A 142458-nucleotide genomic window follows, 5' to 3' on the forward strand; every position below is an offset into this window, starting at 1 on the left:
ATAAAGTCTGTGTGTGTGTGTGTGTGTGTGTGTGTGTGTGTGTGTGTGTGTGTGTGTGTGTGTGTGTGTGTGTGTGTGTGTGTGTTTAAAACTCATGCAACCGTCAGGCTTTATATCAGCAGCTTGGTCAGTCAATTTGAAAAGTACAAAAAAGCCTTTTGTCTGATGAATCAAAACATGAATACACAAATAGTGTTGGTAATGAGTTCAGTGAGAGTGCAGCCCACTGTCGAGCTGCAGTAGACCTTTAATTTATTGTTTGGCACAATCTGAGCAAATTATATTTACCAAGTTTATCGAACCAGTATTGAGACTGATAAATCATTGTAGAAAATGTTTTTTTGGGTCCCCCTCCCTTTTTTTTCTCCCCAGTTGTGTCCGGCCAATTACCCCACTCTTTCGAGCCGTCCCGGTCGCTGCTCCACCCCCTCTGCCAATCCGGGGAGGGCTGCAGACTACCACACGCCTCCCCCGATACATGTGGAGTCACCAGCCGCTTCTTTTCACCTGACAGTGAGGAGTTTCGCCAGGGGGACATAGCGCGTAGAAGGATCACGTTCTTCCCCCCTGTTCCCCCTCCCCCCTGAACAGGTGCCCCAACCGACCAGAGGAGGCGCTAGTGCAGCAACCAGGACACGTGCCCACATCCGTTTTCCCACCCGCAGACACTGCCAATTGTGTCTGTGGGGACGCCCAACCAAGCCGGAGGTAACACGGGAATTCAAACCAGCGATCCCCGTGTTGGTAGGCAACGGAATAGACCGCTACACTAACCAGACGCCCTGAGTGAATCCATTCATCAGGACGCACTGTGTTAATTGTGACGTACGTCAAAGTTTAGTTGGATGTGAAGGTCATATGACTCGATGCATGCTCAATAATCCAGGTGTAGAAATCCCAGGAAAGTTGAGCCAGTTCATTTGGTCACCAAGTTTAGCGGGAAAAAGTTTCACCACCCATCTAAGGAGAATTAAGCTCATTCTCACAGCGAGCAGACAAAGGTGCATAGCTCTCGCAGACAGGGAGAGAGGGTGACCAGTGAGGATGATGTGCAGCCAGGGCTGTCGCAAAGAGTGAAGGAGCAGTCACGAACTGGAGACAAAACAAAAAGCAGACAATGCACTTCAGAGAGGCCAGGGCCCGGGTCAATGAGAACAGAAGATGAAAAGCAGAGTCTGGGCCCCATCCCCCCTTAAACACACCACTGGATAAAGATACGCGAGTCCTTGAATTTTACATAACCTGCTTCTATGAATGTTCTTTAAACAAGATGTTCATGGCCAGCAGCTGATTTAATATTTTTTAGAGGGGGGCAATGGACATATGCTAACATAACCCTGAGTTTTGTACTTTGCCTATGATTAAGAGGCATACAAAAGCTGCCAAAAATCCTCCTCCTCATCATCATCATCATCATCATCTCTTATCTGAATAATTCTAAACAGTATAAGCTATTTAATGATCTTACCCAATCTATCCATCTATGCCGTACACTTGGTTCCCTATTTTGACCAGAATTTCTGCACAATGACACCCATTTTCCTCACTGTAGCACAGGATACAGTCCATTTACCATCTACGCTGATGAGCCAAAACATTATGATCGCCTATCTGTTATTGGTCCTCCATATGCCGCCCCAACAGTGCCAACCCACTGATGCATGGACTCTACAAGACCCCTGAAGGTGTCCTGTGGTATCTAGCACCAAAACATTAGCAGAAGATCCTTCAAGTCCTGTAAGTTGCAAGGTGGAACCGCCGTGCATCGGACTTGTCAATCCAGCACATCCCACAGATGTTCAATCGGATTGAGATCTGGAGAATTTGGAGCCCAGGGCAACACCTTGAACACGTACTTCATCATGTTCCTCAAACCATTCCTGAACAATGTGTGCACTGTGGCAGGGCACATTATCCTGCTGAAAGAGGCCACTGCCATCAGGGAATACCATTGCTATGGAGGGAAATGCAACGATGTTAAGGTAGGTGTCATGTGTCAACATGAATGGCAGGACCCACGGTTTCCCAGCAGAACATTGCCACAGCATCACTCCCTCCACCAGCTTGTCTTCCCGGAGTGCATCCTGGTGCCATCACTTCCCAATGTAAATGGTGCACACATACATAGCCATTTACATAATCTAAAAGAAAACAGACTCATCAGTCCAGGTGACCTTCTTCTACTGCTCCAAGATCCAGTTCCGATGCTCGTGTGCCCATTGTAGGCGCTTTCAACAGTGGACAGGGGTCATCATGGGCACTCAAGACTATTCTGCAGCTATGCAGCCCCATATGCAGCCGGGTGCGATGCACTGTGCGTTGTGACACATTCCTCCCATAACCATCATTAAAATTTTCTGTGACTTGTGCCACAGCAGATTTGTAGGTTTGGACCAGATGGGATAAACTTTGTTGCCCTCGCGCATCAATGACCCTTGGGAGCCCAACACTCTGTCGCCTGTTTGTAGTTTGTCCCTCCTTTGACCACTGTTGGTAGGTACTCCCCACTGCTGCCCAGGAGCACCCCACAAGCCTTGCCATTTCAGAGATGCTCTGACCCAGTCGTCTGGCCATAAGAATTTGGCCCTTGTCAAAGTAACTCAGGTCTTTACTCCTGCCCATTTCTTCTGCATCCAACATGTTGACTACAAGAACTGATTGTTTGCTTACCATCTAATCAACCCAGCTACCCATGTTTGGAGATGGTCAACGTTATTCAGTTCACCTGTGAGTGGTCATATGTTTTGGCTCAGTGTATGTCCACATGCAATACACTGCCTCTTGATGCAGAGAACATGATGATGCACAGCACCTGTTTCGCACACCATTTCAGAAATTGTGAGGTCAAGAATCAGTCAAATGCCACTCTATATCCATCTGAGAAGACACTCCTGTCCTCTGTAAACATCTTCTCCCTTTGATCTGAAGTGCCCTTGAGCACTGGCATGTCTTAAAGTAACTTTAAAATGTAACTTGTTATGTAATCTGCAGAAGGAAAGAATGTGACAAGATAACGAGTTGAGTTGTCAGCAGGCAGCCTTTTTGCAGACCGCTGTTGACGCCATTCTAGGGGCTCGCCACACAGAATGGCAAAGACAGAGAGAGAAGTTAAGCTTAAATTAACCATTGTCCTCATCAAACTGTAACCTCCTCACAGACCATGCAGTTTTAAAACTTTACCACGCCTCTTTATGCTGCTACGATGACTTTTGGATCTTTGGTGACTTTGCACAACCCTGTCGACAAAAGCAGCAGTGTTTCATCGAAGAACGACTTTTTTGTCACAAAGAACGTTCACCCTCTCTGGTATCTCATGCATTTGTTTTGGCGAGAAGAGTAAGAGATGTAGTGGTGTTTTGGAAAAAAGCCATTTGTAAGCTATATAGCGACGAGGTACTGGATCTCTAATTGTGGCCATGTATCCCATCTATGTGTCGTAATTCCTTTTGTTTGCTTTTCATTATATTGCAATATCTAATCCTCTCACTGATGGTCTCATCTGCTTATGTCAGTCATACACTGGGATCAAAATTAAACAGCAACAGATAAATAATCAGTGACAAACTCCTTGTAGCAACTTTAAACTGATCCATTTTAAAGGAATTACCAAAGAAATTCCATCCATTTAATTTTTCTCTACCCACCCGCGTACTCCTTTTCAGGGTTACAGGGAGCAGAAACCCTTCCCTGCACGCTGTGGGTTAAAAGCAGGGGGACACGCTCGTTAGAGTGACTGGCCAAGTGAGGGGAGATAGCTCCCCTCACTTACTTTGCCATTCATGCCGTTGTGCAATGGACTAGCCTTCCATTCACCTGACATGCATGCCTTTGGGCTGTCAGAGGAAATCTGGACACCTGGAGGACAGTCAAGAAGGATGGAGAACATGTAAAATCTGCCCAGAAGCTCGGGGGTTGGGGTTGTCTTGCTGTGAGGCACTAGACTAGTGCTGCACGATTTGGTGAAAATGTCATATTGCGATTATTGTGGACAATATTGCGATTGCGACAACAAACAAGTTTATACATCATCTCATCTAATCTCATCATTAGCCGCTTCTCCAGGGTCACGTTGCAGTGGCAGCAAGCTGAGTAGGGCACTCTAGCCGTCCCTCTCCCCAGCAGCGCCCTCCAGCTCCTCCTGGGGGGATCTCGTGTTGAAAGGAGCCAGTTGAGATGGTTCGGGCATCTGATTAGGATGCCTCCTGGGCGCCTTCCTTTGGAGGTTTTCCAGGCACGTCCAACTGGGAGGAGAAGACCCCGGGGTAAACCCAGAACTCGCTGGAGGGACTGCATGTCCAATCTGGCCTGGGAACGCCTTGGGATCCCCCAGGAGGAGCAAATTTATACAAATAATACAAATTTGTCGTGTTGCCGCGACATGTAGAGACTTTCATTTTGCATGTTTTACACAGTACCTCTTTCTGCTCAGTGTCGCTGAGCTTGAATCCAAAACATCGCCTTAAAGCAGAGGTCGCGTTTTTTGTTTTTTTGCCACCAGTTCATCAGCGTTCACCTGCTCGTTGTCATCGGTATCCATTTTATCCTTCTTTCCGGTCCGCACACGTACGGCACACCGGGTAGTCATGTGACCGTAGACTGCACACGCTTCACTGCCTAAACAGAGACTGATTGGTCATCTCTTAATTACGGGCGTAGATATGCAGACTGCGCACAAACAGACGCACATTTTATTATTCAATTAAATCGCAGCCTTTTGCGGTTATGTAATTGCACAGGCTGACGTCGCAATTGTGATTAGGTTAATTGTGCAGCACCTGTGCTAACCACAAAGCCAGTGTCCCACCCATTTCATCAGTTGTCGGGAGGAAATTTGCACAGCTTCTTCACTGAATACAATTTAGGTAATATTTAGATAATATAGTTAGATAATATGTTGGGCAGTCTCAACACAAGTACAAAAGCACAAGAGAAGATCCATGAAATGAATAACCAGCAGCATTACAGTATACCTGGCTACGGTTAATCCCCCCCCCCCTCCATGAGACCCTCAAGTAATCTATTATTATGTGAGGTGGACGCATGCTGTTCCCCGCTCGTATCCGGCCAGGCTCCTCCTCGTGCGTGGGCTGTGGAGAGACAGGGACGCCGGAGGTCAAAACCGAGCGACTTGAGTAACTCTGCCACCCGCAGCATGGGACCTGCAACCTCCAGCTGGTGCAGCAGGATGTGTCACTGCATTTGTCACTCTTACAGCCTTTTATGAAACGTCACGCTGACAACAACACTGCAGCTGCTAATCAAGGTACACAATGGGAAATTATAGCGGTGCAGTCTGCCATGAGCCTAAGTGACTGTGATTGTCTTACCATGTCACTGTGATTTAGTTGTACTGTCAAGCAAAGGCTTATTGTTTTACAGCATGGTACTGTATGCCTTTGTCCTTTGGCCGGAAGGACAATTGTCTTCATAGTTGAAAACCTACATCTGTATGTAGCAAATATCACAAATTGTGTCATCATCTTATAACGCAAACTAATTGATCGATTTTATCCCATATTACAACTTCAATTACCATTTAATTATTTCCAGTCCGAGTGCAGAACTGATGGAGAGAAAAAAGAAACAATCAAGAATGGACGGTACATAATAAGATCTAATTGATGTGGAGCGCACAAGGCTGTCAGGAGGGGTCGTTAGTCCACTGCTGTCATTTATCTCTGCTGTGTGTGTGTGTGTGTGTGTGTGTGTGTGTGTGTGTGTGTGTGTGTGTGTGTGTGTGTGTGTACACACTTGTAATTCTATCATAGTGAGGACCAATTTGAGTTTTTAACCATAAGAGTGAGGACATTTTTGGCTGATACTCATTTCTTCTAAGGGTCTATTGTAGGGTTAGGGTTTAGGGTTAGGGTTAGAATTAGGATTAGATTAAGGTTAGGGCAAGGGTTAAGGTTAGGTATATGTATTTCTGATGGTTAAGGTTAGGGCTAAGGGGCTTTCTTCTCCTGGATCACCACCTTGCTGTGGTGGAGAAGCTTGCGTGTACCAATGATCCCAAGCGCTATGCCGTCTGGAGCTCGGCTCCTGGTAGGGTCACCCAAGGCGGATAGGTCAAGGGGGAGGTTTCAGACGAAGCGCGATCCAACAAAGACCTCAACGGCAGAACTGGCGAAAGGTATCTCCAGGTCACAACGGCAGTGAAGGCGGACGAAGGCTGCAACAGAGGGTGGTTCCCAATCGTCTCGATTCTCCGTGCCATTGGACTCTGGCCACCCCCTGCCAAGGACCATGTGGTGGTTGCAGGCGCATCAGCCTCTCCATGTAAAAAGCTGTCATGTGCAGGCGTCCTCCCATTATGCGGCTCCAGGAGTGGCCTCTACGCCCACCTGAGGACCCAGTGGGAGGATGGTCATACTCAACCCTGAGTGACCGCCGATGATGATGAAGGAGCTAGGGAACGAATGTGGTCAGTGAGAGGTCCTCACATAGACAGAAGTACAAGAATGTGTGCGTATGCTTGCGTGTGCATACATGCGTATGTGTATTGGTGTGTGTGCGTGCATGTGTGTCCTTGTGTGCATTTATTTGTGGGGTGTGTGTGTGTGTGCGCCAAGTACTCCATGCAAATGCAATATTCACTGGATCCTCTCTTCACACACTGCAGTGCTGGCATCTACTTCTTTAACAGATGTGTCCCTCCCTGAAGCACACTCTACATCAGTAAAGTTGGTAACTGATTGCACACACAGTGTGTGTGTGTGTGTGTGTGTGTGTGTGTGTGTGTGTGTGTGTGTGTACACATGTGTGTGCACACTTGTGTGTGTTTGGGAGAAAGAGTGAGAGAGAGAGAGAGAGAGAGAGAGAGAGAGAGAGAGAGAGAGAGAGAGAGAGAGAGAGAGACAGAGAGAGAGAGAGAGAGAGAGAGACAGAGAGAGAGAGAGAGAGAGATGGCAGAATCCAGAAGGAGAGTAGCAGGCAGGTGCCAGAGACTGCAGATCCAAGGATTAGTCTCTTTTTAAGTCTGTATTTTCCTGCCTCTGTTCTCATCCCCTCTGACTCCAAACTATGTGTGATTCACATGGTCAGTGAATTCTCAGACCTGATTGAACTGGATTGCAGCCTCACAGAAGCTTCGATCCCGGCATCGCCCAGGAAATTGGAGTAATTATGTAAGATGTTGGTAAGATTGGGGAAAATGCTCATATCCGCTGGGGTCAGTGACCCCCCCCCCCCCCCAGAGGCTTGGGCCCAGTTCCCACTACAGTATATTGGCTCCATATTTCTTTCCATAGCCCCAGTGAGTGATACATTATAGTAAAGTATCTGCATTATAATATGGTACCTGCATAATTTCAAGTTTAGTGAGATCCAGGGCTGGTAACCTCCAAGGAATTCAATTAGAAAATCTCTCTAGACGCTGTAAACAAAGCTACAGTAGGTCAACCCGCCGCTGTTGTCTTTCAAGGTCATCTACTCACTATTCTGAACAGGCATCAGACTGCAGAGAACACTAGTTTCTCTCGCCGTAATCCACGAGACCCACCTTCTTTGAGTTGAATTCAAAAAGAAGTCCCAAAATAACAGAGATGTTAACAAATAAAAGAGTTCTCATCCCATTAAATGTAAACAAGGATTAGCAAAAAAAGTGCAGTGTGGGTATATAGAAAAGGCTCGACTTGACTGACAAACTGAAAAATGCATGTGTAGGTGCCAATTTCTGAAAATTAATGTGGATGCCTGGAGTTTGCATGTTCTCCCCGTGTGTAGTTTGCAAGTTCTCTCCGTGTGGAGTTTGCATATTCCCCCCATGTGGAGTTTGCATGTTCTCTCCGTGTGGCGGTTGCATATTCCCCCCATGTGGAGTTTGCATGTTCCCCCATGTGGAGTTTGCATGTTCTCCCCATGTGGAGTTTGCATGTTCTCCCCATGTGGAGTTTGCATTTTCTCTCCATGTGTAGTTTCCATGTTATTTCCATGTGGAGTTTGCATGTTCCCCCCATGTGGAGTTTGCATGTTCTCCCCATGTCTGCGTTGGGTCTCCACTGGGAGCTCCAGTTTCCTCCCACAGTCCAAAGTCATATACGTCAGGTGGATCAGAGATAATAAATTACCCCTAGGTGTGAATGTGAGTGTGAATGTGTCTGTCTGTGTGTCTGGCGACCTGTCCAGGGTGTTTCCCCGCCTTCCGCCTAGCGAGCACTGGGAAAGGCTCCAGCACCTCGCCACCCTGATTAGGATAAGCGGCTTGGAAAAGGAATTTGTGGATGCTCATCTAAAAAGACAGATATTAAAGCACACACAGGTTGTATTTTTCCCATATCCCCCCCCCCCAAAAAAACATTTATCATGAAAATAAAATGGAGATTATTTTTCTATATAAATGAACCTCTTGCTGACCAAAACTGTAGAACACCTTATCTGATGGTTTTTTTTTTATTATACTGTCCTATAAAAAAACATAACGTAGTTTTGAACGTTATTGATATTCAGCACACACAAGTTGCACTTAATAGACTTAACAGTTCGGCAATGTCAAATTGATTTAAACATTTATTTTTTATTTTCATTTTATTTTCTATCTTGTATTTTTAACTTTTTTTTTTGGAGGTGGGAATGGGTGCAAAAGTATTGGGGGTGCTCAAGTTCCTCAGCACCCACAGAGTTGGTGCCTGTGTAGCCTATTACATGCCCCCTAAAACACTGATGGCTAAAATGAGTCTTTCACCTTTCACACGGTGCTGTTTTGGAAGAGACATCTACAGGATAACCCGCTGTGCCAGCACATGAAGACTCAGCTGAAAAGCCTCTCCGGGCTCACGGGCACTCCTGTCCTTGGGCTTGTCCAGTGAACTGGATCATAGGTTCCTGTCCGGAGGATTTGTTACATGTCTGAGGTCGGGCTGTGGCTGCAGGGTAACAGGATGCTGCGGGGCCAGCAGTACAGGCAGACAGAGGTGTTGCTGAGGCGAGGTGAGCCGTGCTGAGCTGGACTGAACTGAGCTGAGCAGGCCACTCCATACTCCAGGGGTGTTCGATTACGCTGATAGGGCAAGGGGTCGAGTCAAGTACAATTACAGCTCTGACACTGAGCCAAACACACAACGCATGTGTGGAAACAAAAAGAGAGAGGGGGGGATGTTGTTTATGCGCCTATGTCAACCTTATGTACATGTCTGCGCCCTGTGCTTATGGATGCCACATTGGCTTATTGGTTAGAGAGACCCTCGTTCGACTGAGACCTCATATTTTTATGCCGTTGTCCTGCACGTCGCTGCTGCCTACAATTTTGAGCCTGATCTGTTTGGAGCTGGATTTTCAGATTTGCTCACTCCTCGGACGAGGCACGCTTCCTCGGTCTGGGAAGTGTCAGTGTTTCTCAAGCAGAGGCATCAGGGACAGCATGGCTCAGGGGGTAGAGCTGGTCATCTAGTTATCAGATGGTCACTGGTTCGACTCCTCCACAGATGGTGTTGAAGTGTCCTTGAGCAAGACACTGAACCAGAGGTGTGGACTCGAGTCACATGACTTGGACTCGAGTCAGACTCGAGTCATGAATTTGATGACTTTAGACTCGACTTGACAAAATGTAAAGAGACTTGCAACTCGACTTGGACTTTAACATCAGTAACTCGTGACTTCACTTGGACTTGACCCTTTTGACTTGAAAAGACTTGCTACTTTCCCCAAACCCAAAGATTAAAAAGTATGTTGACATGGACCGCTCTATCTCTCTTTGTACATACACGTGTGCATCTGTGTGTGTGTGTGTGTGTGAGAGAGAGAGAGATGGCGCGCTGTCGGCACGACATCCAATCAAATTAGATCCACGTTGTTTTGATCCGACAGCATCCAACCAATCAAATTACAGGACAACCAATGAAGAATAACAGATAACAACGCGCCAGTTGGCAAAATGATACCAAAGATAGTTTCGTTTGGGTATAAAAATTACGAGGTGGTCAACAAAAAACGAATTGCAGTATGTAAAACATGCGGGTCGAAGATTACGGACGGAGACGCAACAACTTCGCACTTCGTTCGACATTTGAAGTTGCACAAAGAACGGTAAGTTTTGAATGAAAGCTAACACTAGCTTATCGGCTAAGTAACGTAATTGCTAGCTGCATAGTTAAATCAATGAGAGTGTAAACTCACCGTTAACGTAACCTTGCAAACACGGTAATCTGCATCCACTGCGGGTTCATTCCCTTACTCCTACTTATATTGTAAAAGGACAGTTTGGGATGTTTGAAGCGGGATTGTATAAGGTGCTTAGTCAGTGTATCACACACAGTAGACTGCTGTCAGCAGTAAAACATAAGCAAACCTAATCAAGTCAAGGTCAGTTTAAATGTACTCTATATTGAGAATATGTGTACGTTACCATTTTAGCTTGCCGCCAGACGAGTTTTTCCGACATGAGAGCGAAGTATATCTTACTCTCTCCAGCACACCAGATTCCATTAACAAAAATAGCAATTTTACTTTGCAGCACACGGGAGTTGCTTGTTTACTGCTGCCTCATTAAGGTGTGATGCCAGGTAAAATTGCTGTTTTTGTCAATGGAATCTGGTGTGCTGGAGAGAGTGAATTAACAAGCATGTAACTTCAGTTTCCTGATGGAAAGGGCTGTTTGATGGCAAGGTAAAGCAGTGAAAATATTATGAATATAGCGTACAATGACAATGAAATTGATTTTATTAATGTGATGTTACAACACACACACTAATACAGTATACAATTAATATTAACACAAAATCAATATTAACACAATGTTACGATTGATATATGAGTAAAGAGTAGTTTCAAATACAATTCATGTGTGGCTATAAGGGATTTTCTAACATCTGTTTCATATGCTTACCTGTTACAGATTTGAAGAATACCAGATGAACAAAAGCATCATAAATGAACCACAACAGCCTTCAATCTCACAATTCCTGGACAGTCGTGTAGGGCATTACAGCATGAGTCATCCACAGCATAAAGTTATCACCAATGCAATACTGTCCGACTTGATTATTGATTGCAACTTTCCCCTGTCTATTGTGGAAAACAAGAGTTTTCGGCACTTTCTGACGGTACTTGACAGTAAGTACAGCCCAGTGTGTCACAGAACGTTGACATCAAAAACAGAGAGCCTCGCTGAGGAGAGACGTTCAAAATTAAAAACTCAATTGAGCAACGCTGACCATGTTTCGGTCACTGTGGACATTTGGTCTGACCGAAAGATGAGGGGATTCCTTGGTGTCACTGTCCACTGGATAGAGAAAGAGGCAGAGAGGATACAGCTAAAGACTAATCTCTTGGCCTGCAACCGCTTCAAAGGCTCACACACAGCTGAACGAATCTGTGACCAATTTGAGTCAATATGTGATGAATACAACTTCAAAGATAAATTGGACTACATTATTAGTGACAATGCTGCTAACATGCGAAAGGCATTCACTGTGTGCTTCCCCAGTGAACAAGAGGATGATGATGACGGAGACCATCTTGATGACCCTGAACTCTGGTGTGACTTAACCCTGGAAGATCAGCAAACGGTAGATGCTGCTATGGCAAAGAAACAGTGCCTGCAGTGTTTTGCGCACACTCTTCAGCTGGTGGTGGGAGACGGTTTGAAAGAAACAAAAGTGGTATGTCCTTCTCTTTCGAAGTTATCTAAACTTAGCTCACTGCTGCACACAAGCACAACATTCAGAGATGTGTTTGATAGTGAATTTGGGGAACAGAAAGGCATCCCTGCTGCAGTCAACACAAGATGGAACTCAACACTGAGGCAAGTGAAGGCAGTTCTCCAGTGTGATCATCTAAAGCTCTGTGCTGTTCTAGAAAAGGCTGGGCATAAGGAGTTGTCATTCACACCACAAGAGTGGAATCTGTTGAAGGAGTTGGTGGACATCTTGAAGCCGTTTGGAGAAGCAACTGATTTGACACAGGGGGAGAAGGTCGTCACAATCGGTGCAGTTGTTCCATCCATCTTGTCCCTCAATCACCACCTTGAGAAGCTGAAGTCTCAAGTTCGTTTCCTGAGTGGCCTGGTCAGAAGTCTCCTGGTATCCCTGAAAAAAAGATTTATTGGGATCTTCATTAACGTGAAAATGGCCAGGACTCAAGATGGGATCACTGCCCCCTTTTCAGACCCAGTCTACCTCAAAGCAGCCGCCTTGGATCCAGCCTTTTCTCTGCTGTGGGTAGAGCCCCATGTGCTGGTCAATCGTGACATCAAGGCAGAGGTGGCACAACAAGTTAAAGGTAAATATTATTGACTTTAATGCAAATTTTTTCCTCATAATCTGATCTAATTGACTGCAACAATAATTACATTTTTCAGTCTAACACTATCACCAACATCAGTGGTAATAAGGGCTCTTTTGTTTCTGCTGTTGCTGTTACATGTTTTGCCAGAATTGATCCTGCAAGATGCTGCAGAGACTGAGCAACCTGTGCCTCTGGTTGATGAAGAAGAGCAAGAGGATCTTGGAGAAGGAAAAGGGCTGTTTGCTGCATACCATAAGAGGCAGAAGAAGGATGTTGGGACCACTCCAGCACTACAGCTAAGTCACTACCTTGACGTAGCCGAAGGACAGGCTGCCCTTTTGTTCTGGGCACTGAACATGAAGACTCTTCCTTCACTCTTCCGAGTGGCCATCAGAGTCTTGGCGGTGCCTGCCTCTAGCGCTCCAGTGGAGTGAGTTTTCAGCCATGGTGGCATCATACTACGTCCCCATCGTGCACAAATGACTGACAGACTTTTGGCCAATTTGATCTTTTGCAAATGCAATGCAGCATAGGGCCCTGACATAGAAAAGCACAACCCTGCCCATTGTTATGTTCATGTATTTGCCCTCCCGCCCCCCTCTTCCAATCTCTCTCTCTCTCTCTCTCTCTCGTTCTCTCTCTCACACACACTCACACTCACCAGTCTCAGTCTCTCTATGGATGCATACCAATTATTTTAGCGGTTTAGCCTCCATGTGTGTGTGTATATGTATATTTATATATAAAAATATTTTTATCAAGAGAGCAACAGGAACTGATAGAGGCGTGAATATATTACATGTAGATTTATATTTGTGCGTGTTTCTATATCTGTGAGGACCGTAACGGAGGATGTGAACACGCTGGAGTGGAAAGAGAGTTTTTGGAAAGTGTGGATATGTTGAAGATGTGAAGACATTTTTAGAGAAAATGTTTGAAAACTAAAAATATTAGGACTGTTTTGCAAAACTGAGGATATTTTGTGATGAAGACGAACACTTTTGAAGAGTCAGGAAACTTTAATAGAATGCAGATCATTTTTTGGGAGTGAGGATATCTTTTAAAGTGGTGACATGTTTGAAAAGGTTACGGTTACACTTAGGTTTTGAAAGGAGTTAAAAACACTGAAAAATATTTTTTAGAAAGTGGTGACACATTTGGAAAAGTAACATTTTTTGGAGGACGGTTTTTGTGATCCTCACTTCATCCAAATACCTGTTTGAGGGTGAAGACATGGTTTTTAGTTTATGGCTAGATTTAAGTTTTAAGGTGAAGACTGTTTTACAAAAATGAGGATATTTTGAGACAGAAACAAACACTTTTGGAAAGTCAGGACACTTGAATCTTAAGGAAATTTTTCAAAAGTGAAAACACTTCCAGGAAGTCGGTGCAGTTTTTCAGAAGTGATAATTCAGATAATTTTTTGGGAGTGAGGATTTTTTTTTTTTTTTTAAGTGTTGACATGTTTGGAAAAGGTTAAGGCTAGATTTAAGTTTTGAAAGGAGACAAAAGGACCTGTCTAGTTGAAGGTGAAAACGGTTTTGCAATATGATATGAGATCAATACAATACAGGACAGAAACTGCTGTGCAACTAGTTATAGTGCAATATGCTATGGAAATACAATGTCAGCACTTTTTGTGCAAATTACATTTGCATTTGTGTCTTTCAAATGTGTTTGAACAATGTTCTTACAAAAAAAGGTTTGATAAATAAATACAGATCTTAAAAGCATACATGATCTGTGTAAATATTATTTCTCTGTTGTTAAAAGGACTCGAAAGGACTCGAAACTCAAACGGTAGGACTTTGGACTTGACTTGAGACTTGTCGGTCTTGACTCGGGTCTTGCCTGTCTTGACTCGGGACTTGACTCAGGACTTGAGGGCAAAGACCTGAGACTTACTTGTGACTTGCAAAACAATGACTTGGTCCCACCTCGGCACTGAACCCCCAACTGCTCCTGATGAGCAGGTTGGCACCTTGCATGGCAGCCTCCACCATCAGTGTATGAGTGTGTGTGTGAACGGGTGAATGTGAGGCGTACACTGCTAAGTGCTCTGAGTGGTCGGCAGACTAGAAAAACGCTATATAAATGCAGTCCATGTATCATTTAGAGGTAGGTGGAGAGGACAGGTTGATTGACACTACAGAAACTTTACTGCAGCTTTACTGCAAATAAATACACACACGTACACTACACCAACAACACAAACACATCCCGCAACTTTTTCCAGGCCAAAGGATGTGATATCCAGGTGATACCCAATAGGTGGCTTTGGGTGCCTACTAAGATGAAATGAAGCACCAGGAGGTGTGTGTGTGTGGGGGATGGGGAGGGTGAGGGGGTGTGAGAGAGGGTAGTTGTCATTAAGAGAGAATGCGAGCGTTAGAAAGAACAAGAAGCAATGGCTGAGGTGAGAGCAGAATGTGTACATGAGACAGTTGTAGAAATATGCATGGAGGATCGACACCATCATTAACATCAATCTCCTCTCATATCGATTTTTCACTTGTAAAGCAAAGCCGAGGCCGATATGAAGTAGTCCCATCTACCATGAGAAGGTAATTTCTTCTCTGCATGGATTGGATATGATAAAAATCAAACAGTGGGCAGAGTGGCCCAGGGGTTAGCGCTATCGCCTCACAGCAAGAAGGTCCTGGGGTCGAACCCCGGGGTTGTCCAACCTTGAGGGTCATCCCAGGTCGTCCTTTGTGTGGAGTTTGCATGTTCTCCCTGTGTCTGCGGTGGGTTTTCTCCGGGTGCTCCGGTCCCCCCCCCCCCCACCATCAAAAAGACACGCATGCTAGGGTTAATACTCCTGTTTGTGCCCCTGAGCAAGGCAATGGAAAGAAGAACTGGAGTTGGACCCCGGGTGCTGCACGGCGGCTGCCCACTGCTCCTAGCTACATGGCTAGGATGGGTGAAATGCAGAGAGGAAGTTCCCCACGGGAGTCAATGTAGTAAAAAAAAAAAAATTCTAAACTTCAGATACAGCTACTATAGTATAACCATGTGGCCACAGAAGACTCGGTCGACGATGATCATCCTCTATATGGCATAGAAGTGAGAACAATACCAAATGACTTTAACCAACACAATATTTGGAGAGGCCATAAGAAACAAGCACAAACATAATTTGACAATTAGGTCTAATAACCATTTAAAATGTTGCAAGCGGAGTATAATTCACCAAAGCAGGAGACAACCTCCTTACGTGTACATGGAGCCCGTCATGGTACAGTCACACCATGCAATTCATAACGGCACTGACAACGTGTAGTCATAGAATTTGCATTCGCTCTCGAGATGAGCAGATAGATGTTTATTCACGTAACTAAATCTGGACAGTCTCCTACAAGCCTGCGTCAAAGGAGGATATGCACGGGGCTGACACTGAAGCAGATCGATGTGAGTCAAAGAAAGACAACTGGGTAAAATCTCTCGAGTGCTTTTCAAGAGCAGCTCTAAGAGCGAGTCCTCCTCCATTCTTCTCTGCAGGTTTGGATTTCCTCTTCATGGCCCATTTACTCTCCTCCTTGGACCCTCCCCAGCATCGGCTTGTGTCATCTTGAGGAATGGGAGCGCCGTGTATTGAACGGTGGGGGGGTGAGGGGTGAGGTGGTGGTGGTGGTGGGGGGGGGGGCTGTGGGTCCAATCGGACCATTCTGCCATATGGGATTTACACCGCAGGGGATAAAAGCATCTGCTTCTCAGACCATATGTTCTTACAATGGCAACAGAGGTCAAGCAGAGGGACATTCTGGTTGCATTGTGGAGTCAGTGTTGGAATGACACACACACACACACCGGCATCCAGTTTCACCCACGTCGCATCAACAAAAGCGCAGCGACGACCCCCGGGGGCATTTGAGCACTTTACCAATGAATACATCTAATTGCATCTTAATGAATTGCCTTTCACTTTTCAGCCCGAGTGCAAAATAAATACTCGAGGTTCTTGCGAGTTCAGATGTGGAGGTGAAAAGGTGTGCGTGTGGAAAAGGAGATGGGGCTTTTCCGCCACCGGGGGACGTGTGACGGAGGAACGGCTGTGAAGAGCTGCATCCGGCGATCCACCTGGGCAGGGGTTTGCTGCACCACACGGCACGAGGCCGCCAGGTCTCTAGATGACCCGGTGGTTGACAGAGAGGCTATTGACTACATAATTGTTGCTTAAGACGTCCCTGAGGAAGAAGAAAGCTGAAAATTCAATTTTATCCTGTGTGTGTGTCTGTGTGTGTCTGTGTTGAGAGGCACTTCAGCATGAGCTTATAAATGAAATGTACTGTTGTTTCCTGCCGTTCCCTGTTGGGTTTTTTGGCCTAGTGCTCGGTGCATTGTGTTTTGCCTCACACAAAGCCAGGTTATTATGCGCATAAACATCTTGCAGGCACCTGTCTGCACAAGCCAAAGCCAAAGGTGCTTTAATAAGTACTTTGAATCTTGAATGTTCTGAGTGTTTCTGCATCACCCTGAGACAAATTAAACCAATTATTTACAGAGGCATCTGGGTATCATAGCGGTCTATTCTGTTGCCTACCAACACGGGGATCAAACCGCCGATCCCCCTGTTACTTCCAGCTTGGCCGGGCATCCCTATAGACACAATTGGCCGTGTCTGCAGGTGGGAAGCCGGATGTGGGTATGTGTCCTGGTTGCTGCACTAGCACCTCCTCTGATTGGTCAGGGCACCTGTTCGGGAGAGAAGGGGGGCAGAGGGGAATAGCATGATCCTCCCACGCACTACGTCGCCCTGGCTAACTCCTCACTGTCAGGTGAAAAGAAGTGGCTGGCGACTCCACATGTATCAGAGGAAGCATGTGGTCGTCTGCAGCTCTCCCCGGATCGGTAGAGGAGGTGAAGCAGAGATCGAGGCAGCTTGGAAGAGTGGGGTAATTGGCCGGATACAATTGAGGAGAAAAGGGGGGGGGGGTTAATAAATTACTGATTTTAGAGTCCATACAGTGCTGTAGCCAGTGTACACCCCTCCCTCCTCTGAACTCCTCTATTCCAGTACGTTTCGTAACAGATGAAACAGGCAACTTTGAGATCCGAATAAAATTGCAAGCGCGAGGCTGCAATCAGCTTTAGAGAGGCAGCTTGCGGTGCCCACTCCGTCCTCACGGTATTGATTTTGATGGACGACATGCTGTGATGTGGCATGTCCGTGTGTATAATCACCGCTATTCTGGGTCTGGCTGTGTCCTCTGATTTCGTCCTCCACCTCTCCTCTACCGGGTCACGAGGGGTGACAGCGAGACAAGGCCGGCCATCAGTGCGTCTGTTCCTTTAATCCATAGTGGGTTTGGATACCGAGAGGAGAGAAGGGAACAGCGGTTCACCAGCAGGCCATTTTTCTCTGCTCCATCCCTGAGGTGAGGCGACCCATTTCTGACTCGTGAAAATCGGAGGTGTCGGCACAAAAGGGTTTCTAATGTACCACAGTGTGTTGGTTTGTTGTGTCTGTGCACCAACCACATGAGGAGTTCCAGGACAATAAAGCCAGCCCATAAAAACATATCTTGGTGCACACCCCATCAGATGCACCACCTATGTAATCTATCCAAAATGACTACTTTGTTTTTTTTTTCTCCCCAGTTGTACCTGGCCAATTACCCCACTCTTTGAGCCATCTCAGGTGCTGCTCCTCCCCCTCTGCCAATCCAGGGAGGGCTGCAGACTACCACATGCCTTCTCCGATACATGTGGCGTCACCAGCCGCTTCTTTTCACCTTTTCACCTTCTTTTCACCAAGAGGAGTTTTGCCAGGGGGACGCAGCATGTGGGAGGATCACACTATCCCCCCCAAACAGGCGCCCCAACCATCCAGAGGAGGCGCTAGTGCAGCGACCAGGACACGTACCCACATCCGGCTTCCCACCCACAGACACGGCCAATTGTGTCTGTAGGGACGCCCGACCAAGCCGGAGGTAACACGGGGATTTGAACCGTCGATCCCCGTGTTTAGTAGGCAACAGAATAGACCGCTATGCTACCCAGATGCCCGACTACTTTGGTTTTTATTCGCTGGTGAAGTGGTGAAGTTTCCGAGGCCCCCTTCGATGTCCCTCACCACGAATCCTGAATTCAGGATGAGTTCTGTGGTAGCAGCCTGTGAACAGCGGGCTGGCTCTGTGCAACCTCAGCCAATTAGTGCACACTACCCCAGGAAAGTGATTCTCATTAATAAATCATAGCAAATTATTTAGGATGGTAATTAAAGATTAATGCTCAAGACTCCTAGAAAAATAAGGATAGCACTTCGAACCACCAAAACGCATTGGTTCATCTTCCAGGAATACCACCAAACTTTTGAAGGGATGTCAGTTTCAATATTTACTAGACACGCCAGCTGTATGAGGCCTTACTTCTGACAGCCAGTGCATCAGGAGTTTCCAGCAGCCAGAGAAGCCATCTGTGTTTACTTTTCATTAATGCTGCATCTCTCTCTCTCTCTCTCTCTCTCTCTCTCTCTCTCTCTCTCTCTCTCTCTCTCTCTCTCTCTCTCTCTCTCTCTCTCTCTCTCTCTCTCTCTCTCTCTCTCTCTCTCTCTCTCTCTCTCTCTCTCTCTCTCTCAGAAATACTGTATATTCTGTTTCAGATCATAATCTAGTCAGAGTTTATAGATAGCTTGTTCTCAAAGCAGCCAGCCATCCAAACACCTCAGCTGTGCATGACGAGGCCTCCAAAGCAGCAATCGAAACAATATTCAGAGCCTATGACTCACACATGTTCAAACCATTTCTTCGCCTACACATTAGTGAAACCCAAGCAAAATGGCATGTCGGGTCTTTAAGCAAAACACAGCAGGGTTTTGCACAAATGGGGGGCAGAAGGGGCTCTTGTGAATAGATGCTGAATTACTGTGATAGGCTGTGATGCTAGTGGAAGGTAATTTTCCTGGTGGAGAGTTAGGTTGGCACAACACATACGAGAGACGACGTGATGGGTGGTACTTGCAAGCCCAAAAATAAGCACCCTATGAGAGAGTTGGGGTGATGCTGGATAAATAGCCCATAGGCATCAACCCACTGAGGACTCCTGACAGACATCTCATCCAATTAACATCCAGCAGCTTGCTTGCTGCTATGAGCAACCAACACTATTCTAATCTAGTACACTTAACATCAAGACCATTAGGAGTGACTATTGCTTGTGCCAACAATGAAGTGAAGTTAGGCATGTCCAGTCCTACCCCCCCCCCCCAAACACACACTCCCATGATGGTATGGAGATGTTTTAGTTAGCACACCTTGGCTATCTAACACTAGATTTTGCACTTCTGCCAGCAGCCATACAAACATGTATTCTGGCTGTGCCAAATGATGGAAGCGAAGCAGGTATGGGCTTGGCTAGTACTTGGATGGGAGACCTCCCGGGAAAAAACTGAGTTGCTACTGGAAATGGCGTTGGTGAGCCAGTAGGGAGCAGTCTTCCCTCTGGTCCTAATAAAAACAACAAAACATCAAATCTCAATGCCCCAGTGCAGTGACGGGGACACTGCTGTAGGACATGCCGTCTTTCAGATGAGACGTTAAACCGAGGTCCTGACTGAAAGATCCCATGGCACTTATCGCAAAGAGTAGAGGGGTGCCACGGTGTCCTGGCAAAATTCCCAACCTGGTTCTCTCCATTTGGCCACCTAATCACCCCCCATGTAGCTGGCTCAATGATTCCTCGAAGGTAAAATCAGAACAATGTTTAATATAATATTTAAAAGAAGTTTGGTGTTGACCCCATTGCTGATGACAATTTATAGGGTATAAGACCCTACTGATTAATTTGGACTCAGACATTTTCCCCCGGGAGCCATGGATGGGGCCTCTACTCTGGCGGCAGCGAGGGTGGTGGATGGGCAAGCAGCATAGACTGTACTGACAGCTAAGTGTTGAGTCAGTTGAGATATTCAAATACAATTAGCAAGCTGTCCATTGGCTGAACAGAGAACCCTGCGCACCTACTTGAAATGATTGCTGGATAATAATAGAGAGACGGAGAGCAGGTGAGTCAGAATAATTAGAACGAACATGTCTTCCTGCTTGAAGTTGTGATTACAACTCTGGAGGACACTGAAGCAAGACGACATAGTCAAGAATTTGTTACCGTTGACAGTAACTTGCCTTGTTCAGATTGGATGATGGAACTGAAAATTTAAAGGCATGACGTTATCTATTTATTTATTTATTTTTGGAATTCCCCCCCCCCCCAATTGTATCCGGCCAATTACCCCACTCTTCTGAGCAGTCCCTGTCGCTGCTCCACCCCCTCTCCTGATCCGGGGAGGGCTGCAGACTACCACATGCCTCCTCTGATACATGTGGCGTCACAAGCTGCTTCTTTTCAACTGACAGTGAGGAGTTTTGCCAGGGGGACGTAGCGCGTGGGAGGATCACGCTATTCCCCCCCAGTTCCCCCTCCCCCCTGAACAGGCGCCCTTACCAACCAGAGGCGGCGCTAGTGCAGTGACCAGGACACATATATCCGGCTTCCCACCTGCAGACACAGCCAGTTGTGCCTGTAGGGACGCCTGACCAAGTCGGAGGTAACACGGGGATTCAAACCGGCAATCCCCATGTTGGTAGGCAAAAGAATAGACCGCTACGCTACCCAGACACCCCGGTGTGAGGTAATTTATGACACTTCAAAAGGTGTTTTAAAAATTGTGGCAAGAGCATGTCAGTGCATTGGAGGGGGGGTGGGTCATACTGAGGGCCCCAATATCAAGATGATGTCCTTTGTCGCCGTTTTAATGGAATCGGACCTTCGGCGTCCTCTGCGACACTGCCAAGGACAGGTCTCACTAGGCATGCCTGGCACCAGTCCCTCTCACAGCTTCTCGTCCTATAATAACTGTGAAAAGATGCTCCCGTCACTCTCCCAAGTTGCACCGCTCGCCGAACGTCACCAGGATTAGTTTATCTCACTCACGCAGCGAAGAGAAGGGGCCCAAACCACTGGTAACACGTAAGGTCTGCATTTGCATGAACACCCATATGTGCTCAGTTTTTTTGCATTCAGCAGTTTTTCTCATCGTAGAAATGTTAAATTACATTTCACCGAGGAGAGGCGGTGAGGTAGTGGCAATGCTGAGGGGCACATAACAATTAAACAACAACACGGAGAGTTAATTTGGTTGGCAGGTTTCAACAGAAAGATGAGAAGACACCATTGGCCGCCTGACAGATAATGTGACGGGGAAGAGTAATTGCATCATGGAGAAAAGGTGATCGCTTGTGAAAGAGGAGAAAGGCAAGCGAGTAAAGGTCCTCCTGATCGGAATTGCACAGCAGGAGCTTAATTTATTAGCTTTTTTTGACCATTTATAGCACAATGGAGTCAATTTTCCAGGTTGAAGATGTTATCTAGTTCACTCTCATAACAAACAAGCTTACACATGATCTCATTTGCTGAAAATGCACCCACTTCAATTTCATGGCTGGCCTTTAAGAAACGTCATCGTCACAGATAAAGGAGCTCGGAAACCACAAACCTGTCATGATTTGGCCCTCACAAAAGGATTTACACATTGTTTTTGGTCAGATATCCATAACAACTGTGCAACCATTTAATTTGTAAATGTTTTCACTGTTATCTCACCAATGATCAAAAACGAGGGAGGGGAACTTGTAATTGCGTGAACACGGAAAGAGAGAGAGATATGATCGGGGGCAGGTATTAAACTGTCCTCCATACTGTGGATTAACGTTGGTCCTCCACTTTGACGCCAAGCCCTGATCTCTTCATTCACGCAAGCCTTCTTCTCTCCCCTCTTTTCTCTCTCCATAGACCATCCTTTTCCTCCTTATCCATTCTCATCCACCCATCTTTTGTTCTTTGCCAGTGAGAACGACAGAGAACAAAAGGTTGTCTGAGTTGGGGATGGAAGAACGACAGGAGAAAGAGAAGCAGCAGACAGAGTTTGTTTTGGTTTGGAAAAAAAAAAGTTTTTCACTCAGTTCATTCTCGGTGAAAGGGATCATCGGGAAATTAATTAAGGTGTCTCAGTGGTCGCCTTTTACATATTTACATATATATATTGTTCACTCAGAAAAGAAACCCTTCAGTCAGATAATGAAATACCTTTCATCTGAATTTATAAGGCTAATCACATATTTTGCTGATGATATTTCCAGCCATGCTATCCTGTTCTTTTTTGCAACCCTTCTCAGGTCAAACTGAAATATGGCGTTGGCATGCCTTTCCACTTTACTACACCTGTAAATTAGTGCCAAACAAATTGAGGCAAGCCACAACAGATGCTGCTCTGCAGGTATGGACCACCACCTTTGGTCTCCAAGTTACTGAATATTTACACCCAATCAATAAGAGCATCCCATATTCATGTCTCACGTTCCAAACTTTCGCTCCAATGGGAACAACAAAAGCATTGCCTGTTAGGCTAACTGAGGCCAGACGCTGGATACTTCCAATTCGGTATTTACAATTCTGAGGCCCCCTGGGTGCCATTAGGGAGGGCGACTACACTGGCCTCCAGTCCCAGTGAGGGGTTAAGCTGCTGTAATTTGTGGCTTCAGAGCAGTGAGGAGAAGCGGTCCCGCCATGTGGCCTTGTCAGGTCTTTCCAGAGCGCCGATAATGAGTCAGGTTGGCTCATTAAAAGCTATGAGGCTTTGCACACAAAAGAACCTGACATCAAAAGCCTCCATGGTGCTGTAGTGTGGCTCCGCACACATCCCTTAGACAGCAGTACTGCTGGCACAATACCAAAGCCATGCAAAAGACCTATGTAATGCCACAGCCATCTTCTCCAGCTGTTGTCCAGCATCAAAAGAAAACACAGCCATGTTTTCGCCTCTGGAAGTCACTAATCGTTGGATAAAAAAAGAGGAGCTGGACCCAGCTGTCTTCAGACACACTTACATTTCCTCTCCAGCCATGTTTTAAAGTTTAAAAATACTCAGATGATTAATATATTGTTTAATATGGTTTCCCACATAAAAAGTTAAAAAACTGAAAAGGGGCTGGGAGCACATTTACTCTCTTCTCCCTCATGAGAAATTCAGGATCTATGAATAAGCAAATATCACAGGCCTCGTGCCCCTTCCACCACTGGTGAAAGTGGTGCGCATCAAGATGGCTAGTGTTAAAGCAAACATGGGAGACATTCAGCCATACATGTTTGAGCCTCAGTTAGACCCAGACTCAGACTCTGTTGTGCCCCAAAACCGGCGACTAGCAGACATACCAGAATGGTAAGTGTGGTTAGCATCTTTTACTTGTTTATGTTGTTTGTTAGCTTGTAACAGGCAGTTTTTGTGAAACATACATTAATATCCGTTATAATGTTACAGTGTTCACATTGTCACATTGTTGTTACGTAATTCTATACCAGAGGTCTAATAAAAGTTTGCAGAAAGATATATTCCATCTGGCTGAGATTTTTCCATTGCGTGTGTGAATGTAAAAATATCTGTTTATCTTGACAGCCAACCAAGTTAGCCTGGGAACTGGCTCATTGGCAGTAGTTTACAGTAAACATTATCAAACGTCCCCCATCAACAATTGCAATTTCACAGTCATTTTTCACGTCCTCCCTGGTGAACTTGATGTGGTTGTCCATCCATCCATTATACAAACCACTTATCCTAATTACAGTCACAAGATGCTGGAGCCTATCCCAGCAGTCACTGGGCAGCAGGCGGGGAAACACCCTGGACAGGCCGCCAGTCCATCACAGGGCAATGATGTGGTTGTCCACAGAGTTAATGGGTCGGTGAAATGTGGTATGTCTGAGATTTAATTTTAACCCAGGTGTCGTCCACAAATCTGAACCAATGGCTAGGTGGTGTCCTTGGATAGGGCATCAGAGCCCTCTTTTCCACTCCCTCCATATACAAGTTGGCAACTATAGGTGAGACTGGGGAACCCGTAGTGCACCCATATTTCTGCCTATATGCCTGTGGTTAGCACTGTTGCCTCACAGCAAGATGGTCCCGGGTTCGAACCTCTGGGTTGTCCAACCTTGGGGGTCATCCCAGGTCGTCCTCTGTGTGGAGTTTGCATGTTCCCCCCGTGTCTGCGGTGGGTTTTCTCCGGGTGCTCCGGTTTCCCCCATCATCAAAAGAAACATGCATGTTAGGGTTTATACTCCTGTCTGTGTCGCTGACCAAGGCAATGGGATAAGAACTGGAGTTGGTCCCTGGGCACTGCATGAAGGCGGCAGCCCACTGCTCCTAGCTACACAAATCACAGCTAGGATGGGTTAATTTGCAGCAACTGAATTTCCCCAAGGGCATTAATAAAGCAAACTTCATTTTTAATAGTACTTCCCCTGTATGTGAAGTACATGGACTGAAGCAGACACACTTTGTCAGCGTTAAGGGTGGTCCTATTGCTAAGGGTGGGACACGTATTTTCTAAACACCACATCTAAGTTCCTTTCAAACCCCAAAATAAGCTGTGCCAGAAATTGGTCCACCGCAAGAATTGGGTCCCCTGGTTCAAACAGAGCAATATTGTGTATGCTGTTAAGGTTGGCTGTGACTTGTACATTAGGGAAACTAAACAGATGCTGGCCAAAAGGATGGCACATCACAGGAGAGCTAATGTGTCAGGCCAGGTCTCCACATTCTCTGCAGGCCAGTGGCCACTCTTTCAAGGATGAGGATGTGCACATCCTTGATAGGGAGGAACGCTGGTTTGAATGGGGAGTCAAAGAAGCCATCTACAGTGGCTTGCAAAAGTATTCATACCCCTTGAACTTTTCCACATTTTGTCATGTTACGACCACAAACATAAATATTTGTTATTGGAATTTTATGTGAAAGACCAACACAAAGTGGCACACAATTGTCTAGTACAAAGAAAATTATACATGATTTTAATTTTTTTTTACAAATAAAAAATTGAAAAGTGCGGTGTGCAAAAGTATTCAGCCCCCTTTTCTCTGAGTGCAACCAATTGCCTTCAGAAGTTGCCTGATGATTGCTGAATGATCGAATGTTGACCTAATGACTAAATAGTCAACCTGTGTGTAGTCTAATCTCAGTACAAATACAGCTGTTCTGTGATGGCCTCAGAGGTTTGTTAAGAGAATATTGGGGAGCAAACAGCATCATGAAGTCCAAGGAACACACCAGACATGTCAAGGATAAAGTTGTGGAGAAGTTTAAAGCAGGGTTAGGCTATAAAAAGATTTCCCACACTTTGAACATCTCACGGAGCACTGTTCAATCCATCATCCGGAAATGGAAGGAGTATGGCACAACTGCAAACCTACCAAGACACGGCCGTCCACCTAAACTTACAGGCCGAACAAGGAGAGCACTGATCAGAGATGCAGCCAAGAGGCCCGTGGTGACTCTGGACGAACTGCAGAGATCCACAGCTCAGGTGGGTGAATCTGTCCACAGGACAACTATTGGTAGTGCACTGCACAAATCTGGCTTTTATGGAAGAGTGGCAAGAAGAAAGCCATTGTTAAAAGAAAACCATAAGAAGTCCCGTTTGCAGTTTGCCAGAAGCCATGTGGGGGACACAGCAAACATGTGGAAGAAGGTGCTCTAGTCAGATGAGACCAAAATTCAACTTTTTGGCCTAAATGCAAAACGCTATGTATAGCGGAAAACTAACACTGCACATCACTCTAAAACACCATCCCCACTGTCAAACATGGTGGTGGCAGCATCATGCTCTGGGGGTGCTTCTCTTCAGCAGGGACAGGGAAGATGGTCAGAGTTGATGGGAAGATGGATGGAGCCAAATACAGGGCAATCTTGGAAGAAAACCTGTTGGAGTCTGCAAAAGACTTGAGACTGGGGCGGAGGTTTACCTTCCAGCAGGACCACGACCCTAAACATAAAGCCAGGGCTACAATGGAATGGTTTAAAACAAAACATATTCATGTGTTAGAATGGCCCAGTCAAAGTCCAGACCTAAATCCAATTGAAAATCTGTGGCAACATCTGAAAACTGCCATTCACAAACGCTCTCCATCTAATCTGACTGAGCTTGAGCTGTTTTGCGAAGAAGAATGGGCAAAAATTTCAGTATCTAGATGTGCAAAGCTGGTAGAGACATACCCCAAAAGACTTGCAGCTGTAATTGCAGCAAAAGGCGGTTCCACAGAGTATTGACTCAGGAGGGCTGAATACTTTTGCACACCACACTCTTCAGTTTTTTATTTGTAAAAAATTTTTTAAATCATGTATAATTTTCTTTGTACTTCACAATTGTGTGCCACTTTGTGTTGGTCTTTCACATAAAATTCCAATAAAATATAGTTATGTTTGTGGTCGAAACATGACAAAATGTGGAAAAGTTCAAGGGGTATGAATACTTTTGCAAGCCACTGTATGTGAAGAGGGAACGACTATCCCTGAACCGGGGGGGGGGGGGGGGCAAGAGTACATCTGTCTCCATCGTACAATGCTGTGGTTGCAAACATTCCTAAAGCCTCTGTGAATAGTACACATGGCCTTTGAAATGCTAGTTAAAGGTCACACCCATATTTGCATATGAAACTGATCATTGTTTTCAGTCGTTATGCCACCGTATAGTTTATAAGGGTGGGGATACCTGCAGTCAGCTGAGACTGAAGAGGTCACTTAGATGAGTGAAGACACATTTCTCTCTCAATAAGCATTGTATCCAGATGAACTGATTTAATGTTCTTTGATTTTATTACCTTGACTATTGAGCATGCATAAAGACATACATAATGACTCCCTCTCGCTGTCGCAGTCCCAGGATAAATAGTCAGCACAGCATCAGACTTCAAATCTAATTTCTTGTGACAACCCAGTGACTTTTGCAATAGGTTATGAACACATTCCTCACTGAAATGTGCATTGTGGATACGCAGTCCCTCAAGGTTTGTAGGCGTGTGAGCCTGATGTCTGTAAATAAAATTCCAACCATTTCAGCAGTATTGTGGGATTTGTTTGGTATGTAGTGGAAGGAAGCTCAGGGGTCCAGATTACATCTAAAAACTACACACCCTACCATGTTTGCTGTCAAAACTTTCAGCTATGCCCATTTAAACTCGCTCTCGAGGTTTCACGTTTCTTTGCCCGCCCTTCATTCGCATATTGGACACCGATTGGCTTTCAGATTTGTGATGTACCAAATCTAACTTGCCCGAGGTATGTTTGAATCTCAGATTTTAGGTAAGTGCACAGACAGCTCCTCCTCCAGTAGAGGAATGTGAAAACACTGCTCCAGCGACAACCTTTGCGCAGCTACAAGTCATTATATTCAAGGGGACACAAACATTAGAAAAATACATTTTTAATTGGAGGGGCACTTTAAATTTAGCAGATTAATCATAATAAACCTTTATTTGCTGGGCATATCAGAGATAAGTATAGACATGTAAATGTCCATATTATAAAATTTTCAACCTTGTTGTTTGTATAGATAAACATAAGTAACAATCAGCTGATTTCAATTAACAATCATACATTTTTGTGGTACAGTGTGCACAGAAATGAACGTTTACAATCAGGATTTGAATTTAAATTTACAATGGTTGAACCCACATAATGTAGGATACATAAAAATAAATAAATTTATTTATACAATTAAGGTGTACCCATTAATTTAAATTCATCATTTAGACTTGGAAATAGAACATCAAATTTAAAAACCCAATAAGTTTCCCTCTACCACTTCCATGTCTTCAAGGTCTTCGACCCGCCCCCCCCCTTTTCAACCCCAATTGTATCCGGCCAATTACCCCACTCTTCTGAGCCACGCCAGTCACTGCTCCACCCAGCTGCTGATCCGGGGAGGGCTGCAGACTACAACATGCTTCCTCCGATACATGTGGAGTCGCCAGCTGCTTCCTTTCACCTGACAGCGAGGAGTTTCACCAGGGGGACGTAGCGCGTGGGAGGATCACGCTATTCCCCCCAGTCCCCAGTCCCCCCTGAACAGGTGCCCTGACCGACCAGAGGAGGCGCTAGTGCAGCGACCAGGACACATACCCACAATACGGCTTCTCACCTGCAGACACGGCCAATTGTGTCTACAGAACGCCCGACCAAGCCGGAGGTAACACGGGGATTTGAACCGCCGATCTCCATGTTGGTAGGCCGCTATGCTACCCAGACACCTCTTGAGCTTGCACAACTTCCATGTCTCAAGGCCTTCCACTTTTGATAAATCTGTGTTACTACCATGTTTTTCAAAAAATGCCTTGCCATAGGGTAATCCAAATGTTGTGCCTTCATGGCATGTTTATGTCCTAAATTCCTGTCCTTAAGGCATCAGTACAGCCAACATAAAAACAACTGCATGGAGACTGACAACGCCACGTGAGCGGTGTTACAAGTAAAAAACAAGATAAAGTGTTTTTGTTTGCAGATTGCTTTTGTTTTCAGATGCTTTGGATTTGTCATTTTTCGGCAGTGATTGCATGCATTAACTAAGACATCGGAGAGTGCCTGGGGCTCTTTCAAGCCAGATATCTCTCTTGCTGGATGGCAGATCACTAATCATTCTCTGGCATTTTTTTTCTTTTAAGTAATCAGTAGAGATAAACAATTATATAAAAAAGATAGAAAGCAGAAAGAGATTTGGAGGTCTGTGCCGTGCAGATTGTACAGATGAGGTCATCAGTTAAATATTCTTGAGAGAACGCCTGTGGGGTGTAATGACGAGGGTGACAGTCGTGCACTGGATGGAGATGTTGGGCTGCAGAGCGTGGATCAGCTGTCGCGCTACATCACAGCTAATCGTTTGAAAAACTCAGAAGTGTGTCGATTCCTGCGGTCATGGTCTTTGTGATTCCCGTAAAACACAAATGGATTCTCAAGTCGATTAACATTGTCAGCCGTACTGTGTCGTGTGTTGGCGAATTTCCTCCCCGGTCATTTCAAACTTCGGTCAGAGACACAGGAAATAACGGCTCTCATTGCCATTGTTTTGGCCCTTGATGTGTTTTTCGCCCTAGGGTTCTTTTGCCTTCTCCTCTATCGTCCTGTAGCTCGCCACTGAGCTGGTGGGAGCCACGTGGGGATTGGTGCTGTATAAGAGGGACAAGCAGCAGATGAGATGGGCTCTGACAGCTATGCTCCACCACTGAGAGACAGCAAATGTCAGGAGCCAGACAGCATATGCAGAAAGGGGTGGGGAGTCTGGCCTTTGGTTTTTGTTTTTTTTGGGGGGGGGGGGGTGTTGAATGTGTGTGTGTGTGTGTGTCTCTCTCTCTCTCCCTCCCTCTCTCGCTCTCTGTCTGTCTGTCTGTCTGTCTGTATGTCCATCAGCCAATGGTCTGCCTATAATGAACTCGTCACACGAGTGAATTGTTCTGCTTCCATTTTTCTACGGCACCATTTTTCATGGCTCTGGATCTGGATGTGGGAGTGAGGGCCTCGTCAACATGTCCGAAATTCCCTCCTGAACTCCAAAATGTGATAGTCATGTCCGTAGACACCAGGTAAGTCCTAATGGATGAAGTCGAAGCTTCTGAGACCCTGACCATGGAGAAAGCTACGAGGTCAAGCTCTCGCCGGATGCGTTATGGCCAGGCATGAAAACGCTTTCCAAGAACTGGAACCAGCAGGGAGAGAAAGTGCTGGAGGAGAGAGAAGAGACACAGAAAGACAGAGTCAGAAGGTGAGGGAGGGGAAGGAGTGAGTGAGTCACCATGAAGAATACCAAACATGCTCTTCTGTTCTCTTGGAGACGAGACAGGTTGGATTAATAGCACGATGCTGTTCCCTGATTGTTGTCCTTTTGTCACACAGTGGTCATCATTAACACTTGCACCAGTACAGGTTAATTACAAGTCAGTCAAAGCCCCCTTTGGTGACAAAGGGACAAATATTACAAATTACAAACGTGTCATTCCAGACATATCCAGTGAGCCCTTTGGTTGAGGTTAGACTTGCTGATGGGAATCCCAAACACAGCAGAACAGTTTCGGGAATAGTGCCCCTTCCGTCCTGTGTACTGAGAGCTCAGCACACAGTAATGTGTATTCCACTGAATACAGATGTAGCCCAGTCACTTGCAATGTCCATATCTCAGCCAGAGCCCCTGCATCATCATGACTCCTGCGTTCTCAAGGCAGGGCTGGCTGACCCGTGTCAAGAGGAGCACTCAGGAACGGTGCTTGAGAGACAGGAGGCGTCATGAGTCAGTTATTAATGGCTTGAGATTTCACTTAAAAAAAAAAGGGGACTTGGGTTTTCATACTTTGGTTGTTTTTGCCTGTTTGCATATATATATATATATATATATATATATATATATATATATATATATATAAAAAAGACATCTTGCTCCGTATAGGAAAAAAAAAACCATGACAAAATTAGACTTGCCATCTGAAGGTGTATGCCAGTGTGTGTGTACCTGTCTGTGTTGAACTAATACCAAACATCGTAATTACAATATTCCCCATTTGTTAATCCACCAAAACAGGTTCACTACCTTATTCCTGTAGCTGTGGGGTTGATATATTGCATGAGTGATGTCATAACAGCGATGGTGGCCCAGTAGTTAGTACTGTTGCCTCACAGCAAGGAGGTCCTAGGTTCGAACCCCGGGCCATCCCAGGTCCTTTCTGTGTGGAGTTTGCATGTTCTCCCCATGCCTGTGTGGGTTTCCTCCGGGGGCTCCGGTTTCCCCCCACCATCAAAAAGACATGCATGTTAGGGTTAATACTCCTGTCTGTACCCCTGAGCAAGGCAATGGAAAGAAGAACTGGAGTTGCCAGAAGAACTGGAGCTGCCCATTGCTCCTATACAATAGGAGAATAGCATGCTATTCATGCTATTCTGGGATAACAGTAGCACTTTGGAATTAGCAACGAGATATGTTGCATTCAAATAGCATATGCAGTGAAATACATATAACCAGACTCTTGTCTGAGATATAGCTGTCATCCTCCATGATAAGAAGCTGTATTTTTGAGTTTGTCCAGGTGCTGGTGCATACGACTAAACTAATGATCAGGTGTGGAAACATTCTGATTGGCCTGTGCATTGGACAACAATGCCCTCGGTTATTTGGATTGGACAATTTCCTGCGATGCCTCACCACCACCAAAATTGTCTGGAATCCCCCCCCCCCCCATTTTAAACCGTTTGAAATCCAGAAACACTTTGAGCAAAAAGCAACATCGGTTGTTGGATATTGCACTCGCTTGAGATAATAAGCCATGCAGGTAATTTTGAATTTTTTCACATTTCTGAAGTGCTTGATTAGCCCATGTTTTATCTCCGTGGGTTTTTTTTTTTAGGCGCACCAGTGACTGGGCTGCAGAAGCACCAGTGTGCCAAATCATCCAAGCAGTTGCAGCAGGGCACCTGAAATAATCATTAAAATAAAGGGATAATAGTGTGATCCGGTTGTTTTCACACAGCTTGATCACCACGTCAAATTACCCCGGCTCGAGTCTGTTGCCGCATCGGGAGTGCGATTCTCCAGCTTTTAGAGGAGACAAAAGACACCTCGGCCAAACAACCTGCTTGACTTTGAAACTTCACAGCTTCCTCCCACGTCACCCTGAGAGTTCAATGGGACACCCGTCTGTGGCGCACTTCCTAATCTGCCCTATCCTTCATTTGACATATCAGCATGATTGGATCCGGCACAAAGAAACCTGTCTGCCAGTGCGGGAGAGCAGGAGAAATGAGGACCTCTGCCTTCCAACATGTCTCTGTTATGTCAGCTCGGTGGTGTCAAAACAGGACCAACTAAGCAGTGCCTGTCACCCGTCCGTCAATCTTCTACAAGAATATGCCAACCCTTACCTCATTTTGGGGGGGGGGGTAATAAGGGTCAATCAATACCAGGGTAATAGATAAATACACATCTCTTGGATCTGAGATTGTGGCTTGCTTTGTGAGGAAGTGTCAGAATTATTTTTAGCCCTTATATGTGGAAGTGCACTTACGGGTCAGCATGAATCCTCTGAGGGAGGAGACTGGGTGTCAGTTCTAACATGAATTATAAACTTGACAGTGTCCATTTTCGGCAGCAGTATCTGATGTCTGCTTTTGCTAAACATTCAAGTATTAGGAGTAAATATTGAAACTGCTTCTCTTTAAATGAGTACAGGGCTGTCATGCATCCATGAAAAATAGTGTGTGTGCATATATGTGTGTGTGTGTGGGGGGGGTGGGGTGGTTGGTGTGCCATTCAATTGGTAAAAACACTTTGAAAAGGATGGAGTACCCTCTCAAACAGGTTACTTAAGGTGTATATGGATTTGTACATTTGATATAAACTGATGTGAAGTTATTCAGTGCACCTGTGACCTGCGCACATCCCTTTTAAGAATGAAGTGGATACGCTACCCACAGATGTGGCTAAAAGCAGGAAGACTAAAAAAAGTCCTGTCATAACATGAATTAAATATTGTACAAATATCCTCACTGACCCATATTTTACAAAGACATTCTGTAGATCGGATCTGCCCTGACTGCTCTGCGCACAGCAGTCTTCCTAAAACCTGAATGCCCAAAAGTAAAAAGTCTCATGTTTTTATGGCTAATCAACAGGGCGAAATGGTCTACGTTATGCTAAGGTAACATACATCGGCATAGAGATAGATAGATAGATAGATAGATAGATAGATAGATAGATAGATAGATAGATAGATAGATAGATAGATAGATAGATAGATAGATAGATAGATAGATAGATAGAAGCATAGAAGCACTGAGAAAGATAGATAGATAGAAGCATAGAAGCACTGAGAAAGATAGATAGATAGAAGCATAGAAGCACTGAGATAGATAGATAGATAGATAGATAGATAGATAGATAGATAGATAGATAGATAGATAGATAGATAGATGCACTGAGATAGATAGATAGATAGATAGATAGATAGATAGATAGATAGATAGATAGATAGATAGAAGCACTGAGATAGATAGATAGATAGATAGATAGATAGATAGATAGATAGAAGCACTGAGATAGATAGATAGAGATAGATAGATAGATAGATAGATAGATAGATAGATAGATAGATAGATAGATAGATAGATAGATAGATAGATAGATAGCACTGAGATAGATAGATAGATAGATAGATGCACAGCGATAAATACATAGATAGATAGATTCATCACCATCATTATAAAGAGGAACAATTATTATTATTGGATGCGAATATACTTCAACGTGAAAGAGCAGCTGCTCCTTCGTGTCGAAAGGAGCCAGCTGAGATGGTTCGGGCACCTGATTAGGATGCCTCCTGGACGCCTTCCTTTGGAGGTTTTCTGGAACCTGCCAACTGGGAGGAGACCCCGGGGTAGATCCAGAACTCGCTGGAGGGGCTACATGTCCAATCTGGCATGGAAACGCCTTGGGATCCCCCAGGTTGAGCTGGAGGACGTTGCTGGGGAGAGGGACGTCTGGAGTGCACTATTTAGCTTGCTGTCACCACGACCCGACCCCAGAGAAGTGGCTGAAGATGAATGAATGAATGAATGAATGAATGAATGAATGAATGAATGAATGAATGATCATTATTATTACTGTCTTGATGCATGCTCAATAGTCCAGGTAAGAAAATCAAAGAACGTTAAATCAGTTCATCTGGATACAATGTTTATTGAGAGAGAAACATTTCATCACTCATCTAAGTGACCTCAGTCTCAACTGACTGCAGGTATCCCCACCCTTATAACCAATACAGTGGCATAACGACCGAAAACAACGACAAGTTTCATACGCAAATATGGGTGTGACCTTTAACTAGCATTTCAAAGGCCATGTGTACTATTCACAGAGGATTGGGGAATAGTTGCAATCACAGCATTGTAACATGGCGACAAATGTACTCTTAGCCCCCCCCCCCCCCCCCGGTTCAGGTATGGTCGTTCCCTCTTAACATCGATGGCTTATTTGACTCCCTTTTCAAGCCAGCGTTCCTCCTAATCAAGGATGTGCACATCCTCATCCCTGAAAGAGTGGCCACTGGCCTGTAGACTGTGGAGTCCTGGCCTGACGTGTTAGCTCTCCGGTGTTGCGCCATTCTTTTGGCCAGCATCGGTTTGGTTTCCCCAATGGCCAAGTCACAGCAATCCTCCTGGCACTTAACAGTGTACACTATATTGCTGTTTGTGCCGAGGGACCCGATCCTTGGGGTGGACCAATTTCTGGCGCAACGTGTTTTGGGGTTTGAAAGCAACTGAAAAGTGGTGTTTGGAAAATACACATCTCAGCTTTTCCGACATTCCCACCACATACAGAATCACCACTGGTTTACGCTTAGGCAGCTGTTGTCCTTCTCCTCTCTTCGATTGGCTGGTGCTCTGTATGGGCGTCTTCCTGGCTTTGACAAATGCCCAGTTAGGATAACCACACTTAACCAGGGCCTGTTTAATGTGGGATTTCTCCCCTTCCCCAGCCGTTGCGTTGGTGTGGACGTTGTCAGCTCGGTGGTACAGCGTCCTGATGACTCCTAGTTTGTGCTCCAGTGGATGATGAGAGTCAAACCTTAAGTACTGATCAGTATGTGTTGGCTTACGTTAAACATCTACAATCAAATGTCCCCCATCACCAATTGCAATGTCACAGTCGGAGAAGGCTAACCTGTCATTTTTCACATCCTCCCTGGTGAACTTGATGATGTGGTCGGTGAAATGTGGCACATCTTAAAATTTAATTTTAACCCAGGTGTCATCCACAAATCTGAACCAATGGCTAGGTGGCGTCCCTGGATAGGACATCAGAGCCCTCTTTTCCACTTCCTCCATATATACAAGTTGGCCATTACAGGTGAGACCGTATTATTATTATTATAATTTGTCACCATCATCCTCATCCACCATCCTTCGATAGCTGCATGAATCAAATATCTATTAGAATAGCCAAACCCATTATGGCTTGTCCTTCACTGAGAAAACCATTTTTAATCACCGCTGACAAACAGTAGCCCAGCAGACATTTGCAAGGCTTGCCCTCGCAGGGAGCAGCCATCATCTCCCATGAGCAGCGTGAGCAGAGGCCGTGGCTCCTGGCTTATAAAGTTTCACACTGAGACATGGTGGATTCATTCCCCTTGGCAGTATTCAGTGAAATGCACCATGCCTCAGGACTATGCATGAGAAAACGGCCCTCCCATTAGGATTTAACATAGCATGCAAATAAAGTAGATAAGAACAATGTCCTTGGGATGGAGACAAGAACTCATCTCACTGCGGGCGCAAGTGCTGTGTTGTGTTAAGAGTAACGCAAAGAGGAGGCATCAGGTTCAGTCGTGAGTACGTAAATACCATTTGCCTCTTTGGGAAACAACAGACTCCTGTTTTGTAGATTCTGAAAAATGGCAAACGTGATTTTCACAAACTCTCCAGAGAATGATCAACTCGCGCATTAGTCAGAGGATGTCTTTCAATGCCATTTCCAAAGGTTGGACAGCCTACCCTCTCTCCTTGAGGATTTCTCTCTCAGAGAAAGGCAGATGGAGGCATACAATGGGCGGTCCTAAATTAGAGTAATTAAATGGACACGGGCAACCTGGCAATAACAGACGAAGATGATAGCAGGATGTCACCCAAACAAACACAGAGAGAGAGAGAGAGAGAGAGAGAGAGGGGGGGGGGGGGCGGGAGGGAGTCAGATATCTCAGATATTGAACAGCCATTATCAGTTACTTGCAGTCTCCTTGCTCTCTTACTACTTGTCTCTGGGGTCGGGCTGAGGTACAGCTTGCTGAAAACATGTTTGATTTTTCTCCTTTCATATGGGGGAAATTTGGCTGCTGCTGATAAGACTCTCCACAGCACCAGCCAAGCTCATCAGAAGCCTTGACACCCTACTTTGTGGCCAATAATTCAAAAAGACAGCGACTGAATGAACCGATAAGGGGTCAGAGCACATTGTCCATGGCAACACCTTCTTCAGCATCCACGCCAACACATACGTATATCAACGCACCGGCATAAACCCCTGCATAATCATATAATTGGTCTCAACAGCCAATGGGCGGAATGAGAAACTGAACAGGGTAACTAACAGTGATCATTGTATTGCAACCACTGAAACCTTTCTTGCAAAAAAAGGAGATTTCTATGGTGTGTTCTGACTTGCACTGTAGTGGTGTCCGGGTGGCATAGCAGTTTATTCCGTTGCCTGCCATCACGGGGATCGGCGGTTCGAATCCCTGTGTTACCTCCACCTTGGTCGGGCATCTATAGACACAACTGGCCGTTTCGGCGGGTGGGAAGCCGGATGTGGGTATGTGTCCTGGTCGGTGTACTAGTGCCTCATCTGGTTGGTCGGGGCGCCTGCTCAAGGGGGAGGGGGAACAGCGTGATCCTCCCACGCGCTACGTCTCACTGGCGAAATTCCTCACTGTCAGGTGAAAAGAAGTGGCTGGCGACTCCACATGTATCGGAGGAGGCGTGTGGTAGTCTGCAGCCCTCCCCGGATCGGCAGAGGGGGTGGAGCAGTGGCCAGGACGGCTCGGAAGAGTGGGGTCATTGGACGGGTACAATTGGGGAGAAAAAGGGGGGGAAATCCAAAAAAAAAAAAGACTTGCACCATAAGACATCTGCCCTTGATTTAGCCTCCGCTGTCCTTCGCTTCTTCCGGCTTGTTCCCCGTTTCCCAGGGGTTGCCACAGCGGATTTGATAGTTTCCATCAGTACCCTGTGAGGGCACAGCAGCAATGGTGGTCTTGTCAATCCGCATAATGATTTGGCAAAATTTTACATCGGATGCCCTTCCTGACACAACCACTATGGACGGAGGGCAGAGGTAAAGCGCTGGATGCCATCCCAGTATTGATCGACTTGCGCCCATGCCTGTCGCCATATGTCTTTATGACATATGAAGTATGACATATAACTTATGAAGGACATATGATATGTCCTTCGCTTCATACTTGGATAAAAATGAGTGAATGCACTCCCTCACGTGCACTGGCACAGGTCTGTATACACAACATGCACACGGACACTCGAGATCGCAGACTCGCACACGCCAACGTGGCCGCAGTGCAGACAAGGTCACCGCGGTTGACGTAGGAGTGTCTGAGGAGTTGCGGTGTTGGATGTCCTTAAAGGACTTCCAGCCACAGGCCTACAAGAATAGCTCACTCAGAGGCGCTCACCACCTAATCTCTTCTGTCAGGGCAACATTAAAGTTGCATTGTGGAGCGGGAGGGCTCATGTGCCACACGCCCCTCCCTCCCCGATCGTCACACAGGTGTGTGTATAACTACTTAATAACACGCTTATAGCCCCGGCGTCTCAGTGACAGAGGTGAGGTTTCATCCCAGGGAAACCAATTATACATTCATAGTGTTCTTCGAAGGCCCTTGATCACACGTTGGCAGCTCTGCTTCAGGAAGTAAAGAAGATAAAAAAACAAAAACAAAAGCACACGGCCATCAAATGCTTTTTAAACCGTGTCTTCTCTGTGCAACAAATGGGGTGGAACGGGGAAAGCTAAGCGTGCCTCCAACTGGCGAGTCCACTTCAGCCCGGCGATGAAAGAGAGCCGCGCTGCGGGGGGATTTGTAAAGCCACTGAAACAGGTCGAGGTATCGGCAAATCAATATGTCAAAAAGGGGATGTTGCTCGGGGCCAGACGTAGATGGAAAACAGAGGAGGCAGAAGCAGCAGCAGACAGGCGTTTGTTTCACATCAAAGCCCGGGATGGATGTGCTCGCTGGAGGAAGCGGTGCCCATGTGGAGAAACATATCGGGGATCAATTAGATTAGAAAGAGCCCTAAAGTGGATTTAAGATTATTTCACTGACCCCATCAGTTCAGGGATGGCCTGATTCACCCGCTGGAGTACAAAAACCACACAATGTAATTGCACCACACAATCACACAATGCAATCGCACAGTACAATCACACCACTCAATCCCACCATATAATCGCACAGTACAATCACACCACCCAATCGCACAATACAGGTGCATAATATTTCCTGACATGAGAATAGCATGTGAAAAAAGAAAGCCACTGTAGTATTATAGGAATGGAGAGGAAATTATTCCTTTAAATGCTTTGCGGGGGGCATCCAGGTAGTGTAGCGGTCCATTCTGTTGCCTACCAACACCGGAATCGCCGGTTCGAATCCCCATGTTACCTCCAGCTTGGTCAGGCGTCCCTACAGCTGTGTCTGCGGGTGGGATGCCAGATGTGGGTATGAGTCCTAGTCGCTGCACTAGCGCCCCCTCTGGCCGGTCGGGGCGCCTGTTCGGCGGGGAATAGCATGATCCTCCCACGCGCTATGTCCCCCCTGGCGAAACTCCTCACTGTCAGGTGAAAAGAAGCGGCTGGCAACTCCACATCTATCGGAGGAGGCATGTGGTAGTCTGCAGCCCTCCCCCGGATCGGCAGAGAGAGTGGAGCAGCGACCGGAACGGTTCGGAAGAGTGGAGTAATTGGCCGGATACAATTGGGGAAAAAAAGCAATAAATAAATAAATAAATGCTTCACAGGGAGGGGAAAAAACAAGGCTGATCTCTCTGCCAGCGTATGGGTGCTCATTTAGGTCAGGAAATGCGCAAACCCACATGGACTGTGAACATATGTGATCCACCTCTGATGTTGATTTTTAATTTTCTTTCATTCTCTCTCTCGCTCTTTCCCTTTTGCACCCTCTCTCTCTCAACGGCATGTAGTGATCAGACAGATATCTGCCTGTAAGACAACAGTCATGCATAATGACGGATCCAGATTAGGGGAGGAGAGTAGCCATAATGAAAGTAGACTTTCGTACCCCTCCGACATCAGCCATCGTCAGATACTATCACATGGCCCATTGCTTTACGAAGACGGCGAGGCCATCATGGCTGGGACAGGGTTCAGAAACTTCAGGAGGAGGGACACACTCAAAACAATATTCAAGGCACACTTTTTTATTTAACACAATAACAGTGTTTCCTTTGAAGGCCGACACTCAACCAGCCGATTCCCTTTTCAGAGGCAAGCCATCGTCTCTGATAATCCCTCTGCAGAATCAGTGTTGTCAACAGTTCTCTCGAACACACACACACACACACACACACACACACACACACACACACACTCCCCCATGTTTATTTTTCTGCACTTGAGGGCCCACATTGACTTCATCCATTTCCTAGCCCCTAACCCTAAAAGTCAATTGGTACTCAAAAGTACAACTTAAAACACACACACACACACAGCTAGAGCGTCATCTGGAACACAAGATGCTCCTTGTGTTCCAGATGAGCCACTCCTTATTCAAAGTGCCTCCAAACTGAAGTCTGACCCATGCCACTGCCACAGTGATCTGACTACACAACACATCTAGATTTACAGCGGTGGAGGAAGTGTGTGGGACAGCATCGTTTTCTTTTCCAAAATTAATGTCAGCCAATGGTCATATTCCTGATTTGATTCAATCTTGCCACAGACATTACCCTTAAGAGTTACCAGTCTATATTCGGTATTTAGTTGAAAATTGCAGAAATGACGTTAATAATGTATCATGTCAATATTTCCTACTGACTTTTGCGACGTGATCAATAAGGAACACTCAGCAAAAAACGGTGTTGAAATAAGTCAATATGAAAGTGCTTGTAAGGCATTGGCAATGTGTTCATGCACACATCTTTGTGTGCATGTGTGATTCCCATGAAAATATAATTCATTCTCTAAACCTTGTGCAGGTCAGCAATATATTGATTCTAATGAGCCTAGGTAGTCGTGCTTTGGCTAGCTGCCTGAAAAAGGCATTTAGATCAGCCTGTCAGGCACAGAGGGGAGTGGGTGGGTAGGTGGGAGTTTGCAGGGCTCTGTTGGGACAGATGTGGTAGGATTTTCACAAAAAGCATTAATTATGTCATTGACATAAGAGTCTGACCTGGATGCGGGATAGCCTCAGTCAGAAGGCCTGTCATTTTTTCTCATATTCATCAGAGCCAACGGTGGGACCATCATCTGTCCCTGTCTTTCATTTGCCAAATTTTACTGCCAACATAGAGGGATCCTTTTTTCATATTTTAACCACTTCTATGGCATCCACCACCAGATGAAGACAAATTCCTGACTGTTTAAAATCCACATGATGCTCCGGGCACTTTTTACTCTGTACTTATAGGGCGGCATGGCTCAGGAAGTAGAGCGGGTTGTCTAGTAATGGGAGACCACTAGTTCGATCCTCGGCTCCTGCGGGGAATGTGTCAAAGTGTCCTTGAGCAAGACACTGAACCCTTAACTGCTCCGGATGAGCAGGTTGGCCCCTTGCATGGCAGCCTCCACCATCTGTGTGTGAATGGGTGAATCTGAGGCGTACACTGTAAAGCACTCTGAGTGGTCGGTAGACTAGAAAAGCACCATATAAAATGCAGCCCATTTACCATTTTACTTGTTCTCTTCATTTCCTTGTCGGGGACTGTACATTATTTCTATATCACAGCTTTGGTTACAGTACTAAGACACAGAGGAAAAGTTGACGCAGAGGGGTAATACTGCACAATGAACGAGCCCATTTCTATTACCTGGCTTTTCTTCCCAATACCCGGTGAGTCCTAAAACCTGGTCACAAGCCATCCATTTCTTAGAAAAGAGGAAATCATGACCTAACTATCACTGTTCAAAGTAATATGCAGGTGGAAACTGGACCTATCAGTGCCTCTCTTTGGTGATTTGATGGGTGTTCATGTTGGAGATCAGCAGCCATCATCTGGATTAAGACACAAACAGGCTTTATGCTGATAAAGCCTTTTCCTCGGTCCAGGCCAATCCCCTAATGCCAAACAAATAATTCCCCAATCAGTGTGCGCACGCACACATACACACACACACACACACACACACACACACACACACACACACACACACACACACACACACACACACACACACACACACATAATGGTCTCAGAGAAAATGTCGGTTGCTTCAGCACTCTGCTTATCTGGTTGGGTCAGGTCAGGTCCCTCATGTGGACACAGGGAACAGCCGCGGTGTTTTGTGCTCTGCAGATGGTTCCACTGATAGCCACACTGCCTTCTACCCAAAGCTGTTTAAATACTCAGAGAACCGTGACTGCTGATAATCCAAAGTCTCTTTCTGCGGCCCTTTGAGGGACACACAAAAGCTGGGACATCAGAGGTAATTAATAGCATTTATAGTGTGTGACTTCGCTTGTTACTATCACACTACAGACACAGGGATTCACTTACTTAGGCGCGCACGCACACACACACACACGTACGCACACACACAGACCTGAGATTCTTTCTGACTGGCTTGACTAACAATGATCCCCCTGCATTGCACACACCCCCTTTCCCTCCTGCCCCACCTTCCATCCCTCCACCTCCCGTGTTCTCTCCTCCTTTCAGCCTCCTCTCTCCTCCCTCTCTCACTCTGTGGTCTGAGCTGCATGCTCACTGTCCCGTAACATGATGAACCATCCAGCCCTATGGGAATTTCCCCTCCCAGCTAGCAAGCGTCAGCTACAACTGTGTCTGGCAGCCAGAGCAGATGCAACGGCAGCAGCAGCGGCAGTCACACAGCCACGGCTCAGGGATCAGGCGTCCTTTCACTGACAGTCTGCTCCAACTTGTCCGAGAGACCAAGAGGCAGCATAGTTCATCCAACTCGGCTCACATCAGGAGGGAGCGTCCGCCCACTAAGTCATCCTCATCTAGGCAACCTGCTACAGCACGTCTCCAGGACAGATTACGCTCCACTGCAACAAGTAATGATTCCCGGCAACTTGTGGATACTTTCCTGAGCCGGTGGAAAGGTGGCTGTTTTACATGTGTGAGGATGATGAAGACTGTGATGATGATGGTGTGCACCGTGCCTCTGAGCAGGGACGACTGAAGACTCCTGGCGCCTGACCCCCCCCCCCCACACACACACACACACACACACACTCCATTGCGTCCACCTGCCCCCCCCACCACCACCACCGCTTCCTCTGCACTTTGGAACCTTTTGGCACACCAGGGTCAAGTCCCTGGATTTCTCATCCACTTCAGTCCACGCTCCGTGTTATGATTCTGCTCCTCAGCTGCACACTTGACCCACAGCCTTTCAAGGCAAAACAAAGGGATTAACCATGAACTGTGCTCTCGCCAGGAGACACTGCCTGCCTTTACACAGAGGACCGTGGGCTTTGATGAAAGTCAACTGTGAGTATGAGTGTTTTTGTTCCTCTGTTGCTTATCTGACAGAACTGTAAGTGATTCAATAGGTGGGAGTTTTTTTTTTTTTTAAATACATACAGTAAAGTGTGACCTAAATAGGAGGGGGACGTTAACAGCAACATGCATGCATAAGTGCATGTCTGAAAGGTCTTAGCATGTATTTTTAATGTAGCCCTTTACCCTGTGATCCAGACACATGAGATGCATGCATGTCTATTTTTCTGGAAGACCTAGTAAATGAAAAAAAAAAGTGGAGTATATCATACAGCCTGCAAGATGGACACAGTCTCAAACAGCAGAGTTGATGTATTTTAAACAGAGTCACGGCTGAGTTATTAGCAGAGTCTGGCCGTGTCATGTACAAATTTAAAGCTCGATCCAAAAAGCATGTCCTAGTCCATTACAGCGACTTCCTGTATTTGATTCTTTTTGCTTTTTTTCCTGTCTCCCCCGTTCTTTATCTCAGATTCGGTCTATCATGTCACAATTTGATTAAAACTCTGCTAATCCTCTATGCAACCAATGCCCCCCCCAGCCGTGCTCTTTGCATCCTTCTCAATATCTATATCTTTATAATTCCTCCAGTGCCACTGCACAATCATTTGTCATTTGTTCCAACCCATTCTCTCCACCCTCTTGCCATTTTATTGCACTTTCCCCAAATATTCTTCAGTGATGAAATACTGAAAATACTGTTGAAAACATTCCTTTTCTGAGGTCTGTTTTTTTTTATCTGATCATCAAATGTATCCAATTTTTTGCTTGAAACATAAAGACCACCCCCCCCCAAAAAATATCGATATAGTTGTGAAAAGCACAAACAGTGTCTGAACCTTCCCTTCCACCTCGCCTTGATCCAATGAAAATGACAAAAAAAAGGGAGGGATTAGGCATTGGAGCGTGATTTTAACGAGTCCATTGCAGTCCCCTCAGACCTTGCATGATGTTAACAGGAATGTGGCAAGGCGGAGGGCTATCAAATATTCTGGGTTAGGTCGCCACAAAACAGCAGAGGTCTCCTACGCTAAGGAGCTGATAAATGTGCGAGTGGTGATGGTGAGGACATTCTTTACTAGTGGAGCCTAATTCATACGCTGCAGTAACACTAAATTTCATTGTTATTAGGTGACAGAATTGTAGAACTATCAAGGCTGGGATGTGCAATATTTCATTGGCACCTTCATGCACCTATTTTGAAAAATAATTTCTTACCAGCCTTTCTCAACCTTTCTCAACCCCTGAACTCATTTTTTCCCCCCAGACTTCCCACATCAAATTTCATACAGTGATACGATGAGATCAACAGTAGCAACCTGTAAGCATATATAGACGAAGCACTGTTGGTTTAAGATGAGAGACAAGGAGGATGTACCTCCCCAATTGTGTTTGTATGGGTGTATGCTTACATAGACACATGCATACATGTGTGACTTTTTGCATGCAAATAAGAAACCATGTCCAGTTATTTGCAAATTGTAACTTTAAAGTGGGCGGAGCATATTCTGATTGACATCTAGTCTGTGTTACTGGGACAAAGAAAACTGGGTGTATTGTTAGGGAACAAACAGTAGAAGACACGGAGACAGAGAGAGAGAGAGAGAGAGAGAGAGAGAGAGAGAGAGGCTTGAGTTTAGAACACTGTCAACACAAGAACACATGAATCAGGTCAAATCATTATCCTAATGATGGAGCTGTATTGCAATGTTCCAGTCAAAAAAGTAAGAGCGGAAAAATAGAGTCCGCACACTCTCATGAACATTTAATGGTATACCACCAAGTGACGTTTCCAACATTTAAGCTCCTCTTTGGGCTTCAGACGTCACTTGGTGGTGGTATACCATTAAATGTTCATGGGAACCTTATCTGGTGTGCAGACTCTATTTTCCATTCTACGTGTACATTCATCTGTCCACCACCTAGTATTTATCGTTTGGATGGGCGTGCTTTAGTAGACTTTTTACAAAAAAATGAAAGAGCCCCTAGACACGTTTAGGATTTTGTCATTATAGTCTCATCAGCAGATATCCGAACTACAGTTGTGTCCAACAGCACAAGACTGAAAACGGTTATCGTCTCTCATCTGGACAGAAATGCTACCAAAGAGTTTGATCGTACTTTTAAACAACATTCACAGCTATATTTTGGAAAATGTCAGGCTTTGAAATAACTAAAGAGCAATGGGATACATGCACATGCTTTCTCTTTGGAGTAATGTTTATCCAATAAATGTTTCATCATCCTCCAACCTGGCATACGTACACTCTCCTGATGCCCCCTCTCAACCGAGGAGGCATCACGAGGTATTTGAACCATAGTAGCCAACATGGATGCTAACAGATCATCAGGCAGAGAGAAAATTCTTGTAGGCCGAGAGCTATATCTAGGATTACAAGTTCTGGAGCTGCTATTTTACACTTGAAAATTCATAATCCTTTCCCTCTTCCACTGAAGGAGCCCCAGGAGGATTCAAATCTCTCAGAGGTCCTCCCCCAGAATGCCAGATATGTAGAAATCTTACCCATGGGTCACTGGACAGACTGCATGTATGCAGGACCCACTGTGCCAAGGCGCCTTGGGCTGATCAACACACAGCACCGATCCTCATTGAAAAGAAACACAGTGTTCTTTGCCTCTGTTCGTTTGGTTTCTCTCCTGCTTTCTTTCTCTCGGTTTATATCTCCTTCTCTTGATGTGTTTAAACTTAAGCATAACAGTCATCAGTAAGCCAGCAGCCAGACACAAAACTCTGCATCACTCCTAATTAATTAATTAATTACTTCTTTTCCTGGTACCCGCACTGGCTAACAGTTTAATCTTTCTCTGTTTTCCCCTAAAAAGGACAGATAATGTGGCAAGCCGGCGTGGGAGAATGAGAGAGATAGAGAGCTCTTTTTCACAACTCTTGTGTCCCATACACCACACGACCCGAGAGTGCAGTTTAATTTTAACACCTTGTCAGAACCGAATGGAACTGACGGGAAAGGAGAGTCAAGAGGCAAAGGATTCAGTTAATGGCAGCTCCTGTGTCCCATACAACGCATGACCCCAGGAGTGCTCCTTTATCCTGCCCCTCCCCATAGTTGCCGAACAATGGCTTCCCCCAACAAGGTCGTCATTGAACACAGGAGTCTCAGTCATGATCCTACAGGCAGTCAGTCAGTAACATGGTCATCTACCCAGTCCGAGTCAACCCCCAAACAATACATACCAACATGAACCAAACATTTGAACACACAAATTATAATAATTTCAACCCCAACATTAACAGTTTCATGGGCCCCAGCACTCCCCCAGCGCAAAGCTGTCGACAGTCAGAGCGCCCGCCTCCCCCGGTCGCTACAACAACTTTGCACCACCTATGTTAGCTGGCTTAAGCTTGGTCCTTCAGCCACTCATCTCTATAAAAACAAATAAATAAATAAATAAAACCCACACATTCTCACAGCATTGATAAAAATAAACATGGGTGAGTACAGCATACAATAGATGTGAATAATATTCTGGATAAAAAAGTAATGAAGGGCTGCACTTAGCAGCAATACTCTCCTCCCTCCGAAATCAGGTATTAAATCAGTCACCTACTGTAAATTAAGGTGAATGTGAGAATTACTTGAAGCGACTGTAGACAAACTTTTCAACTCCCCTCCCTAGCATTTCCAAGTGTTTTTATTGTTTGTGCCACTGTCGCAAAGACAACTAGATCGCTTTAACAACCCTAAGAATCCCAATTTGAACTAGAAACCCCATCTTTGTGCAAAACATCCGGTATTGTTAATAAGTAGGCAGGTTGTGTTTCTTACTGATTCAGTAGAAATTAGGTCAACTGAAATGTTGGTTTGGAACCCTCTCAAGTCCCGGGTGTTGTATCAAACTGTTTCCCCATCAAGATTTGTTTTCCCCTAGCCAGAGTTCAAAATACAACAACGGGACACTTGATTAAGCTTAACCTAAACTAACTTCAACTTAACCCTAAACTTAACCTAACGCTTACCTTAACCTAATCGCAATCTCAGAACTCAGTGGTGACGATTTAGATCTGGGGACAACTGCCAGTATTTTGGGGCTTCTGGTGTAGCTGCTGGCTGCTCACTTCCGTTTCCTATGAAGACTTCTTCTTCCATCTAACTATCATTGTTTGCAGTTGCGAGAATGGAGTTGAGAGACGACGTCTACAACCAGATTGTTTTACAAGTTGTTGATACAAATTAAACGTTTCTCCACACAATACACAAACATAGATACTTTACTTTATGTAGGTGTTTTAGGTCCAGACGGCATTTCGGCCAATGCGTTCTGCCTCTTCCGCTCATGGTCTGTTAGTAACATGCAATCAAAGCATGCTCCTGTAGAAATTGCCACCTACTCGAACTTGATTACCGATACCATTATGTTGTATTATATATATATATATATATATATATATATATATATATATATATATATATATGCCCTGTGATGGCCTGGCGGCCTGTCCAGGGTGTCTCCCGGCCTGCCGCCCAATGACTGTTGGGCCAGGCTCCAGCATCCCCGCGACCCTGAGTAGGATAAGCGGTTTGGATAATGGATGGATGGCTATTATATGTATACTAGCAGAGGTACCCGGTGTTGCCCGGGGAAAATGTTCTCACCAAAACAACCAACACGATCTGATCTTTATGACAGAATCGACGATGAAATATAGGATAATTTATGATATGATACGTGTCATAAACGAATGTCGAATAAACGAATCTTATTAATGAAAATTATCAAATGTCATAATTTTCAATCCACCCATCAAGCATCTTTGCCAATGTGTGTATTAATCGCTCAGTGCTCAAGCGCATCAGGGTAAAACACGTTGCGTGTCTTGTGGCAACAAAAAATTGTCACGTGCTTTGTGATAAGTAAGTTAAGAGTGTTCACCACTCTCACTCTTGCAACTTCGAAAGCAGGGCGATGATCTACACTAATAACCCTGGCATCAAGGCTGAAAAATTCCTTTGATTGATATGACGTAACAACGTATGGCATCAATATAAAAAAGACGCCACATTTTGCCACAAAATAAACGAAATTTTGCAAATAAACCAAAAGTTTTACTTGGTTTTTGAAATATCTTTTCGAACCGTGCACTCCTTGGAAATTGCTAATTCTAAAGATACCTTTATTTTTGTTCTGCAATGAGTATTTCTGGAATTTTAAGCGAACATACAAACATACACTCTTGCTTTATACATTAGTGATGGCTGGTGGTGGTACTGGGTGGGTGGGCGGGCTAACAAATATAGTATACCTATCTATAGTTCACACTGCAGCAACAGTAACATAACATCTGAGATACCAAGTTAGAGCAACGACACTATATATGTTGTTATAGCAAGTGCTCTACAACAGCACTATAGAGAAGTATAAGAATGGCCTAATGCCAAACACACACACACACACACACACACACACACCCCATTTGACTATTTTTCTCTGTACACATTAGCACGTGCCATTTTTAACAAGGACATGTGCAAGAATGATGAATGATATGCTACATGCGGGGAATGATATGCTACATGATAGAACAGAATGCAAAATCATGAAGCCTACAATGCCACAAAAGGGCTCACCTAAGGATGCACAACCAAAAGCGTCCCAACTGAAACGACTGCCAATAAATACTGCAACTGTTTTTATCACAACTGTTTTGCAACACATTGTGTCAAACATGTCCCGGACAAAACAATTTGGCAAACACAGCAAAAATAACGGTCATTATAGAAGCGAGACAAGCAATATGTAGACAGGAAAGCTAAACGTGTCTGATGGTCATTTAAAGAGGTCTATAGGCTTGGGCCTACCTTATTTGAAGAGAAGCTCACGCCGACGACCTTTCTGGGATACAAACCGGTTAATCACCACGTCACTGAAGTCGGGTGATTTTTGGATGAAGTCCCGCTCAATAGACAGCATAGCCAGGGTGTTCAGCCTATCCTGTCCCACAGTACTTCGGAGGAATGACTTGATCCTCTCCGTGATTCTGCAGATGTCATGGAGGTTGTGATGACTATTTGTGTTAATTTCAATGTTTCAGAAAAAGTGCGCTGAAGATTGTTCTCAGATTGTTCCTTGAGCACAATCATGCACTGGCTTACACATGCCACATCGGTTGTCACATCAGCTTGCACAGCCACAAATGGTGCCTGCGATATTTCATCAAGACAATTTTTGTCCATAAACAGCTAACATACAATCAAGCAACTCATTCTGGCTTGTCTTATACGCGCACTTGGCAACCGGTGTGTTTGACGGGTGATCGGCTAACCTACAAAGAGAACTGGTCAACGAGGTCCAGAAACACGCCCCGCTGGAGTTTAGTCCATGATAATGAATGCCTGTTTTTCTTTACCACCTCATTGTGTCTCTGTATAGAAATGCGGTGGCCCTCATCAAGTTGACAGACAACGTTAACTTTACCCAGTATTGATAGCTTTACGCCATTTCCAATGTGACTTGCGCTGCATTCATGTTTCCAAATTTTGTCGGATAAATGTTTCAAATCCACAATTCCTTGTTGGGTCCCAGCCGTGTCTCCCCCAAAAAGCAAGCACGGCAAACGGAAGAGTGAATTCTGAGCTACACTTGTCGTTAGCCGGTACATTCGTTGAAACCAAGTAACACAAACCTTTCGATTTTGTCGTTTGTCCTTTTGTGTTATCTGAACATCGTTTGGCCGAGGTGTCCCCAGTCTATTCGCTTCCCATTTTTCCTCCAAAGACACTGAAGAAAATTGACGAGAAAGTAAATAACCCACCTCGTTTCATGCTAACGCCGACGGCCGCAATTTCCACAGCTGCTCACGTTTCTCTCCGCCCATTCTCACACAAGTAGTACGTCACTGTATGTACTGTCTGTGCCGTCATTGGTCAAAAGTCAGTGGCCTATTGGCTGATTGAATTTAGCCCAAATGATCAGCAAATCAAGGGGGCGTGCACAGACACCTGTCACTCACGTAACACGAAGATCAATTAAAACATGCAATTGTGTTTGAGCTGTAAAAGATTAGCCCATTTAGATGTATTTTGTGTTTTTCGTGACTACTTAGTGCTGTTGCTGATCTTAGGCTTCACCAACATTTAAAATAATCTGTTCTAAGGTTTTTTAACAATAATTTTCTCATCTTTATTGTAAAAGATAGGAGGGCTTCGCCATGTTAGCCCATTTATACCTGCCGTCCCTGTGTGTGTGTGTGTGTGTGTGTGTGTGTGTGTGTGTGTGTGTGTGTGTGTGTGTGTGTGTGTATGTGCGTGTTATATTCTATATTCTATATATATAATGTAATATGGCTGTTTTTTTCCGGAAACCGTCAACGATGTTGATAAAAGTGCTCAACAAATGAGGAACATAATATTATATATATATGTATATATATATAAACTTTACCTAATTATATGTATAATATATAAATTATATATATATATATATGTTTGTGTGTATTATATAATATACAATATTATTATATAAAATATAAAATTATAATATATAACATATATAATATTATTATTCATTCATTCCATCATCACCCGCTTCTACGGGGTAGGGTCATGGTGGCAGCTAGCTAAGTAGGGCACTCCAGATGTCCCTCTCCCCAGCAACACCCTCCAGCTCCTTCTGGGGGATCCCAAGGCGTTCCCAGGCCAGATTGGGCATGTAGTCTCTCCAGCGAGTTCTGGGTTTACCCTGGGGTCTCCTCACAGTTGGCTGTGCCTGGTAAACCTTCAAAGGAAGGTGCCCAGGAGGCATCCTAATCAGATACCCGCACCACCTCAACTGGCTCTTTTCAACGCAAAGGAGCAGCGGCTCTACTCCGAGCTCCCTCCGGATGTCCGAGCTCCTCACCCAATCTCTAAGACTGAGCCCAGATACCCTATGGAGGAAACTCATTTCAGCCACTTGTATCCGTGATCTCACCCTTTTGGTCACTACCCAAAGCTGATGACCATAGGTGAGGGTTGGAACAAAGACTGACTGGTAAATTGAGAGCTTTGCCTTGCGGCTCAGCTCCCACTTCACCACAACGGTCCAGTACAACGTCCGCATTACTGCTGATGCTGCACCAGTCTGCCTGTCAATCTCCCGCTCCATCCTCCCCTCACTCGTGAACAAGACTCGAGATACTTGAACTCCTTCACTTGAGGCAACAACTCGCCCCCAACTCGGAGGGAGCAATCCACCATTTTCTGGTAGAGAACCATGGCCTCATACTTCGAGGTGCTGAGCCTCATCCCAGCCATTTCACACTCAGCTGCAAACCGCCCCAGTGCGCGCTGGAGGTCGCATTCTGATGAAGCCAACAAAACCACATCATCTGCAAAGAGCAGAAATGCAATTCTGAAGTTGCCAAAACGCACACACTCCTCACCTTGGCTGCACTTTGAGATCCTGTCCATGAATATCACAAACAGAATTGGAGACAAGGGACAACCTTGCCAGAGTACGACACCCAAACCTGTTTGACTTTGTACCGAGAATGCGAACACAGCTCTCACTTTGGTTATATGAGGACCGGATGGACCGGATGTAATTCTTTATGAGACAGTACAAGCCTGTTTCATGCCATAAGCAATCAACAGCTATATTAATCACATTGGCAGCTCATGAGTGTATGACACACGGAACAAGCTTGTACTGAAAAGCATTAAAGTTTTTTTCCTTTTAGCTTGTTCTGCTATGTATTGGGTTTTTCCCCCCTACATCTATATATACGTGTATATATATATATATATACAGAGAGATAGATAGATAGATAGATAGATAGATAGATAGATAGATAGATAGATAGATAGATAGATAGATAGATAGATAGATAGATAGATAGATAGATAGATAGATAGATAGATAGATAGATAGATAGCCAGGATAACCGGTTTTAAAGCTAAACATGGCACTGATTTATGTATATATGCCTTAAAGGAAATTATTAACAAATACAGAGGCCAAAACTCATCGGTTCTTATGTGTTTTATTGATGCTTCTAACGCTTTTGATCGTGTTAATCACAGAATGTTGTTTGTTAAATTGAATCAAAGAGGGGTCCCTAAATACATTGATAATTCTGGCTTATTGGTATGCCCACCAGACTATGCAAGTGAAATGGGGTAATAGTGTTTCAGCCCCATTTGGGGTTAGCAATGGTGTCAGACAAGGGGCGTTTCTGTCTCCAGTTCTCTACAATTTATATATTGATGATTTGTCCAAGCAGTTGAAAGCCTGTAACACTGGGTGCATGATTGGTAATGCCTTGGTGAACCATATTATGTATGCAGATAACCTTGTCATTCTTAGTCCCTGTAGAACTGGTCTCCTGCAGCTCCTTTATATAGTATGTTCTGTGTACAGTGTGGAGCATGATATCAAATACAATGCTAGTAAGAGTGTTGTCATGATCTGCAGAACCAAAGAGGTCAATCACCTAAAATTTCCTGATTTTAAATTGTCTGATAATAATCTTGGGGTATGTAATAAGGTGAAATATCTTGGGCACTATACTGCTGAACAAATGACAGATGACGATGATGATATTTATAGGCAATGCCACATGATGTATGCACAAGCAAACACTCTGTCACGCAAGTTTGGTATGTGTTCAGCTAGTGTGAAGATTTCTCTGTTCAGAGCATACTGTACATCACTTTATACTGCACACCTGTGGTCAAACTATAAAAAAGCAAGCTTACAGAGGCTTCAAGTAGCCTATAATGATGCTATGTGAACACTACTAAGTGCAAGTGAAATGTAGTGCAAGTGAAATGTTTGTAGCTGCAGGAGTCAATACCTTTCAGGCTCTTCTAAGAAATCACATGAAAATTTATTTGCCGGCTCAATGACTCTGATAATGTAATCATCATGGGTTTAACTAATATAAGATTCGGTGCCACACGCTACCAATCCCGGTAGTGGGACCACTGGTATAGCTGCCTTCTTATAAGACACTGATTTGTTCCATTTATATTATTTTATTGTGTTTACTGGGGTTTGTCTTTTACCCATTTGTCTTTGTCTGTTATGGACCCTGCGTCTGCAATAGAGTTTTGAATTGAATCGAACTGAACTGAATATACCGGGGGGGGGGGGGGTTCCGGAAACCGTCAATGGTGTTGATGAAAGTGCTCAGCTAATGAGGAGCGGAATATTAATACAGACGTAATAAAAAAAAACCTTTAAAATATAGCTGCTATGTATTTAAAGTTTTTTTTCCTACATACATCATATATATAAAACTTTGTTAAAAGAAACACTCAACGGTAGGGAAAGTGCTCAACAAATGAGCAAAATAATCCAGTGAGTCAAGTAAACTCTTTATGAGACAGTACAAGCCTGTTTCATGCCATAAACAATCATCAGCTGTCATGATTGCTTATAGCACGAAACAGGCTTGTGCTGTCTCATAAAGAATTTACTTGACTCACTGGATTATACATATATATATATATATACACTACCGTTCAAAAGTTTGGGATCACCCAAACAATTTTGTGTTTTCCATGAAAAGTCACACTTATTCACCACCATATGTTGTGAAATGAATAGAAAATAGAGTCAAGACATTGACAAGGTTAGAAATAATGATTTGTATTTGAAATAAGATTTTTTTTACATCAAACTTTGCTTTCGTCAAAGAATCCTCCATTTGCAGCAATTACAGCATTGCAGACCTTTGGCATTCTAGCTGTTAATTTGTTGAGGTAATCTGGAGAAATTGCACCCCACGCTTCCAGAAGCAGCTCCCACAAGTTGGATTGGTTGGATGGGCACTTCTTTGAGCAGATTGAGTTTCTGGAGCATCACATTTGTGGGGTCAATTAAACGCTCAAAATGGCCAGAAAAAGAGAACTTTCATCTGAAACTCGACAGTCTATTCTTGTTCTTAGAAATGAAGGCTATTCCATGCGAGAAATTGCTAAGAAATTGAAGATTTCCTACACCGGTGTGTACTACTCCCTTCAGAGGACAGCACAAACAGGCTCTAACCAGAGTAGAAAAAGAAGTGGGAGGCCGCGTTGCACAACTGAGCAAGAAGATAAGTACATTAGAGTCTCTAGTTTGAGAAACAGACGCCTCACAGGTCCCCAACTGGCATCTTCATTAAATAGTACCTGTTAGAGCCTGTTTGTGCTGTCCTCTGAAGGGAGTAGTACACACCGGTGTAGGAAATCTTCAATTTCTTAGCAATTTCTCGCATGGAATAGCCTTCATTTCTAAGAACAAGAATAGACTGTCGAGTTTCAGATGAAAGTTCTCTTTTTCTGGCCATTTTGAGCGTTTAATTGACCCCACAAATGTGATGCTCCAGAAACTCAATCTGCTCAAAGAAGTGCCCATCCAACCAATCCAACTTGTGGGAGCTGCTTCTGGAAGCGTGGGGTGCAATTTCTCCAGATTACCTCAACAAATTAACAGCTAGAATGCCAAAGGTCTGCAATGCTGTAATTGCTGCAAATGGAGGATTCTTTGACGAAAGCAAAGTTTGATGTAAAAAAAATCTTATTTCAAATACAAATCATTATTTCTAACCTTGTCAATGTCTTGACTCTATTTTCTATTCATTTCACAACATATGGTGGTGAATAAGTGTGACTTTTCATGGAAAACACAAAATTGTTTGGGTGATCCCAAACTTTTGAACGGTAGTGTATATATATACACACACTTACACAGTGCATCCGGACGGTATTCACACCCCTTCACTTTCCCCACATTTTGTTATGTTACAGCCTTATTCCAAAATGGATTAATTTCCTCTTTTTTTTCCTCATCAATCTACAGACAATACCCCATAATGACAAAGTGAAAAGGGTTTGTAGAAATTTTTGCAATTTATTAAAAATAAAAGACTGAAATATTGCATGTACGTAAGTATTCACACCCTTTACTCAGTACTTGGTTGAGGCACCCTTGGCAGCGATTACAGCCTCAAGTCTTCTTGGGTATGAAGCTACAAGCTTGGCACACCTATATTTGGGGGTATTTCTCCCATCCTTCTCTGCAGATCCTCTTGAACTCTGTAAGCTTAGATGGGGAGTGTCGCTGCACGGCTATTTTCAGGTCTTTCCAGAGATGTTCAATGGGGTTCAAGTCTGGGCCACTCAAGGACATTCACAGACTTGTCCAGAAGCCACTCCTTCGTTGTCTTGGCTGTGTGCTTAGGGTCGTTGTCGTGTTGAAAGGTAAACCTTCGCCCCAGTCTGAGGTCCTGCATGCTCTGGAGCAGGTTTTCATCAAGGATCTCTCTGTACTTTGCTCCATTCATCTTTCCCTCGATCCTGACTAGTCTCCCTGTTCCTGCTGCTGAAAAACATCCCCACATCATGATGCTGCCACCACCATGCTTCACTGTAGGGATGGTATAAGCAAGGTGATGAGAGGTGCCTGGTTTCCTCCAGACGTGATGTTTGGCATTCAGGCCAAAGAGTTCAACCTTGGTTTCATCAGACCAGAGAATCTTGTTTCTCATGGTCTGAGAGTCCTTTAGGTGCTTTCTGGCAAACTCCAAGCGGGCTGTCATGTGCCTTTTACTGAGCAGAGGCTTCCATCTGGCCACTCTACCATAAAGGCCTGATTGGTGGAGTGCTGCAGAGATGGTGTCCTTCTGGAAGGTTCTCCCATCTCCACAGAGGAACGCTGGAGCTCTGTCAGAGTGACCATCGGGTTCTTGGTCACCTCCCTGACCAAGGCCCTTCTCCCCCGATTGCTCAGTTTGGCTGGGCGGCCAGCTCTAGGAAGAGTCCTGGTGGATCCAAACTTCTTCCATTTACGAATGATGGAGACCACTGTGCTCTTCAAAGCTGTAGAAATTTTTTTGTACCCTTCCCCAGATTTTTGCCTCAATACAATCCTGTCTCGGAGGTCCACAGACAATTCCCGATTGCCTTCCTCGAATTTGCTGCATTGGTGTCAGAAGTGGGATCCCCGGCTGTGATGGTCCGGCCGGGTACACCCTATCCCGAAGGGAGGGGGGAGTACACGAATAAGTAGACACGTTAGCCCTTGGCTAATGGGTCGGACCCTTTAGTCGAGTGGTTAACGTTGTCGCCTGCGGTGCGGGAGCGCCAAGTTCGCATCCTGGCTGTGGCGATTCCCGAAGGAAGTGGGCAATGTAACGATCACGGATGAATAGGCTCGGTAGCCCTTGACTAAAGGGTCTAGTCGACTGGTTAACGTTGTCGCTTGCGGTGTGGGAGACTCGAGTTCGCTTCCCGGCTGTGGTGGTGCTCCCGAGTACCCCCCCCCCCCCCCCGCCGAATTCGCTGCAGTAATGAGGTTCTGTGAAACAAAGCAATCTGTGTACAGGGAGGTGAAAGACATCTCATATTCATATATCCATGTGGTGGTACTACTGGAAATTTTCTAACAGATTTTGAGTGGGAATTTATTCAAATACTTGTGCGGAACAAATCTATATCAGGATGGGATAATGCTCCAGTGACATGGCAGTGATCTGAGGAAGCAGGTAGACCAGATTGGTATGTGTGTGTGTGTGTGTGTGTGTGTGTGTGTGTGTGTGTGTGTGTGTGTGTGTGTGTGTGTGTGTGTGTGTGTGTGTGTGTGTGTGTGTGTGTGTGTGTGTGTGTATATGTATGCTGAGATACAGACCTGGACGGGGAGGCAGACAGAGGGAGAGATTGAGAAAGGTTATATTTGTGTACAGTGACAGCAAAAAGGACAGACAGATGTATGGTGCTGCCTTGATTTACCAGTATAGTGATGCACATTTTTGAGTGATGTGATATGAAATGTCACTCGGTAATAAGCTGAGGGGCAATCCAACGGTTGGAAGAGGACTCCTGTAGTGAATGGAATGTTATTTGTGTGAGCCTCAGGCCGTGTTGGCACTCCTGCTAACCTGGCACTGCCAAAAGAATACCAATGAGCAGAGAAGTTATTTGCAAACTATATGGGATGGGGTCGAAAAGCAACTAAGAATTAGAAGTTAGAGGTAGCAAACGTGCCATAGATGCACAGAAATTCCCAGCCGAGTTAGCATTTTTGGTGCAGGATGTGGAATGTGTTCACTCTGGCTTACATCGTGTGAAATAGAGGGACCAAATCTTTTTATTTATCTCAGGAGGGCAAGAATGATAAAGCAAAGTTAGATCACACACGCACAGCATGAATAATGAAGGGGAAAAAAAGCCAACATAAAAAATAATGCCATATGCAAAGCATGGACAGGTAATGTAGTACAACACATTTTCGGACTGGGTAAAACGTCATACTGCTAGATGTGTAGGCAGCATAGTGAAATATAGTGTTATTTAGTTCACACTACCCCTACGAGCCCTCTCTGGACGCATCTTCCTCTATGAACAGATTTTTGGAGGAGAGAAATGACCACACAGATGTCTCTGCTTAATTATAACTCTTCGTTTTCCATAAATGACCCTGTTAACTGAAATTACTGGGAATAGGGGATATTACTGCTGCAGTAAGACTGGCATTTATTAAGACACTCCAATCAACAAATCCGATCATTTCTACGTTATAGTACCCTCCCATTACAAAACTACCTCTCCATTACAAAACTAGGGGAATTCAATTCAATTCAATGTATTGTCATTCAAAACAATGTGCAGGCACATGTTAAAAATGAACCTAATGGCCTGCACAGAGTGCAGCTCTCATTTGACGCTCCTAGAAATTTCACAACTGAGTGTACTATCTCCCTCAGATTGTACTCGCCTATATAGTCAGAACATCATAGCCTTCTGCTAAGATAGTACTTTTATATTACTGTCATTATTACATCTTTAGCTCTCTGGATACAAACTGAGAGAAGGAGATTTGGTGATGTCCAACTGAGAGGGTACATCACAATGACTTGGTAGCAATCCCTCCATCGGAGATGTCTTATCCCCCTAGCCTCTTTACATTACTGTTAAATGACATGCTGCTTACTGTCTGTGATCATGACTGCAAAATGTTCAATGTGTTCAGTCTCTTATGCTTGGCTATGGATAACGACGTTTCCGTCCTTGTCTGATGGGTCATGATGCACAGCAGTTCATGCTGATATAGAGATTACAATAACAGGCCCCAGTTATTGTCTGAATGTAGTGACATCAACTGTAGCCGAATTTTCCACTATATTAAACTTAGCCTTGCTCTAAACTTATCTGACCACTTGAATCAGCAAAACTGTAGCCGAATTTTCCACTTCATTAAACTTAGCCTTGCTCTAAACTTATCTGACCACTTGAATCAGAGAAAGCTGGAAATCAAATGTATCAAAGCGGATATGGGATTCGTGACGTATTTCAACAAAATGTCCAAATATTTACTGGTTTCACTGTGAACAAAATGTCTGTGATGGAAAAAAACAGCACTTCTTTTGTTTTTAACTACAGTCTTATCACAGAAGGTGAATCAGTTCTTCTGGACACAACGTTTATTGAGAGAGAAACGTTTCATCGCTCATCTAAGTGACCTCTCCTCTTCAGTCTCAACTGACTGCAGATATCGCCACCCTTATAAACAATACAGTGGCATAACTAGAGTTACAATGGCCATGTGTACTATTCACAGAGGATTGGGGAATGGTTGCAAAGCATTGTAAGATGGTGACAGATGTACCCCCCCCCCGGTTCAGGGATGGTCGTTCCCTCTTCACATAGCCTCCCCGTTCAAACTAGCGTTCCTCCCTATCAAGGATGTGCACATCCTCATCCTTGAAAGAGTGGCCACTGTATTGTTTATAAGGGTGGGGATACCTGCAGTCCATTGAGACTGAAGCGATCATTTAGATGAGACTTAGTTTAGGGATGAAACATTTCCCCCACTAAACGTTGTGTCCAGATGAACTGATTCACCTTCTGTGATTTCCTTACTGGGATTAGTTTGACTCACAGAGTGGTATTTCAAGTGACCCAAGAGCCATGGCACTAAAGAGGAAACTCATCCCATTGGTGTCAGGTAATTCAGCCCCAAGACCAAGTAAAGCCCTTTTTTGTCTGTTTGTGGCTTGTATCCTTTGTAAAAAAAAACCATTACGCTCTATGTTTATATACCATTAACATTAAAATATGGATATGGAGCAGGGAATTAGATTAACAAATGATCTAGATTCTCAAAACTATGTCCCAGATGTTTTCAAAGTCAGCCTAAAAGACTCCACATGGGTACAATTGCATGAACTGGAAAATGTTCTTTTGTTGTGAACTGTTAGAAGACCACAGTTCAGTCTTTCATGTATTAGATGCTTCTGGCCCCTCAAATATCGGACCAAAAATATGCTCATCAAAAACTCAATTTGTGTAATTCATTGCATTTTTAAAATATAAAATGAATGCTATCTACTTTTATGTCAGTGTGAAATGTACATTAGCTGTTTTAATGTTTTAACAGATGGGTGTAAAGGGCAAGTAATATGGAGATTTTAGGCTCAATACATAAAATTAAGCTTCGAGCATGTTAGCCCAGATACACAAGATCTCATCACTTACATATTTTTACTGAAAGGATGTCATCTAGTGGGCAATCAGGAGAACTTCTCTTTGCTCACATAGGCTATGCAAGTTTGAAGCTACTTGTCAAGATGTAAAACATAACTTTTAATTTCTTTTCTTTTTCAGGAAATGTTATTCAAAATGACAAATCCAGAAACCCTCCCCTTGGTTACACGACAATAAAGACATCAAGACCATGGAGGCAGTGAATGCTACTGTAAATGCCAGTGCAGCAGATGTCCAGCTGGTCACACACAGTCTATGGGAGGTGATCACCATCGCCACTGTGTCAGCCATTGTCAGCCTCATAACTATTGTGGGGAACGTTCTGGTAATGCTCTCTTTCAAAGTCAACAGCCAGCTGAAGACAGTGAACAATTACTACTTGCTGAGTCTGGCAGTAGCAGACCTCATCATTGGCGTCTTCTCCATGAATCTGTATACCTCTTATATACTGATGGGCTACTGGGCTTTGGGAAACCTTGCCTGTGACCTGTGGCTGGCCCTGGATTATGTTGCCAGCAATGCGTCAGTAATGAACCTATTGGTGATCAGCTTTGACAGGTACTTCTCCATCACCAGGCCCCTGACCTACAGAGCGAAACGGACACCCAAACGGGCAGGGGTCATGATAGGTTTGGCTTGGCTGGTGTCACTTGTCCTGTGGGCCCCACCTATTCTCTGTTGGCAATACTTTGTTGGGAAGAGAACCGTCCCTGAAAGGCAATGCCAAATCCAGTTTTTTTCTGAGCCCGTAATAACCTTTGGGACAGCAATTGCTGCATTTTACATCCCTGTGTCTGTTATGACAATCCTATACCGCCGCATCTACAAGGAGACAGAGAAGAGGACCAAAGATCTGGCAGAGCTGCAGGGGATTCACTTTCCTACAGACACTCCAACCTCCCAACCGCAGAAGACCATTATCAGGTCCTGTTTCAGCTGTAAACTAAAGTCAGCCTCGCACGATCCAAATCAAGCATCCTGGTCCTCCTCAAACAGGAGCAACGCTACCAAATCAGCAGCAACAACGAGTGACGAGTGGTCCAAAGCTGATCAGCTGACCACCTTCAACAGTTACGCCTCCTCAGAGGATGAGGAGCGGTCTGTATCTCCAGGGGTATTCCAGTCCTCCTACCAAAACCAGGCCTGCGAGGCCAGCAAATGTGCCGTAAGCAGCGAGAACGAGCAGCTCAGCAGCTATGAAGACGACAGCTTCTTCCATACTTCACCCAAAAGCAGCTCACAGAAGAGCAAGAAGTGTGTTTCCTACAAGTTTAAACCTGTGGCTAAAGACACCGATGCCCAGCAGCAGGATAAAAATGGGGACACCAAAATGGCACCGTCGACATTCTCCTCTGCCGAGTCCATGAGCATTCCATGCACCTCCTCAACATCTAAGCCTATGGATGCCACACTGAAAAACCAGATCACCAAAAGGAAGAGGATGGTGCTGATTAAGGAGAGGAAGGCAGCCCAAACGCTTAGCGCGATCTTGCTAGCTTTCATCCTGACATGGACTCCTTATAACATTATGGTGCTCATTTCCACCTTCTGCTCGGACTGCATCCCCCTCTCCCTCTGGCATCTGGGCTACTGGCTGTGCTATGTCAACAGCACAGTTAACCCCATGTGCTATGCCCTCTGTAACAAGACCTTTCAGAAGACCTTCCGTATGCTCCTGTTGTGCCAATGGAAGAAGAAACGGGTTGAGGAGAAACTCTACTGGTACGGGCAAAACCCTGTTGTCAGCACAAAAATGACATGAACCTTTTATTTTCACATAGTGCAAAAGTGTACGATAATAGCCAACAATCTGATATGGGTATTGGAGATAATATCCTTACTTGAATTTACCTATTAGGGTTACACCAGAAGTCCAAACAAAAAGAAGGCTGTAAAGTATTATTAGTATGGTTTAATCCATAGAAATCGAAATTCTGTACACTTATTACACTTAAATGGAAAAAAATGGGAAATCATTCTGAACTTTTATGAATATAAACATTGTCAGTGTACATTGGTTCAACATTATAACATCAACGTTTCTTCCCCAAAACCTGATGCTCTTACACACGAGATGTAATACAGTAACAGATTATCTCAAACTGTAGGTATCGTGTTTGTATTGAAGATGCACATTTTGGTATTGCTATTTTTTGTTAAAAGGGCTATATAAATGTTGTCTCGTTGTCAGAGTCTGCTTGCTATGTAAAGATTGTAACTCTGATAATAATCCAAGCCTTTTCACATGTGCCATTCACATTTATTAGATACAAAAAAAAAAGATCAGACACCATGCTCAGCCTCATTCACATCAAGTTTTCACCAAATGGGGCGTCCAGGTGCCCTGTGATTGCCTGGCGGCCTGTCCAGAGTGTCTCCCCGCCTGCCGCCCAATGACTGCTGGGATAGGCTCCAGTATCCCCGCAACCCTGAGAACAAGATAAGTGGTTTGGATAATGGATGGATGGATGGGCGTCCGGGTGGCCAGGCGGTCTATTCCATTGCTTACTAACACAGGGATTGCCGGTTCAAATCGCCATGTTACCTCTGGCTTGGTCAGGCGTCCCTACAGACACAATTGGCCGTGTCTGTGGGTGGGAAGCCTGATGTGGGTATGTGTCCTGGTTGCTGCACTACCGCCTCCTCTGGTCACTCAGGGTGCCTGTTCAGAGGAGAGGGGGAACTGGGGGGAATAGTGTGATCCTCCCACGCACTACGTCCCCCTGGTGAAACTCCTCACTGTCAGGTGAAAAGAAGTGGCTGGCGACTCCACGTGTATTGGAGGAAGCATGTGGTAGTCTGCAGCCCCCCCCCCCCCGAATCAGCAGAGAGGGTGGAGCAGCGACCGGGAAGGCTGAGAAGAGTGGGGTAATTGGCCAAATACAGCTGGGGAGAAAAGTGGGGGGGAACCCCCCCCCCCAAAAAAAATCACCAAATACTTTGCCGTTGCTGAGCCAAACACAGCCGGAAACCAAAAATAATTCAAGCAAGGGATTGATTCCATACGTAATATTCTGGACAATAATAAATCCCTCTGCCTTCAGATCGATCTGGTTCAAATACAATCTTAAATTGTCCTATCATAATCTCAGTAATTTCACCATAAATTTAGGAATGTTTACATTCATGGTGAATGAAAGAGAATGGTATATGGGCACTCGTTCTACTGTATCAGTTTAGTTCTCTTCATCCTCAGGATATATATTTTTTTTTCTGTAAGCATTGCAATGCAATATTTATGTTCCCTGGTTTGGCTGAATCAATATCTCATCATATTCATGTGTATTTCTTACTAATCTGTAACCTACTGTAGCAAAGATGCTGTTTGTTAGATGCTGTTTGTTGTTTCTGTCATCTTTGTTTACTTCAAACTTTGATGAGAATTGAATGGGAGTGAATCTGCAAAAGACATCTTACATGTGTAATAAGCTATGATGTTGTGAAACCCTTTTTTTGTAACTGTGATAACAGATATCTGCACTTGTTGGGGAATGAGAGAGGTGATTCACTGTATATGTAGTGATATGATCTAAGGTGAAAAAAGAACCAGAAAAGACGTTACAGTACTGCATTTTTATATTTTGAAAAAGTTTGTGATGAGTCAGATGATTCTTGTTTTCTTTATTGTATTTTGTGATCATGACCATGCATTTCTGAATAAAATGTGCTGAGGTGAATGTTGAGCATGAACGCTGTAAACCCGACATCAGTCCTTTGTGCAGCGTTGCAAATTCCTCCTCATACACTGTCCTCATAGCTCATCCTTCTTGCACTCACCGGTGTGGATCAGTTTAACTGTCTCGGAGGGCCTCACCATCATCCAGGCATACTTGCACAGGTGCTCCTTGTTACAGTCTTTTTGCCAGTAGATGACATTCCTGCGGTTGAGGTTGGCACCGGCACAGGCATCATACCACCAGCCACCTCCTGCCACCCCCTGGAACTCCAGTTTGGCACAGTTTTGGAAGTAGTTGTCATTGTCGCGGTCCTTGGTGGTAAATTTTTGGTTGTCATGCAGATAATTCTCCGTGTCCTGAGTGAGGGCATCTACGGCTGTACCTTGGAAGAGTCCAAGTCTCAGTCTGTAGGCTGATCCCTCATCCTCCACCAAGAATGGGTCATATTCGCCCATCTTGGTGACGGCGTCTTTGTCCACCAGTTTCACACCTAGCTTATAGTGTCCGGGGCCCATGGTAAGCTGGTGGAGGTATTCATTCCCCAGCCAGTGATCTCCAGTGAGGGACCCAAATCCTTGCTTAAACTCATTCCAGGTTCGATCAAAATCCACACTACTATTGACAGTGATGTGTTGCACCACGGTCCAGCCACCCTCCTGCATGGCACAGTAGGCCAAGATTGGGGAATCACCTGGCCGGATCTGGTACACCCCGTCTCTGGCCTTACCAGCAGAAGTCATCAGCATTTCATGGCAGTCTCTGGGCAGCACTGTTTAGCAAAAGAAAAAAAATGGTAGCAGTATTGTTTTTTTAATATCAATGTAATAATTATGGACAAATGTTAATTGACTGATTAAACTGAATTTGTAGTCTCTTTTCATAGACCATCAATGGATATCATGGAGATGCAGACAGATGATTGTCCTGGCATTCTTTTACTTGTCAGCAGTGAGTCGCAACACTACTGGCAGCAGCAATGCTAGTGTAGCGTTGAAATGTCCCCCAGATAAGACTGGTAAAACATTGACATCAACATAGTATTACAACTGCCTGACAAATCATGTCACTGTGATTATGCAAATCCCACTATGAGACCAGAGACTTATCATCAGTGAGTCAGTAAGCAATTTGGTTCTACAATGTGGAATCTGACCGGACCCTGAAGGAGAATCCAGACTTCTAGGCCACTTGCTAGTATAAAGACTTTCACAGCAGTTTGAAGCATTTGCATATTGCAGGGTCTCTCTCTCTCTCCCTCCCTCCCTCTCTCTCTCTCTCTCTCTCTCTCTCTCTCTCTCTCTCTCTCTCTCTCTCTCTCTCTCTCTCTCTCTCTCTCTCTCTCTCTCTCTCTCTCTCTCTCTCTCTCTCTCTCTCTCTCTCTCTCTCAATGTGTTCTGTGTATCCTAATGTCATTAGCTAGAGATAAAGAATAACACACTGTTCATTTTCTCCATGGCATGACAAGAAAAATAACTTCTTCATATAGTAAAGAAAAAAAGAAGAAGCATACCTTCCATTCCAAGGTTGAGGACTAACTTGTGCTCCTCTGGTAGCAGAAGATGGAGGTTCTCAGCTTGGAGATGCTCAGTGTGCGCTTTAGTCAGACTTAGCAGCAATGAGATCATTGCTAGTTGCAAACATCTCAGATTCCTCATTGTTTACCCTCCTTTGTCATCAAACCAGCATAGTTTAGTCAGAAATACAGGCTGCCTACCATACAGTTCACGTCATTGTATTGATTAAACCTGATGAGCGACAAAATGCGAAATGGTTGGATTCGCATTTTGTTGCTCATCAGGTTCAATACATGTAAATTATTAACTTTAAAATGCATGTTTACATGCTCACCTTCACCCAAGCCAACTGTATGACGTAACACAAGATGATGAACAAATGCTGCGGTCTGCTCGAGTCCACAAAGGCATGTAGAAAAACTGCATAGAATGAAAAGAACTAGACAGCAAACCTACTGCCAAGTCCAGATTCAGAGTCAACTGAGGCGTAGTCGCTGACATTTAGACCCCTACAGCCAACTCACAGCTGGACTTCAGCCTCGAGTTCACGTCATAACTGGAGACACCAAACCTCCACTTATCTCTATCAGACAAGATTGTAAACCCATATCTCTATTTTCTCTATTGAAAGATCTTCAAGAGGGCTTGAGTCCACTGGTGACAGAGACATGTAGGCCTGTGTGAAGGGAAAGGCCCCTCACCTTATACCTCTTATTGCTTAATGTAAGTGAAATGTTTAATGCAAGTGTGTATGACTCCTGAGAGATTCAAACACAGACCATAGGACTTTTTTGACCATTTTTTCCATTTTGGGGAGGTGAGCATATGCATTTTACATTACAATAACACAAGAGCAAGAAGATTTCCCATTTATTAGCCAAGCTCAGAGACCTTCATCAGACCATCTAAATGATGTATACAATGCTCTGGCAAAGGTCTAGGATGGAAAGCTCAGCTAATAAATGTGAAATCTGCTTGGAGTAAGTGTACAGAAGCTTTCAGTTTTTTTTGCTCTTGTACTAATGTTGTATCAGCACTATTTTTGAGACAATTAGTGTGTTATAGCCGTCCCGGTCTTCCACATTACAGTCACACAAAAGCAAATCGCAATAGCCTCTCTCATTATATGAGATTACAGCCTTTGTTTTCCTTGTGCTCATCGCCTTGGTTGGTTTGTTCAAGAGGGAGAACAAATATTTGGGAATGTAATAAACAATTCTGTTTTTACCACAACAAATTCTGTAGACTTTCTTAGGAAACCCATAAAACTATTTAAAAGGTTATTAAATAACGGGTGGGAACTACACAGCCTAAAGTTTACTGGGATTAGGGTTGCATTTTTCTCTTCTATTTGGATTTTTCTCCTCCTTCGAAGCTATTTGGCACATCCAACTCCCTGTTCCCATCACTGCACATCTCCTAGGGTGGTTGGAGAGGGCAAAGAGTCAGCTGACTGCTTCTCTTCACCTACACGTTTCTCTTGGAAAAGGTGCCTTGAATGGAGGGTTATGTCATTCTCCATAGATCTGCCTGCAGCGGTATAGGCACACCACCACCTGTAGAAGGCGCTAGCTGCAATGGTGGAGCATATTACCTCTACCAACTCCCCACCCAGGAGCATTGCCAATTATCATCCTGATGGCCGACTGAGCTGAAGGTAACATCAGCATTCAAACTGTGAACCTCAGTGTTGGGACACTAGCATTAACTGTCCACTGTTCTGAAGTAGACCATTCCAGCTTACTTCAGAAGAGATTTCCTACACAAAGATATTGCATATTTTCAGAACTTGAGGATTTTTATGTTATTTCTATGTTACTTGAGCAACTACAAACATCAAAGGATTATACTGTGCTGGCTCACAGTACAATAAATACAGTTAATATCATTTTTGCCAGGTAGAAGGCACATTTTTTATAATTTCTATGCAAACAACAGCATCCTCTAGAGTCTGTCATTTGCAAGTGTCTAAGATGACTTCTAAATGTTTCAGGATGCTGCAGAATGAAATAACCTATCTTCTCATTCTTCATAACCATCAGGTAAGTTGGAACAGGTAACATTCAATGTCCTGGGAAAAGGGACAATTAGCAGAAGAATGAGACATTTTGTACACTAAAAGCCAAAGTAAACAATGGCCCAATCAAAGCACTGTTCAGAAATTTAGCATTCACCTTTGCCAAGTCCCCTGCGATTCCTGGAACTGACTTCAAATAAGGTTCCTGGCGCCACAACTCCAATAATAGCTGATTGAAGACTTGGAAATTTCTGTAAGAGCGAAGACCAAAACAGTAACTCAAGGAGCGCATTCTAAAAAATGCATATCTCTTCAGCTTGTACTGGGCACAAGTGCTGTACACATCATTGTTATTACTATCTATGGGTACACTTACTTATCCAGTGGATGATCAGTTAATCCACTATGGCCACTTGCTCTAAACTCCTTCCACCAGTTTTTCAAAACTGAATTAATCCATTTTAAACCAACTATAAGATACCTGTAGGAACAACAAGAACAATAACTTACACATACAGTTCTATTTTCGATGCATGCATTCTCATGCTGCTCTAATTCTTTTGCATACTGTCGATACAATTATTTATTAAAGATCATACTCACTCTTCATATGGGTTGTTGAGGACTTTCTTAACCATTGGGAAAAGGTCAACACAACAGCCAATGGATAAGCTGGGAGAATCTTCATTAATACTGTAGTTAAAATGACACTGAGCTAATATTTACTCCACTTTCCCTCTGTGTGACTCCAATTTATCAAATTCACAGTTGACTTACCTTTTGGTTATTACCGGAAGAAAGTCAACAAACACACCAGTGTCCTGGATTCTGAACAGGAAAAGTGATATCATGAACATCCTAAAATTCCACTGCACGGACTAAATGTCAAATGAACAAAGTCAACATAAAAGCATTAGCCATTTACCTCAGGAAATATGTCAACAATTCTCCAACATTTCTTTCCCACAGAGACAAGGCCACTTTCAATCTCAGGTTTCTTCCAAAGAGCACATTCATCACTGTGCGATGATCCATTGAGAGCTGAAAGTCAGCGTTAGGTCAAGATATATTTACACACACATTAGTGCCACAAAAAAATCGTAACACACCGCCCCCCCCAAGAAAAGAATAGAGACATGGTCTGTCGTGCGATGACATTTCCTACCTCGGTGAGTGTGAAGTAGTCAGTGTGTTTAGAACTGGTTCCACCTGTCTTTTGGTTATTGACATCTGATGGGAACTCCCAAGGGTCCATAGAAAATATCTCCTGCTGCATGTCCTGTGCACAGTTCATCTCATTCTCCTTGTTGGCCATATCATAAGTCTTCCCACATACAGACTGCTTCTTCCAAGCCACTGTCAGATGGTGGGTCTTCCTCTTACACGATACTACCCGCTTTACTCTGCCAGGATTGGAGCCAGATCGACCTCCTGGACATCTGGGTGAAGAGAGAGGAGTAGGAAAGGTTCAAACACTGTATCACACTACCAAGACTGCTTTTTGAAGTAATGATTTTCATGATGCCACACAAACTACCTCTTTTTGAGTTCCTCTTTATTGTAATCCACCTACAAAAGAAATAAATTGAAATTATAGAAATGTAGCAACTGTGATGACAAGACATTTAATTGTTCATAACGTAGGGGTTACAAGCATAATACGGCAGTATATTTGTTTGAGACAAGCTGTAACATTACCTAACCCAACTTACCACTTTTGTGATTTTCCCAACAGAATAGTTTTCTTTGTACCGGTAGGCATGCATGGGATTATGATAATCATCTTCTTCACTGTTGGAGTCCATTGCAGACCTAGAAAAAAAAGAGCCTTTGCAATTAACTTAAAATAAGTTTTATAGAATATACTTGGCCCATATCATAGATATGTTTTATAATTATGAATATGAAGGTGTCAAAACAGTGCTCCAGGTCCACTTCAATAGAAACTTTTAAGCGCTCACTCAAAATATATTTTCGATCATGCTTTCACCTGGACTAACCCCTTCCATTTACATCTATGAGCTCTACATCTGCTGCTGATCTGTTGTGAGTTCTGGTTTTATTTTGATTCAGTCATTCAATCTTATCCTTCTTTGATAAACATTACTCCATTTTATTAAGATACATTTCTTTCATTAGTTTTTTTCTTTCCGGTTTCTTCTTTAAACTTCCTTTTCTTTTTATCTGCTGTAGAGTCAACACGGGAAGCAGAGACAGGTAAAGGGGGGGGGTTATAATTGGGGACTTTTTTAATCCCCATACAATTTAATCCGCATGTCAGTAAAAAGTGCACGCGAATCGCAGAACAGCACGTCATCAACTAACGATACAACGCAACTGTGCTGGTAAAGGCTGGCTGGGAATTACAGGTAGTTCCCGGTTTACGAACGCCCGACATATGAACGCCCGTATTTACGAAACGACCTGCGTAATGCCTATTATTTAAAAAATAAAAAATCGAGTTACACACAATGGTTCGTACTAATGAACGGACGGACTACTTTGCGTGACGCTCACAACACTGTTGTAGGCAGTTCGTCGGCCCGAGGGAGAACAACGCCACGCCGTCTTCGCCATTTTAAGTCGGATCGTGTAAACATTGTGTGCCCTGTGTTTTCGCTTAAATTTGTCGTGTTTACGCTCGTAGTCGTGGCTTCAAAGCGTAAATCTGATGCAAGGGGTGGTGACGCACCGAAGAAAAGGAAAACGATCACGACTGAAACGAAAACGGAAGTAATAAAGCGTTCAGAGAGGTAAAACGCTGGTTTTGCGTGCCTTTTTTCCAGGCTGGCTCAAGTAATCATCCATCCGTCCATCCGTTAGCTCAACCGCTTATCCTGCTCGCAGGGTCGCGGGCATGCTGGAGTCTATCCCAGCAGTCATTGGGCGGCAGGGAGGGAGAAACATTGGAAAGGCCACCAGGCCGCCACATTTTATTTGCATCGTTTGACAATTCATCTTCCACTAATACATCAAAAACAGCCCTGGAAGTTGTCAACCATTTTGGAGTTTACAGATTTGTGAAGTGCAATTACTCAAAAATAATATTTACTGTTCACGTTCGCTATACAATTTTTGTAATGACGTTGATTCACTTTTTAAAATGTTTATAAGTTGTTACATTATGTAGTTGAACTGGTGCAGTATGAGCACGACAGGATGACTTTCCATTGTGGATTGGCCTTTGTGAATGAGGACTCTGGGATGGCAGGGCTGTCTGAAGTTTGTTCAGCCCCATGGAGGACTGTGGTTGGCCTACCAGCCTTTTAGTCCTTCCATCTCTCCTTCACCTCTGTGCTCTCTTCACCCCCTCTGTGTTAAGCCTCATAACCACATTCTTGAATTTTCAGTTCAAGCTTCAGACAGTCGGCAAAGTCTAGCAGTGTAGGGATACGGATGCGGAGGGGGTACAAATACCTCATAAACTCAGCCCACATGTATTGTGGGAGCTTGGACATCAGCCTAGTGACATGGTAACCATACTGAAGATCAATATGGCCTTTCTTGTCAAGCATGCCCACCAGGGCTCTCATTCCGAGTGCAAATATTTTAAAGGCAGCTGTGTCATGGCTAAGGATGCTGGGTGCCTCCATTAGGTCTGTGATGCGCCTTAACGCCAGCTGGTGGGGTTGCCCATAATGCTCTGCTAAAGAGGCCATGGTCTGCATAGGGCTTGATGGAGTTTGTAGATGAATCTGCAATGAGCAGTGCGTCTCCAAATTTCAGGTGGTCTACCAGGATCTGATATTTAAACCTCCCCGTCTCATCCCTAGGGGGAAGGTTCTCCAGGGAGATCTTTAACCTGGCAAACTCACGCGGGTCCCCCCTACTGAAGTCTGGGATGGTGGGTTGAGGGCCCCGATATACACTCTCTGTCGGCTGGAGTGGAAGTCCTCATGTCTCTGGTCATCAAGGGGGCCTAGCAGTGGGGTTAATGGAGAAGGTGATTTATGTGTGCGGTCTGGTGGCTCTGTCAGATGGTATGACCTCTTCACAAGACCTGATACAACTGACTCGGCATAAGGCTCGCAGTATTCAGACGACGGGTGGCTGAGCAGCTGTTCTGGAGTCATCCCCATCCTCTTGAGGCATGCAGTCAGCTCTGCCACTAGATCTGTGGGTAGTATGATAGTGGAGGGCTGAGGTTCTTCTTTGCTGACAGCATGCACAGGCACTGATGAAGAGTGGGCGATGGCCTGTGGTGCTGGGCCTGGCGGACTAAGAGCAGCGGCATGCCCTGCCGGCTGAGCGAGTGGGCTGTGCACCATGGAGTGGGGTGGAGGAAGAAGTGATAGATCTGGCCCTCGACTTGCATTAAGCTGCCTTTGCATCTCAATCACGGTGAATTGGAACCTCTGGCTGTCCTCCCTGATCTGTCGCAGTGCTTCCAGTATTGCAGGTGAAGCCTCTGGCACCTGTCGGGGAGACAGTGGGTCTGGGGTGCTTTTTTGCTGGGGTCCCGAGTACACTGGCTCCCTGGGATACTTCGGACAGTTACCACCCACTGGACTCCACTGATCAAAGGGCAGGGGGGTGAGAGGTAGCATCTCGATGGTCCTCTCCCTACTGTGGTAGGATTCTTGCCTCTGTTGGGGGTGCTGGACTGAGAGCGCTGCAGCAGCAGCAAGGGGAGGTCTCTTGGCAGGCAGGGAGACGTCATAGTCATTGACCCAGGCTGATGGATGTATCTGACCTCTGGGTTGCGTATCAGCCGGCTGTGTTGCTTCAGACCAAATGTAATGAAGGATTGATAGCTCGGACTGCAACTTTGTATCTGATTGGGAGTATATGGCCACTGTGGTGCATCGGTAAGAATACAAGGATGTTATATTGTTTAATTTTCAAAACCACACACACGTGTGTGGTTTTATGTGTGTGTGTGAACCTCAGAATTGCATCTCTGCTCATCGCAGATGATGTGATTTTGTTAGCTTCATCAGAACGCGACCTCCAGCGTGCACTGGGGAGGTTTGCAGCTGAGTGTGAAATGGCTGGGATGAGAGTCAGCACCTCCAAGTCTGAGGCCATGGTTCTCTACTGGAAAATGGTGGATTGTTCCCACTGGGTTGGGGATGAGTTGTTGCCTCAAGTGAAGGAGTTCAAGTATCTCGGGGTCTTGTTCACGAGTGAGGGTAGGATGGAGCGGGAGATTGACAGGCGGATTGGTGCAGCATCAGCAGTGATGTGGACATTGTACCAGACCATTGTGGTGAAGAACCCAGATTCCGCCAGCTCTCAATCTATCAGTCAATCTTCGTTCCAACCCTCACCTATGGTCATGAGCTTTGGGTAGTGACCGAAAGGGTGAGATCGCGGATACAGGTGGCTGAATTGAGTTTCCTCCGTAGGGTGTCTGGACTCAGCCTTAGAGATAGGGTGAGGAGCTCAGACATCAAAAGGGAGCTTAGAGTAGAGCCGCTGCTCCTTCGCATCGAAAGGAGCCAGCTGAGGTGGTTCAGGCATCTAATTAGGATGCCTCCTGGGCGCCTTCCTTTGGAGGTTTACTGGGCATGGCCAACTGGGAGGAGACCCTGGGGTAGACCCAGAACTCGCTGGAGGGACTCCACGCCCAATCTGGCCTGGGAATGCCTTGGAATCCCCCAGGAGGAGCTGGAGGGCATTGCTGGGGAGAGGGACGTCTGGAGTGCCCTACTTAGCTTGCTGCCACCGTGACCCGACCCCGCAGAAGCGGCTGATGATGAATGAATGAACAATACAAAGTAATCATTGGCAACATTATAGAGAAATTACAACTGGTAAGAACTGTCAGAAGCATAAGCACAAACGTGAAAGCTGTTAGCTGCTAACCGTTAGCTTGGTGCCTTTCTGCTACTCACTCACACTGTAATTACAGAAACCTAACAACGCAGCGAAGTTATATCCAGTAAGTAAACAGTACAACTTACATTTCTCTGGACGCACACGAACACAACAGGTCTTTCGGGGCACAGGAGAAACATATAATCAAACTCTCCCTTAACTCCTATGGTAATCTCACTATAATCTCACGGTGGTTTTCGGTCCGTCACTTAAAGAGGTCCGACGCTCTCCTGGAGAACGAGGAAAGTTCCGTCCCACAACGGGAGGCTGTACCAAAGGTGATCTACACACCCATTTGGAACCTTTCTAATGCCCTGCTTCACCAAACAAAAAAAAGGGGGGGGGGTACGACAAAATCATATGCGGGTAGCACCAGTGCTACCAGTGGAAAAGTTAGTCTGGACCCCTGCCTAAACCGTTCGAACAGGACCCTGAGGTGCGACAAATGTTTGTCACTGGACGTGCTGGCGACCAAGATGTCTTCCAGGTAAAAAAGGAACAAGTCACGAACACCGTCCATTGTAAAGTTTACGCTGCATTTTTCACGCAAAAGGCGTACGAAGGAACTCAAACAACCCAAACGGGGTGATGACAGCAGTCTTAGAATATCCTGTAGATGCATTGGGACCTAGCTGCGGACAAGGTCCACCTTTGAAAAGAGAACTTTCCTAGCCAACCGGGCAGAAAAATCCTGGATGTAGGGGAACTGGGTAGCGGTCCAGCGTTGTAGCCTCGTTCAAGTGACGATAGTCACTCCACGGGCGCCAACAGCCACCGGGCTTCTGAACAATGTGCAGTGGGGAAGCCCAAGAACTGTTAGAGCATCGCACGATGCCAATACGCTCGAGGGTGTCGAACTTTACCGTGGCAATGGCAAGCTTCCTTGTCTGGCTGGTAGACGGATGGGGTGTGGGCTGTTGTTGTTATGTGACGCTCGACATAATAGTTGACAACAGCGGAAGGGAAAGTGGGTTGGGTGAGGGCGGGGAACTCTGCAAGGAGGCGTGAAAGCTGGCGGAGAAAGCGATTGTAACGGATGTGGGTAGGGCATGACAAGTGACTACGCAAGGGGTTGTTTTCCAGCATTTATTTGCTCCTGCAGAGGACAAACACAACACACTTGAGTTGTCTTCTGATCCCCTCTGCACATCGACTCCCTCAGCAATGCAAAACGACGCTATCAGATTTCATTCTCACATTATCACAACTCGTTCCTCTTCAAAATTTAAATTGAACCATGATGAAAAATATGGGGGAAAACAGTGCCACCCGGTGGGCAAAGAAAAAGGTGCATGAAGGTTGGGTATTGAGCTACAGACAAATAGAACAGACTTGACTTGAGTTACTCAACACAGAGACAACGAAAATTATAACATTTAACAAGGAAAACACAGAAGACAAATACAACCAGAGTTGTTTTCTGGTCCCCTCTGCACATCAACTCCTAAATATGCAAAATAACAGCATTTACACTAAGAAATGGGCGCTAAAATTTGCGGCGCTACGTTGATGACGTGGTACACGGCTACCTGCCGTAACATCAAAATGGCGCCAGAAAGTTAAATGAAAAATAGCTACAAAACTTATACTAACGGTCAAAACAACACAAAACAGCTTGGTAACGTAATAGTATTAACAGTAAACAATTGCATTAGATGTCACGACGTAAGCAGCTCAGTTTCCAAGGAAAACAATAAAATAGCGCGGCCGCATTTTTCCACACAACTTGTGCAAAACGGCACTGTGAGGACAGGGGATACGGAAACTCAGGAGGTACAAACAGGCGATGTGCGGTATAGTCCATGGGCCAGAGCCCAAAATTTCCTATTTCGGTACACTCAAGGTGGCAAAACTTACTTATAATTTTTGAAAGGATCCATATCTGTAGATGATATTTTGGTATGATAACCATTCCTGAGTGGCAGCTGTATCACAGTTATCAGCTCATGAAGTTAACCACCCCCTAAAGTAAATTGCATTTTAGACGCTGGTGCATATCCTGGTTTAGCCTCATGGTCAGGACATTTTTCAATGTTCTATAATATTGTCTTTGGTATCATTTTAAAGGGGACCTTCTTAGCTTTCATTCAAGCCCTGTTGTGGATATTTCTCACAAATATAGAGGTCACTTGAGCTCTTCAACCCGTCAATAACACACATCTTTCTGCAATGTTCGCCTAAACTATATACTTTCTTTTAGCCCTGTGGCATCTAGGAATATCAGGGACACAAAACACAAAAACTGGAATACTCACGGGACTGTAAAGATTCAGGAAATGTATAATATACCCATACTATTTCATTGTGTGAGGTGATTGTGAACCTTAAATTAGAAGGGCATTATTACTAAGAAACTAACTAGACCAAAGCCAGTTAGTCCATGGGTCAGACCAGATATCGATATCACCCAAGGTGACACAACTTCACTGGTGCCATTTTATTTGGTACACTAACAGAAGTAAAATAATACATGATAACCTTTCCAAATGAGCAGCTATTTCATTTTTCTTTCAGGAAACCTGTTTCTGTGCCTCTCACGATTGTGTATTTGCCCAGATTTTTACAAATATAGCATGTCAACACCCCTGGTACTGATTAGCCTAGCTTAAACTCTGGGACAGTTCTTAGTTGGTCAACAACCAAGGATAACCAGTACTGTGTACTTCCATTCATTGTGCTAAGCTAGGCTAACGTGCAGCCAGATAGCTTTCTACTAAACACATATAGAGGAAACTGGTATCTATCTTCTTGTCTCACTCTGGAGAAGATTGTAAGCTAATTTCCCATAATGTTAGCATGTTCTTTTAATGTATATGTTAATATGATTAGTTAAAGTGGCTACGAGGAACTTTCATCTTGTGTTGATTTTAGCGGCCTCATGTGGACAAAATACAGCTGTTGCATAGCAACTAGGTAATGTATCTATTTGTGGCTATGTAAGATAAATAATGGTAATATGACGCTGGTGAAGCAAAGTAAACTTTGTTTTAGTAGTGTTCATACACCTAAGTTACATGTATTTGTTTGTATGTGGCAGGTGAAAACTGACTGAATATGGCCACTGGTGAACAAGCAAGTTTTTACCCAATACCAAAGCGCCCATGGGTGGAGTGCATTATCCACTGTTCTGATGATACAGATAAGCTGGTTTCACTACAAAGTGTCGACTCATGGAGAACTCTGCTCAGGGCAGCTCAGATACGAAATCATGCACCAGTTTTGAAACTGGCAAAAGACATTCCTGAGGGATAGATTCCAGCAATCTACTACCACAGAAAGTGTCGCAGTATCTTCACTATGAAGCAAATTCTTGATGGCCTCCTTGCAAAAGAAAAGAAAAGTTGTGTCTCTGCTGAAGAGAAACAATCTAAGAGAGTAGCTCGACATGCTCCAAGTACATCTAGGACTTATGATGCAGAGTGCATATTTTGTCAGAAAAACAGCAAATATTCCAAGAGACAGAATACGAGAGAAGTACTGGTGCAGTGTCGAGAACTGCGAGCTGATGCAAAGATCAGGAGTGCAGCCACAAAGAAAAGGGACAGCAGAATCCTTGCCATTGTGAGTAGAGACCTTGTAGCAGCTGAAGGGCACTACCACAGGTCATGCTATAGACTTTACACCAAAGAAGAGGTTTCCAAAGGAGAGGTTGCCAGCAATGAAGATGATGATGCTGCAGCCCAGTATGAAGCTGCTGTGAATAAGGCATACAATGAGCTGTTCCTCTTCATCAGGATGGAGCTTTTTGGCAATCCTCAAGTGATGACAATGACTGATCTCTCTTCTAGACTGGTAGCTTCAATGAACTCCCAAGGCATTGCCCAAGTCAAGGAATCAACCAAGAAGCACATAAGGCGAAACCTGGAGAGTGAGTTTGCTGGAGCCTTGCAGATATTCCCTGATGAGAAAGGAAAATTCCTCCTCTATCCCGATAACTTGTCCATGAGGGAACTTGCCAAAGAAAATCAGTCTCTCAAAAGGGAGCTGCAGACCCTGAAAAGTGTCAGTGCACAAGATGTTATAGCCAAAGCAGCCATCAAATTGAGAGCAGACATTAAAAGTCAAGATGTTCCTCAAACCTGGCCGCCTGAAGTCAAACCAGAAGCAGAATGTCCTACCATTCCAGAGTCGCTCATTATCTTCCTGTACTCTCTACTCACAGGCTCAAATGATCCTGATCATGCATCCCAGAGAGTGCAGTGCCTTCTGCAGTCATTTGGCCATGACATAGTATATGCAGTGACATGTGGAAATACCAAGCCTTCCAAGCACATTGTTCTGCCATTCAGTGTCAAATCGTTGACAGGAAATGTAGAGTTGATAAACATCCTCAACCGACTTGGTCACAGTGTGTCCTATTCACAGATGGAAGAGATCAACACTGCCCTGTGTCTCCAGAAACTCTCATCATCAGGGAGTGGCCTTGCCCTTCCAGCTAACATCCATCCTGGCATATTCACAACTTTAGCCTGGGACAATATCGACCGTCTTGAAGAAACTGTCAGTGGTGAGGGAACATCTCACAGAGTCAATGGGATTGCTGTGCAAGCAAAGCCAGTCAACCCACTTCCTGTCCAACCCATGCCCACTGTTCCCAAAACAAAGAAGAGAAGCATTGATGGACCCCCACCAATGTTACCAACTTACAATGCTGGACAACGGGTAGGGCCACCACAAAGCAAAAAGTCAGATGCCGATACTGCAGCCAATACTAAGCTTGCCAGAGAGAAAAACCTTCTTTGGGTCCTAGCACGCATGTCACAACAAGAAGAACAGTCAGTCAGCAGCTGGACAGGCTTCAACATCCTGACTCGAGGAGAGATGACGGTCATCCCCGACAATATAGGCTATCTGCCTACCATCAATGCTCCAGCGACACAAATGTCTACCGTCAACGAGGTGCTTAACCAGTCACTGAGCATCATGCAGTGCTTAGGTCTGAGGAAGATTGTCTGTGTCTTTGACCAAGCCCTGTATGCGAAGGCTGTCGAGATCACATGGAAACACCATGACAAGTTCCATGATATCATCGTTAGGCTTGGGGTATTCCACACCATCTGCACACTGCTGGCAATAATAGGAAAGCGTTTCCAAGATGCTGGACTCAAAGACCTCTGCATTGAGTCTGGCATGATTGCAGAAGGCTCAACTGCTGGTGTTATGGATGGCTGCAAGTACAACAGGGCAGTGCGACTACACAAGCTCCTGTATGAGGCTCTCATGCGACTGACCTTGAATGGTTTCCTGTCCTGGTTGGAAGAAACTCACAGGAATGACATGGTTCACCTGAATGAGACACTGAAGACCATTGACAGCCTTGGGAAAGAAGTCTCACAACATGCTTTGAAGGAGGTCCTCGAGAACAGCTCTTGTACACGCATCATGGATCTATTTGAAGTCTACCGTGAGTTCCTTAGAGGTGGAAACGGCAGCCTCTCGAACTTCTGGATGTCCTATTTGGACATGGTTGAAATATTGTTGGGGCTCATCCGAGCATCCAGAGAGGGAGACTGGATGCTACACTTGGCTAGCATTCGAGCAATGATCCCATGGTGCTTTGCTTATGACAGGATGAATTATGCACGCTACCTCCCCTACTACTACTACTGGTCGAGGGAAGCTGAATGCCCTGAAGATAGTGAGAAAGCACACTTCCTGCCAAGAGACTTTTAGTCAACAGGGACAGACATGGAATGTGAGTGATGAGCTGTTCCAGCAAATTGAGCAGTTCACCTGTCGGATGTATGTTGCTAATAGCAGCACTGCTGAGGTGAACAAACTGCGTTACCAGCTCTTCTGCACCAAAAGGGGAGAGGTTGAGTCGAGCCAGCTTCCACCATGTAGAGACTGTCTCTTTATGCATGTTCAACGAGCCAACTATCAGGCAGCAATATGGAAGTGCTGTCTGCAGGCTAACCCTGTGGTGCCAAGCCCTACTGAGTATGGATGGACAGACGATGAAGGCAAGCTGGCCATTTACTGGATGCGCTCCCCACCTGCACCAGATGTGGTCTTGGAAATGCTAACATGCAAGTGTGTGCATTCATGCAAAATGCCAAGCTGCATATGCCTGTCAAATGGACTTCCATGCACAGACATGTGCAGGTTACAGACCTGCAGTAACCACAAACAGCAGGATGGTCCAGAACTGGACTTTGAACTTGGGGAGTCAGATGATGAGAGAAACGAGCAGTTTGATGAATGACAGTGTGATGAGTCTGATGGTATTACTGTGGTAGTAGTCTATTGATGCACAGGATGTTGATTCTGGACTTGGTTACCCAGAGCTTGATAACAATAATGTAACCATATTCACATATACCCATTACCCTACCCATTACCATTACATATACCCACTAATGATATGGGATTACATGTATCATTGACTAAGTATATGTAAATGTCAATGTTGTTTAAAATATTAAAATAGTTCATTAACTCACTATGGTATTCCTTTTTATCATGTATTTTGATTGTGCATTTAAACAAATGTATAGAGACCAGTTTGTGACCTAACTGGCTTTGGTCTAGTTCTCATTTAAGGCTCACAATCACCTCACACAATGAAATAGTATGGGTATATTATACATTTCCTGAATCTTTACAGTCCCGTGAGTATTCCAGTTTTTGTGTTTTGTGTCCCTGATAATCCTAGATGCCACAGGGCTAAAAGAAAGTATATAGTTTAGGCGAACATTGCAGAAAGATGTGTGTTATTGACGGGTTGAAGAGCTCAAGTGACCTCTATATTTGTGAGAAATATCCACAACAGGGCTTGAATGAAAGCTAAGAAGGTCCCCTTTAAAATGATACCAAAGACAATATTATAGAACATTGAAAAATGTCCTGACCATGAGGCTAAACCAGGATATGCACCAGTGTCTCAAATGCAATTTAGTTTAGCGGGTGGTTAACTTCATGAGCTGATAACTGTGATACAGCTGCCACTCAGGAATGGTTATCATACCAAAATATCATCTACAGATATGGATCCTTTCAAAAATTATAAGTAAGTTTTGCCACCTTGAGTGTACCGAAATATCGTCTGGCCCATGGACTAGTATGGTAATTCCCACAGGAATCGTTAAAAATAACGGTAAATAAAATTACTCAATAAGACAAATTCACAAATACTATTTGGAAATAAGAACCTCTAAAGTACATGTTTAACTCTGTCACACGATGGACAGACAGCCTTGATGAGCTAGAGCTGCTGAGCAAGCACGGCAGTGAACTGAAAGCCTCGGCGTTCAAGCTGCGTCGATTTTTAACACCCACCAAAAGGCTATTGGCGCACGGGAAGTCAGCGCCCAGCAGGGGCCTGGACATCCTCGCTACCACAAAGTTCCAGTTGAATAGCTGTCCACCGAAGCCCAACACTGCACTGCGCTCCCCAAAAGTCTGGTTGGAGCTACCATGGGCAGTCTCCAGTGCAGGGCGGCTTCCCCTATTGAATGTCCAAGTCCGTCGCAGGTAAAACGCTCACCTGTGCCCCTGTGTCACAGAGGAAACGGCGTCCAGAGGCTGTATTGGTGACAGACAGCAAGCTGCCCGCACAGCCACTGCCCATAGCAGCTACGAGCGCCGGCCTCTCAATTTCCTTGAAGCGGCAGGGTGGCTGGCACTTTGTAGCCTTAGCCTCAAAACAAGCACGGTAGAAACAGAGGCCATACTTCTTCTGCTGCGCCGCGGGGTCGACAGCGCTCTCTGGTGGTGATGAGTCAGCGGCGCATCGGGGCAGCGCTGCCCTGCACTGCTACGTGACAGAACATTTTATCCGCCTCCCTAACCAACTCACGCAGTCCCTGATGCATGAACCAGTGTAATCTACAAAAAGACCCACTGACTGATCGCCAGGGGGTAGGTTTGCCTTTAGTCGCTAGCGATGTCGCCCCGTGGTGCAGTACAACTGTGGATCGAATCCCGCAGCGGGCGCAAATATGCTCGGTTACACCAGCTAGAGCAGACCTGCTGCAGGAACAATATTTCTCTGGGAACGGGTGGTGGTCGCCCAGGAGAGTAAGCATGTGGTCCATCAAATCCGACGGCTTCGCGTCCCCCATGTACTCAGTGAGAACAAATGGCGGGCACTTCAGGAAGCGATACATTAAAAAATGTCCAGCAAAAGTTCTTTAAGACTGTCATACTTGTTCTCTGCCGGAGGATTCTGCAGGAGACTCGCCACCCTGACTGGTGGAGCTCGCCAGGGCCGCGACGACATTCGTGTCATCCTCGGTGATCTTCCTAATCGCAAACCGAGCCTCCACTTGGCCAAATCAAGGGCGACGCCATCTGCCTTCTTTTCTGGGTTGTTCAAATGGAAACACCCACACAGCCGTTAGCAAAAAGCAGTGACACGGGTTAGCGCTGGTCTGACCCTGCGCCGTGTATAGAGCCCGACCCTCGCCTCCCTCACCCCCCCCCCCCCGACACACAAACACACACACACACAAACATACACACACACACGCACACACCGCTGAAAATGTAAGGATGGGGAGTTACGAAAGTCTTAAAAGAAAGTGCAGAAACCTACATCAGGTCACATGGGAAACATTTTTAGAAAGGCTTGGGAAAATAGCATTTTGATGCAAAAAAATAAAACATACCTTCTTCGACCAAATTTTGAATTTTCAGATTTGAATACACAGGGAACACTACCGTAAAGCCACAGAATGGTACTATATAAGAACATCAAAAACACAAAAAGACCCCCTCCCCCCGTAAAGTTATTAAATCTAATTCCAAGGCAGCAATGTAATGTTTAAATTCCTTTATTAACTTATTCAGCTTCCATGCTTGGCAATCATAAACTATCTAAAACGATGCTAAATTTCCGGGGTTTTCAGCCCCTTTCTTTCCACCCACAGCCACTTACAACAAAATGAACCAAGAGCGCCCCTCGACGAATAGAATAAAACCATCAAATTACAACACAAGAAGCATCACATGCATAATAAACCATAAACATGACACCCCCTCCCCCCTTTAAAGAGCGTTGGTTGCCACTCTCACAAATGCAATAATTAACCCCGGAATCGTCCAAAGAGTCGTCGGGGTCACCAGTGTGAAGGGTCGACACGGGAAGCGGAGAGGGGTGATTTATAATCCACGCGTCAGGAAAAACAGCACACACACGTCGCGGAACAACACTTCGTTAGCAAAAGACAACACAACTGTCCTGGCTGTGAATTATGTTATGTTATGGTATGAATTATGGTACAGTGCGCAAAATGTGTTCCTAGGGTGGCGAATTGTATTGTTTCTAATTTTGGGTGGTTATTGGTTAGTTTAGGGTTAGGCATAACTTGGCTAAGATTAGGGAAAGGCTGTAGAGAATGTCTAATGTGAGTCAATTAGTTCAGTCCTTCGCCATCCTAGTAAAATAATATTGCGTTAGCAGTACGATGCCCTTACACTGTGCACTTTCATCTAATGTAAAGCATATTGCACTGTATTTTGATGTACGAAAAATAAAGTCTAAATAGACTTTATCTATGTATTTACTCTATATGACGTGTGATTGGTTTGAGTGAGGCGAGGTAAAAAAAACTCAACTACCCACAATCCCGTTGCACGTCGTTGGCCTGTGCAATGACGTAATCGGGAACTATTTTCGATACGGGCGGCTTTGTTTTGTAGTGAGTAATTTAATTAATTAGCTTTACTCGACATTGGTCTTCGTTAAAGGGTTTACTTGATTTAGGAAGATCCTCACGCTTTTTTCTATCGCGTCGACACGGATATTCAGCGGTAATAAAAAGAGCGTTGTAACGTCTTACATTAGCATAACAGCAGCTAACAGGCGATAAGAGAAAATCTTCTGTCACAAAATAAATGCAGTCGGAACCCGCCTGTTCTCAAAGGCCTGATCGCGTCAGCGAGACGTTACAGACAGCACGGAGGAATTCACCATGTTGTCTGATTAGGTTGTGTGCTCCCACCTCATTTCTCAGTCGTGTCCTGTTCGGAATTGAAAGGTTCGTTTTTCTCCCTTTCGGTTGCTTGGGACGGTTACAAACTGACTCAAAAGCCCATTTCGGTTTATAATCAGGCCAGACTATTCATGCATGAAGAGTAGGTGGGGTGTGCACCCTCTAGCGACTATTCAAATTCTGTTGCTGCACAATTTTAAATCCAAACAGCTCCCCTAAACAGTGGCCTGAACAGTGGCCGCATTGTCCAGATCAATGCAGCTTATCTGTCAGCTGTTTCTCTAAATGCTAGGAGGCAAGTTGTGGCCTGTGGATTCATGTTGTACATGATGACACTTGCTTAATTCGTAGAGCTCAATCATAAAGCAATAACGAGCAGCATCAACTGCTTTTGTTGACACATCATCAGTTTCCTGTCAACTGACTGCCCCGTTTTTTCTCTCTCTCCGCCGTTCAACTGATTAAGAGTTCCTCATTAGGGGTTAACAGCATACACAGACGTGCTGTGTGCCAAGGTGAGTGCTAACTTGCCACTTTAATTAGACAGCTTGTTGGAAGAACTTAGTATAAGTTGCAGAGTCAATTAGTCCATTTTATTGGGGGGCCTGTGTGTTATGTGGTATTTCATGGAAGTGCCTTTTAAAGCATGTGACAGAAATTGGAAGTATTTTCGTCTGTGATATTTCTTCTGTGTGTGTGTGTGTGTGTGTGTGTGTGTGTGTGTGTGTGTGTGTGTGTGTGTGTGTGTGTGGATACTTTAACCAACTACAGCTGTGTTCCCAGGGACCAGTGTGAAGATGCCACCACTTTATGCTGCCTATGCCATGGTCACTCTAACACCTATGTTAGTGCTGGGTGTTCCTCCAGTTTGGACCCAACCGGAACAGGTGCACCTGTCCTATACAGGTAGATTTCTTTTTCTTTCTTTTTTTTTATCTGTTTTCATTAGACATTGGTTTTTTCATTCAAGCAAACTCTTTCAACATGACCATAGGAACTGGGTCATATGGAATGCAGTTTTGCAAATATTTATAAGAAATTGACTAGTATTTGTCAGAAAATCTATTGAGTTTTATTTGCTTGTTTATTTTGCTAGTTGAAACTGATAGCATCATGTATATTGCAGCTCATTATCAAGTGTAAACTAAAGTATTGTAACTAACACAATACAAACAGATCTTCATCGGAAAATGAACTGGAATTCCCAACATGTTTGCGGGTTTGAATCAATGCACTGTGACATTCATTTAGACTGATCCTGACTACTGTTTACACAAGGGAAGTGATTCACATAACGAAAATAATAATTGTCTAAATTGTCTGTTGAAAAAATTACAGTCCTTTAACAACTGACACAAACATCATATTGGCAACATAAAATAAAGCATGTTATAACAGGAAGAAAACAAAAACTAACAAGTTAAGAATAGAGGGTAAGACATTGTAATAGCTAAATGCTTTTATGTCAGTCAACATTTCTCAGGGAGGCCTGAAAGTCTGTGACATCGCTTAAGGCCATACTCATAAGTAGACTAAATGGATTCTCATTCCTTCCTCATAAATGTGACACATGGGGAAATTACACAAGGACATCTGTCTGGAGAAAATAGGCACCTGGCCAATAGTCAACTTAACTCATCTCTCAGATGGTCATATATTATATAGCATAAAGTATGTGGACACCCCTTCTAATGTGTGGATTTGTCTATTTCAGTCACATCCATTGCTGGTAGGTGCATAAAATCAAGCATACAGCCATGCAGTTTCTATAGACTAACATTGGCAGGAGGATGGGTCATACGGAACAGCTCAGTGACTTTCAACGTGTCACTGTTGTACAGTGTCACCTTTCTAAGTCAGTTGGTCAAATTTCTGCCCTGCTACATCTGCCCCGGTCAACTGTAAGTCTGTTATTGTGAAGTGGAAATGTCTCACAGACAACAGCTCAGCAGATCACAGAATTGGACCGCAAAGTGCTGAAACGCGTAGCACGTGAAAATCATCTGTTCTCGGTTCAACACTCGCTACCGAGTTCCAAACTGCCTCTGGAAGCAACATCAGCACAAGAACTGTTCGTTGGGAGCTTCATGAAATGGGTTTCCATGGCCGAGCAGCCGCACACAAACCTAACCTCACCATGCGCAATGCCAAGCGTCGGCTGGAGTGGTGTAAAGCACACCGCCATTCGACTCTATAGCGGTGGAACTGCGTTCTCTGGAGTGATAAATCACACTTCACTGTCTGGCAGTCTAACGGATGAATCTGGGTTTGGCGGATGCCAGAAGAACGCTACCTGCCTGAATACATCATGCCAACTGTAATGTTTGGTGGAGGATAAATAATGGTGTGGGGCTGTTTTTCATGGTTTGGGCTCGACCTCTTAGTTCCAGTGAAGGGAAATCTTAATGCTACGGCATACAATGACATTCTTCAGAATTGTGTGCTTCCAACTTTGTAGCAACAGTTTGGGGAAGACCCTTTCTCTTTCCTGTTTCAGCATGACAATTCCCCCATACACAAAGCGAGATCCATGAAGACATGGTTTGCCGAGTTTGGTGTGGAAGAACTTGACTGGCCTGCACAGAGCCCTGACCTCTACCCCATCTAACACCTTTGGGATTAATTGGAACACTGACTGTGAGCCAGGCCTTCTCCCCAACATCAGTGCCCGACCTCGCCAATGCTCTTGTGGCTGAATGGGAGTGAATCCCTGCAGCCATGTTCCAAAATCTAGTGGAAACCCTTCCCAGAAGCGTGGAGGCTGTTTTGGCAGCAAAGGGGGAACCAACTCTATATTGATGCCCTTGGTTTTGGAATGAGATGTTCATCCATCCATCCATTATCCAAACCGCTTGTCCTACTCAGGGTCACAGGGATGCTGGAGCTTATCCCAGCAGTCATTGTGCAGCAGGCGGTGAGACACCCTGGACAGGCCACCAGTCCAGGAATGAGATGTTCAACAAGAACATATGGATGTGACTTTCCGGTGTCCACATATTTTTGGCCATGTAGTGTAACTTGCTGCAATTAAGGAACATCAGCTTTTCTACAGATGTCTTTTGGCTAATGTATTCACCAGTTTGTAAATCCGATAGTTATGTCTATTTTTATCATCCAAAGTTCTGTCCATTACTCACAGTGTGGTCTGCACTGAACTCTGTATAATTGTCCATTTTCTTCCCAGGAGTTTCAGGCTCAATGGAGGTCACCTGGACCACTTTTAATAAAACAGAGAGTACAGTAGAGTACAGCTTGTGGGGAGGCCGGCTCTTTGATATGACTGCTAAAGGCAATGGTACTCTGTTTGTGGATTCGGGAGAAGAGAAGAGGAAGATGTTCATTCACAGAGTCATACTCACAGGCCTCAAACCTGCCTCTGCTTATGGTGGGTTGGACATGAATACTTTGACTCTTTCTTTGGGGTTGTTTTGAATGGTCGCCAAATGAACCGGAACAATGTATTTCTTTGCCTATGTGAATTTTAGTGTACCATTGTGGCAGTGATGCTGGCTGGAGTGACATGTTCTCCTTCACTGCTCTGAATGATAGCACTACTTTCAGTCCCAGGTTTGCTCTCTATGGGGACTTGGGCAATGAGAACCCTCAATCACTTGCTCGACTGCAAAAAGAGACTCAGCTTGGCATGTATGATGTCATCCTACACATAGGTAAGTGGCCACACTGAAAGAAATACTCCACCATCCATTGTACTGTATAGACATTTAACAAATAATGAGAAAAGTAAATCTCCAGGAGAGATGAATGCATGGACTAGCTGATGGCAGCAGGGGAAGTTTCTTGCTCTACAGGGATATAATGATAATGAATTTGTGATATTTATACATACAAAAATTGCACACTAATATTCCAATCAATATGGTTTTGTGTTTTGCAGGGGACTTCGCCTATGATATGCATGAGGTATTTTTTTTCTTTCATTTATGTAACAATTTTATGAACTTTAATAATAATAATAAATCAATTTTATATAACACTTTTCTAACACTCAAAGTCACTTTACAATAAAGGGGGTGAAACAAGACAACAGATAAACATAACACAGACATATAGGTGTGGATGGGAAGGGGGGGCTATGAGAGGAAGAAGCGGCAACCACACACGACGCCAGCAGTACTCTCTCACTTAGATCGATACAAAAGGGCAAGAAACACAAAAATCAACAGCACTGTAGACAGTTTTCTGTAGGGGTTTACTCCCGTAGCCTATTCCTCACCCGAGGTATCCACTAGGCAGTGGCACTATTTAACCCATAACTGGGGGCTGGTTCGTGGGCATCAGGGAATATCCACATACATACCACATGTCTAGGGGCCAGACCTCCTCTGAGTCCCTTGTAGTTCAGCCAGGGTCCGAGGTGTACCCAGTTACCATGTGTCGCCACGAGGAGGCACTACATACAGCTTGCTGTTGGAGAGGCTATGTACTGGCAGGGGGAGACTTATGTGCTCAGCTCTCTTGTTCGCATTTCTGCTAGCCAGCAGTGAAGGTTGAGAGTGAGACGTGACAGGCACAGAACACTACATCAACACACTAGACTTTAGTCAAATGATTGCCCGGTTAAGACAGCCAAGACTGACTACTGAATGCTAGAGGGTATTAAAGGCAAATTCTTTCATCAAGTACTTTACCTCAAAAGCCATTGACGTATTTCCCTGATTCGACAATGACAGACAAGAATCAAGATTCGATACTTTATTGCCATATCAACAGAATTAATTGGAATTTGTCTTAGTGAGCTCACTTAAACACAGACAAACTCATAGAGCCACTCACTTGTAAAGCATATAATACATTAATCCAAGATGGAAAATAAAATCATCATGAAAGCATAAAACAAATGGGTTGACTAAAATAGACTCCAACACATAAGAACATCATGGATACTAGCACCTGTAGGGGAATTGGCAGCAACATCTAACGACCCACTAGATAAAGTGCTTCAAGTGCATAAGAGCATAATAAAAACTTCTGCCTTATTGCACATTTATTTAAACCTACCGAGTGGCCTGCAGTGCTAAGGAGGCGGACAGCTTAAGGATACGTGCTATTCTGGAATCTGGATGTTCTGATCTTAATACTTGCAAGTCTTTTGTGAGAGGGCAGGAAATGAAAAGGGTTGTTAGCTAGGTGGACAGGTCCTTTAGAGCTTTTAAGGCTCTTTTTTGAGATTACCACACTACCTCACTGCAGTCCTCTTCCCAAGATCCTGTATTATTTACAATCAGCACATATAAAGACCTTCAGCTGTGGTTAAGACTTGGATTTTAAGATTAGCCTCGCTGTGAAATGTCCTAAGCCTGCGGTGAAAGACTAGAATTAAGGTTATGTCACCCAAGTATAAAAACAGGGATATGGAGCCCAATAATACATCTTCTCCTTTAAAAACATAATTGCTGACATCTTTGATATTGTAAGGACACTCTGTAGCCTGTTCTCTCGGATGATAAATTAGCCGGTGTCGTTTTCCCTGAAATGTGATTTGAAATGACAGTGTTCTTTAACCATTCACTCTTTATTTCAAATATAGTGAAAAATGTGTACTGGGCAGGCGATTGAAAAAAATTAATCACTACTGTTCTTGCTGTGTTTTCAGCTGGAATGTCTCAGTCTACCCTGTGGTTTCACTGATATTATAAATAGAAAAACAGAAACATGAATTTTGTCTGAAAGGTCATTAATGGCAGTGGTAGCTGATGCCAATGAGAGAGCCATGGACCGCAGTGTTTTCAAAAGCTCTGTAGTCACCATTAAGATATCTGAGAAAAAGTCACTTCAGTTTCATTGCTGTATTTTCCTTTTTTTGGTATGCATACAAGACATTCCTGAAGCCATCTGGAAAAGTGAATCACTGGATTTTTAAAACAAATTTGGCTGAACGTCAGTAACTGGAGAGGAGTGACACATTCATTCCCATCAGCATTAAATTCATGGCTTGCGTTACAGTGGTGGGCTTTCAGTGAGTGTGTTGTGTCTGCAGCGTGGAGCGGAGGCGATTACTTTAAGTCTGCACAGGAAGCATGGCTTCCCCTAAAATTTGACTAAAAAATGCACCGGTGACATGTTGAACATTCTGTCTGTGTTACTCATCGCCCAAGGTACAATTCGATATATTGGCCGATTAAAAAGTGCACAAATATTTGCACTATCTCACTGCACTATCATGCTGATGCAATCTGTTTTCAGTAGACAGTTTAGTCTGCATGAATTTGAGCATGGAAGCGCAGCCCATAGAACTCTATTGAAGTCGAGCTTCAATGAGCTCCTATGGCAGATTGAAGTCCATTGGATCAGTGTTTATTGGACAACATTCATCCATCCATCCATCCATCATCCAAGCCGCTTATCCTAATTAGGGTCACGGGATGCTGGAACCTATCCCAGCAGTCATTGGGTGGCAGGCGGGGAGACACCCTGGATAGGCCGCCAGTCCATCGCAGGGCCAACAAATTCACACCTAGGGACAATTTAGTACGGCCGATTCACCTGACCTACATACAGTGCATCCGGAAAGTATTCACACCCCTTCACTTTCCCCACATTTTGTTATGTTACAGCCTTATTCCAAAATGGATTAAATTCCTTTTTTTATCATCAATCTACACACAATACCCCATAATGACAAAGTGAAAAAGGTTTTGTAGAAATTTTTGCAAATTTATTAAAAATGAAAAACTGAAATATTGCATGTATTTACACCCTTTGCTATGACACTCAAAATTGAGCTCAGGTTCATCCTGTTTCCACTGATCATCCTTGAGATATTTCTACATCTTGATTGGAGTTCACCTGTAGTAAATTCAATTGATCGGACATGATTTGGAAAGGCACACCTGTCTATATAAGGTCCGACTGTTGACAGTGCATGTCAGAGCAGAAACCAAGCCATGAAGTCAAAGGAATCGTCTGTGGACCTCCGAGACAGGATCGTATCGAGGCACAGATCTAGGGAAGGGTACAAAAAAAATGTCTCCAGCTTTGAAGGTCCCGAAGAGCACAGCGGTCTCTATCATTCGTAAATGGAAGAAGTTTGGATCCACCAGGACTCTTCCTAGAGCTGGCCGCCCAGCCAAACTGAGCAATTGGGGGAGAAGGGCCTTGGTCAGGGAGGTGACCAAGAACCCGATGGTCACTCTGACAGAACTCCAGCGTTCCTCTGTGGAGATGGGAGAACCTTCCAGAAGGACAACCATCTCTGTAGCACTCCACCAATCAGGCCTTTATGGTAGAGTGGCCAGACGGAAGTCTCTGCTCAGTAAAAGGCACATGACAGCCCGCTTGGAGTTTGCCAGAAAGCACCTAAAGGACTCTCAGACCATGAGAAACAAGATTCTCTGGTCTGATGAAACCAAGCTTGAACTCTTTGGCCTGAATGCCAAACGTCACGTCTGGAGGAGGAAACCAGGCACCTCTCATCACCTTGCTAATACCATCCCTACAGTGAAGCATGGTGGTGGCAGCATCATGCTGTGGGGATGTTTTTCAGCGGCAGGAACTGGGAGACTAGTCAGGATCGAGGGAAAGATGAATGGAGCAAAGTACAGAGAGATCCTTGATGAAAACCTGCTCCAGAGCGCTCAGGACCTCAGACTGGGGCGAGGGTTTACCTTTCAACACGACAACGACCCTAAGCACACAGCCAAGACAATGAAGGAGTGGCTTCAGGACAAATCTGTGAATGTCCTTGAGTGGCCCAGCCAGAGCCCAGACTTGAACCCCATTGAACATCTCTGGAAAGACCTGAAAATAGCTGTGCAGCGACGCTTCCTATCTAACCTTACAGAGCTCGAGAGGATCTGCAGAGAAGAATGGGAGAAATACCCCAAATATAGGTGTGCCAAGCTTGTAGCTTCATACCCAAGAAGACTTGAGGCTGTAATCGCTGCCAATGGTGCCTCAACCAAGTACTGAGTAAAGGGTGTGAATACTTATGTACATGCAATATTTCAGTTTTTTATTTTTAATAAATTTGCAAAAATTTCTACGAAACCTTTTTCACTTTGTCATTATGGGGTATTGTATTTAGATTGATGAGAAAAAAAAGGAATTTAATCCATTTTGGAATAAGGCTGTAACATAACAAAATGTGGGGAAAGTGAAGGGGTGTGAATACTTTCCGGATGCACTGTATCTTTGGGAGAAAACCGGAGCACCCGGAGGAAACCCACACAGACATGCGGGTAACATGCAGGCCCCACACAGAGGATGACCTGGGATGACCCCCAAGGTTGGACAACCCTGGGGTTCGAACCCAAGACCTTCTTGCTGTGAGGCGACCGCACTAACCACTGCGCCACCGTGCTACCCTTATTGGACAACAGCCATTTAAACATGTCATATGGGGTCTCGCTCGGACGCCCAGCTTCCACGGGAGTCAATGAGAGTATCATAAATGCTTTTGCATGGAAAAACAATATTTCGCAATTTTTTTGGACAGTCAGCTGTCATAAGTGTATTTTTGTCTTGCCTGCATTACACCATATACATCCTTTTTGGACACATGAGGTAGATGTAATAATCTATTTTGCTCATTTATATGTAGGGTTTTCCAAGACAGGAAATAAAGCGCAGATTTGTTTGTCAGGTGTTTTGTTTTTCTTTGTCCTTTATTTCCAATTGATGAGGCTACGTCAGTACCCTACCAGTTAAATATCTAACTGTAGTTTGTTGAACAGGTCAACATTTATTTAAATTCGTGGTGACATTCTATAAGAAAGTTTAACCATTTCCCCCCCCCCAAACTGAAAATACCTCGGATTTTCTTGAAGTCCTCTTTCACCACCATTTATTAAATCGAAAGTGTTTATTATTAGGTTTTGTAAAGGCCCTGGGGCGGCATGGTGGTGAAGTGGTTAGCGCGGTCGCCTCACAGCAAGAAGGTCATGGGTTTAAACCCCAGAGTTGTCCAACCTTGGGGGTCATCCTGGGTCGTCCTCTGTGTGGAGTTTGCATGTTGTCCGCATGAGTTTCCTCCTGGTGCACCGGTTTCCTCCCACAGTCCAAAGATATGTAGGTCAGGTGAATCGGCCGTACTAAATTGTCCCTAGGTGTGAATGTGTCGGCTGTGTGATGGACTGGCGGCCTGTCCAGGGTGTCTCCCTGCCTGCTGCCCAGTGACTGCTGGGATAGGCTCCAGCATCCTGCGACCCAAATTGGGATAAGTGGCTTGGATAATGGATGGATGGATAACGGCCCTGTGCTGGCTAACTTGCTGTAAAACAAAAGGGCACAATTTACATAAGGATGAGCTAGATTCAGAATGGAGCAAGAATAGCATTTTTTTTTTTTTACCATTAGATAACTGACAATTGTGCTTCTCCTATGTCAGAAAGCACCAGTCGCCACTCGCATGGAGTGATGCCTGATGATTAAATGATGCTTTTCCAGGACAATGCCAGGATCGGAGATGAGTTCATGAGGCAGATTCAGTCCATAGCAGCCTACGTGCCTTATATGACTTGTCCAGGGAACCACGAATCTGCATAGTAGGTGCAACTAAATTGAATCTCTCTGTCTATGTACCATTCTGATTCTCCCTCCGTCGCTCTCTTTTCTCTCTCTCCGGCTCTTTTTCCTCTTGTACATTTCAGTTAAGTACTAAGCTGGAGTTCATAGACGTGTTCAGACAATCGCGTGTTTGTCTCGATGCGTTTCATTGGGTGCCACGTTGTTTGTTAACAGTCACAGTGTTATGAGCAGTCACAGGCACTGACTCAACATGGAGGCTATCTGGCTGTCCTCCGCACCCCGTTAGCTCATGTTTTCCTTTTCGTTTACATTTTTTGTCACATTCCGTACAGGTCATGAATGCTCAGTGGCAAAACTACTATTAAAGGGTTTTGGGCAAAGACGCCAGTATAAGCTATATTTCATATCGGTGGCAGAGATGTGCCAGAACACCCCCCCTCCCCCCAACTGGATATATCCACACTCAGCTGCTGTAACTGTGAAAAGGGGGGGGGGGTTAAAGCTCTGAAAAACAACCTTCCTGGTCAACCACAGTCTTTCCACTGTAGGGAACACTTTGGTCTGTCTAAAAGCAATCACTGTAGCATTGGTACAGATGGGAGCTATTTCAGTCTCTTAAGGGCTGGAGCAGCGTCAGGAACCACCAACATCAAAACAGGTCAACACTCTCCAAAACAAACAGTTAACCGACAGGGGATTATCTGCTCCCAGTCTGTTATGTGTCTCCCTATCTGTCTTGTTGTCACTTTTGGTGGGCTGTCTGTCTGAAACACAGACGGAGTAATCAGTGCAAAAAATCTCTCTAAACTTGCAGGCGTCTGAAGTGTCCTCTCTGAGTGAGTAATTTTGTCATTATTGTTTGTGAGTTTGCAGGGATGAGAAACAGGAAAGCGAGGAGGTATGCAAGTGTGGGACCACTGTGGGACGGGATCCAATGCCACACACTCAGAGCTACGTTTTATTTGCATCAGCTAACTAGTATAGCCTTTAGGGCTCCCTTCCGCACAGTGTGTATCAATCGCATAGCACGCTTAAAATACATACTCTAAAGTGTGTAATGATATCCTGACACTGCTTAAAAACTTCTTTTTTTTTTGTCATTCTGGCCATCATATTCAAACAATATACCCATTTGCTGGTCAGATATTGTCAGATATTTATCATCTGCAGTTAGTTCGCAGCGTCGGTCCTTGGTATCAAGAGCAACATTTTTGACCTATTCAAATATTTACACAGAGAAATTCAAGTTTTAATGCATTCACAGGCTTCTAAAGTGTTATATCTTCAGGATCGGTTAGCCTCTGATCCTAAATGATTTGCCCACTAGAGTTGGATAATTGGTGTGTGTGTGCGTGTGTGCTTGAACGTGGGCTTTATGCAAGCTATCCTGTAAAACTGCCCGATCCCACACAGATATATTTGCATGCCTTTAGTATCCTCAGACAGCCCTTACCTAGTGTCATGTAACTACCGCCTGGCCCTAATTAAGGAGCTGCAAACAGTAGTCTGTTTTTCTTGGCCGTGCCACCTGACATAAGAACCTGATATCAAAATCCCAGCTCGCTGTATTACATAAGCAGAGGTCTAGCCCCTCTTCTCCTTCCCCTATACCTCTATATTTGTGTTTTGCTCTGTGGTACTCGTAAGAATTCAGATCTCCCAGCAGCTGGGTTCTGCTTCTTTTTTTTTTCCTTCTTTTTTTTTCTTGCTCTCTCTCTTTCCAACCTCAAAACCTAATGGGTAAAAGGCAATTGAAATCGGCCTTACCACAAAAGTCAGCATTCCAGCAGAATGAGAACAGCTGGTCCACATAAGATGCTCAGGCCCCAATCAAAACCGTCTTTGTTCCACAAGCACAATGTATGGCTCATTGGCTCCTCAGAGGGAATGGGAATTGACCATTCCTATTTGCAACGGTGGCCTGAGATGAGAGTTAGTGATATGCTTCCTGCAGGCTACACTAGTTCCCCAAATGTCTCTTAACTGCCTGGATTAAGTGGGGTATTTTGTGGACCCAAGTCTCATCAGTTGATGAAAGGGCAGATTTAGCAAGGGGGGGAAGAGTCTTGTTGGGTCGGTTTAGCGGTCAGCTCATCCGCATTGCATTTGACGTTCCCAAACATTGGAACATCCACCAGATCTGTATCTCAGTGTTTTTGTTCATGGAAAAGGGAACACAAATGGAAATGAGCATGTTTGGGGTTACAGAGAATGACTCACATGTTATGTTACGCTCGGATAATAGAAATCAATGAAACAAAATAATCATATTTGGAGTTAATCAGATTTTCCACTGTCGAGCTTAGTGCAAACGAGTGTTTTATAGACTACTATTGACTTTACTGCTGTACTCTAATCATCACCCCAAGGGCATACCTGATAACATTACTCTATTTGAATTCCTAGACAGTCTGGTTTATTTTAATGTGTTAGTTTGATAGCTTCTCCTCCGTTCCCTCTAATAGGTGTGCTGTTAGGAAAGAGGAGGCCCTTGGGTCTCGTGTCTCTGAGGGCCATCAGGTAATCCAACGTCTGCTGGTTCCTTGCCTAACCACAAGATGGGAGTATTAATCCAGGAACATGTGACAGTGTCCCTGGTTGAGTGCCATGGTCAAAGCTCTGTGCAGCTGACATCCAGAGGTCTATACTTCCCCCTTTCAGGAGCCGATCTAATTTGACGGTCCAACTCTGTTTTGACTCTGCATAGAATTGAGTCGATCTCAGTCTGCAATTCAGATCATCCAAACAGGTGTGATTTTGTCAATGTTGGGAAGGAATTATGTTCAGTTTATGATAATTGAAGTTAAGGATACATAAGTTAAGAATTAGCATGATTTATAATTATAGCTGAAGAATTTGATAGCAGACACTGAGATTTTCTCTTTTTCTTTTTTTTTTTAGAAATGCATTTCTGTTTTAGGTCTCTTTCAAGAGAAGATGCTGTGCTCAATACGATTCCTCTTTGTATTATTACAAAGGCTGAGTTGAATGATCCCTGATCACAAACTGACCTGTGACAAATTGCTATGCTGGTCTTGGCTGTTTAATGATGACCTTGACATCCACAGAGTCCACTGATCTCATTAGCTTTGGTCTTATTCAGCATGAGTAAAGGTCTGCCTGTGAGCAGCCTCCACTGACCCTGTTACTGACCTCTGACCTGTGACCGAATGATTTTCGAGTTACCGCTAACCCTACGTTAACCCTGTCACATGAGCTTTAGAGCCAGCATCCATCCAGGGATCTGGATTGTCCAGCCCTGCCCGGCTGCCTTCCAGCATTCACGCTCCATCGCTCTCTTACATAAGATGTAAAGTAATCATTTACATCACCTAGCCATGTTAATGATCTGTAGAGAAAATCAGCTTAATGGCGAAATTTAAACCGTAAAAGGCTCCTGGACTGGCATCAGGAAGCAATTTCTTAGAGACTTTTCCTTGGTTGTCATTGGACGTTTTGTTAATTCCATTACATTATTTGAAAATGGCCACATAATTAAGGGGATGTGGAAAGTGGTTCTCCCTCAGACAGGTCTGAGATTTGGGGTTCAGAGCTCTTGTGTCTCGAGCTTGTGAGTCTTGTACAGTGTGTGGGAGTTGATACATTTGTAGTAGAAGTGGTTGATTGACATATTAGAGGTATTAGAGGTCAATACATTAGAGGGACAGCTTAGATTGGACGGTTTGGAGACAAAGCAAGAGTTGCGAGATTGAGATGGTTTGGACATGTGTGGAGGAGAGATGCTGGGTATATTGGGAGAAGGATGCTGAAGATGGCGCTGCCAGGGAAGAGGAAAAGAGGAAGGCCAAAGAGGAGGTTTATGGATGTGGTGAGGGAGGACATGCAGGTGGCTGGTGTGACAGAGGAAGATGCAGAGGACAGGAAGAAATGGAAACGGATAATCTGCTGTGGCGACCCCCAATGGGAGCAGCCAAAAGTAGTACTAGTAGTAGTAGTGGTGGTAGTAGTAGTGATTGGATGGATTGCTGCAACCATCCTGTTAGATTGCTGGTATATGATTTTGTTTGACTGGATACATTTGATGCAAATGTAAAAGCATAATGTGTAATATATTGGTGTATGATGATTAGCAAATAGCTGGAGTTGCTCAGTGGTACTGATTGTAACAAAGTAGACACCTAATGCCCAACCCCTACACACACACACACACACACACACACGCGCACACACACACACATACATACATATATTTCAGCATCCAAACACAGAAGCCAGATTGGCTGAGTTGCGTATGTTGCAGCAAAAACAGCTGTACAGAAAACACTAGTGGCATTCAGAAATGGCACATGTCAGCAAACGTGCTGTGCATCCGCTTACCTTACTATCAAAATGTGTCGTCTCGCTTGCTTTGACTTGTTGTTATCCACATCGCTGAAGGAAACAAGTCAGTATTCAAGTGAAATTACTCAGCACTTATAAAGTAGATTGTCATCATGATGGTATGAAAGCCTTCTCTCCCCAGTGACCTATTGCCCTGAGTCTCCCTGGACACACAACAACTTCAGATAAAAACTGAAGAGGGAGAAAACAAAAGACACCAAAACTAGACAGTGGTTGTAGGGATGGCAGGTCTATCACATTTATAACAATCTTGGGGATTCTCATCATCTGATTCTGATTGTGTTGCATTGTATATTTGACAATGAGCTCTGGCATAAGCACCACAAAATCCTGGAGCGCAGAGGCCTGTGGTGTCAGGGAACATATAGATCTGATCAGCCAGGGAACATATAGATGTGATCAGTCAGGGAACATATATCTGGTCAACCAGGGAACATATAGATCTGATCAACCAGGGAACATATAGATCTGATCAGCCAGGGAACATAGATCTGATCAGCCAGGGAACATAGATCTGATCAGCCAGGGAACATAGATCTGATCAGCCAGATAACATATAGATCTGATCAGCCAGGGAACGTAGATCTGATCAGCTTTCTCTTTATCTTGTTTGTTTACAGTAACTTCTCTAACTACAGAAACCGCTTCAGCATGCCGGGCCAGACCGAGAGTCTATGGTACAGGTAAGCTAAAGGAAACATCACATTGGCCCTGTTGAATTAAATGATATTTCAGCTATGCAGCAGTTGCTCGGACGCAGACGTCACGAGAGGGCTGTGCAGGAGAAGATGAAAGAAGGAATAGTTTTGGTCAATACAAGAAGACTCCACTTTAGCAGTGGTTGTTGGAGTCAAGGACAGTGCCTGGAAAGAGAGAGCTTTTTTTCTTTCTTCCTTTTTTTTTTTTGTCAACAGGGGGGCCCTGTTAAAGTATTATGTGAAAGTTTACCATATCTTCCGCTTGCTGTATTTAAGTAGCCATTAACGTGCTGAAAGAGGCTGCCCAGAAGAGCTGGCAGCAGAGGAGAGTAGAGATCCCCTCTGTTAGTTTAGTTTGTACCTTGTTCTATCTCAGCGACACAGGGATTACACAAAGGAGCTATACATCCAAAGGTTGACTCATAGCCCACTACAGGCCCCCTTTCTCTCAGCCAGTAAGATAATACCCCAGTAGATCAGAAGCCAGCTGCCCACTCTCCAGTCCCTGGGCCCGAACCCAGACAGGCCTGTTGGCTGAGGGCTCCTCCATCACGTGTACAGACGGTAGGAACAGGAGGAGGCTTAGGACGCTTGGATACTGGAGAGGGAGTTTGAAATCCCTTGACTACTGCAGAAAAACCAAACAGTTAATAACACATGTACATGCACTTAAGGCTGACCACAAATCTTTCAGTGTCACATGTCCAGCAGGCTCCCTGAATTCAGAAGTACACCTCCACATTAATTATCTGACTGAAATGACTGACAGATGCATATGAGCTCATGCAGAAGAGTGTATCTTTAATCCTGCACTGTATCAAAAGCAGATTAACGTGCCGATAAATGTTGCATGGATTTCACACAGCAGTGTTTTAGGGGCACATTTCTTTTGCTCTCCAGCAGGACAAGGGAGGCTTGTGCTTTCTTATTGTTCAATTTGGCGTTTGCCTCCTCTAATGGGTCAAGGCTGTGTGTCATTTTAATTATGTGTGTCCACAGCTGGAACTTAGGACCAGCCCACATCATCTCCCTCTCCACCGAGGTCTACTTCTATCTTATTTTTGGCCAGGAGCTCCTTTTCAAGCAGTATGAATGGCTGAAGAAAGACCTGGAGGTTAGTGACCATACCAACGAAATCTGTTGATGTTCGCTAAGTGCTCTTTCTCATGCATGCACTCTCACGTGGGGAAAACAAATATACACACATGCATGCACACACACATCGTTCTCTTTTTCTTTCCCTGTTTTTCCATCCTCTCTCCTCCTACTCTCCATGTTTAGAAATATCCACGTGCCTTCGCTTTTCGAGAACGTCATCCTCTCTTTTCCCATCATAAATTCACAAGTGTTGTTGCTTTTACCCCAAAATAATTCTAAGAGCACTTCTTTCAGTCAGCCTTGCGCGTACTCCTTGTCTGACATTCTCCATTGTCCTCACGTCCTAGGAGGCCAACATGCCAGAGAACCGAGCAGCGCGTCCATGGATCATCACCATGGGACATAGGCCCATGTACTGCTCCGATGATGACCAGGATGACTGCACCAAGTTTGATTCCTTTGTATGTCCAACCCAGAGGAGAGCTATTAGGAGACAGTCATGATTTTCAATTGTAACTGCATTTTTATGCTGTAGGATTAACACTGGCTCTGTGATGGCCTGGCGGCCTGTCCAGGGTGTCTCCCCGCCTGCCGCCCAATGACTACTGGGATAGGCTCCAGCATCCCCGCGACCTGAGAGCAGGATAAGCGGTTTGGATAATGGATGGATGGATTAACACTCAGTCTTCTGTGTGTTCCTGAAACTCTGCCAGAACTGTCCGGCAGTGAAGTCACTGGTGGACAATCCGTGAATGTGAAAACTTACATACTTCCTGATATGCCGAGAGGCTGCATTGTATAAGAAAATGCAAATATTTACATTGCACATTCAAATATAGAAATGTGAATATTCACATATTCTCATACAATACAGCCTATCAGCAGGAGGTATTTTTTAACTTCACAGATTGTCTGCGAGTGAAGTCATCGGCAAACATATTTTTGACGGTGTTTTAGAGACACACAGATAACTGCTCAGTATTATGGCTGTTACAGCAGCGTTGACAATCGTGACTGTTTACCTTCAAGAGGGTGAATTAAAAATGAAATTGTTTGATGATCAGGGTAGCCAAAAATATAGATTTCTTATTTGCCAGAAAAACTGGGACAAAAAAGTCTCCCAAAACAGTGATCTGCAGACAGTATTTATTATTTACTGGCATGTTCTGATCTTCCAGACATAACCGGTACTGTCTGAAACTCAGATTGGACAGTAGAGGGACATGCAAACATACCAGGAAATTGAGAGAGACTCCAAATTTGACGACGACTCCAGTAAGATTTGCACCAAAGTCAAGAGTGCAAGAAATGAGAAAACTGCATGGTCAGTGGACTGATTTCCCTGAAAAGAACAGCTGTTATTTTTCTTTTAGTGTGACTGTTTATTCAGTGCATGATATCATTTGTACCTCCATCATGTGCACAATGTGGACACGATCAAACGCATTCACAGTTTCATTGGCAGTGTGCTTCTTGATATGTGAAGAGCAGCGTGTCTACATTGTCAAGGATTTTCTTTGTTACATAAAGTCATTAGCAGGATTTGTTTTCTGCTGTGTTGCCTGACACTTTAATTGCCCTCGTTAGCAGACATGTTATGCCTGGGGCAAGTTGGCCAGTCTTCATTGTAACCCTAAAGCACACTGGTCTGGGTATGCTGTTGTAATCACAGCAATTTGGACCGAAAATAGTTTCCATTTGGCCCTATTGCTCTCAACGCTTGGCATCATTGTCGAGCGAGGCTGGCATGGGAGCGGAGGGGTTTCTACCAGATAGTGTTTCAGATGTTAATGCTAGCTCGTGCCGTCCGTCTTTCTCTCTGGTCTATGTCAGGTCCGGCTGGGACGGAATGACACCAAACCATCCGCCCCTGGTCTGGAGGATCTATTCTACCATTATGGTACGGTTTGATGACCCCTCTCACTGGCTATATGCTCTTAATGGATGTTTAGGCTCACAAATTTACACGCTCAGACAGAATAATGTCCCAGCACTCGAGGATAGCGGCGCAATCCAAACACACACTGTATTACAAAAGCAGGCCTTTTTGTCTGGCGATCATCCCAACAGCCCTTACCCAAATGTTTTTCCTGTATCAGATTTCTCCAGACCTTTGTTTGTTACTCTGGTCAGTTTATTCAGTGGTGAAATTTTTGGGGGGGCGCTCATCCTTAGCAGTCATCGATAGCGGGGAAATCTGTAAATTAAATGGTGGAAAATGGGAGGAATACTGTGGCGTGAAAAGGTTACGGAATAATTTGTGTTCCTTTCTAGGTCTGTATTTGATGTGCAATATCAGACCTTGCTTTTGTTTATCAGATCACTTGGCAGCTACAATCTCTAATTAAATTCTGTTTCCCCAGGGGTGGATTTGGAGCTGTGGGCCCATGAGCACACGTATGAGAGACTATGGCCGGTCTATCGCAATAAGGTCAGTTCTGATGTTCTCAGGTGAGTACGGTGTTATATTATATTTTCAACTCTGGGTTTTGAAACAGTCAAGGAGATTCCCGATCCTTTTCTCTGTCTAGGTGTGCAATGGGAGCACCGACCAGCCATATATGAACCCCAAAGCCCCAGTGCATATTATAACAGGCTCCGCTGTAAGTACACTCACTCACGTCAGTATGTTCATGCACAGTAGGTTTCCATGTAAATTGATACATGAATTCCCCTTAAGATCATCCAAAACAATGCAACGTATTGTACTGTACATGAGCCCTGCTGCTTGGTAGATAGTCTGTCCAGTGAGTAAGTTACCAGCTGTTCTGTGGGTTAATTGTTTTCTGATGCGGCAGTCAGTAATACAGGGCATGCTTCATCATCTGACCACAGATAGATTAGTCATTGGTATATCAATGTGCGGTCAGTTACACACCAAACCAGTGCCATAGTTGTAAATGTCACACAGGGCCCATATGGAAGGAGCCCAAGAGAGGCACGTGGCTCACCACTAACTTTATTCCCATCCAGGGCTGCAGAGAAAAGACTGACCGCTTCAATCCTAACCCCAAAGACTGGAGTGCTTTCCGCAGTACAGATTATGGTTACACCCGCATGCAAGTGGTCAACACCACCCATCTGTACCTGGAGCAGGTCTCCGATGACCAGGTGAGCATTGAGATGTGACGATGCAGCCCAAGCTCATATACTCATGTTACTCCAGTGAAATATAATAAATGCAAGCAAAAGGTCAATGTCGTTGTTCAGCCAACAAAGGAGACTTTTCTTTGTTTTTCAGTATGGCAGGGTGATTGACAGCATCTGGCTGGTGAAGGAAAAACATGGTTTCTCCGCCTGGTTTTGAAGACAGCTATGATAGTTAAATTTAAAAGTGAAACAGTAAAGCTGATAAAATCAAGATGCCTACTCAGGAATTGCACTTTAAAAGGCAGTCACTATGCACTTTTTTTTTGCTGTCCCATGATAAGGAGCCAATGATAGAATAGTGTTTCAGATCCTTTTGTTTGGGGTAGCCAGCACACTGGAAAGACTACAATGAAAATTTGAATTTCAAGACACTTTCCACTCAGATTTGTTCCACTAATGGAAAAGTCGTCATTTGCTGATCAGTTTCCCAGAGCTTTTTAAATAAATTTTAAGTCTTCTGAATATATACTTGTTTTTTCATGAACAAAAATATTCTTTTCTATTAGGAAAAGAATGTGAATGTAAACCATGCTTAACCATTATCAAACTGTGCTATGGGCTTGGAATTTGATTTCCTTCACAATGAACTGTAAAAAGAGCTTAAAAGATTGCTATGAAATTCAATAAAACTGGATTTTCCTACAGATCCTACAGTCTGCTTGATCCTCAAGAATCCTCATCATCACAGCAGGGCATCGCAGTCAGACTGAAGGAGAAGCCTTAAAAATGTAAACTTACCAGGGGTCCCCTCATCACATCTCTGAGGAATGGACCATCTGGGTCTCACAAACACCAGGCCCCATTCTATCACAGTTCAGTTCACATTTTCTACCGGGTAAACCTGGAAATGTGCTTAGCCAGCTCAGGTCTCCCTCATATCTCTCTTGTCAAAATGACAGATTCGTCCTTGGCAAATCTTGTCAGGACGCTGCAGCGTCAGTTGACCTGACGCAAGGAGACAGACAGAGGCCTAGGCCTACACAAAAGGCTGTTATGTAACTCAGGCATGCTTGTGGTTTGGGCAGATGCAGACTGGGAGAAGGCACTGTTCCCAGAGGGATGCTGCTCACGCCATGACACACCGCGATGGTAGTATTAATTACTAATAACAGCATGCTGTCTCTGGTGGATATTGGCTATCGGCCGTCGCTGATATGTGTGTGTACATGTGCCTGTGATCTCACTTGTCTCAGTTTAATGCCAAACTTTCATCATTGCTCCATGTTGTCTTAGGGCTGTATATACAAAGTCGGTGGCTCCATAACAATGCATTTTTGATTTAATATTCACCATTCGGTGGGGAATATTCACGAAACACCTCACAGAACCATGGTGTATACAATACATTTTACATGCATGGCCTCAAATTTAATGCAAAATGTGCATTGTTAGTGCAATCCCAGATCACTCAAACTATCAAGATAATACAGTAGCTGTAACGTTCTCCCCATTGACTGGACAATGAAGAGAAAACTATACTGCAGTAAGTTACTGCTACTGAAAATGTGTCAACGTGTGTTAGCAACAAGAAGCCAGAGGTACTTGTCAAGAATATAGTCAGGGATTGGTAGTGTGTTCCTAACCTTGTACCGTCTAACACTTCACTTAGAATATTGACGTAACCCCATCAAGTGAGATGCACATAGAACAAGTGACCCTGAGTACAAAGTTCAGAGACTAGCAGAAGGCTGAGGAGGTGGGTTATGTCGTGCCAGACTGAATTTAGATTTAAAACGAATCATTGCTTTTGTTTACAATGATTACTGGCCACATTTACAATCTTATAAGGCTTGGCTGTTTTTCCATTCAGTCATCTATGTGCAAAGTACAGTATGATGCATGAGATGCTTACAGCTCAACTGAAAAAAAAAAGAAGAGAGAAGCAATCTGGCTTTTAGAGCAAAGCTCTTGTCCTTAATCATGAGCATGTCACATGGCACACACGTTTCTTTGTCGTTTACCTCATGTGATTTGCAAAAAGATGAAGAAAAAAGTTGATGGCAATCCAGGAAAAAAAAGAACAGGGAGAAAATAACATGTCACTTCGCATCTCAGGCCTGCTGCTGAAATATGATGTGCTTATTACTGTCTATGGTGGAGACGCAGTAGGTTTGTGGCAGTGCTGTTTAGGGCCTTTGTTAAACAGGAATTGTTGATGGTTTGTTGTTTTGTTACCATTGTCTGTCAATACCATTGTCTGTCTGTTCCGTGCTAGCGCAATAGTTTCTTAAAAAAACAAAAGGGCTTTGCTGTCTCAGGGGTCAGATTTGTTGACTCATCCTGATAGAAATCCCTTTGAAAATCTCTGCCTTCATGCTGTCAGAGTTGCTGTGTTTTGTTAGCAACCCTGTAAACTCCTGCTTTCTCTGGCTGCTCTCTGTAGACTGTTTAGTGGGCTGTGACCTGTGGATCGAGAGGTCATGGAAATCCGGTGCCTTCTCGGGTACCGCTTCTGTTGGCCAAGGAAGTGGAGAGGCTTACCCTGCTGTTTGACTTGTCTTAAATGAACCAACTGGAATTTGCCTTGCTGGTCCTCGTCTGTTCAGCTTCACATTAGACTCAATTGGCAGGCCAGGCTCTGATTTATAATGATTTACTTTACATCAGGTGATGACGTGCAGAACATGACTTGTGTAACAAAACATTTTTGTGTGACCATATTGTCTTCCCACTTAAGATCTTCATAGGTGGTGAAACTACAACTACAATACCACCAACAACAACAGCAGCAAACAACAAAAATCTTTACATGTAGTAGTGTTATAAGGATGCAGCATCCACACACAAAGCTTCAGTGGTCTTTGTCTTGATGCATGCTCAGTAATCCAGGTAAGAAAATCAGAGAAGGTTGAATCAGTTCATCTGGATACCTTTATTGACAGATACGTTTCATCACTCAACTAAGCGACCTCTTCAGTCTAAACTGACTGCAGGTATCCTCACCCTTATAAACAATACAGTACAATACAGTTGCATGACAACCATGGCCATTGAAACTCTAGTTAATGGTCACACCCATTAAGAAACCGATTGTTGGTTTCGGTCGTTATGTAACTATTGTTTATAAGGGAGGGGATACCTGCAGTCAATGGCCACATGTACTATTCACAGGGGACTTGGGAATGTTTGCAATCACAGCATTGTAAGACGGCGACAGATGCACAATAACCGAAACCAACGACCAGTTTCATGTGCAAACTCTAGTTATGGTCACGCCCATATTTGCATATGAAACTGGTCGTTGCTTTTGGTCACTATGCAACTGCATTGTACTGTATTGTTTATAAGGGGAGTCAGTTTAGACTGAAGATGTCACTTAGTTGAGTGATGAAACATATATGTCAATAAACGTATCCAGATGAACTGATTCAACCTTCTTTGGACTTCAGTGGTCTTGTTTCACATTTTGTTCAGCAGGGAGATGCTGGTAGACATGAATGATCTGCAAACCCTATTGGTTCCGAGGGCCGGCAACAGCTCATATACACCAAATAGAGGATGTGATACAGCTTTAATCATCACTTGCCCTTTCTACCCCACCCGAGACTCACAGGTCAGTGTCATGTAGTTCTGCTGTTGTCTAGGAATCTTACTCGACATATGCAGTTTGCTATTATTACTCATTGATGATGAAAAGTGTCGAGCAGTAAAGCGGTAACTGAAAATATTTTCCACAAAGGTGTTGTAGAAGAGGACCATATGTCTCCTGTATCACGGCATACTAATTTATGATGACACATCTACAGTTGAGCAATTGTTCTTCTCAGGCCTTCGGCATAGCAAACCCAAACAGTGAGCAGATTGCTCAAGATAATTATTTTCCTGGAAAGCAGATTTTGCTTTTTGTTATTTTTTGAAAACCGCCTTGAGGGTTCTCCAAAAATACACTTGTGATTCTCTTTATTAAGACACCGTGTCTGTTTTCAAGAGGATTCAGAAGCTTTTTGTGCATCTAAAAGCCATTCTCTGCTCTGAGGAGAAAGGTGAGGGCTTCTGCATGGTATTTCTCTCCGTGGGGGATCAAGACGGCGTGCTTGATCACGGATGAACTGTAGATGCTCGGGTCGGCTATAATGAAGTCAAGCTCTCAGATGTTGCTTCTCGGGGAGATTTCATCTATCCAGAAGCTCAGTGGGCTTCTAAAACCAAAGCGCCACTGTTTCACATCCTCAGACGACCACCAAGATAAACCTGCCCCCAGCACATCTCCACACATTCTTGCCATAGTTCTGCCCCTTAATCACAGCGACTTACAGGATGTAAGAACGTGGCAGAAACAGGAGGAACGCAGCACGCACACTTTGTTTAAACACGTTAAATCGCAATTGTAAATCAGAGCAACACTTGGAATCGGTGCTGTGTTTTGCGTTCACGCAAAAAAATGTGTGGAGAAAATAAAAAGCACATTTTGCGCCGCGGGAAAAATGTAAACCCAAATGGATTAGACTTAGGCGGGGGGTGTTAATGAAAGAAGTATATTATTTCTTGAGATGTGGGAGGCAGGCTCCATGTGTCAGAACAACAGACAGAGTTGAAAGCCCAGTCGAAAAACCATCGTGGTTGAAAGCGCATCAGGGAGTCAAACAGCACGTGTCTTGTCTCGCCCGACACACAGCGGTGTAAATCACATCAACACAACACCGAGACACAATCCACCTCCAAATGATGTGCAACTCTGACCGATGGCTTTGAACGTGTGTAAACCGTTACCGTAGGTAATACCTGCTGTCGCTGACAGCATTCAGTGATAAAGTCCCCCTGTGTGAGGAATACACTAATATCAGCCCCCCCTAGTTAACATTTAGCTTCCACTTGGACTAGCTAGAAGATACTCTCTTTATATTATATTGGGGTGGTAATATCATTATTAGAGTTGCCATGTATTAACTTTGACCTTTAACCCCTCCCCCCATCTCACATACACACATGCTCACACACATTACGGCATCCCCCAAATTATAAAGTTCTTCATTTAATTATGTTCAGATGTTTCCATGTAGTTGTGACCACAGGCACGGGACTGGGCAACTCCAACTAAATAAACTGACCTTGTCAGCATCTGCTGCAGTGCTCAAGCAATCAATCCTCTGATCAGCGTTGAAGCAATTAATCAAGAAGACATTAAGGTTAATTACTGGAAACTCTGATTCTAGCTAATAAGTGTTAGCACAGGGCCCATTGTCATCTGCTGTACATGATGTAACAGCAAAATGGTTGCCCCTCCAATGGATTGTCTCTTTTCCTTTCCCTGTCCACTTTTTATACTTCATCGACATTGCCCACTGAGGAAAATGATGCCAAGATTAATAGGCCAGGTTGGTCTCTAAGCATATGTTTTCTTCGCGAACCTATAGCAATCCAACATGAGACGCCTGCAAATTCAATTCATTGATTTTGGGCCTCAACACATGAGGGCCCTCTTGAGATGAACAGCAACAATGGTATGCCACTAAATTGGCTGCTGCTGGCAGGCAGCACTGAGCTTGTCTCTGGGTGCAAGAGGTCCATGTTTGGGTTTGTTAACTCCAAAAATAGTTCATTTAGTGGCGTTGGACATGTCATGAGTGACTGACTTTGAATAAAGGTTAGCTATGCCATCATGGGCAAAGTAGTCTGACTCACAGGAAGTCAGCTGTTGGTATAAGCCTGCCATTGGCCATATATTTCAGTCAGAATTCTCCCCTTCCGCTATCTGCATGTTGCTGTTTTCATAGCTGCATCCTGGGCTTAGTACCGCCCAAGACGATTATGATTGGTTGAAAGAAAAACAAACGAACCAGAGCGTCTTTTTCCCCTTATACCAGAATGATAAAGGGTTCAACCAGACCTTTCTCCAGCACTGGTACGATGCTAAAACGGAGTGTGGAGATAAGTCTAGCTATGCAAGACTATGGGCAAGGTTATGCAGCCTTGTTCTGCAGTTGCACAAGTGACTGAATCGGTAACTATTCACTTGTATGGTCACCCCTTGCCAAAGAAGAACCATTCTCTCATTGTAGCACTTATTGTGGCAATGTTTTGTTGAGGGCTAAATACTTTGTTATCAAAAAGCTACCTTTTTCATTGCATTTGTACCCTTCCATCTAAATTAATTTATGATGGGGCGTATGGGTAGCGTAACGGTCTATTCTGTTGCCTACCAAAACGGGGATCACCTTTTCGAATCCCCGTGTTACCTCTGGCTTGTTCGGGCATCCCTACAGACACAATTGGCCGTGTCTGTGGGTGGGAAGCCGGATGTGGGTATGTGTCCTGGTCGTTGCACTAGCGCCTCCTCTGGTCGGTCGGGGCGCCTGTTCAGGGGGGAGGTGGAACTGGGGGGAATAACGTGATCCTCCCATGTGCTACGTCCTCCTGGTAAAACTCCTCACTGTCAGGTGAAAAGAAGCGGCTGGCGACTCCATATGTATCGGAGGAGGCATGTGGTAGTCTGTAGCCCTCCCCTGATTGGCAGAGGGGGTGGAGCAGCAACTGGGACGGCTTGGAAGAGTGGGGTAATTGGCCGGATACAATTAGGGAGAAAAAAGGGGGGGGGGCGGAATAAATAAAAAAATAAAAATTAATTTATGATTGGGCACAAACTCGGCTACACATTCACGGGGCTCTGTCATACCTGCAGTGGCCACATACCAGAGCTGGCTCTTCTTGCAGGTCGGTATTGCTAACCAAGGCTTCCACAAAATGCAGCAGGCCACTGAGAACAATAAAAGGCTTGTTTTGCCTATTCTCTGTCCAAAATATGCCTCATGCCAGGCAGGCATTCAGTCACCACTAACTTTGGTAACGGGTATGTTCTCATACCTTGGCTAAAAACACCAGGGCTATCTTTCATTGGGGGAAATGTTGCTTACAGCATAATGCGCCTGTTGATCCATGTCCACTATCAGATCTGCATTACTGTAAAATCCAGCGCGATGCTGAGGTGAATGGCTGACCTTTGTGGTTTACTGAACAAAGCCATCACTCTTGTCAGCCTCCGAGATCTGAGCTCCGGCCCTGGAAAGGTCAGTTGATGGCTTACATGTCGGGAGTGCCACACCACCAGTAATACAAGAGGTCTTAAAAGTCTCTGATTTTAGAACCACTTAGATAGGAATGAGGTGATAAACAGTTATAATGGATGTTGTGCTCTAAACCAGTAATGGCCCCCTAAGAAATATTACGGAGCGTGTCTGAGCATCCGTGAAGTTCCAAGCACGTGTCGAGACCATACTTCATATGCCTCACGTTAGGAAACAAATAGCATAGTTGAGACCACATGGCCTTTGAGCGTTTTAAACACCACCTCCTGGCTCCGTTTGACTCGTGCTTCACCAACAGTACTGCTAACCAAGCCCAGCGGTGCCCTAACAAAACCATTTAGCCCCGTGAGAGTGTTATGACAAGGGCGTAACCCAAGGCCAGACGCGAGGCGATATTTCAACACCCCGTCTCTCACGGGGAATCGATGTGGGGTTTTTCTAATACCACCTCCAGCGGTATCAGCTGTACGTGCTACTGACGGGGCAGCGGCCACTGACAGATCTTTCAGCGCTCTTGAGAGGCAGTCCAGTTACTTCTGGCTGCTCTCCCATCTGCTGAGGCATATAAGTCTGGCAGATTAGACTGTCATCTCGCCTCTGCCGACAAGTTCATGTGTCAGCCGAGGCAACCTTAGCTGAATGGGAAAGAAGAGCTGAGCAATCAGATGGGTTTGGTGAGCACGCTGGAGTAATCCTGCACCGCCGCTGTTTCTGACTGATCACCGGTCATATAAGAAAGAGGTGGTGGGAAAGTGGAAAGTGTGTGTGTGTGTGTGTGAGAGAGAGAGAGAGAGAGAGAGAGAGAGAGAGAGAGAGAGAGAGAGAGAGAGAGAGAGAGAGAGAGAGAGAGAGAGAGAGAGAGAGAGAGAGAGAGAGAGAGAGAGAGAGAGAGAGAGAGAGAGAGAGAGAGAGAGAGAGAGAGAGAGAGAGAGAGCGAGCGAGAGAGAGAGCATGCTTAACAGTAAGAGCTAAAACAGACAATGAGGGACATCTGGAAGTAGAGGTAATTATTTTGGGGAGAGGGTATCTGGTGTTGGTTTTGAGAGTGTGATCATGCCACTAGACTCGTCCCCCTGATGGTTAGGTGGTTTACGGCGTGTTTACGGAGAGCCCGGAGACCCAGACGGATATGGGTGATGCGGCTCTCCGGTGTACCCTGAAACCCTTCTCTAGCTCCTCCAGCTTGTCTGACAGGGAATGACCCGAGTGGCTCACTGCAAAAACACAGGTGCCTCAAATCGCAGCGTAGGAGATTTCAAAGAAATCTGTCCAACAGCGGCAGGCGGTTTTGTCGTCAGTTGCGTTTCGACGTCCTTGGCTGTGCGGCTCAGTAGAGCTGGACTCAGACAGACAGGTATGTCCCCTGTCTAGACCCGTGCAGCCACTTTATCAGGTCAGGCCATCTGGGTGAATATGGTTAGGATGTCTTTGGGTTTTGCTGCATTTTTTCCAGCGCTGTCTGTGAATGGTGGCACTCTGGGTGTAATGGTCATAGTAAGTCACAGAATGGCGGGATAGCTATCATAGCGATAGACTGTGGAAAGTGGACAATAGACCGGTGTTTATTGTGGCGGTAGGTAATGCTCGTAGCAACAAGTTCAATATCCAGAAATGATTGAACAAATAGCTATCATGTAACCATTTGTTATTCTCGAAGAATCCGCAAAAAAACAAACGTACCACACACTGACAGCGCCGTATATTTCACCCCGTCTTTGGTGAGAAGTGAAACGCGTTTGTAGCTTCTGGACTTGTTTCTTACGAGCGGCCGAGAAAGCTAACAAACCCGCGGCTCGGGGTGTTTTTCTACCGAACAATAAGCATGTTTGACTAACCATTAAATGGAGCTGGACGCAGATCTGGGCAGATTGAAGCAAATCATCCTGTGGCAGGGAACTGGTTGTGTGTGGCCACTGGCTGCCGTAGGAGCTTATTTAAACAGACCCAGACTGAAAGACTTAATGACCACGCTGACAGCAGTCATACGAGATGCAGCGTCTAGTGAGGCTGAGGTGCTGTGGTCACGAGAGAGAGGGGGAGAGAGAGAGACAGACATAAAGAGAGAGAGAGAGAGAGAGAGAGGGACAAAGAGAGAGACGGGGAGAGAGGATCAGAGAGAGAGACAGAGGGGGACAGAGAGAGAGGGAGAGAGAGAGACAGAGAGACATACACAGAGAGAGACATACACAGAGAGGGAGAGAGGCAGAGAGATAGAGACTCTTGAGGATATTGTGGTTGCCCTCTCCTTGTGTAAGCTCCAGGGGAAGGAGGTCCTGGGGATCCTGTCTGAAAACCCAGTTTTGCTGTTTGTTCTACCAGCAAACCCAAACCGACCCGAGTGTGGGCTCGGCAGCGCCCGGCGGGCCGAAATGTTTTTCTTGCCACCTCGAGCCTGTTCTGCCGTCTGCTTTAATGTCATCTCAATTAAACGTGGGTGTGCGGACAGAACACAGCACAGGGACGCACTAAAAGTAGGCTTATGTTTTTATAAGGTAGTGGTGAGTTTGGATTACATCCTGGGTATCATACCTAGGCCTTGGAAGAGGTTTTCTGGTTTGATTGATATTCCCTCACTCATGAGCTGCGCACACGTGCTTGTCACGTGCTGACCAGGGGAGTTGGGAGTTTGTGCATATGTGGGCAGATAAAAAAAAAAATGTGGGATTTCAGTGCGGATACATAATGGCGATTCCCAGACACTTTTAATCCGAAGTCGGGCCGGACTATATATCGTTTCAGCATCAACACTGCAATATACACACGTGCAATAGTCATACTGCAAAAGATGCAATGTAAGACGAATTGGGCCCAACAGTCTAATTACTTGAAAGAAAATGAAGTCTAGTAAGGTCTGCTGTTTTATGACTGCTCTTAGAAAAAAATGTTCGCGCGTATCTGGCAAATGTATGATTTATGATTCAATATTTTCATTTAATAATTCTGATTTAATGACTTCTTGGAAAACCGCCTTATTTCCCGTTCTGAAATCACCATAATCGTTGCTGGAGTGATAAATTCTTTGCACATGGAGCTTTTAAAGTTAAAAGCTGCATAAATCTGATTTAATTATTTTACTCCTGTTTATTCTTTGACATTGCAATACATAAAAAGTGTAATGCATACAAAAAAAAGTATCGTAATATTGATTTTGTTCAATATTGTTTGGTGCTAATCCGAAGTGCTGCAGAACACATACATGTCGGCATGCATAATCTGGAAAATATTTGCTATCCCACTGACATGCATGAAATAACTAGATTTTCTGTCATCTCTCGTCACACAGGACCTGATGTTCAGGGGTTTGCACCCAAGACTTGCTAGATAAGTATCATCTCGGGCCGAGACTATCTGCAGGTTTTCATAGAGGAGAGGCGAGCGCTGAATCTGAACCCCTGACATGTCCTCACATCCTCAAGACCCATCATCGTGGCATCAGACAGAGACACACAGTCTGATGGGATGTTGTGATCCCTCTAACTTGGACCAGGCGAATGCAAAGTAGGCAGTCTGGATAAAAAAAAAAAATCATAACAATATCAAATCCACCTCCTCTGCACTCTGTCTAGGTCTGGCTTCATGGCTCCACCTCATCATTTTACATTCAGAAACCAAACATACTTATGTAACATTATGTTCACATATGTTCACATTTCCACACATATACTAGCTTATATATATATTTATCCATGTGATTTATGCATATATTACATAATATATCCACGAATGTACTTTGCTCAGAGGAAAACAAGCAAACGTGTTTTTCTGCTAAATCCTTAATTTTCTTATACTTGCTGTTTAGGAACCATGCACCCAGAAACTTGCAAGATCTGAGCTTAATTGAAATTTGCCCACATATAATAATTACAGTCCCGGTCCAGGACTCAAGCGTCTGCACACAAGCAACACTGTGTTTGTCAAACAACGATTGGTTCAGTTATTTGTGTTGGTGAATTTATGTGGACATTCTTTTGGATTTGCCCCCACTTTTCTGAAGGCAGAAAATTAAATTAAGTTAATAAACCACGTAGCTCGCTTATTCTACGTCAATAAATAAGGTTTGTTTTCTTGGGTGGTGCTCATAATTGGCTGTAAATCTCTTCATCGTGCTATTGTGTGTGTGTGTTTGTGTGTGGACTCGGGGAACTTAAAGAAAACATATTTTGTGCCGAGGCCACTTGTGTTACACCACCCGGCTTCTCCATCTCCGTGTCTCTGGGCTGTACTCGAGCCACGGTGTCGTGTCAGCCGTCGCGTAAAAGCGCTTTGAAACGTGACATGAGACGGATTTTCATCGCCGTTCGGCGAAATGTATTGAGAGATGCGGAGAAGCGTGAATTTGGCTTCGAAACGATCTGCCGGTTTTCCCGTAATGGCAAGTTTATACGACCGACCTATCGCCTCTAAAGATGGTAATGAGCCTGTAAAAAAAATGAAATAAAAATAAAAAAGCATCATGACTTTGGAATTTAAACATAATAACCGGTGCAAATTATTTAATCTCACTGCAGGCGTGCGTACCCTGCAGGGAGCAAATACAACAAATGTGGACAATGCACTATGCAGCTATTGTGGACACGGCATATGCTGTATGAGAATAGGAGGAATAGGCCGGGTGCACCACACGAGAAAAAAGGCAGCGACAAACGCAACCGGCGGGGGAGCGCATGTGGGCCGAAGGGAAAAAGAGCGATGTTTTTTAGGCCTCCAGACTTCCCGGTCCGCATGTCGATCCCTGTCCTCCACATTCCGAGCCTGTAAGAAAGCCCGATCAGATGCTTCGGGAGAGGGATACTGGCCGTCCTTCCTGCTGTGGTTAGTGCAAATGTCCTTCAAAAGAAAGTCACCGAGGTTATTGTGATGAAACTTTTATTCGCCCCGTGTTTCTGGAAATCTGTTTCACTTTATCTCAAAGGTCAATGAGTCTTCGTCCCAGACTCGGCCGTCTGAGTCTGCGATGATATGATATGACCCTGCGTCGGTAGGAATGCCTTCCAAAGCCTCATATCAAAGCGTAATAACACGGACGTCTGTCTCCAGGTTGTGAGCATCTGGGTAACGTGGCGGCAAAACCTTTCAGACGCAGAAGGGGGGGGGAGAGAAGTACTATGCGGAATGCATAAGACGGGCACACTGCATACAAATTGAGACCCTGCATATCGATGCGCGTTACATTTTTAAAGAAAAAGTATGTCAAAGATCACCACTCGGCAACGCTGACGCCTCTAATGACATATCTGGGAGAGGTTTCTCCAACTGTCCGGAGGTGGTGGTAGAGGTGAACCACCTTCCGGTGTCACACAACGTCAGCGTCACGTCTTCTCGTCTCCCACAGTCCCCCGAAAACCCGTCTGCGTCTAATCTTGGGTTTGTTTGTTTCAGACAGAAACTGGCGTGAGCTCAGCTATGGTTTAGCATAATGGTGAGATATTCCTCTCATGTTTGGTTTAGTACTTCCTGTCTGAGCTCTGTGAGCGTCTACATAATCTGTCTGGTCATTGGTATGTAAACTGTCAACAGCTGAGCTAGTTTTTGAGGGGTTTTTTTTCTCGTTCTTTTTCTCGGCAGCATCTTATGTTGCCTTTTAAAGAGAGACAGGCTTGGCAAAAATGAGCAACAAGGGAAACGGGAATAATACAATGGCCTACAGTCAACAGTCGCACTGGGCCTGCGAGAATTGCAAGACAAAAGATTCTAATATACAAACAACCCTTTTTGGGGGATGTTAATATGATAAATAATGTCCATTATATAGTTGAAAATAAAAACCAGTCAGGAATTTGCTAGCTGCAAACGGTTACAAGCTGCAATAAGCTTGGTCTAGTACAAGGAATGAACATCACCAACCAATAACTGGCAGTGCCGAAGAGTACAACTAATGATATCCATCTTACAATATTTTGTCCAACAAACTCAGAAGAAAACACTTCCTGATTAAAAAAACCTTAATCGTGCATGACCATTATGCAGCAATGGGCTCACGATAATCTTTTTGGGGTGCAAAAAATGCATGTAAATACACGTGCGTGCGTGCGTGCGTGCGTGCATGCTTGCGTGCGTGCTGGTTGACTGCACAAGTGTGTGGGCTCATCAGCACACACTCTCATCAAGTATACACATGTGGAGTGGCTCTCCAGTCATGGCTCCGAATTCCAGCCATTTCCACGGCTGTGACTGATCCAAACACCAGTCGGTCACACGGCCCCGAAGAGGCATGATTCACTCCTTTGTGCTTTGTGACTCAAAGCTCTCTTCCCTGCCTCCTCTACTCCGCATGTGCTCCTCTCACTCCCACTGTTCCCCGTGGAACGGAGTCTGCCATCTGACCCTCTGCCAGCTTGGACACTCTTCCCACTGGTCAGCTGCGGCATCGCGTAATGTATATCCACATAGCAACAGTGTGTGGACATACGCTTAAAAGTATACACATAAAAGAATGACTAACAGATGTCCGAAAGGGGTAACTAATTTGTGATTGTTTACTGAAAATATTAGTCGCGCAAAGATGTTTTCTTCGTCTACTTATCGATTCCAGATTCTCCTAATTAATACCGAGCGACGACCCCTCAATCACTCTGATAAAGGGCCGTTAGTTTAGTTCTGGTGAGAATCGACATATGCAGATTGTTGCTGTTGGAAAGTGAAGAATTGACTCTTTCATGAGGTGGCAGCCGAGAAAAAAAAAGTTACCAAAATTCCTTCAAATTGGTCCCACATTGGAAGAAAAAAGTCAAATATTGCCAAGTCCATCTGAAGTATCTCATAAGACGAGGTCCAAAGGGGCGGGGCCACTGCCTGGTGTTAAGGAGGACCAGATGATGGGCCGAAGGTGTTTTCAGTCATGGGGTTTCCGATCGCCAGAAGATAGGGGGAGAGAAGAACAGAGCTGCAGATGTTTAGGCTTGTTCTCTTGCCCCGAGGTCTCATTATATATATATTTGTTAGTCTTGATTCAGATTGAATACTTACTGACAGTGATTCAGATTATGCAGGTCTGTCTCCAATCCATCTTCACTGACCTCACAGGCCTCAGCACTGCGGCATATGTGTACATGTATATAAAACGGGGCGTGAGCTGGAGCTGATCTCCGGGACGAGACGGCTCCCGAATGGTTAAAATAAATTGGCTTTCAGAGGCCGAGCTCCTTTACAAGACACTCTCTCGTGAGGATGCTGTACAAACGCTTCCTCACACCTTTTCTCATGAGCTTTGAGCTCATTTCCTCACTAGTTACTCCTCCATCGGTGTTGCAGAAAATAGGACATAAAATTGTAATGAAAAGCCGGCACTGAATTCAAATGAGAGGGAAAGTTAGTCTGGCTGGCGTACAGGATATAGTCTCATTTGGTCCTGGGAGCCAAATGCTACAGAGCAGCATGGGTGCGCCAGGGAGGGGCTCCAAGTCTCTCTGCTCCATAATAACCAGAAAAGTCCCCCTAAACATCCATAATAGCCCACATTAGCTATAAGACAAAGCCATGTCTGACAATAACATGTTCATTATCAGTAACTGCTGTTAATGGGGGATCTGAATTCAGTTTTCCGAGGTCGAAAATGACACATAAGTGATCATTATGTGTTAATGGACTAGCGACGATTAGATCTAAGAAGGGTCTGCGCATACTGAGAGCATGGCATACTGCAGTTTTTGGGCTTTTATTTAGAATAATCCCAAACCCCAGGATTCATTAAACCCACGCTGAAGTCATTCGGTTGCATTGCTTTGCCTGGTAAGTGATTAAGTAGCTTTTAGCATAACGCGCTTGGGCCGAGTTATCCGACTTCACCATGTTTATGGAACCAGACTGGCTTTTGGCGAGTCAGTAAACCTGATAATCAAAGGACGACGTGTAGACGCGGTGTAATGAGGGCTCTCTCTCTGAATAATGTCCCCTTTCGCCTGAGGCCATCTGCACAATTTGATTTCTACTTTCAATTACAGTCGGTAGTGTAAACATTCGCGCCGCAAATTGAGTTAGGGTGAACACGTCGGGCCTGCTTCTTTTGGCAGAGGGCACCTCTTTCACATGAATGATATTCCTCTCCCGCTACCGGTTCATACGGTGGCTCTCTCTGGGCCGTGACGAGAGAGAGCGCCCCTCGTTAGCGGAGGAATGAATTACCCCGTCGAGCTTTGCTGCACCCAGTCATTAAAGCTGTCTGTACGGATCGAGGAGAAGACGAGCCGAGCGACACCGGGCCCCTGGATTTTTATTCCATAGATTTGTAACACGGCTTAACCAATAGGCCAAGCTGCGGCAGGAAATTAACAGCTTGTATGTGGCAGCGGATCAGCTCGGGGGTTGAGAGACACAACGTTGAACCGAGTCTCGACACAAACCAGGACACGTCCAGATCCTTCCTATGGTTTCGAGTCGGTCTCATAAGTGCGCGGTGAGGCCGAGAGGAACGCTACCCAAGAAAGAGTAAGTGCTGAAATGGCATTTGATAGATCCCACAGTGTGGAAAGTAAAACAGGTAAAAAGGATGGCCGTCTCCAAGAATACCAGTTTTATTTTCCGCCAGGTCCCTTGGATAAACAGCAAGCGAAAACCACCTGTCTGAACACTCAGCCGTCAATGGGCACTGACAGATCCAGGTCTCGTGCCCTTGCCACGGCCGGCCGACGCAGCAGGCCGGGGAGATTCCATGGTGTCTCCTCAAATAAGCAGGCCATGGTACGACACCACCCTTCTTGCACAGAGAGAGAGGAAAAAGGGAAAGGGAGATGTGACGGAGCAAGACAGAGACCTGACTGTCCTGTCAGCCAGCGGAATGGGAAACCCAAACAACCCCAGGTTAAACATTCAATAATGGAGTCCACTCATCCGTAAACAACAGCCCTGGAAATAAAATGGAAAGATCGCACGGTTTTTTTTTTACGATTCACTTTACGGCTATTCAGAGAAATAAAATGAAAGTATTTGCCCCGGGCATATCATAGCAACAAGGCCGGCCAATCACACGTCCTCCACGTCCTCCCCTCTAAGACTGGGAACCGAGTGTAGTGTTACGCTCATTATGATTCAAATTCGCCGTGTGTAATGAAGCAAGAAGTAACAAACATATGCCGTAAATTCCATGGAAATTGACGTCCTCAAGAGAACAAAATCTAGATTTAACAAGGTTTTCTTTCTACGGTTGGGTTTTTCACCTTGTGATAAACATTGGAAAGAGTGTGTAGTTCAACCAGCTTTTAGTTTAACACAAGGTCACCGAATAGGACCTGTGCTTCGTAGCGATCCACTTCCCATTCGGTTCGGCGAAACGGTTTCTGACGTGGATGGATGTACTGACTTAAAACTATTACCGTCTTCGAGGACGACGTCCTCCCGTGTCCAACACCTCAGCGCAGACGCCCTTCATATTGTAACGAATTCGGGGGACAACGCAACCACAGGAACTGCCGCGGCCGGGAAGCGAACCCGTATCGCCCGCACCGCAGGAGACACCGCTAACCGCTCGACTAGAGGGTCAGACCCGCCAGCCAGCGGCCAGCGTGTCTACTAATCCATGCACGTTACACTATAAACGTATCGCGACGTAAATGTGTGATAGATGTGTAACGTAACTCGTAACTGTGGATGAGAAACAAACTAGTAGTTAAGTTGACATGTGGAAGTCCTCAAAGGGTCATTAAGGCATTTGCCCCTCAGGAGTGTTTGTTATTTTAAACACCTGCCCTGCTGTTCGGGCCGATTTCCTGCTGACGTAGGTGGCCTCCAGTGGCGTGTCTAGGATTTGAGGACACTCGGCCTGGACCTCTGTAGGGAGGGGGGGCTGGGGGGATTCCTCCCCCGTAAAGTATATTTTTTGAGGGGGCATCCGGGTAGCGTAGCGGTCTATTCCGCTGCCTACCAACAAGAGGATCGCTGGTTTGAGTCCCCGGGTTACCTCTGGCTTGGTCAGGTGTCCCTACAGGCACAATTGGCCGTGGGAAGCTGAATGTGGGTATGTGTCCTGGTCTCTGCACTAGCGCCTCCTCTGGTCGGTCGGGGCGCCTGTTCGGGCGGGGAGGGGGAACTGGGGGGAATAGCGTGATCCTCCCACGCACTGCTTCCCCCTGGTGAAACTCCTCACTGTCAGGTGAAAAGAAGCGGCTGGCGACTCCACATGTATCAGAGGAGGCATGTGGTAGTCTGCAGCCCTTCCTGGATTGGCAAAGGGGGGGGTGGAGCAGCAACCGGGACGGCTCGGAAGAGTGGGGTAATTGGCCGGACACATTTGGGGAGAAAAAAAAGGGGGGGGGTCCAAAAATAAATAAAAAATAAACCAGCTCTACTTTGATGCTTTTTATGCACTCTGGCACCTCATTTACATTCAAAGTACACGTCTTAATCATTGAAAAATTGAAACGTGTACCTCAAAAACTGCTGTTTAATTTCCAGATTAATTATGAATTGTGATGTTAAAACTATTAGAAGTTGTTAGTAATAAGTGTTAGCATTGAGTAGAGGCAGAATACTTCACAACTGCTATTATTAAACATTTATTGACATGCTGCAATACCACACTAGAGAAAAAAAGTTAAATGTATTTATGTTAACATTATTTTATTGGAATATTACATTTTCCTTTGCTCTCTCTCTCTCTGCCTCTCTCTCTCCCTCTCTCTCTCTCTCTCTCTCACACACACACACACACACACACACACACACACACACACACACACACACACACACACACACACAGTTTGGAAACCTGCATTTATTTTGACAGGCTGATATCTTAAGAAGACTATCATACATTCACACACATTAGGTTTTTTTGTGTGTGTGTCAAGCTTCACATAGACTTACATTTACAATTATATTCGGAGCTACGCTCCCAAAGTTCTGGGCTTAGCCCCAACAAAACGACCTGGCGACGCCGATGGTGGCCTCTGACAAGAAAAACAGTTCTCCTATTTATGATGTACACCTTCAACAGCAACCACAGTGACATAGAGCGTGGTAAAAAAAAATGCTCGTTTTGATAAGCTTTGGGACAAATGAATATGCAGCATTTTGCTTTCTCCTAAATAGGACCAGGATTTGTTTGGCATGCAATGAGCTCATCAGACAATAGTAAGCAATGATTCATATAAACAACTCCCAATAAATCAATGTCATTGTCATGGATTTTTTTCTTTAGCTGCAGTGGAGATGTCCATATAAGGAAGAAGAGGAAGTGATGTCACCAGAGAGTAACAATCCAGGCTCTCCGGCTGTGGGCTGCGTTCCTGTGCAATCTGGGGAGATACTGAGGAATGACGGAGACCAGCTGCTGACTCAGTGACTCATTTTTACCTCAGCGGGGAGAAGGGGAGAAGGAAATGGGAAGGCAGCGGCTATCACCTAGACAATGAACAGACACTGCCAGCCCCAACATGGAGACCGACCCAGACGACACTTTAGTGAACAGTTTTTTGTTCCTGCTAAATCGATTTGTACTGTCCTCCCCCTCTGGCACAGGACACCGCATTCTGCTCTGAGTCTGAAATCACACGTTTCACAAATAAGATGCCACAAATGTACCAGGACTGAAAGTAACCCTAACCCTAAACCTCCAACGTTGCCAAAGCAGGCAGCGTTGGGACTGGGCAGAAAGGGCCGGTTTTGCAATCGGAGCTCTGTTTCGGGTGCAAAATAACAGTAGCCCAAATTCTGTCCCCTTTGGACTGGTCATCCTCATCTATGTTCTGTCCCTGCCTTTCACTCCTCCTTCTTTCTCCTTTTCTCTCTCCAGCACCCTTCTCTCTTTCTCCCCCTCCTCTTTCTCTTGTGTTTGAATATACGAGCATGTGCACATGCATAGATTTGTGTGTGTGTGTGTGTGTGTGTGTGTGTGTGTGTACCACATTATACTTGCTGTTAAAATCAACTCCCATTAACAGCGAAAGGACAATTCCATATATTCACACAAATGGATTTTATTTTCACATTTTTTCCCATCGTGCATATCGGTTATGATTTCATTTTACTCACATGCTTCATTTTGGAGATTTTGGAAGAGTGACCAAAGTTAGACGCAACGTTTGCGTCTTAAGGGGGTAACTGAACACGAGCTTTAAATCTGTCCTTTCAACAACATCCATCCATCCATTATTCAAACTGCTTATCCTGCTCTCAGGGTCACGGGGATGCTGGAGCCTATCCCAGCAGTCATTGGGCGGCAGGCGGGGAGACGCTCTGGACAGGCTGCCAGGCCTTCACAGGGCTGACACACACACACACACACACACACACACACACACACACACACACACACACACACACACACACACACACACACACACACACACACACACACACATTCACACACACACACACATTCACACCTAGGGACAATTTAGTCCGGCTGATTCACCTGACCTCCATTTCTTCAGACTGTGGGAGGAAACTGGAGTACTTTCAACAACAACGACAAAGAAAAAAAGACCTAGTGCCTCAGTTAGAGTATATTCATGATTTCCCATTATCTGTGACTTTTCAGTTGCATTGGTCAGGTAGTTTATCGATGGTTAGCACTACCTGCTGTCACAGGCCGGTCATTCCTGCAAGCTGAACCAGGAAGTAGCTCAGCAACATGATCGTCCATTGACAATTTAGTTGGCCCCAATATCCATAATCTCCATAATGAGGCTGATGAGTAAAATGATAATCCATATGCATGGTGTCAAAAACTACAAAACTAAAACCCAGGTTGTAAAAAAATGAAATTGTCCTTTACTTATCAAGAGAAGACCATTGATCATAGCCACCTCAGTGCATGAGATCACGGGACACCGCTTGGGACAGTCTATGGACAAAACTGAATCCAAAGACATCGCCTGAGCCTGGCCATAACCCAGAAAATGTTGATCCCCTGGTGCCTCATAAGGGGCACACTTATCTCAACATGTTGCTCACTGAGAAGTGTTTAATCCCCTAGAAGCTTGACAGGGTTTCAACATGATCCGAGGGCTTCCCTGAGATGGGTCTCCAGCAAAATTTTTGATTTCACAGCTCTAACATGTGCAACCAATGGCAAATCCAACCCGTGTAATGAATGCTTCGGCAAGGGGTTTGTCTTTGAAGATCGTTCCAACAGATAACTGTCTTGGTGCTCTCATGAGGTCGCTGCACTTTTGGCAGGCCATTAAGAAAGCCAGTGATTACATACATCTCCTTGCGGATTGAACACTGCCCAGTTCTGGAGAGGTCATTTCCAAAACATGCATGACTTAATTCTCTCTAGACAATACACTGAGGTGTCACCAAGAGTCAGTAGCGCATCTCAAGCTCCAGTTGTGAACAAGATTAAATTATGACAACAATCTATCAACATATTCAGCGAGAAACAATTCCATGATGTGAGCTGAGGACGGGAATGGAGCTCCCAAGATAAACAAATGACACATGAGCAGTTCTCACAGACTCTGCTCCACGGTGGAACAATGCTGCTGCTCTACATCAACCAAATGCACATAACTCACAACAGTTTTACCACGCTATGCACATAACTCATGGGTTATATGCACATAACTCACAACAGTATTACTAAGCTTTGCACATAACTCACGGGTTATATGCATGTAACTCGCATCAATATTGCTTAAGCTATACGGTACTCGCCCACACACACACACACACCTGCACACACACACTCACACACTCACACACACACTCACACACACACACACACACACACACACACACACACACACACACACACACACACACACACACACACACACACACACACACACACACACACACACAGATATGACTGCTCAGACACGCTCACTAATGCAGTCATCACTTCTTCAGGTACATACCGTTTCCTCTTTGACTACTGGTAGATCATGGGAAGCTGTCGGTTGATCTAGAAGCCTTTCCCTTATATGGTGGCCTGCGTCCTCTCCCTCGGTCCTGCTCTCAGCGGGGGCAGCATCCGTTAAAGCCCCTGGGTTAAAGAAGGAAATGCAGGGTTTGATTATATAACAGGCTTGGATATGAGTAAATCTGCATACTAAAGAACCAGCTTGGACCTTGAACCATGTAGGATTTGCCCCCACAGGAATGTCTGGTATGGCTTGTGCACCCCCGTGTGCGAACAAGAACAATCTGCTGTTTGCTAATCTAACAAAGAACAAACTAGCCAAAATTGATAACCCTAGTCAATCATTAGACCTTGTACAATCAATTTACACACACACACACACACACACACACACACACACACACACACACACACACACACACACACACACACACACACACACACACACACACACAAAAGAGCTAGATGTAGATGATTTGGACCATGTCTAATTATTTGACATTATTTGACTTTGACAGCATCATCTATTTTCAGTGGACCAAGGTTCCATAGAGGCAAACGGAGTTTGTTTTCCCCCGCTCAGGACTGTGAGTTACTACTGATATGTTAACCGAACTCATAAGCAATCACAAGAACTCGATAAGAGAAGGTCAGATTTTCCTTTGTCAGGACATAGTCAGAACGCGCTCTGGTGCCGGGAAAGAGATTTAATTGCGTTATTTGTCAAGTTTTGTTGAGACCGTCATGTCATTTTATGATAAACGGCATCAAACGACGTTGACGTCGAATCCAAAAATAACAGAGGGTGAGAAATAATTATTAGTTTGTTGTAAAATGCCAACAAGTTTTATGGGGAATTCCCAGAAGTGTGGGACCAATCATTACACACGCTTTGAAGCGCTGGGATCTGGCAGAATTTAGGACTGCACAAATAATGTACAAAGCAAGAAATAATTTACTTCCCGGCAACATACAAAAAAAAACATCCTCAGATCGGGGTGGGGTGGGGGGGTGTAACTTATGAGGAAAATTCAATTAAAATAAAATCATTGTGTCCATACCACTCTGAAGAGTATTTAGATTTGTGGAATTGTTTGGATGCAGAACTCAAGCAAAGTACAAATATTAATCAGTGCAAAAAATTGTCTTTCTCAGGACTGTGATGCTCATTGATGATGATGATGATGATAATGATGTTGCCGACGTTGTTGTCGTTGATGATGATGTTGTTGATGTTGTTCTTGTTGTGGTGGTGGAGGGGGTTATTGTGAGTGTTGGGACATGCCGGACGGGCGCTGCAGGATGATTATGTATGTTTAAATAGGATATACATTAACGTAATTACTCCAGTTATTTTTGATTAACACCAGGGTAAATATTTAAGTTAGACATGATAAACATTAAGTGCATTATTTAAGTTATAGAAAAGGGATAGGACCAAATATAAGTGTACACTTCTTCCTACTGCTGTTTGGACATCCATCCATCCATCCATCCACCCATTATCCAAGCCGCTTATCCCAATTGACCTTTCGCAAAGTACCGCCCCAGAACGGTGCTTGTCCAATCCTACCTTAGCAACGGTCCGTCAAGCTTTCAAACACACAGCAAAATGCTGAAACGGTGTGCCTATGGGATCTGCAAATCGGATACTAGATATCTGAAAAGTTTGGAGGGGGTGTAATTTTCTTTCCCTTCCCGAAACCCAGAACGCAAGAAGCGCAATGTCGGCAATAGATTTCACAGTATAGCAGACCCCATGGCCAGCTTAATCCATCCAAAATCAACAAAAATACCTGTCTGCTCCAAGCTAAGCTTGCTACTAGCTATTATTGATAGCTAATACAGCTAACGTATTATTACTGTTACTTTCACCCACACAATGCGCTGATTTCTTCCTTCATGTTTCGGTGTTTTCCAGCTACTTCCTGGATAGTTCTGAAATGCTTGACGGGCATAGCAACAGTAACTAAGGGGGCGGGACTTTGCGAAAGGTCAATTGGGGTCGCGGGCCTGCTGGAGCCTTTCCCAGCAGTCATTGGGCTGCAGGTAGGGAGACACCCTGGACAGGCCGCCAGTCCAGTACAGGGCACACACATTCACACCTAGGGACAATTTAGCACGGCCGATTCACCTGACCTGCATGTCTTTGGACTGTGGGAGGAAACCGGAGCACCCGGAGGAACCCACGCAGACACGGAGAAAACATGCAAACTCCACACAGAGGATGACCTGAGATGACCCCCAAGGTTGGCCCACCCCGGGGCTCGAACCCAGGACCTTCTTGCTGTGAGGGCAAGAAGGCTGTGAAGCTTTTCGGACATGTAATATTTTGTTTATTGAGGATTTGTTTATTGTTCATTTTATTGGTTATTCTTGTTTTCTTACTTACTTGATACCGAAGTCAAATTAATTGAAGTTAAAAAAAAAACTTTTTTGCAAGCAATTCAGTTTTAAAAAAAAAAAAAATTATGACACATTGTCGTCTGTTGCTATTTATCCACAGGAAAACAGACAAAAGAGAGTAGTAGTTGACATTACATGCCATGCTGATAAGAATAGATACGTGTACCAACAATGCTTTGGAAAGAATTAGGATAGTGTACGAGAAGATTGGGTCATAACATTAAGCAGGTGTGTCTGACTCACATGTCTGCAGTGGCATTTCTGGCCATTCTGGCGCCCTAGGCGAGATTCCTTCCCTGCCCCCCCCCCCAAAAAAAACCCCAAACAAACAAACAAAGAAGTGTCACGAAAGGTGTGCAAAAAAAAAGGCAAACAAAAAAGGAGACTCAACATATTATGTGCAGTGATAAAATAAATAATTGAAAAATAGACAAACAAAATCTAAAATAAATACAAAATAAAACAAGATATTTACTGAAGCGCAATCAGATATTTAACAACAGGTCCATCTCTCTCATCATCTCACTCATAACAACACACGTCCTAATGCATGTGTTATTCTTTTATTTTTATAATCATTAAAAATAAATGTAAATTTATTTGCCCCCCAAATATCTATGTTTTTAAGGGGTGGGGGGCAGGGTGCCCAATCGCTGCTCCCCCCCTTCCTGCAGGTGGCACCCTTGGCGACGCCCTAGGTTGCCTATAAACGCCCCTGCATGTCTGTGCTTGGTTTTTAGGCCAACCGGAAAGCGGATGACTTCATTAACTAGATTCCCCCCTCTGGGGGGAGGTGTTTCAATTTGTCCAGCAGATGAATCTGAATACACGTGGCCCCTCATGGCACTGTCTTATATCATATATTATATGTTATATCATATATTAAGTTTTTTTTCCAGAATCATCATAGATAAAGTAAGATACTTATTATGTAAACCTAAATGCCTGGATTATATAGAAGCAAAATTTGCTGTAAAAAAACAAAAAACAAAGCCAACACGAATGAAGACATGTAAGACAACACAGTTGGAAAGAAAAATTGATGTTCTTTTAGTACAGTGACTACTGAGCAGTCTCCTTTTGAAATAAGGACTACTGAATAAGGAATTTGACTCAGTCTGAAAATACAAATGATGAGCGATGTGATGGACTGGCGGCCTGTCCATGGTGTCTCCCCGCCTGCCGCCCAATGACTGCTGGGATAGGCTCCAGCATCCCCGCGACCCCGAGAGCAGGATAAGCGGTTTGGATAATGAATGGATGGACTGAGTAATTAGTGACAGATGCCATTTTGGCGAGGTAAATATCTCGTATCCTATTTTAGGGGGAATCAGCCCGACATTGGACATGCAATACGCCATGCGTACAGGCCAGGATCAGAGTTAAACCAGAGGATGGAGGATAAATGTCAGGTTTTGTTGCCAGTCAGGATGGAGCGTTTCATAACAGTAAGTCAGGGAGAACACGTTTCTTCTCTTTATTGGATAAGTCACTCTTGTGGAATTTGCCCGGGGAAGTGCAAATGTTTGATAAAAGGGAGAGTGCGTCCACCCTTTTGTAATTTCTTTCATTGATTACTGGAACCGTCCAGCCACTAACTAAAGTTTCTGTAAGGGGGATCATGAAAAGGTCAAAGCGAACCGCTTTGATGGGGTCAGAGTTACTTTGTTAGGAGGATCAGTTGATAATAGAGTACATGTGATGTAATTACACAGATCCATTTACAAAATACAAACATGGAAACGTTTTTAACTTACGCAAAACATTTGTCAGTGAGAACAAGCACAGCATCACAACAATCATTTTACAGGTTAGAAGAAGATAACTTTTATTGTCACTGTACGTGCCTACTACAATGAAACTCATTCTGTGCATTTAATCCATCCTCTACACACCATAGTGCAGCACCTGGGGTCAGGCAGGAGTATTAACCCTAACATGCATGTCTTTTTTATGGTGCGAGGAAACCCACACAGACACGGGGAGAACATGCAAACTCCACACAGAAAGGACCTGGGACGACCTTGGGTTCCAACCCAGGACCTTCGTGCTGTGAGGCCACCATGATTCCCGGAGGTTTGTCTTAATGGCTGCACAGCAGGGGATGACAGGGACATTGCACGTTACTTTCAATGATTTGAAATCAAAGTCTATGTAGAGCAAGGATCGGCTGGGAGAGCTTGGTCTGCTCCATCCTGTGGGCCCAGGGACCATGGCCCTGCCCGGAGCTGTGCCTACAGAGGTAACGCCGAGGACGGTCTAACAGGAAGCGGAAGTGGGGCAGGCTAAGCTAACTGCTAGCCTATGCAGACCAGCAGTTCTAATAACACCGGGGGTGGTCTGGCGGTGGCCTCACCTGGAGTTGAATGTGTTTTTGGTGTCATCGTGTAGTGTGGGGAGGTGTGTCGAGGGTGTCTGGCTGGGAGAGCTGGCGTTGGATCGGCTGAGGGAGCCTGGTCTGCTGCATCCGGTGGGCCCAAGGACCACGGCCCTGCCCGGAGCTGTGCCCGAAAAGGAAACACTGACAGGACGCGGAAGTGGGGCAGGCTGAGCAAGCTGCTAGCCCATGCAGACCAGCAGTTCCGACAGTCATCCTGGCATTCGTTCTCTTGGACAGTGATTTTTTGTTGTTGCTTAGTTTGGATATATGCGTTAGTTTGGATATGTGTGTTCTTGTAGTTGTTGTAGTTTTTGGATATGTGTTTTAGTCTTTGTGTTGTACTGCTGTGGGCTGGGGGTAGGGTTGCCAACCGTTCCTTAAAATAAGGAATTGTTCCTTATTTTATATAAAAATATATAAATTATATATATATATCTATATATATAGATATATATAGATATATATATACACTGCTCAAAAAAAATAAAGGGAACACCTAAAAACACAATATAGACCTCGATGAATGAAATATTTCAGCTGAAAATCTTTATTTATTAGACAGAGGAATGTGTTTAGAGCAAAATAACCTAAGAATGATCAATGGAAATCAAAATCATTAGCCCATTAAGGTCTGGATTCAGAATCATACTCAAAATCAAAGTGGAAAATGAGAACATAGGCTGATCCAACTTCTGTGGAAATTCTTCAAGACGATTCAAAATGAGGCTCAGTAGTGTGTGTGGCCTCCACGTGCCTGTATGCACTCCCTACAATGTCTGGGCATGCTCCTGATGAGACGACGGATGGTCTCCTGAGGGATCTCCTCCCAGACCTGGATCAGGGCATCGGTCAACTCCTGGACAGACTGTGGTGCGACATCGCGTTGGCGGATGGTACGAGACATGATGTCCCAGAGGTGCTCGATTGGATTCAGGTCTGGGGAACGTGCAGGCAGGTCCATAGCATCAATGCCCTCGACATACAGGAACTGCTGACACACTCTGGCCACATGAGGACGAGCATTGTCATGCATGAGCAGGAACCCAGGGCCCACTGCACCAGCATATGGTCTGACAATGGGTCTGAGGATCTCATCCCGGTACCTAATGGCAGTCATGGTACCTCTGGCTAGCACGTAGAGGTCTGTGCGGCCCTCCAAGGATATGCCTCCCCAGACCATCACTGACCCACCGCCAAACCGGTCATGCTGGAGGATGTTGCAGGCAGCAGAACGTTCTCCACAGCGTCTCCAGACTCTCTCACGTCTGTCACATGTGTTCAGTGTGAACCTGCTCTCATCTGTGAAGAGCACAGGGCGCCAATGGCGAATCTGCCAACCAAGATGTTCTCTGGCAAAGGTCAATCGGGCTGCACGGTGTTGGGCTGTGAGCACAGGCCCCAATTGTGGACGTCGGGCCCTCATACCATCCTCATGCATTCTGTTTCTCACTGTTTGAGCAGAAACCTGTACATTAGTGGCCTGTTGAAGGTCGTTTTGTAGGGCTCCGGCAGTGCTCCTCCTGTTCCTCCTAGCACAAAGGACCAGATAGCTGTCCTGCTGCGGGGTTGTTGTCCTCCTGCGGCCCCCTCCACCTCTCCTGGTGTACTGGCCTGTCTCCTGGTACCTCCTCCATGCTCTGGACACTGTGCTGGGAGACACATCAAATCTTCTTGCCACAGCACGCATTGATGTGCCATCCTGGATGAGCTGCACTACCTGAGCAACTTCTGTAGGTTGCAGATACCGCCTCATGCCACCTCTAGTGGTGAGGGCACTAGCAAAATGAAAAACTAACCAAAGATCGGCCAGAAAAGATGAGGACAGGCAAATGGTCTGTGGCCACCACCTGCAAATCCATTCCTTTTATAGGGGTTGTCTTGCAAATGGTCTAATTTCCACCTGGTGGAAATTAGACAATTTACCAACAGGTGAAATTGATTCACAAATCAGTGTTGCTTCCTAACTGGACAGGTTGATATCTCAAAAGTGTGATTGACTTGGAGCTACATTGCATTGCTTATGTGTTCCCTTTATTTTTTTGAGCAGTGTATGTGTGTGTGTGTATGTGTGTACAGTATAAGGCATATTATATTTGTTATGCCCGCGCTGCCCCGTCCATCCAACCCCCGTCCCTGTCCCCTGTTCCTTATTTCCATTTCAAGGAATTGGCAACCCTAGTTGGGGGAAACAAAATTTCGTTTCCTTTCATGTGCACAGGTATATGGAATGAAATGTCAAATAAAGTGTTCCTGATTCCTGATAACAGTAAACTACCCAGATCCTGTTTCTGACTTAAAATGAATATGTGGATTGCAGACCCAGCTTAGGGCAGGTGACCAGTCTTCAATCAATTGATTAACCTTGCATGGCAGGTTATCGGGCTGGTTTAAGACAGATTGGTACATGGTGATAATGCTGTTATAATGAAAGCTGGTGTGCACCACTGAGATGAACCCTCCAAGATGTGTCCATCAAGTCCTAGTGAACCCCTTTCAGACATGAACGTAGCAAAATGTGACACCGAGTCAACGCAGCACATTTCATGTTGAAGAAAGAGGCTTTATTTTACTCTCCAGCTGTGGCTGTACTTGTTGGCAGACTGTTTGTCCTTAAGAAGAGTCCTGGCCACAATATGAAAAACCTCTCCAGCTGAAGTTTGAACCCTTAGCTGTGATAAATGAGCTTGAAAATGCTATAACTCATTTTTCTTATTCCCCGGCCAGGTCTTTGGTGCAATTTGCAAAGTGGCTGACATCACTTTGTCACGAACTGACTTCAAATGGAGGCCACCTCAGAGCAAATGTTGGGGAAAAATTGGAAAATAAAATGTCATTGACACATTGAAATGGAGTGCAGGGTAACTCCTGAAAAGCCACCGCTCCATTCATCAGACTGATTGACTTGCAGGTTGGTGTCTGTGTGAATCTATGGAGTGTGTAGGCTGCCAGATTGAAATGTGACAGAAAGTCCACCCGAGACAGACAGTGCTCCGCTATGGGCCTGTGATAAAACTGACACGATATACACTATCAACACCGTGTTATTTAGAGTATAGAAAGTCAGGTTTAAACAAGAGGACTCTGTTTACAGTGTGTGAACCCTCCACTCTCCTAACATAGCTGTGGTTAGCCACCACATTCTTACCACAGATGCTGTTTTAGTCATACCTGCTTATATGAACAAGCCGCAGGACCAGACAGACAGAAAAGAACAAGTTAAAAAAAAATATTCCATTTGTCCAGATGAGCATACGATTCAACTACCCAAAAATGGTATTAATTTGAAAAAGACATCGCCATGTATGGTATTTCACCCGGTGTATTTTCATATTCTGGTGAAGGAAAGTCAACCTGGAAGTCCAATCAATCCCGTGGACCTGGGTTCGACTTATGTGGGAGCTGAGCTCCAATGAAAGCAGTCAAATCATACTTGTGGGGATCGCCAATACATTACCAACCTTTTTTTTATATCACAAATGATGCATTTTTTCAATGTAATGAGTATTATTTACGTCAACGAGATAAACAGGCTGAAAGAAACGCGTTTTTCAAAAGAACTAAACGCATCATATTTTCTCGTGTATGACAGTATGACTGCACTTCACCACCAAGCCACCATGGGGCACTATAGAATATTGTTGTATGGTAACTATGCCTGTTGAGCCGCCAACGTTCGAACACATTTGAAAAAAATTTTTTTTTAACACATTTGGAAGAATAAATTTACGGAAAACGCCATGTCAAGTTCGGATAGAACTCACTCATCCACAGAATATGGAAAACTGGACTCGAAAACTTTCAAATATACTGAATATAAATCACAAGACATTGAAAATGATATAGACTCTGAGAACAATTTCTACAAGAACACATACAGACATTGTGAATACTACACAGAAGACCAGTTCAAAAGAAATGTAAAAATTGATGGCGCATTATCAATAATTCACTTTAATAGCAGGAGCCTTCATTCAAACTTTTAAAATATCAATCACTGTTCAGGAAACCTGGACAAGAAATTCACATTAATTGCAATAGCTGAGACTTGGATTAATGAAGAGAGGACAGACATGGTCGAGATTGAGGGATACAAAATATTTTTCATTAACAGGATACAAACAAAAGGTAGGAAAAGGGATTTGCACTATACATCGATGAAAAACATAAATGTAAATCTGTCAGGAATATGTCATTTGTCTTGGACAATATCATGGAATGCATTGCAATAGAAATGGAGATGAGAAATCAAAAACTATTCTAATAAGCTGTGTATACAGTCTCTACAAACTGGTGTATTCGCCAGAAAAACGAGAACCGTTAAAAGTCATACCAATATAGTATAAAGCTGGCAACAAACGTACTCACAAACTACAGACCTGTTTCCCTGCTTCCACAGTCAGTGGCGCCCCCAAGGGGTGGCCAGGGGTGGCCACTGCCACCCTGATACTATCCCTGGCCCCCCCGCTGGCCCCCCCAGCCACGAGTCGCATATGCAGAATGTGCTTCTATCTGATATTTTACATTAGGTGCTGTTCATTTAAATAAACAATGTATATTTTTCTTAGCTCTCATATTGACAGTTTTCAACTATCCTATACAGTATAATACAACAGCATAATACAATTCCCGAAATTCAGTCATGGCTTTTGGTTTTGGTGTGCCACCCCAAGATTTTCAGTTGCCCCATTTGGCCACCCCTATGAAAAGTTTCTGGGGGCGCCACTGTCCACAGTTCTGTAAAATACTGGAAAAATATTTTATTCAACACTAGATTATTTTATGACAATACATAATGTTCTGTATGAATAACAATATGGTTGTAGAGCTAACAGGACAACCACATTTCCAGTGATAGAATTTGTAGAAGAAACATCAAAGGCAAAGAATATGCAGTAGGGGTAGTTCTGGACTTTAAAAAAGCATTTGATCATGAGTTATTGATAAAAAAATGACAAAGATATGATATCAGAGGGATAGCACTATCCTGGTTATCCAGTTACCTACAGAATAGGTACCAATATGTCGAAATACAAAACTTACAAATCACAATTACTGAAGATTAGGTGTGGGGTGCTTAGTGTTGGGACAATTGTTGTTCATATTGTACATAAACATTATATGTGAAGTGTCAAAAAACCTGAAAATCATTCTATTCGCAGATGATACAACCTTTGTCTGCTGTGGAGACAACTTGGAACAACACTTGGAAATAGTGGAAAAGGAATTGAGCAGGATGAAGAGTTGGTTTGATGCAAATAAACTAACACTGAATTTATGCAAAACAAAATTTATAATCTTTGGGAATCGATCTACCAACTAAAGAAACTCATATAGCAATGATGTAGAAATCGAAAAAGTACTTGAAATTAAATTTCTCGGAGTATGAATAGACAACAAATGAAGTTGCAAGCCACACATAAATTATATTAAAGCTAAAATATCCAAATCAATTGCAATACTGAACAAATTCAAATATTACTAAATCAAGCTTCCCTATATACATTGTACTGTTCCTTCATTCTCCCATGCGTTACCTACTGTGTGGAAGTGTGGGGGAACACGTACAAAGCAAACACAGATCTCAACCTCCAAAAAAGAACGATACAAACTGTAAACAAAACCACTTACAAAGAACCAATACATCCACTTTTTATCAAACTAAAAGCACTTAAATTTAAAAATGTGGTTATTTAAAACTATTTTAATTATGGACAGAGTAATAAATCAACAATTACCTATTAGTATCCATGAGTTGTTCCAACTGAGAGAAAGTGATTACTATTTGAGAGGAACCTGTATATTCAAAAAACCACCAGTAAGGACAGCTATGTTACAACCAAGGCAGCTGGTTTGTGGAAAAACTGCAGTGATGAGCTGAAAACATGTGGTACTTTATCTGAACTAAAAAGACTCCTTAGAAACAAGATATTGAACGGTTACGTGATGGACCAGTGACCAGTTTTTTGTTTTGTTTTGTTTTGTCCAAATGGATTAATTTGTTTGAGTCGACTGAGATAGATATCACAAACACTGATGGCTGTCAAGTCAAGTCAGACAAATTTGCCTCAAGGGGCTTTACAGCAACACAACATCCTGTCCTTAGAGCCTACCATCGGATAAGAAACAACTCTCTAAAAAAAACCTTTAACAGGGAGAAAAATTAGGAAGAAACCTCAGGGAGAGCAACAGAGGAGGGCTCTCTCTCCCAAGACAGACAGACAGACGTGCAATGGATGTTGTGTTTACACAAATTTACAGAATACAACATTGAAAGAGGATAACAGAATTATAAAATATATAAAGAATATGATGAGGATGCCAAGCAGTGTCTTGACGCCACCAGAACAGCCCAGGACCCTGTAAAGTGAACTTTGATGTTCTATTATCAGCTATTTATCAATGCATCATGCAATCATGAATAGTATAAGGGGGTAGGACTAGAAAAGGTCACAACTTCTTCTTACCTCTTTTGAACATGATTGGTATTATTTGGTGTGCTTATTTGTCGCATATATGTTGCTGATGATTTTGTTTGTTTATTTGTTTTTAATGCTTATATGTTTTCTTTAACATCCATCCACCCACCCACCCATCCATCCATCCATCCATTATCCAAACCGCTTATCCTGCTCTCAGGGTCGTATTCTTTAACATGTTCAATCGAATTGATTGATTGGTGGATTGAAAAAGAAGCCACTACATGTATCAGCCAACATGATCTTTATAATATTGAATAGAAAGTAGTAGTATACTGATTGTTGTGTGTAGTCAGCCACTTCATCCTGGCGCCGACCCTGGGTTGGCATATCATTAAACATCATTAGGCACTTTATTTGTCATTGTACATACAACGAAATTTGTTCTCTGCATTTACCCCACCCTATGCTCGGAGCAGTGGGCAGCCGCAGTGCAGCGCCCGGGGACCAAATCCAGTTCTTTCTTCCTATTGCCTTGGTCAGGTGCACAGGCATGAATGTTAGCCCTTTGGTGGTGGGAGGAAAGCGGAGCACCTGGGGGAAACCCATGCGGACATGGGGAGAACATGCAAACTCCACACAGAAAGGACCTGGGCCGGCCTGGGGTTCAAACCCAGGACCTTCTTGCTGTGAGGCAACAGTGGTAACCACTGGGCCACAATGCTGCGTATCTCAGGCTATTGAAACCTTGCTGTTACAATATCGCAGACATCTCGGGCAGTTTCAGGTTGTCACAATCTATTTGATATAACTATTGTAAGTAGTGGGCTGCTGTGTGTGTGTGTGAAAGTGTTGGACCACATAATGAGCAGTGAAGTCTCTCTCTTTTTCTCTCTCACGGAAAGCGCACCCGTTAGGCTGTTATCTATTTATTTATCCATACATCCATTATCCAAACCGCTTATCCTGCTCTCAGGGTCGCGGGAATGCTGGATCCTATCCCAGCAGTCATTGAGCGGCAGGTGGGGAGACACCCTGGACAGACCGCCAGGCCATCACAGGGCCCACACACACATTCACATCTAGGGACAATTTAGTATGGCCGATTCACCTGACCTATATGTCTTTGGACTGTGGGAGGAAACTGGAGCACCCGAAGGAAACCCATGCAGACATGGGGAGAACATGCAAACTCCATAAAGAGGATGACCCGGGATGACCCCCAAGGTTGGACTACCCTGGGGCTGTGAAGTGACTGCGCTAACCACTGCACCACCATGCCACCCTATTCATTCATTTATTCATTCATTTATTCATTCATTCATTCATTCATTCATTCATTCATTCATTCATTCATTCATTCATTCATTCATTCATTCATTCATTCATCCATTCATCCATTCATTTGTTTATATATTTATTTGTCTGTTATTTATTTCCACCCCTAACATTAGTTATTTTAGAGACCCCCTCCCCCCACAACGCTCAAATTATAACTCGAACCCTGCTGTACACCCATAAGAAATGGAGCGATTTCTCCCAAAATATGAATGAAGTTCAATCGCCGTTGTTTTAATTGGAAAGCTAGCTTATATTTAAGGCAGACTATACAATAGATTTATGAGGGTGGAAGATTATATATGTGACAATTATGGTCCCGAAGAGGGAACATTTGTAGAAAATAAATCTCGGTAGTTTGATACGCCTTAACTTTAAAGATACTGTGGTTTCTAATGCCTGGTGTGTGGCACCTTCATAAATGTCAAAGGAAATATGCTATCTGAAGGCCAACATGCTATTCGTGGTCAAATAAAACACGTCTTCCAAATCACTCTATAAAATATTAACAATAAAAGGAATCGTTCTCTCTTTTCCTCTCGGATTTATAAATGGAATGGAAAAGGGAAGTTGTTGTCTAGATTAGTGAAGGAGCAATCAGCTGAAGATTGCTGCTTCACACTGCATGCACCCCATGCAAAAGTGCAAGATGCAAATCCGCTTTGCATCCCTTTGGGTGGCAGTATATGCCTTCACAGATCTAAGTCCAAGTCTTTTTTTTTTCTTCTTTTTTTTTTCCCCTGGCTTCATCTCACCTCAGAATTCAGGTTTGGTCTCTAGGCTATGCAAATAAGCAATGAACCTGACTCTTTTTTTTATTGTATTGTATTGTAAAACAAAAACAACACTGGTGTCTCTGGAATTAAAGTGACTATGGAGGCACTATGGAGTTTAATTTGGCATTGAGAGGAAGATATTTCACATAGGGTATTGAGTAACACGTGCCTTGGAGACATTTTTATCCCTGTCACGCAATACTTTTATGTACAAAAAATATTTTCCTAGGAAATTGTCTTGGCAGGTTGCAAATTTTGAATTCAGTAAAACATTTGCTTTTGTTCCATTATTTGTGGTAGTGTCACATAAAGCCAGATTTAAAGGACGGAGTTTGTGATTTGAATTTCGGCTATGAATGGTAACCTATTTTTTTTTCTAATGTATTATTGTCATAATTATTTCGCTCCTTAACTGACTGATGTGTAAGTTCAAATATACTTCTCATCACAGACAGAGACACCTGTGCCGCCTGGAAACATTGAGGTTCCCCAACTGGACCTAGCTATCAAGCCAATATTACTCTGGTATGCTTTGCTTTTCTTTGGTGTATTGGCCTGGGAAAAGATCCATTGCAATATGTTAAATAAGTAGTAGGGTATATACTTTAATTACTCGGGGGGGGGGGTTTGCAACATGTAACTGAATATTTCAATCACTTAATGTTTGTCAGACTTAAGAACACAGCATGAAATTAAATCATACAAATGTATCTGTGGATTATCTTTTTTCACTTCTTAGTGTACTCACTTCATTGATGGTTAACCTTGAAATGCAATGATCCAATCTTCCCACCTTCCCACTCGGGTATTGTGTACCAAAATAATGTCAGTCTTTCAATTTATTGTGATGACAGGCAAACTATTTTTTTCTACATCTATCTTTATGTGTGTGTGTGTATATATATATATATATGTATGTATGTATATATATGTATATATGTATATATATGTGTGTGTATATGTGTGTATATATATATGTGTGTGTATATATATATGTGTATATATATATATGAGTGTGTGTATATATGTATATATATATATATGTATGTATATGTATGTGTGTATATATATACACACACACATATGTATATGTGTATATATATGTATATGTATATATATGTGTGTATATGTGTGTATATGTGTGTGTATATATGTATACTATATATATATATATATAAAATTCCATGGAGTACTCCATGAATCTGTGCCAATGCCCTAGTTTAGGAGCACAATAAACCAACAAACGCTTGTGTAACGTGCTCCTCCAGACATCTCATTAGAACCTCTCATAAGTCTCTCAATATGAGTCTTCCCTCTTGAGAGATTCGGAGTGTGCCAAGGGCATTTCATCAACAGCATGGAACCCATTTTCACAACAAAAAGCCTCTTAAGCCGGCAAATTGTCTGAGAGTTGATGGCTGGAGGAGTCTGTAGTGTGTATAGTGAGTTTACGGTTTTCCTCAATATTAGCAGCGTGTAAAAGAAGACGCAGCAATCCTCCACTGACAAGGCCAAACTGCAGGGCTCCTCACACACACACACCTCCTCTGTAAACCAAGCAACGTATAAAACAATCACAACTCTCACATGTCCTTATCCAACTGCAAAATGTCATGTTTAGGTGATAATGTTACAGTTAATAACACTGATATCAGAAATAGTTAAAAGAAAAGTGAATCAAGAACATGATGTAGAATAATATTTTTGTATAGTGGTGTTATTAGGGCAAATTTTCTTCTCATACTATGATAGCCTTAAGATCCAGTTTTAGCAGCTTGGATCTTTAAAAGCCCTTTCTGGTCTATGGGCAGAATACGCACAAATTAAAAAAAAAAAATTCTATTACTTTATCAAAGGAAACCACTTATTAATTGCAAGATGCCGGCCCAGCCTTACCTGTACAGCCAATCCATGGGTCAGCTGTAAAAATTTCCTTATTAGTCACAGAAGATTGAGTGATTTTGTTCATCTTTATAAATCACATGCTTGTGATCACAGGCATTTGTTGTGACTGGAGAGCACCGTTACCATAATAAGGGCGATTTCAACATTTCCTTTACACAGCATATTTGAAGATGTCCTCAACCAAACAGTGAACTGGTCCAAGCATGGTTTTTTTTATCAAAGTTCTCTTCATAAAGGAACCACAAAATGGAAAAACATTGAACCCCGGTGTTGGTCTCCATGAGGTTCATGAGGTTGCAGGCTCATGTCCAGCAAATTCACAAACAGCCCTGAAGAAATTGTCTCAAAGCCTCAGACATGACGTGTTGGAGACAACCTGGCCATTGAGAAGACTTCTAATCTATATTAATGAGCCCCTTAGGTTGACCACAGAAATTTTTCTGGATGATCACGAAGACATGATCTAACCCTGTAAACTTCCTCAAACCTATTAGATCACAGCTTTACCCTTCATGGCACAGCCTGTAAATCACTTTGTAATATCATCCAAGATGGTATTGTCATAGGTTTTAATCGTCGTAAAGGTCTTTAGGCTGTTTGAGAGTGAGGCGGATGTCACTTTAACTGAGAAACTCGAGTTTGGAAACATTAACATGATGCCGAGACCCGAAACTACTCATACCCAGCATTGTTGATATGTTGACATCTTTCTCTCTGACCTGCGTCTCAAGAGCTAGATCAACACAAAGGCACCGGGGCTATCAGTCTACTAAGTGATTTAGCAGAGGGAAATTGGTTGTCGACAGAGGTAGCTGCACAGAGGCCTACAAGCAAGGTTTCCATGATCGCACGTTCAAATCACAATAAATATCCCTTACTGTTGAGCCACCAACACCGAGGTAAAATGTACTGTAGAGCTGTCGGATGCAATTACCATTTATACGCAGGCAAGGGGCTCACAAAATGAAATACCTACACTGGTGTGTAATGAAAGCTTGTGCTGGCACCGCCAGGGGAGGAGCCGAGGCAGTGCTGAAAAGGTTGAGAAATTCAGAGTTGTGTTCAGATGGAAATGTTCACAATCGCCGTCCTCGTGGGAAGAACACTTGGTCTTCAGCCTCCATGGTACTGCAAAGTCATGTGTGCATCCTTTGGCACGTGCTCTCCACATGTGTATACAGGCTGAAACCATGTGGCCCTGGCTCACTGAAGCCGGGGTGGGGGCGGGGGGGGGGGTCCCAACTGGCTAATGGAAGAAAATAGGTGAAGTACACCTGAGTTTACATCTATATTTATTTCCCCTGCCATCTCCATGTCCTGCTGTTGAGAAACATATTTCTCTTTTCTCACACTATAATCTATGTCACAGTTGGTGTGCTGGCAAGACACCGGGGTTCAGAACGGCTGTGCAGGACATGAAGACATTTCCAACTTTGTCTGCAGATGGACACTATGGGTAAGGAGTACTCACAGCAAACATGTAAAAGAAAGTTAATATTTATGCTTGTATTATCAAATAAAGAATGCTAGACAATACGTAATAGACATTTAAGGCAGCGGCAACACACACACACACGGAGAAAACAGTGATAGCGGGGGCAGTCACGATATTAGATATTCAAGTGTCAAGCCGATCACAGATACTTTAAGGGGTTTTATTTCGGATTGTTTGATTTTCCCAGCTCTGTTTTTCTGTATCGTTGGCTGTAGGTGCAGTTGGATCCAGGAGTGCTGTAGAGGTAAAGACACTATCAGGTTTTCCATGTGGTAGACATTCCAGGCCACATCTGGTTTCAATATACCTACTTGTCCAGCTGTTATCAACTTATATCAGTCTTCCCCAAATTAGTCCAAAGAAGCTGTAAATACCATTGGATGACATTTCTGGTATTGGAGTTGTACAAAACCATAGACTATTGTATTTCCAGCAGAAACCTTTTTATTTGTTAATACAGACAGTGTCTGAAATTAGGTTAGATGAATTGTTTTGATATTTTACCACAAGGCCGCTTATCTCACAGCTCCTCTGATGGCTGATTGAGCTTACATGCAGATCTCGTGCTAAACCTTTTGTCCGGTATCATCAGCTACTCAAACTAGTTAATTTTGCATACTACTAAATATGACAATAGTCCGCAAGAAGCTTGAGAAAAGCCTTCATTCCACTGCCATTGCTTCCCTTGCATGACAACTTTAAACATGTTTATAAGTAGGTTAGCATCCAGAGGACTGTGATGTACTTGCAGATGTTGGACACATTACACCTCTCCACAGAAAAAACTAAACAAAAAAAAGAAAGAAAAAAGAAAGCATAATAAAAACACACACCGCTGATGGAGGTCCGAGGCAGAGAAACACACACATTTTAAATCAACAAGGCAAGAGAAACAACAGAGTTTTTAGCTTTTCTAGCCACGGTCGTTTGACAAGCATCGCATCACCCCACCGTGTTATTTTGTTCATCTCTCATCTGTTCATACACGTGTACTACGACCGCGTTGGGACCACAGCATCGCGAGGAAATTGACTTTGCGCTGTGAAGGAAGTGCAACACATGATATGCCCTCCCCACATGATTTCCACATGCAATATGCATCAGACATCAGCAGCTACTGCCTGGCTTCGGTCCCGGGTCAAAACTGGATGGAGACGAGGCAACGCCATTGAATGTTGATGTGGTATCACTTAATGGTTTTTCAGGGGAGGCATGTGCTGCGGGGGAAGAGGGGGTTCGGCCCTCCCTTAAAATCTCAACACCCATAAAGCCTTCCAACAAATCTGTCCATATTTTACTTGCTTTGGCACATTTTTCTCCATGCGTGAATGCAAAATCAGATCACTCTATGAGAGAACCAATTTTCATCCCACAAGTTTATCAGTAGGATCTGAGGACGGCAGTTAATAACTTGCCATCCTCTGGAAAGAGTTTTTAACACACCGGATCAGAGTACTACGGGCTTCTTTCAGTCTCTCATCAGCAGCCTGCTGGCGGGGGAGGCCTTGACGGGCATCACTGATGATGGCTCACAGAGTGTGTTTGCCAGCTGCTGCTAAAGATAAACATCGTAACTTGAAATACCATTTTTAGACCACCCAGGTCATGACCGGGCCCTGTCAGTTCAGCCAGTTCACATGATTCATTCAGTTAAAGATTTAAGACACATCTATAAGCGTGGTAGTCCATTTGGGTTTCCCTGCTTATCCAAATCTGTGCCGTTCAGTATAGTGGAATGCTGTACAAATTTATTATTTAAACATTTTCCATCACTTACTATCTTTCTTAATAGTCCCACATTCAACATTTTGCATTATCTAGAGAAGAGCACACATACCCTCCCTTTTTTGGTTAACGTTTAGCCTTGTGTTGTGTGTGTTTCTGCTTTGTCTACCCCATTATGTTCTTTATCTTAGCAAAGGCTGCCATAGAATGACTCAACCCTCATCCCGACCGAAAATAGTCCTTTTCCATCGCGTGTTTGAGGTGATTGGATCTGGACTCGCCTGACCCCAGCTCGCATCCGGTCCATGGACCGGTGTCAAGCCGCCCCAAGGCCTCTCTCCTGAGGTATTGTAGTCAGGCGTTTCTTTTAGCTGTCGGTCCCAGTTTGCCTACGAATTGTTTTGCACATTCCAGGACTTTCTGCATGTTTGATACATATATACATGAAACCTTACTTTGTTTTATTGCCGCACAAGTTAAACAGACATGTTTCAGCATGCAGTATGTGTGACTATTTTCTTTATTTTTCCATCTTTTTATTTCTTATACAACGAAGAATGCTCAAACTATTCGTGGGTTTAAAACATGAATCTCAGTCTTGGTCTGATTTACAGTGGCAGACAAGCTCGGCAGGTATACATCCAACTGCTTAAGTCAATAATGCCTTGATCTGCTTCCAAGACAGCCTCCCCATGCTAAACTGTTTCGCAGAAGAGGAGTGCAATGTTGTTTCTCAGCAGATAAATTTGCCCCCCGGAGCAGTGTCAGCATATTTCAGTTGACAGCTGATGCACGCAGGTCAAGTTCTCTTGTGGGTTTAAACCATCCTCCTTAGTCAAATGGGTCAAGAACCCCCCTGCAACTACACCTCAACAAGACCCCTCTGGCCAGGAGCAGGCTACATCATTGGATGGTCAGCCCAGATGGTGAGGAGTCACGTAATGGAAAAATGCCTTGTTTCAGTCAACAGTCTTAATTTGTGGCAAACACTAAGCGTTTGGAAGGGTCTGCACACAAAGTTGCATTGATAGACCTGCGAACATTTGATCCACTGGCGCAACGTTTGCTGCAAAGCATTACTGCAAATTAGCGGAATAGGCAAAATCTGTTCCCTACTCAGTGAATAATTTCGAACAAGCGCGACCGTCAAAAACCCAATAAATCAAGAGCAAGCTCTGTTTTAACTAGTTTTCCACTCTTGAGCCCTTTTGAAGTGAACTTTTCTTAAACTATAAAACTCTTTTGCTGTGTAAAGAACTTTTTGAAAAATGGAATTTCAATTCCAGACAAACTGTTTAGCCATATGGTGCACCGCTTCCAGTTTCTATTTGGGTAATATCAGGACTGATGAATTTATTAAGGCTGCGCCACCGTTTCTAGTCTGAAAACCCAGCGAGTGTACAGATAAAGCAAGTGAAACTTAACGACACATCTCTAAGAGAGAATCCTCTTATGTCGCAAAATAGAGTGCTTGGAGTAAGATCACAAAGATCCCGATGGTATAATCTTGTTTGTAGGACAATTAGTTTCTTTCCCTTAATAATGTCAAAGATTCAGCCATCTTTTTAGCCATAGTGTGTTATTTGGCATTGGTTGTGGAACATTATTAAATATGACAACATTTGTTCAAGGTTCCTTGAAAAAACTTTCACTTTGGGGTGTCCAACCTTTGCCTGCCAACACGGGAATCGCTGGTTCGAATCCCCGTCTTACCTCCGGCTTGGTTGGGTGTCCCTACAGACACAATTGGCTGTGTCTGCGGGTGGGAAGCCGGATGTGGGTATGTGTCCTGGTCGCTGCACTAGCGCCTCCTCTGGTCGATCAGATCCTCCCACGCTGCTACATCCCCCTGGTGAAACTCCTCATTGTCAGGTGAAAGGAAGTGGCTGGCGAGACTCCACGTGTATTGGAGGAGGCATGTGGTAGTCTGCAGCACTCCCTGGATTGGCAGAGGGGGTGGAGCAGCGACCGGGACGGCTCGAAAGAGTGGAGTAATTGGCCAAGTACACTTGAGGAGAAAAGGGTGGTGGTGGTGGGCGTTCACTTAATCATATGTATACAGTATATCTGAACATTGGATTAATTGAAATTGCATTTTTGAGGAGATGAAGGTCTTGATATCAAATTGCCAGTGGGATCTGGCTTAACCAGTCTGCCTGTTATACTGTGTTACAGTCCCTACACTATTCATCACTTTACCGCATTTACTGACATGAGAATTTCACATTTTTTTACCCATAACAAAAAGTTTTGATTTATTTCAGTTCCCCAGCTCCGGCGAGTTTCAGGTTCCTCCACTGTGTAACTAATGTAAGGGATATATGGTCAGGACCAGCAAGCAAATCGGGCTTACTTGATCTTCTGCTCACCTCCACACAGGAGACAGGAGTTGGATATATATGTACTAGGTCCCATTTTGAATCCCCTCTTAAATCCTTCAGCTCAGCAAAAGAAATACTCAAAAGTAAACAGTCGCCGCTGCCCGACCATACATATATATTTTCTGACCGCACATATTGCGTTGCTGTTTGTGACAGTTTGTTCACTAGATTTGTAAAATCATGTTCACCGTGGCCTTCAGGTGGGAGCTGCTTCGGCCGTCTTCCAGTGTTGTCATCCCCGAAGTCTGGAATGTCCAGCATGTCCAGAAATTCC

At 44.3% G+C, this 142458-nt stretch overlaps 4 protein-coding genes across 9 annotated transcripts; 2 read left to right on the forward strand and 2 right to left on the reverse strand.

Moving 5' to 3' along the window:
- The first annotated feature begins 59095 nt into the window (after nt 1-59095).
- On the forward strand, nt 59096-60544 carry chrm5a (cholinergic receptor, muscarinic 5a). The gene has a single exon (XM_056296202.1). It carries the CDS (start codon nt 59111-59113, stop codon nt 60542-60544), a length of 1434 nt encoding a protein of 477 aa, XP_056152177.1. The 5' UTR covers nt 59096-59110.
- Nucleotides 60545-60698: 154 nt separating this feature from the next.
- Nucleotides 60699-64263, reverse strand: zgc:194887 (uncharacterized protein LOC571819 homolog). Its single transcript, XM_056295768.1, has 2 exons — nt 63970-64263; nt 60699-63228 (listed from the first exon to the last, which is right to left on the reverse strand). The coding sequence occupies exons 1-2, from the start codon at nt 64112-64114 to the stop codon at nt 62534-62536; spliced, it is 840 nt and encodes a 279-aa protein (XP_056151743.1). The 5' UTR covers nt 64115-64263; the 3' UTR covers nt 60699-62533.
- Nucleotides 64264-65736: 1473 nt separating this feature from the next.
- On the reverse strand, nt 65737-121476 carry LOC130126308 (KATNB1-like protein 1). 2 transcript variants are annotated; one of them, XM_056295767.1, is made up of 10 exons: nt 121358-121476; nt 67703-67802; nt 67528-67559; nt 67156-67429; nt 66916-67031; nt 66768-66818; nt 66594-66683; nt 66367-66471; nt 66148-66241; nt 65737-66044 (listed from the first exon to the last, which is right to left on the reverse strand). In XM_056295767.1, exons 2-10 carry the CDS (start codon nt 67793-67795, stop codon nt 66012-66014), a joined length of 888 nt encoding a protein of 295 aa, XP_056151742.1. In that variant the 5' UTR covers nt 67796-67802; nt 121358-121476; the 3' UTR covers nt 65737-66011. The 2 variants fall into 2 exon arrangements, with proteins under 2 accessions (XP_056151742.1, XP_056151741.1); XM_056295766.1 differs by lacking the exon at nt 121358-121476 and adding an exon at nt 81755-81972.
- acp7 (acid phosphatase 7, tartrate resistant (putative)) lies at nt 81429-111622 on the forward strand. 5 transcript variants are annotated; one of them, XR_008811718.1, is made up of 16 exons: nt 81429-81790; nt 82212-82260; nt 82529-82651; nt 84930-85130; nt 85231-85413; nt 85641-85666; nt 91151-91248; nt 96214-96276; nt 97291-97405; nt 97737-97850; nt 99223-99289; nt 99753-99820; nt 99921-99992; nt 100363-100500; nt 110845-111059; nt 111361-111622. XR_008811718.1 is itself a non-coding variant. In XM_056295764.1 (15 exons), exons 3-15 carry the CDS (start codon nt 82543-82545, stop codon nt 110884-110886), a joined length of 1296 nt encoding a protein of 431 aa, XP_056151739.1. In that variant the 5' UTR covers nt 81429-81790; nt 82212-82260; nt 82529-82542; the 3' UTR covers nt 110887-111622. The 5 variants fall into 5 exon arrangements, 4 of the variants coding, with proteins under 4 accessions (XP_056151739.1, XP_056151737.1, XP_056151736.1 ...); XM_056295764.1 differs by having other exon boundaries at nt 110845-111622; XM_056295762.1 differs by lacking the exons at nt 110845-111059; nt 111361-111622 and adding an exon at nt 100631-101179 and having other exon boundaries at nt 82517-82651.
- Nucleotides 121477-142458: the final 20982 nt, after the last annotated feature.

This window comes from Lampris incognitus, chromosome 16, assembly GCF_029633865.1.
Source record: "Lampris incognitus isolate fLamInc1 chromosome 16, fLamInc1.hap2, whole genome shotgun sequence".
Taxonomy (NCBI): Eukaryota; Metazoa; Chordata; class Actinopteri; order Lampriformes; family Lampridae; genus Lampris; species Lampris incognitus.

Excerpts from the sequence above, each read along its gene's own strand:
- acp7 (XM_056295762.1), top strand. The coding sequence starts at position 82,543 with ATGCCACCACTTTATGCTGCCTATGCCATGGTCACTCTAACACCTATG. Across the intron at positions 97,406-97,736 it reads GGCTGAAGAAAGACCTGGAG|GAGGCCAACATGCCAGAGAA; the intron begins GTTAGTGACCAT and ends CTCACGTCCTAG. Across the intron at positions 97,851-99,222 it reads GCACCAAGTTTGATTCCTTT|GTCCGGCTGGGACGGAATGA; the intron begins GTATGTCCAACC and ends GGTCTATGTCAG.
- LOC130126308 (XM_056295766.1), bottom strand. Across the intron at positions 66,684-66,767 it reads CTTCCGGTAATAACCAAAAG|TATTAATGAAGATTCTCCCA; the intron begins GTAAGTCAACTG and ends TTTTAACTACAG. Across the intron at positions 66,045-66,147 it reads TCGCAGGGGACTTGGCAAAG|GACATTGAATGTTACCTGTT; the intron begins GTGAATGCTAAA and ends CCCTTTTCCCAG.
- chrm5a (XM_056296202.1), top strand. The coding sequence starts at position 59,111 with ATGCTCTCTTTCAAAGTCAACAGCCAGCTGAAGACAGTGAACAATTAC.
- zgc:194887 (XM_056295768.1), bottom strand. The coding sequence starts at position 64,114 with ATGAGGAATCTGAGATGTTTGCAACTAGCAATGATCTCATTGCTGCTA. Across the intron at positions 63,229-63,969 it reads CCTCAACCTTGGAATGGAAG|TGCTGCCCAGAGACTGCCAT; the intron begins GTATGCTTCTTC and ends TTTGCTAAACAG.